General features: G+C 40.3%; 1 protein-coding gene across 5 annotated transcripts; it reads left to right on the forward strand.

Moving 5' to 3' along the window:
* The first annotated feature begins 1,136 nt into the window (after positions 1–1,136).
* dync2h1 (dynein cytoplasmic 2 heavy chain 1) lies at positions 1,137–121,177 on the forward strand. 5 transcript variants are annotated; one of them, XM_086261363.1, is made up of 97 exons: positions 1,137–1,180; positions 2,112–2,315; positions 2,894–3,067; positions 3,199–3,337; positions 3,551–3,669; positions 4,012–4,156; positions 4,530–4,675; positions 5,093–5,179; positions 5,815–5,949; positions 7,402–7,515; positions 7,618–7,729; positions 8,180–8,304; positions 9,598–9,773; positions 10,043–10,238; positions 11,320–11,415; positions 11,646–11,807; positions 11,950–12,048; positions 12,318–12,457; positions 12,748–12,976; positions 13,673–13,800; positions 14,300–14,415; positions 14,725–14,852; positions 15,137–15,286; positions 15,399–15,604; positions 15,797–15,952; positions 16,074–16,188; positions 16,910–17,080; positions 17,620–17,778; positions 20,234–20,302; positions 20,511–20,665; positions 21,067–21,199; positions 21,293–21,410; positions 21,585–21,697; positions 21,895–22,008; positions 22,126–22,267; positions 25,963–26,168; positions 27,117–27,299; positions 27,515–27,697; positions 28,001–28,224; positions 28,496–28,611; positions 31,905–32,104; positions 32,216–32,347; positions 32,549–32,681; positions 32,942–33,149; positions 33,251–33,380; positions 33,762–33,917; positions 34,081–34,340; positions 35,267–35,513; positions 35,655–35,806; positions 35,957–36,101; positions 37,334–37,436; positions 39,189–39,353; positions 45,612–45,736; positions 46,170–46,418; positions 46,798–46,906; positions 47,634–47,747; positions 48,305–48,447; positions 48,788–48,869; positions 49,817–49,980; positions 50,452–50,589; positions 51,742–51,855; positions 52,006–52,166; positions 52,590–52,713; positions 52,884–53,005; positions 53,309–53,395; positions 53,688–53,814; positions 54,846–54,987; positions 55,453–55,562; positions 55,869–55,889; positions 56,873–56,971; positions 57,653–57,776; positions 60,514–60,677; positions 60,870–60,989; positions 68,628–68,762; positions 69,651–69,794; positions 73,124–73,213; positions 76,295–76,360; positions 76,474–76,524; positions 76,605–76,658; positions 76,936–77,067; positions 78,472–78,544; positions 82,473–82,633; positions 83,075–83,200; positions 87,403–87,513; positions 88,861–88,930; positions 89,215–89,300; positions 93,502–93,577; positions 93,802–94,022; positions 94,804–94,908; positions 100,474–100,590; positions 102,824–102,931; positions 103,484–103,585; positions 111,716–111,805; positions 117,354–117,463; positions 117,586–117,667; positions 118,763–118,879; positions 120,499–121,177. In XM_086261363.1, the coding sequence occupies exons 2-97, from the start codon at positions 2,133–2,135 to the stop codon at positions 120,658–120,660; spliced, it is 12,921 nt and encodes a 4,306-aa protein (XP_086117489.1). In that variant the 5' UTR covers positions 1,137–1,180; positions 2,112–2,132; the 3' UTR covers positions 120,661–121,177. The 5 variants fall into 5 exon arrangements, with proteins under 5 accessions (XP_086117489.1, XP_086117491.1, XP_086117488.1 ...); XM_086261365.1 differs by lacking the exon at positions 1,137–1,180 and adding an exon at positions 1,188–1,566; XM_086261362.1 differs by lacking the exon at positions 1,137–1,180 and adding an exon at positions 1,188–1,484.
* Positions 121,178–144,179: the final 23,002 nt, after the last annotated feature.

Below are 144,179 nucleotides of genomic sequence, written 5' to 3' on the forward strand. Positions count from 1 at the left end.
AGTGAGAATCTATAATGTAAATAGCCATGAAAATAAAGAAAAAACATTAAATTAGAAGGTGTGTCCAAACTTTTGACTGGTAGTGTATGTCAACCTGTCCATCATTACTACAAACAAGAAAGGGCTCAGAGCTGCCCTTGATGTAGTCCCATCCCCACTTTAAACCAATGTGTCACTTATATTGTGGCACTCACCACTATCTCTCTGTCCTCATATATGTCCTGTACCACACTCACATATTTCTTTGTCATTCTTGACATCCTCATATAGTATCACAGTTCCTCTCTTGCCACCCTGATTCATCAGTCCCACTTTAGGGTCTTTGCACGTGCTGTATTAGTAACTGAGTGATTGAAGACTGAACACAAAATTGACTTGAACTCGTATAATGGAAAAGATTGCTTTAGACAGTGATTTGAGAAATGTGTGACCACAGATTTGATTGTCAGTGTTACTAGCTTCTCAGCATTAAAGATAAGTTTGCAATTTTGTAACATACTTACTTTCATATATAACAATATCTTCATTCATGATGTAAATGCGCAACGCGATATGAGCACAGTGTGTGCCAAATGAATCAACGCAGAGTCAGTGAAAGAAACGAAACTACTTACAGAAGGGAATCCCTATTTGTGAAGTGGTTTTTGCCATGTTTACAAGTATGAGTTCCTTATCCAAGACCGAAAATGGTCAGTCTAGGATGAGTAATTTATGTCTGGCAGGGAATCTTTGTCTTAAAGAAGAAGCTAACCACATTAGATAAAACAATACTGATTCAGTTAACACAGCTTACTTACATTGTTCTTAAATTAAATTGTGTGAAAATGAAAGCACACAGCAAACGTGGAGGGGGGGGGGGCAGCATACACCTAACGTCTACAATGTCCCACTTTCTTTACTAAATAAGATAAACAAACGGGTCATTATTGTTTTGAATCCTTTGCAACATTATTCTTACACAGAAGCATGCTTATTTAATGTTTCTTACCTCAGCAACTCACACTGGCTCACAGTAGGCTACCTGACCATTTCCTAATGCTAATATAAAACCTACACTTTTTCTGCCCTCGCGGTTTCGCTCAGTTCGCTTCACGGATTGATAAGATCTTTTAGTTTGAAAATCTAAATCTGCTTGCGTAGCTTCCGGAATGTCGCCGTTGAAACAGTAGCCGAATCGCAAGTATATACTACTCTACTATTAAAGTAACAAGGCAATAAATACTATTGCATTCTAACATTTCTATGTGGTAAAACAAAGCAAAACAAACATTTAATTTAATGTGGCCGCATACGTAAATGCCGCATAAAAACTACGTAGGAATAGCTGTGTCACGTGAAACAAAATCTCGTCGTTGTTACCTGGCAACGACACTAGCATTGACGAACTCCCTTACAAACTGAGAGGGGCAATTTTGCTAAAACTTCAAACCATGGATTAAGCATTCAGAAGCTTTCGGAGTTTGGTTTCTTTTCGAGACATAACGGTATGAAACCAGATATTCTGTAGCTTGACTGTGCGCCGAAAGTGAGCCAGCGAACTGATGCACTGCACTTTAATCTACACAGGCAAGGCTAGTGTTAGCTATTAGCTGATGGTTTACTCTGCCCGTGGCCATTCCTTTGCCACAACCTGGTACTGCTGCTTTCCAGGCATAAGTCTGATTTTAAACAAAACGAAAAAAGCTAGTGGTTTGATGTGCTAACGATGTTTCAGCGCAAAAACAGCTACTAATTTAGCAGGGATGTCAGCACTGGGTCAGTTCAGCGACTCTAAATACTACCCAATAACCTCTAGCTGGACACTGAACCAGTGAATGTAAAAGGTTTCGTGGGTTTACCAACGGTAGGCTGTTCAAATAGAAATTTAGTTTGATAGTATTTGATATTAAGGCATATTTCTTGCTGGATAAAACAGCAAAAAGGCGAGATTATCCTGAATAACCATGTATATCAAAGCCGCTCGTTATGGTTACTTTTAATTATTGTTATTTTTTTATTTAGTCTCAAGATCTATGCTTGATAAGCAATACAATTGTGTTTACTCTTTAAAGACGCATTCCTTTACAATTATTTATCCCTACATTTGGATGTCTTTGCTTTCTTGCTGCCAGTATTTTAGTTCCAGCAGAAAGATGCCACATGGTTCAGATGATGTCCGCAAGAAGTTTATTCTGACCACAACTGGAAACTTCTATGGATTAAAGCCATCATCATCACTGACTGACAGCCCAGAGCTCAATAACTTCTTAGATGATGGAAATGAATTTGTCTTATCTGTCAGCAGACATGACAATGACCTTCGCTTATCAAATAAGGTAAGTTTTCTTTAAAAAAAAAAAAAAAGTTATTAAAAGGGTCACATTACACATCAATAGTTGTTGAACTGATGCAGTGTTTAAATCTATAACATCTTTCAATCTAATCCATATTTAAAAATGAATTATCAATAAATATATTAATGCAATTAATATTTATATCTCTAAATATCAACTTAACAAAGAAATTGATTTGGGTTTGTTTTTTTTTATACATGATTCACTTTCTCCAACTTATCTGGGTGTTCATCAAAGAGGCAGCAGAAGTAGAGATGTTAGACATCCCTCTCTAGATGGTTTGATTAGTCTGCCTGTCAGTGTCCTGCTCCACTCTCCCCTCACTTGTGAACAACATCCGATATACTTGAACTTCTCCACTTGAGGCAGAAACTAATTTCCAACCTAGGGTGGGCACCTTTTTCTGGCTCTGAACTGTGGTCTCTCACACAGAGGTGCTAATTGGAGGGGCAAATAACAAAATGTTATTTGACGTTCTGTACAGTTACCTTCCATGTGTTGACTTGACGGTTTAGTGCCTTTTTAATAAAAAACAACAACAACTCCATCCTTTGACACAGATTGAAGCTGTGGGGGAGACTAGAGAGAATGTGCTGGTGTTCTTCAAGCTGCGTCCCACAGTGATCACAGAAGATAACCTTCATCACAGCCTTCTGGTTTCATCCATGCTGGAGTCTCCCATTAACACCCTCTATCAGGCTGTCAGACAGGTTTTCGCACCTGTACTGCTAAAGGTGAGTCTGTCCCTGTGCATTGAGAGGTTCCAGATATGTTACATGAAAAATCATTATCTGTAGTTAGACTAAGAAAGAAAGTTTTTTTTTTTCTTTTTCTTTTTTTTTAACTTTCCTTTTGTTCTCTCAAGGATGAGCGTTGGCGTTCTGCATTTGACCCTAAACTGGCTGGCCTCCTGAGTGAGCTGGAGCTGGGTCTGGGTTCAGTAGTTCGCCAGTCTGGGACACAACCTTCTGCCAAGAAGGGTTGCACAGAGGAAGATGTCTTGGGTATGCGCACATATTGTTTGCAGAGTATATTTTAGCAGAAAGGGTGTTAATGAATGGTTATGGTAGTTTTTTAAATTGTTGGATTTTGGAGCGATGTAATCATATGCATAATGAGTGGTAAAACGTCTTGCGAGTATGTGTATATCATTTTGTATATCACTGATTACGTTATGACTTTTAGACATTGTACATCATATTTCTTACACTCTGCAGGCATCCTGACTCCCAGCAATGAGTTCCAGTACTGGGCAGATCTCTCAGAGTCTGCAGAGAAGAGTAGTTTGAGAGAAAGATCTCAACATTTCACTGAGCACTTCAAACCAATACAAAAGGTATGAATGCATGTATCAAGACTTACTCATTTAAAAAATGAATACAAATAAAAATGAATACATTTATATGATGCTAAATATAGTTTTTGTACAAAGGGGGGAAGGTAATTAAACTATGAGATGAGAACTGTATTCTGTTACTGTACTAAGCAATAATTCTATAAATAAGCTGGTAAAGCAATGTTATTTACAATATGACAAATTTAGACATTTAAAATCTTTAAAGCTTAGCACTATATACGGTAAGTGCTGTTTTCAACAGTAATTTGTTACTATTACATAGCTGTTAACACACCGGGAGGAAACTAAAAATGATCACTGATCTCTTTGTGTTGCCACCAGGAATATGATGGTCTCGATAGCCTGTCTATGTCTGATGTTATGGATCTGGTGGAACAGAGCAGGGACGCTCTGGATGACATTTGGAGGCAGACTGATTACGACCCTTACCCAGAGACACGCATGGTCCGCCTCATGGATGTCATCGGTAGGACTCTCAGACACACACAAACCAAAAAGGGGAAATGAGAGAAAATATTTGCCAATGACAGTACTTACTTACTCCTTATATTACAAAGTAATAATTGGCCATATTTTGGGAACTGAAACAAATGTCCTTTTTTGTACTTGCTACGCACTGCAGTTACGTACTTTATGCTAAAAATAAAATGCTTACATGCTTTAGATTGCAGTGACGTACTATCGAGGTCTCTGGGTTTTGGATAATATGTTGCCAAATATACCTGTTATGTGCCTGTGAAATCTTTTTTAAATTGTTGGGTTTTTTTTAATATGCATATGCATGTAGCAACTGTATTCTTAATCTTCTTTTTGCATTTCTTTATATCTACCTGTACAAGGCGGGGCCCTGGGGAGATTTGTCCAGAGGAAGCTGAGTGGTCTTAAAATCTTTGAGGAACCATTTGTATTAGTGAGAGAGAACCTGAGAACGGGTTTTGCCATCTGTGAACAGTGGGTTGTAGCCTGTGAGCATTTAACTGGACAGGTATGGGAAGCTTCAGAAAATGAGAAAAAATAACAGTGCATTTGGAAAATATTCACAGGGCTTCACTTGTTCTACATTTTGTCACGTTACACATTTTTAATAAATCAGCTAAAATTTCACAGAAACCTTTTTCACTTTGTCATTATGGGGTGTTGTCTGTGAAATCTTCTGGTGAAAACTGAACTTAATCAAGTTTAAAATAATGATGTAACGTGACAAAAAATGGAACAAGTGAAACGCTGTGAATACTCTCCAAATGTACTGTATGGTGTAAGAAATATATTTTCTTCAAGCTGGAAATAGTGTGTAAAATTTGACAGATACTGTTTCTTCATTTTGTGAATTAAAAGCCAGATGAAGATGATTTGTGTTCAGTCCCGGAAACCTGTTAAATTATTTTTGTTATTTTTTCCTCAGGTGTGGAAGAGACATGCCCCCCACCCCTGGAAGGGAAACAAACACTCCCCGGAAACCCTGCAGTGCCTCGCAAACAGATTGAATGAAGTAAACTGTGGCTCTGTTCCAGAACACTTCTTGTTTACTTTAACGAAAACAGGCAGAATTTTTGTTTTGTTTTGCTTGTTCTTGCACAACCTCTTTGTTGTTTGCTTTGAATACAGCGATTAAATGAAACTTACAGACACACTTTTAATAATCAGTTTCCTTCTTGCTACTTTTTTAGACGTCACATTTAGGTGGAATTTTCCCTCGCATGTTTTCTACTGAAGAACAGAACACAAAAAAGTGTAATATAAGACCAGTAAAAGAGATTGGCCCTTAAAATAAATAGATAAATAGAAAAAAATTGTTTTGGAGCTCTTGTTAAAATACATTCAGGCCTAAGTTTTGTCATTTCATAAGTTGTCAGTCTCTTATAAAGAAGACCTGTTATTAAATAGAGTATTTGATTATTTTTGTTTTTAATTTCAGAAAGGTTTTATTAATTGAAACACATGTAGCCACTATTTCCTCTTCTTTTTTTCTGACAACTATATTTTATCTGCCCTGTTTTCCATGGATGGAACATGGATGTTTGTTACTCTACACTAAGAAGTCACAAGTCATATTGTTGACTCTTGTGAGAATGGATATTGGACACTGATGTGCACACTGTACACTTTTCTGTTTATGTTTTCCAGGTTGTGACTCTACGTGTGGTTCATGAGAAGCTGCTGTGTTTGCTACCAGGAGCGAAGCAACAGGCTCTGACTGTAGAGCGTGTTTTCGAACCATTCTCTGGGCTCAACCCTCTGCATTACAACCCTTATACAGAGGTTCGATATAAAGAACTTCACGTGTCTGTGTATCTTGTTTCTGTCATCTATATGCAACTGTTGTGGATTGTGGTAGACCGAGTGGTAGCAGTTCAAGTGAATCATTGGTATTTATCACTTCTGAAGAATCACAGTTTAAAACACATTTACCACTGAATAGGCTCTGTGTGGCAGAGACGTGCTACCAGATGGCTGGGAAAGTACAGCTGAACTGGTGATAGAAACCAAATTCCAGGAAGATATTTAGTGTGTTCAGAACCAAAGAAGGAAGATAAAGACACTAGGTGGTGGAATGAGGAAGCACAGGAAAGTATTCAAAGAAAGAGGTTGTCCAACAAAAGTCAAGTCAAGTGGCTTTATTGTCATTCCAGCCATGTGCAGTGGTACAATACACAGTGAAACGAGACAACGTTCCTCCAAGACCCTGGTGCTACATATGACATATAACAGACAATCAACAGAGGATTACATAAAGTGCAATGTGCATAAATTGAAAAAACAAAACAAAAAAACAAACAAAGACAGTCCAACACCCAACAGAACAGGATGATACAGACACAAAACAGTGCAGACACAACAGTGCAATAGAAATGTGCAAAAGATTAAGTATTGTGCAAAAAGTCACTTGGTTCATGAAGGTGTGCGTGTGTGTATGAGATTCTGCAGATAAGTGATTGGTAGTGATGTGTATGAAGGTATGTGTGTGTGTGTGTGTGTGTCAGTCCAGTCACTGAGTGTTCAGGAGTCTGACGACCTGGGGGAAGAAACGGTTTCGCAGTCTGGCAGTGAGGGCCTGAATGCTACGGTACCTGTTGCCAAAAGGCAGCAGGGTGAAAAGTGTATGTGACGGGTGTGTGGGGTCCTCCACAATGCCGGTGGCGTTGCAGATGCAGCGGTTACGATAAGTGTCTGTGATGGAGGGAAGAGAGGCTCCAATGATCTTTTCAGCTGTTCTCACTATCCGTTGTAGGGTAGTGCGATCCAATTTTGTGCAGTTATCATACTAGACAGTGATGCAGCTGCTCAGGACGCTCTCAATAGTCCCTCTGTAGAAGGTGGTGAGAATGGATGGTGGGAGATGGGCTTTTCTCAGCTTCCACAGGAAGTAGAGATCCTAGAAAAATTGGGATTGTCAAGAAGAAGAAGAATAGTAGACAGGTAAATGAAAAAGCTTATAGTGAATTGTATGTAAGGCTGGGTGCTAAGGAAGATTAGATTGGCTTGAAAGGATGTGCAGCAGGTTAGGATGGTTAAAGATGGAGCTGTGAATGTATTTAAAAGTGACAGGAGTGTGTTAAGAAGATGAAAAGAGTACTTTGAGAAGCTGATCAATGAAGGAAATTACAGTGACAGGAATAGATAGAGAAGGAATGATCATCATCAGTGATCATGAAGTGCAGAGGATTAATAATAGCAATCAGTGCTTACTCTGATTTTTTTGTGCTTTTATAGCCTCTTTGGAGAGCAGCAGTGGCTCAGTTTGAGCGTCTAATGGCTCCATCAGAGCAGGAGGTTGCTGGCAGACTGAAGAGCTATATAGCTGATGTACAGGACAACCCACAACAGGTAGTGAAACATCACACTTCAGCTCAGATTGTGAAATATTGTGTGGGTGTGTGCTGATGAGTTAACTTACTGGATTTGCCTGAGTGTGTATTTATTTCCCAGCTATTACAGGTATTTCTGAAACATAAGGAGCTTATAAGACGTCCCACCATCCGCAAAGAACTGCAGTCAGAGAGAGAGACCCTACTGGCGAGATTACTAGACGACAACAAGGGTACATAGTACACACACACACATACATACATACATACATACATATTTTTCTCAGTTTTTGACTTTACAGTGATTTGTCTAAACACTGGAGGATAATACAAACACCTTGAATAAATCCTGTTTATGCATGCTGTATATTTATGTGACAGTGAATGCTGAATTAATGTTGTTTTAACAATGTTATTGTCCATAACAGCTGATTTTATTGTGTAAGGCTGGGAGAAAGAAATTTAGAAATGATTTTGTTTGAATAGAGCAATAAAATTCTATAGATGTTAGAGTGAATGTCCTGAGAGCAGTATGGTGAGTGTCTAGGAATGCTGGTATTAGTTCAGTGTTATATGTTAAATAATATGTCTAATATGTCTTCTCTCTTTTGGGAAACTAGGTGGTAATAAATTGTCACTTCTGATTTCTGACCCCCCCTCTTCTTCTCTTTTGGTTTTCTCAGGTCTGAAAACTGACTTTGAGACACGCTGCCATGGAAGTCCTGGTGACAAGTCTGGCCCTCTTATTGGCCGAAACCTCCCTGAGGTGGTCAACAAAATAGTTTGGGTGCGGCAGCTCCTACACAAGGTGACTGGTTCATTTACAGCTGCCAGAATGGCGATGTAGAGTATGGCACCAACATGTGAGCACACCTCTCCTAACCCTACCTTACTGGCCAAATAGCACCAAACCCAGGCTTCTCCACAGCAACCCAGACTGTCAGTGGCAGCTCATAGATTTACCTGACATTAAAAAAAACTCTCAGTCAACTTTATTGTTATGACACGACATTAATGTCAAAAATTATTGCTACTGGAACTTTTATGGCCCTACACTGTAAATGCCAACAAAATGTAAGATTTACATGAGGTACTGTGTTTAAGCTGGTGATGTACCACTTACTTTTGCTTTAATGATGAACAATTTCTTGTTCATTTACTTTTCTGCATTCATAGTTCAATCAAAATTTTCAACCTCGCTGGATGAAATGCTGCCTCCACTGTTTTTTTACAGATTACTGTAGACACTTACTGCTATATCTACCTCCTGGCCTCCTCCTTACATACTGATGACAATGAAAAGCAATGTGAAGCAGCATTTTCAAATTTGGATTAATTGCTCCATAAGACCTGCCACTGATTTTCAGTCTAATTTTGTGTAATGAGGCATATTTCGGCTGTTTCTTCCTGTTCCCCTTTTGACAGCCACCCTTTCACTGAAACCGTTTCTGATGAGCCTTCAGAAGTCATTTGGGTCATTTGATAGTCCAGATGCATATCTCAGTTCCTGTGTCAGCTCTTTGCTGGATTTTTTCGTATTTGTTAAAGACAAGGCTTTCAGATACTGTTGATGTGCTGTAGATAATTTTAGGCCTCAACTTCTTGAATTTCCTAAAATATTCAAGTCCTCAAATTGCCCAGTTTCCTCAAAATGCCCAAAGATAGCAAATAAAGTTTTCTCCCATATGTAGACACAATGCTGGCTTATATATTTAGTTAGGTGCCTTTTTTATGCTGGAATAAGTCATAGGTCAGTGTTAGGAGCTTAAAAACATAAAAAAAAACTTTGAAAATGGTCAGGTACAAGGAGTGGACTGAAAATGAGTGAAAAAGCAGCTAATCTTTAAAGAAAAACTTTGGAAAAACTTCAGAAAGTCTGAAGAACAATTGCTCAAGACCACTTTAAAACATTTTGAGACAGTCTCATTCTTGAAAGCAAGATATAAATAAATGTAGAGTGCTCAAGACTTTTGTACAGTGCTATAAAACAACTGTTACATTTGCAGTTTTTTTTTGTTTCTAATATGTCAAATACAAAATAATTTCTGTGACAGTCAAAAGAAAATGTATTTTATTTTCATGTCTTTCATTCTTACAATAGGTGGAAGACTCTGTCCGCCTAGCTGAGGCTCTGCTTTCAGATCTCTCTGGGTTCAAAGGGTTCCTGCATTTCTGTGATGACCTGCTGGAGATTCTGAGGGCCTATGAACAAGAGCAGTTTGAGGACTGGTCAAGAGATATACTTTCTGAGCTGACTGACCCAAAGTCAGGGATCAGGTCTGTAATATTTTGACCTTAGGTTACAAAATCCTAGAAATGAAAGTGTAAAGAAGAACTTCAGTTGAAGCATCACAGAAGAGTATGTTGGTCATTAATATACAAGTTTGAAAGAGGCATGCAATTCTACAATGTTATTAAATCCTTTTGCAATTGTATGCTGTTTTTTTGTATTTTTTATTTAATCATTTAAAATACCCAGAGTGGAACGAATATTGGCTTGAATGGATGTTACATTTTGCACTTCTCTATTCTCACACCCTGTATAGTCTTCAGGCCAGTAACCGTGTGATGGAGCTGGACCATGATGATGGCAGACTCAAGATTCAGTACTCAGACAGACTAGTCAGTCTGCTCAGGGAGGTCAGGCAGCTCTCTGCCCTGGGCTTTTCCATCCCAGCCAAGATACAACTGGCTGCTAATACTGCAGATAAATTCTACAGACAAGCCATTGTCCTAAAACAGGTGAGAGCGGAAGCTAAGACATGCAATATTTTTTCTTTCCTAATTTATTTATATACATTCAGTTGCCACTTCAGTTGTTACGTGCAGGAAGTCCTGAGTTACATCCTGGGTTTGCCCATTGCCCAAAAAAGGTGCTCTGTTGGATTGAGATCTGGTAATCGTGGAGGCCATTTGAGTACAGTTTATAAAGTGCCTAATCACAACAGCAGTTGCCTCAAGGCACTTTATGTTGTAAGGTAAAAAACCCCCACAACAATCAGGTCAGGTGACCCCAAATGAGCAAGCACTTTGGTGACAGTGGGAAGGAAGAATTCCCTTTTAATAGGAAAAAACCTCCGGCAGAACCGGCTATGGCATTTAAATGATGATCAGTATTTAATATGGAGCCTAAGTGTGGCAAGAACATATCCTTCAGACCATCACACCACTACACCAGCACCACCGGCCTGAACCACTGATATAAAGCAGGATAGAGCCATGTTTTCATGTTGTTTACACCAAATACTGACTCTGTCATCTGGATGTTGCAGCAGAAATTGAGATTCATCAGACCAGGGAATGCTTTTTCTAATCTTCTATTGTCCAGACTTGTTGAACCCATGAGAATTTTAGTTTCAATTTCCTGCTACTACCTGACAGGAATGGCATGCAGAATGCTCTTCTGTTAGTAAAGCCCAATATAGCAATAAGGTTTGGTGTGATTTGTGTTCAGAGATACTCTTCTGCATACCTTGGTGGTAACAAATAGTTATTTGAGTTCCTGTTGCCTTCCTGAATTAGTCTGACAAGGTCTTTTTAGTTTGCTTGCTGGTGTTTTCTCTCTTTTAGACCAGTCTCTGTAAACCCTAGAGATGGTTGTGAAGGAAAATCCCAGCAGATCAGCAGTTTCTGAAACGCTCAGATTCAGACTTAGACTAAATTCATTGAGTTGGTGCCATGTGATTGGCTGATTAGATATTTTTGTTAAAGAGCAGTTGAGCATGTATTCCTAACATAGTAGCCAGGGTATATCTGTGTATATCTTTATGAATATCTATTGCTTTTTTTATGCTCGTACTGTTACATATTACCGTTTTCATAGGTTGCTCATTTCTACAACACCATTGACCAGCAGATGATTCCCTCTCAGAGACCTATGATGTTAAATCTTGCCCTGGCCTTTGAGCATGTCATTAAGGTACAGCACACATTTGAAAGTATTGTTTTATAATACTAATTGTATTTATTCTCTTTTCTATGTGTAATGTTATAAGAGTCAAAGTTGATGAGTTGCCAGTACCTTACATACATATATATATATATATATATATATATATATATATGGTGAACTTTGTTCACCTTGAAAATTTGCCTGCCATCAATTTTGTGTCTTGACGTGGAGATAATCGGTCTGCTTGTCTTTGTAAGAATCCTCGTTCTCAGTCAAAGAAAACAGGAAGTAAGCTGCAGATCACCTGGGACAACCCCAAAGAGTTAGAAGTCTACATTGGCAAGCTGCAGGCTGCTGCTGAAAAACTCTCCACCGAAAACAGGAAGTTACGAAAATGGCACACTGACTTCATTGAGAAGGTGCTAGCAGAGACACAGTATTTAAATTTTTGGCCTTTAGTACAGTTCTTTGCAACAACACTTCCCCACTCAAATTGGAATAAGCAGCAAAAGTCTTACTATTCTCTTTGTTCTTCTCCGTATCTGTGGGTACATTTTTTAGGTCGTGACACTGATGAATGTTGACCTACTGAGACATCAGCAGCGATGGAAGGATGGTCTTCAGGAGCTTCGTGCTGGTTTTGCCACTCTGGAGGCTCAGGTATTGACTGGAGATGTCTTGGATGGAATGTGTCGCAGATGTTTTGCCTAATAGGATTTTTATTTTGTGCATAAAATATTTTTTTACAAATAGTTGCGTTGATTTGGCTATAATAGTAAATAAAAAAAATTAAAATACGGAAGTAAATATGTCTCCATGTTTTCAGCATGAAAACATTCTTATTTCAGGATAAATCATTCTGGATAAATAGTTAAAATATTTTTTGTATAGGAAATAAAAAGTGTGTGTGTGTGCGTTTGTGTCTGTAGGGCTTCAGGTCTGATGACATGCGGGCATGGCGTCAGCACTGGAACCATCAGCTGTACAAAGCTCTTGAACACCAGTATCAGACTGGGCTGGAAGCACTGAACAAGAACTTGCCAGAAATACACATTGATCTCACTTTCAAGTCAGTGCCCAAAATTTCACTTGTCCAGGTTTTGCTTTCTCTCTCTGCCCTCTAACTCTTGTCATCTCTTTTCCCTTCTCTGCATTTTCTCTGCATCTGCATTTTCAACTTCTCTTGTCAATAACAGCAACTACTGACTTTTCCCCACACCTCTCACTTCTCACCCTTGGTCATATCAACAGTTTTCTCTAACTCTCTATCACTTCCTCTTTCTTCTAAAAGGGTATCATCGATTAATGTGGATTTAAGAGTAAACCGTGGAATCGTTTTAATCCTGTTCTTGTTAACAGGCAGGGCCGCTTACAGTTCTCGCCACCATTTGAGGAGGTGCGTGCACGCTATTTTAGAGAAATGAAGCGTTTCATCTCGATCCCAAACCAGTTCCGAGGGGTCAGCACCCAGGGGGAGGAGCTCATCTTCAACATCATGATTGACAGGAATGCGTCTGGGTTCCTCACAATTTTCAGCAAGGCTGAGGACCTCTTTAGTCGCCTGGAAGCTATACAACACAAGTTCAAGGTGTTTTGACTTTTATAATTACTCTGAGAGTGATTTGTTATTAACTTTCCTTTAAGAGAGCCTCTGTATAGTGTTTTATGTACAAAAAAGAAAATTTGCATGTTGTGTAACTCTTTGACACCTGGACCGGATTTGAGGCTGGTCAAATTCGGACTCGAGATTTAATAACTTCCGATCAGTTATTTGGCTCAGCACTTAAATCTTTAGTATTATCATCATCATGGTTCTGACTTGATTTTAGTTTCTTTCAGCAGCGTACCATTTTATATATGTACGTATATTTAAAATAATGAAACACTTGTCACAAGTTTCTCACTGAAGCACTGCACTGAGGAATAACTGTATTGCTGTCTTTGAAAGAATGAAACCTGGATCAGTCATGGTTCTCTTTTTTTTTTTTTTTTTGTACTGAAGCGCTGTTGTTTCACTGCTGTGTTCCCCTGCATACTACCATGACAGAACAGTTTATTGTCTTTTCCCTTTAGTCTGCGATCATGCATGTATAAATTGCAGGGGGAAGCCCTCCGCCCGCACCAGACTTCTCTTTTATCTCATCTTCTCTTTACTTCTCTTTTTATTTAGTCATCTATGTCTTGATGGATGATATCGTTACTGTCACCTTTAAAAATAGGAAATATGCACTGCACCCCGCCTCACTGTGATCCTGTGTGCGTGTGTGTGTGTGCGTGAGTGCAGGAGTGGGTGGTGTTGGGACAGACTGATTTAGAGAAGTTGATCGAGAAGCATTTGAGTTCTGTGCAGGACTGGGAAAGAAATTTCAAAGCCCTGAAAGCCAAGGGAAAAGAGTCAGAACGTTTACCCAGGTACACATCACGTATTAACTAATGTAATTAAACCTGGTGAAATGAAAATGATATTTATGCTTACACATAAGGACAGTAAACATTGCAAAAAGTGTATAGACTGTATTGTTATATACTGTTTATATAACTAGGTCATTCACAGATTGTTTTGATATCTTAAGTGATTTTGTTTGTTACAAGTTAATTGTTAACCGAGTCCTCTGAAGTGTTTTTCTCTGTAACAGCTTGGGAAGGTTTGTTTAATCATACCAGCAAAGATCACACATCAAATTCATAACTTTTAGAAAATGATGCACTCCAGAAAAGCCCAAGGCATTATGTTCTGTTCTCTACTAAGAATTTGTCTCACTGTCTGAGTCAGTGACCTGCTTTATCCATTTATAGTTTTACTTATTATATTTCTTTATTGGGTACAGTTTGTGCAGTTAAAAGTGAACTTACACCACAAATGTAACACTTAACAACTGCATTTCTGTCACTGGCCTCCGTTCTTTGTCAGTCAGGAGAAAGTGGACTGTATCACCGTCAACTGTGAGCCTGTAAAAGCCGCCATAGATGACCTGATTCAGAGGCTGTTTGACATGCTGCTCCTCTCACTTAGGAAATCTATACAAGGTAAACACAGACACCTTGATTTTCCTTGTTTTTTCCAGTATGTAATGTTTGTGGCAGAACGAAAACACTCTAGCCAAGCCCCCACTTTGTTTCTCTCTTTGCATCAATAAATGCTTTTATATAAAAGACATTAAGTGTATCTCACCAATGAAAAAACATTGTTTTATTTCTCTTTCTCAATTTTGTGTCTGTGTTTTGAAAATTTGTTTTCCATTTCTTCAGCTCTAAGATATCCCCTTTGCTCTCACTTTCCCTTTCCTTTTCTGTTTTCCTTTTTTGAAAGTATATTCTCTTCCTTCTTGCTTGCAGGCCACACACAAGCAATAGAAACTTTTGTGACAGAATCAATGGACGCCTTGTCCACTCGACCAGAGAGTATGGAGGAAATTGGTGCGGCTAGTGCCAAATATAACCAGATACTTGCCCGCAAACCTGAAGTAAGACACAAGCACTCCTAAACCCAGCTCGTTAGGGTTTTTTGTAAATTTCTTCCTTCCTTGTTTGTGGGTAATTTTAGAATTCAAGGTTAACTTTCATACACCTAGTAAAACATTTTGCTCCCTGTCAAAGAAATAAAAGCTTTGTCTTCCTTAATGCATTTTACAGTATGTCTCGTCATATTTCTGATTGATTTATAGCATTGGTCCTATAAGTCCACAATGAACCGTCTAAAATTTAACCATGTCATTTGAAACAAACTGTGCTTCATGTCTATACACAGATTCTACCTCAGTTCCAATTTGCTGAGGAGAAGAACCGCTTGCTACGTGCGGTGGCTGGAGCTGGGCTGGACTCTCTCTCTTCACTCAGGGCCAAGTGGGACAAGCTGGAGCTTGTCATGGAGAGCCACCAGCTAATGGTCAAAGACCAGGTGACATATACTCATACAGACACACTTAGATCAGCTTATTGCTCCAACTGGTTTTTCAGATCCTATTTTCCTCAGAATGACTCCTTCTTTTTCATGCATGGTACTCTCTTAGGTGGAGGTGATGCGAAGTTATGCGGCCAGTCGTATCGATGTTTACAGGGCAGATCTGGAGCGGTTTAAGGCACGCTGGGACCAGCTAAAACCTAAAGATGAGATGCTTGAGACTGGTGATCATGCTGCCCTGCTTGTATGTCTTCAGACAATCAGGGACAAACAGCAAGAGTTTGAGGAGCTAGAGCTTGTGCGCACTAAGCTGCTGTACGTTTATTTTCATTCAGGTTTATTCACTAAGAGATTTAGAATGTTTAAAGTATTTGGGATTTTTATTTCCTTTATCGTGTGCCACATGAAAAACTTGTACAAGATCATTTTCAGTTATGACTCTGGTGTGAAGAGATCGCATTTAGTTCAATTACGGCCAAAAGTCTGACTCTCCTGTGCTCTCCTCAGTGAAGACTGTGCCTATTTCAATCTGGAGACTCCGTCTTTCTCTGTGGCCGAAGAGACAAAAAGAGACATGGAGGAATGCAGCCAAATGTGGGGTCTGTATGAGGAGTGGCACCAAGGGTTCTCAGAGAAGGCCCAGGAAGACTGGATATCATTCAGGTAGAGGGGGGTCATGTTTAGGGCTCATATCTAAACTTTTACGTAGAGTACTGATTATGTTTTTAATCAGTACTATGTGTTTAGTCATGTAATTGTGTGTGTTTTTTCTTTTAATTTACAGGAGTAAAACATATGTATTTGAGGAGTTTTTGTTTACTTGGCAAGAAAGACTAAGAAAACTAGAGCAACCCACTGTGATGTCTGTTAAACTACAAGGGGAAGTCGACAAATACAAGGTATATACTAGTACAGTTCAAGTAATAATATGTCGCTGCCTTCTTTTCGTATTCAATTCAAGTCTTCTTATCTGAAATATGTGTGTATGCTTTGGCTGAGTCAGATATCCAGAAAACTTATTCTGGTTCTTGTTGGAGTTTACTCAGAAAATGTCACAGCAATTAGCTGCTACATTTTCATATACAGTTTGTTTAAGTGGAAACATGACTTAAAAATGTACACAGTTCCATCCTTTCTCCTCGTTTCTCCTTTTTGAGGCAGGGTACACCCTGGACAGGTCGCCAGTCTGTTGCAGGGCTAACACATAGACACAGACAACCATTCCCACTCACATTCACACCTATGGGCAGTTTAGAGTTTCCATTTAACCTATCCCCACTAACTGCATGTCTTTGGACTGTGGGAGAAAGCCAGAATACCCGGAGAGAACCCACGCAAATGAGGGGTGAACATGCAAACTCCACACAGAAAGCCCCGGCCTGATGGTGGAATTGAAATCAGGGAACAGTAAGTGCTGCCCTGTCGTACCACCATGCCACCCCCGAGCGGGAATCCCAGCAAAGGTGGGATGTTCCCTCGGGGGCTGTGACGTCTCATTTGAATCTACACGGCTGTGAGGGAAATCTTTAATCTGACTTTATAAGTGATCTAATTACAAATCTTGTTTTGTTTTCTTGTTTTTTGTTTTTGTTTCCTTTTCTTTTTCGTCTCAATATCTAGAACATGATTCCAGTGCTGAAGTATGTACGTGGGGACCACCTGTCTCAGGACCACTGGTTGGACATGTTCCGTTTACTAGGCCTCCCAAGAGGGATGACTTTAGAGAGACTTACCTTTAGTGATCTTCTTGCTGTGGCAAATACCATCATAGAGAAAGCAATGGAGCTCAAGGTCTGTACAAACACACTTTTGAAATTGTATATAAATGTCTTTTTTAGCGCCCTAATCTTTAGGGAATCAGAACTCAGTAATTTTCAGTAATGGCATGATAAAGATCGTAACTGATATCTATAAAGCTGCTTTGGCCTGCATTTGTATATTTGGATTGGCCCGAGTTTCGCCTTAATCATGTGTCGTGCAACATGTAGTATACATGGGGTAACGAGAAGCGATTAACACCTCACGACCAGCTCCCGATCAAGAAAATCGCAAGAAAATCAAACCTGTTTGAAATCCTGAGGGTATTAAAGCAACCTCTCACACGGTGCACGCACAAACACAGAAATGGAAGTGAAAAAGTCAGTACATCACGACTCGAAGCTGAGAAATGTTAGTCTTCCAGGTTTTTTAGAAAAAGTTGGCATGTTGGCAGATTTCAGTGATGTGTTGGAAATGTAATGAGGCAAACGGGCGGTCCAGACGCAAAACCCAATATGACTGATGCAGAGGCGTGTGTTTTTTGTGTGTGCATGTGGTGCACATTGATATAGGATCTGAACAGTCGTGCTCAGGCGGAGGTGACGATCAGAGAAGCTCTGAGGGAGCTGGATTTGTGGGGAGCTGCAGCTACCTTCACCCTCACTGAGTACACAGACAGCAGTGGGCGCACTCTCACCCTCATCAAGGACTGGAAGGATATTGTCAACCAGGTAGATGTGGAGCACACATAAAAAAAAGACATCAAGTCAGCTGTTGTGTACAAATATAAAATGCAGATTTGGTTCACAATGCCACACTGAATCTCTGAAGTTTGACTAGGAAAGTAAATTGAGTTTTTTTTTAATTGGTTAGAGTTGACCATAAATCATTTTATGAAAAATAGTCACATCTCCTGGATGGACCTTGCACCCCTCCCTGGTTGTCTGGTTCTCTTTTATGGCCCTCAAAAATCATGTTGTATATGGTGACCCAGAATTGAAAGCAGGTTGTCTGCTATTCACAAGGTCCATGTTTCGATCCTCAGTTCCTGCAACGCTAAATTTAAGTGCCTTTAGGCAAGATCCTGAATCATCAGTACCATTTGATGCCTCCATCTAGGTTTGCAGGTGTTACATTAAAAATGCGAGTGTAAAAAGGTACTGTATAAATTGCAGTTCATTTATTGTGAACTAAACTAGGAGAAGGTTGAACACAGAGATCTAATGTAGTTAGATCAGGTGCAGTTAGCCTATAAGAAATTGCTGGGCAGCACAGTGCTTGAGATAGTTCAGAGAAATAAGCTAGAAATTAGCTACTTACTTATAGTAAAAAGAATACAAATCGAGATTAAAACCCCTGAAATGTATCCACTTGTTGAAATTCACTAAAGAAGCACTTGTTTGCTAAGATGGAAATGATGGCCAAATAGGAAACTTTAGACATTTTGAACATTCAAGTGGCTAATGAGATTTTTCTGTTTAATGACTCCAGAGGGACAAACAGGCAAATCTTGGCACTTGCATCCCTTTTTGAGAAACAGCTTCAGTTATCTGCTGCGCTCATTCATCCTCATCTTGCTTTACATTTGTCCTGCTGTAGTTAATCTTTTGCCTGTCTAGATTGGATTGTTTTAGATGTTCTATATTGTTGACTATTGAATCTGCGATGGCCTCTAGATATAATTGAGCTTCATTATATCCTTGGATAGGGTGGCACAAGATTGCTGCTTCTTTCCTCTAGTTTAATTTATCAGAGGAAATTGAATAAGAAAAAGAGCCACAAAGGGATTTGCTGCAATTATACACTTTTTTTGTACTAAAGTATTGCTTTTAGTGATTTAGGCTAACGTGGTTTAAGATACTTCTTGAACACAAATGTATCTGAACATGAGCCCTGAATATACCACATATGGACAAAAGTACAAGACTGCCTACACATACAGTACAGGAGCTTCTCAGCTATGGAAACCTCATCTCAGCAAACTCAGTTTTTGTGCTGATCTTAATGCCAGAGGCGGTCTGGTCGACTTACTGAGTCAACAGAGTGAGGGCGACTTTTACGAACTATGCACCTCAGCACTTGGCACTTTGACACTTTGTGGCTGAGTTTCAGTGGTTTCTGGAAACTTCCACTTTGTAGTAATGCCACTTATTGTGAAATATTTACAAGGGTAGAAATTTCACAAGCTGACTTGTTGCATCAGTGCCACACTTGAATCCAATGAACTCTTTAGAACAGGGGTCTCAAACCAAAATGGGCTGTGGGCCACTGCTGGCACTGTCATCTCATTGGAGGTCCACTTTAGTGTTCAAGTAATACAAAAACAAACAAACAAACACAAAAACACCCACAAATATTTCCAGAAATATAGTGTTTTGCTAGTTTTCTTTAAATGTCAAATATTGTATAACAAGACAAATCTGCAAATGTGAACGTAATTTTTTTTCCTCACTCTTAACTGAGGCCTTTCAACTGCTACTACTTTGAACTATCAAATAAACAAATTGTTACTGTCTTTCTGATCAAACGCGTGGCAGCACTTCTACTCTAATTTTGTTTGTATTTAACAAAATAAAAATGCAGACGTAAGTGTACACATTAGTTTTTGACTTCTAGTGAAAATTGTTTTCTTTACAAATAACTCTCTCACTGAACCAACACAGCCAATCCCTCAACATGTTTGTGCTCTCTGCTCATATTGTTTTCATATTAAATCATTTTTTGCTTTTTAAAGAACTTATTTCAACATTGCATTCAGCAACAAACAAATCATGCCTACAAAAAAAGTTCAATATGTAATTGCATTACATTTCTTCACGTCAAGTAGGAGTGACGTGGGCCACAAGTGGCCCCCGGGCCGAAAGTTTGAGACCCCTGCTTTAGAATGACCCATACATAAGGTTTGTAGAGGCTTACCAAGATAGAACCCATTGTGTCTGATTGTGAAACAGTGTTATTGTTTTTAAAAAAATTTTTTTTATATAATTAGTACTTGCTTCTTTAAATGTTGCTGTCCATATTTACATGCAAATGTTGTTTCAGTACATCAGTGAAATGTTATGTCAGGCAGTTCAAATAAAAGAGCATACTTGACTCAATTGTTAGGGAGACATAGTTGACACTAAATGCCTAAATGACATCTTATGTATTAGGTATTACGTTTTCACCATTTCTCTGTCTATCTAGGTGGGAGATAATCGCTGTCTGCTGCAGTCGCTAAAAGATTCCCCTTATTACCGCAGCTTCCAGGACAAGGTCAGGTCAAGGTCTTTAAATCTATGAATAAACTTTAAGTGCTTAATTTTTTTTATGTATGGAAAAAGTACTTTTCACATACCTTTCTCAGCTTGTATTGGTACATGCAGTTTTTAAAAAACAAATTTGGTTCATTTATATATTAACATTTAATCCCTGATGAAGAAACTGTGACAAAGGTTTGAGTATTTACTCCACGTATATCCAGGTCAGTCTGTGGGAAGTTCGTCTGTCCGACTTGGATGAGTATCTGCTCAGTCTGAATGCCATCCAGAGGCGCTGGGTTTATTTGGAGCCCATTTTTGGACGAGGAGCATTGCCCCGAGAGGAAGCTCGCTTCAAACGAGTTGATGAGGACTTCAGGTACAGTGTGTGCAGCTCTGTGTAATAACACAAATGAAGCGTTTGCCCATTTAGGCACAATGGTGGCTAACACTGATACTTCACAGCAAGAACGTTCCTGATTTGGACCTTTCCTTCTGGTGTTTGAATGTGCGCACTCACTACGAGTGCATGAGTTTTCTTTGGGTAGTCTAGCTTCCTCTGACAGTTGAAAGACCTCCATGTTTGCAATGTATAGAATAAAACACTATTTGACTGTGTGGTTAAATGTGGCTTGTAGTCTGACGCACTTTGAGTGTTCAGTAAGATTAGAAAACCACTATATACTACATGTGATAATATACCATAAACTACATGTGGCTTCTCTTTTGCTGACAAATAGAAACTGGCATAACTGAACATCTTCTCGCTCCGTGTCTTAGGTCTATAATGTCAGACATCCAGAGAGACAACAGAGTTGTTTCTCTGAGTTCGAGGGCTGGCATCAGAAACTCCCTCGTCACCATACTGGACCAACTACAGCGCTGCCAAAAGTCACTCAATGAGTTCCTGGAGGTGAATACGCACGTGTGAGAAGACATTTGCTTTCTTTCACATGGGTTTCAAATATCACCACTACCTAAATGTGGTTTTGTGTCTGCATCACAGGAGAAACGGTCTGCCTTCCCACGGTTCTATTTCATTGGGGATGATGATCTGTTAGAAATTCTTGGGCAGGCAACCAACCCTAGTGTCATCCAGTCACACCTAAAAAAACTCTTTGCAGGTCAGAGACATGTGTGTTCTTACATTCTGTTGTTGCTGATGATCGTTTGCATTTATCTGCTGTCGCTCTGTCTTCTGCCTGTTTTCCCCCTTTTGTTATATTTGTTCATATTGTTTGAATCATAACGGTTGTATTGGATAGTGAAGGTAGTCTGCATATATATTCCCTTTGCAGGCATCCACAGTGTTGTGTTTGATGAGCAATGCCAGCACATTGTCGCCATGTGTTCTTTGGAGGGAGAAATTGTGCCACTCAGAAATATTGTACACATTTACAGCCTTGTGGAGGTAAAGCTATGAATGTATATAAATGGATAAATAGTATTATCATTGTTGGAGGTCTAAGGAGGTACTTGTAGTATGTTTATCCTTTTTAAAAATGTATTCAAAGCAACACAAATGTGTATTCATTTTAAACGTTTTATATGCTTTTTCTTTGAACCTTCCTTTGTGGTTCTGCATAAACAGTTTTCCTTCGTTTCTAGGTGTGGTTAAGTGAGCTGTCTGTGGAAATGAAGGAGACCCTAAAGCACTTGCTGTATGAATGTGTGTCAGCAGCAAAGAAAGGGGAAGTGGACCCCTCTCGTTATCCATCACAGGTGCACACACTCATTTATACAACTGCTTTTTAAAAATATTCTTTAAAGCTTGTGATGTAAAAGAAAATACGTTTTTTTTCTCCCCAGCATTAAACAATGTTGCATTTTTTCGTGTAGATCCTGTGTCTGGCTGAGCAAATCCAATTTACTGAAGATGTGGAAAGAGCTATAAAAGAACAAAATTTGCATCAGTTGGAGTTGGAGCTTAACAGCAAATTAGAAGTCTATACCACAGTGGACACCAGCTCTGATAACACAGGTAGGGAACACATTTGTGTTTAAGCATCGGGGAAGATAAAGTATGTGTGCCCATTCAGACAGGTGTAACGTTTCCCTGGACGGCATGAAATTCTGCACACGTGATATGGATTTTATTTAACATATACGTTTAGCTTAGTGTGTGCATACAAGGATTAAAAAAACTTACAGTTAAAAGCAATTTATAACCAACATTAATGAATAAACATCAAATCTGTGATTATTACAACCAGCCAGTTTCTTTCTTCTTCTTCTTATTTCCACTCCTCCCTTTAGGGATGGCCATAACAAGTCATCTTACTCTCACTCTATCCGTAGTATCTTCTTCTGTCACACAAACCCTCTGCAGGCCCTCCTTTACTTCATGCCTGAACCTTTTATGTGGACTTCCTCTTTTCTTTTTGCCTGGTAGCTGTCTTCAACGTCCTTTGCCCAACATATCCACTACCTCTCTTTTGCTCATGTCCAAAACAGTCTCAGCCTTGCATCTCTGACTTCATCTCCTATCCCAGCTGACACAGGGCGAGAGGTTGGGTACATGCTGGACAGGTTGCCAGTCTGTCACAGGGCTAACACATAGAGACCGACAACCATTCACACTGTCATTCACATCTGAAGCATATTAAAGCCAATCACCAACTAACCTAACCCTACTAACATGCCTGTCTTTGGAGTGCTTGAGGAAGCCGTAGTATCTGGACAGAACCCACACAGACACGAGGAGAACAAGCAAACTCCACACAGAAAGGCCCTGGCCAGATCCAGGACCATCTTACTGTTCGGCTTTGAGGCAACAGTAATCACCATGTCACTGTGTTCACTAGTGTTTCTACAGTTTTTCTTCCTCTAATCCAAGTATTCAGCTAAACGTAGATGCTAGCTTTAACATTATATATAAAGTGATACAATATAACTGATATATAATAGCAGGGCTACTTGAGTGGAGTCCTATGACCCCTAGTGGCCATATTGGCAATTAGAATTGCCAATATTGACTGGTTACGATCTCTGACATAAGGGTAATGCACAGAAAGACAGAAGAAGTTGTGATAAACAGGAACTACACAATGTTTTTTCCCCAAGAGGTCTTAAAATATTCACGTCTTTGCCCCACACTTGATGTGTGATTTTTCTCTCTCTCTCTGTGGTTATTTCTACAGCAAATTTCACAACCCTTATTTTAGTTTTTGACCTTTCTGTGAGAGTCCAGATAAACAATTGCTACTTAATATGTGTACTTAATCTACATCAGATACTGATCCAAATCTCAGGCTTGGTTGAATCTGTTGGGATTATGAGATGAGTGGGAAATTAATTCCAAATGAGTGTATCACTCATAGTCTCCTAGGAAGCTGCAAAGGGGCAGTAGTACGCTTTAGGCAACATATCTGACAGGCGAATTTAATGACCCGGGGATGAATATATGGCTGCATAAAGCATAACAGCCGACTTTTGCCTCAGAACTCAAATCTGCTTTACTTTTAGATTTAAACAAGTTACTCATTCATGAGATGAAAGCGCCAACAGTACCGACATTTCACAGGACATTGGCGTTCTGGGAAATGGTCAAATTCCAAATCTCTTCTGTCATTTTCTTCATGCTTAACTTCAGCGTGTGGGCTAAATTTGTAGTTGTAGAATACCTTTTATTTTAGTACAGCACTGGATTATATTATATGGAAATATTATATTCTTACATGCACACCTTTTCCATTTATGCCTGTAGCAGTTATTTCCATGATAATACATTATTAAATTACTGGCTTCTGTGTAAAAAACCAAAATATATGGCAATGTTTCTTAGAGATTTCATTAGATAGGACTGACACGCCTAGGTGGTGATGTACTGTAATATTGCAAGTGCTGTTTCTTTTAGCTGTTAAAGAAAAAAAAGGCGGCTTTGGAGTACGTAATTCACTTCTTGTGTCAGGATGGTGCCGGGGGAAGTTTTCATTTTGTTTTCTACTGAAAATGACAAGCTGTATCAAATTGGGGGCTTTTGATAGCTGAAAAGGTTATTATGACTAAACCAGTGTAAAGGCTGCAAAGGCTCATTTTGGACTATTTTGAGTGGTCGTGTCGCTTATTAGTTTTAACTTAACTAATAATGTCTTACTTTTGCTCGTTTATGATTCATTTTGAGAGGAAATGATGGATGCAGGACACCGTTGTGAAAAGGGGTTAAAAAGGGTAAAATCCCTATGTGATGTGCTTTCTTTTAACACCAGTTTGTCTCAAGTGGTTATAAAGTGCTGGGACTGATTAAAGCAGCAAAAGTAATGGCAAGAAAGACAATCTAATTACCCAGTCTGCCTAAAATGTCCATAAATGGTAAATGGCCTGTATTTGTATAGCGCTTTTCTAGTCCCTAAGGACCCCAAAGTGCTTTACACAACCAGTCATCCACCCATTCACACACACATTCACACACTGGTGATGGCAAGCTACATTGTAGCCACAGCCACCCTGGGGCGCGCTGACAGAGGCGAGGCTGCCGGACACTGGCGCCACCGGGCCCTCTGACCACCACCAGTAGGCAACGGGTGAAGTGTCTTGCCCAAGGACACAGCAACTGAGACTGTCCAAGCCGGGGCTCGAACCGGAAACCTTCCGATTACAAGGTGAACTCCCAACTCTTCAGCCACGATCGCCTCATAAACTCCACAGGAAGTGAGGAGCCATTTGTTGGTGAGGCAAGACAGGATACATTTGGCAGGATACATTTGGCATACATTTGCTGAAGTAATTTGTATGCATCTCTAGCTAGGCTGACACTATTGATGCATACATGTCAACAAGACTATAAAAGATGCCTAAAAGGTGGCTTGAAGTGGTAAAAAGGAGTGTAGCCATAATTGATTTTGGGGGGTTGCTAGGCAAAGAAAATACACATATAAACAGACCCAGAAGCACCAGTGCTCTCTCTGGGCCTTTGTTCGGACTGAGGGAAAGCAGAAAATATTCCTGTGGTCTGACAGGTCAAATTTTAAAACTCTTAGAAATCCTCCAGGCTAAACAGAAAGGCCATCACTCACTTGTTGTAAGCACACAGTACAAAAGCCAGCATCCTCGATGGTATCAATGCGCATTAGTGCACAGGGCACGGGCAACTTGCCCATACTGAGAGGCCCTTTTAATACTGAATGACATGTATGTGGTTTCTTTGGCCTTTAAAAGAACATTTACTGCTTTCCAGCAATGTCTTTTTGGGGAGAAGGCCTTGCTTATTTCTGTTATATAAGCTCAAATGCTATTTTTTAATACAAATTACAATCCCCTGAAGTCAAGAACTGACACCTGTTTGGAATGATCACCGCTTTACCAAAAGAAAGAGAGAGAAATCCCATATCAAGCAAGAATGTAAAATTCAGGGTTACAGCTGCTGGTCTAATCAGTTCCATAAAACTTGAACAGTGATGAACTAAAGAGGTAATGCAGCACTGTTTTTAATGTTTAAATGTGTTGCCTGAGTCATACTGAAAAAAATCATATTGTTCATTTCAGAATTTCTCAGTTCTACACTGTGGTTTATTCAAATTCAAAACACTATTGTAACAAATATTAACTATTTCCTGGCCTGGTTAAATCCAGCACCCTGCATTTACAGATACAATGCTCTTTTATGTCAGAAATGTGTTATTTGTGTACTTTTACAGGTTCTGACACCCTAAAATTTATGCATGTCTCCTTGTACAGAGTCTAGTGTCCTGCAATTGAAGCTGAAGGCCTTGATCCTGGATATTATCCACAACATCAGTGTGGTGAAGCAACTTAACCAGGCAGGAGTTACCACTACTGACGCCTGGGCCTGGAAGAAGCAGCTTCGGTTCTATATGGGGCCGGACCAATGCTGCCACATACATATGGTGGATGCACAATTCAGCTATACCTATGAATACCAGGTGTGATATAGTGCAAACGTGTTGTATATGCGTTCCTCTTTTCAATTACACAAATGGAACAAGCCAAAACATTCAGTGATGTTTCCTGCACTCCAATTAATCTTTACTTGACATTTTGTTTTTCTAATTAAGAATATTAAACCACAGGAAATTAAATCTGCTTTCGTAGCATTCATTTTACAGCACATTGACTCGCAAGGGAGGAAAGCAGCAGACATTTTCAACAGCAAGTTGTGCCATCTGTATTAGTCTATTTTTACAGATGATAAATGACTGACATCATGTCTAATTTTATAACCATAACAAAAATTATTATATTCATGTGTAACAACCAAAAAAAGGAAACCAAATATCTAAATCTAGCCGAGGGTTTAATATTCAGGTGAAGCCCTATAACATTTTGTTCATTCTGTAGCTACTTTCAGTACGACCCAGGTAAGGTAGTATTAGGAGAACATGCATTTTCTTAATCCCAGTTTATATCAGTAATAATTACACTATAGGCAGGAGTTTGGGGGCTGGATCAGCTTTATCACAAGCTATTGTTAAACAGTTTTTGCAGTGTGGCAGGCTGCAGTATCCCGCTTATGGGAGCTGTTGTGTAGGTGTTAATCAATGTATTTGAACCTATTTTTTTTTACCTTTGGGGGGCACTGTTTATGCAGGGATAAGGAGCACGTGTAATACAGTGCCTTCTTGCATTTCCACTCTACAGTTTTTTACAACCACATCCAGACTCCCGTTTACTTTTCTTTTCTTTGCCCGTCCATCATTCATTTGTCACGTCTATCCTTTTCCATTCATTTCCTTTATTTTTTTGACAAGTTTGTTTCAGTCTCCATCGTGTCCCTTCACCCATATCTCTGATGCTGTCTGGCCACCATCACTTTCCTTTGCTGTCTTTATTCCTAATTTTAATCTTTAATCTTATCTCTTACTGCCTCCCAGGGGAATGTGGCTAAGCTGGTGCACACTCCACTGACTGATAAATGCTACCTGACTCTGACCCAGGCAATGAAGATGGGGCTCGGGGGGAATCCTTATGGGCCAGCCGGCACAGGCAAGACTGAGTCCGTCAAAGCCTTAGGAGGGCTGTTTGGACGTCAAGTGCTGGTGTTCAACTGTGACGAGGTGTATAGATGCTTCTGTGAAAAGCAAAAAATATATACAAAGCGAAAGCTACAACTAAAGATGTGGATACAATATATCCATGAATCACATATGTGTAGTAGTAGACACACACATACACTAACCTTTTGATTAGTCCACACACATGCACAAACAAAGTAGGATTGCAAATTGAGTACAAATGACAACGACTGCTTTTTTTTTGGTCTGTTTTCCAGGGTATCGATGTGAAGTCAATGGGACGGATCTTTGTGGGGTTGGTGAAGTGTGGAGCATGGGGCTGCTTTGACGAGTTTAACCGTTTAGAGGAAGCAGTACTGTCTGCAGTTTCCATGCAGATTCAGGCCATTCAAGACTCTCTCAAACACCATAAGAACACATCCGATCTGCTAGGGAAGGAGGTCAGAAAATAAACAAATGCAGACAAAAACAATAATGCTGAACACCAGGTCATTCTGATTTCTCAAGCCCACCTCAGTAATTGATGACACTTTCTCATGATATACAATTATTTTTTCTATTTTTTTTAACTGTCTTTCAGTCAAATCAGTCCCACAGTAAATTATTTATGTTTTCATATATGGCGTAAAAACTGGATTTGTCATAATTCAAGAAGGAACTGCTTAAACTTTACTAATGCCAGTTTTAAAAAATCATACCGGTAATATTGAGAAGAACATGTTCTTCCTTTCTTCATCCTCTAGGTGGAATTGGACCCTAATTCTGGAGTCTTTATCACATTAAATCCGGCAGGAAAAGGCTATGGAGGCAGACAGAAACTTCCAGACAACCTAAAGCAACTGTTCAGGCCTGTGGCCATGAGCAGGCCAGACAATGAGCTCATTGCTGAAGTCATCCTCTACTCCGAGGGCTTCAAAAATGGAGAAATACTGGGATGCAAACTGGTAGCAATCTTCAACCTGGCAAGGTAGAATTAAGTCATTTTTGGTTTGGATTAGGGTCAAATTGACATGCAATGTGCTTCACCTGTGTAGTTTGATGTCTGTGTTGTGTGTGATTTTTGTGTTTCACGTGTTATTATTAGACGGACTTTCCGTTTTAGCATTAATAGTATGCAGTTGCTTGATTTTTGTGGATAAATTACCCTTTCTGCTTCCCACCACTGACTGTTACAGACAATGCTACCGCCAACTGCGAGTGTGTGATGTGTAAAAATGTGCCTTTATTTCTTTCTCCAGAGAGTTGTTGACTCCTCAGCAACACTATGACTGGGGTTTGCGAGCTCTAAAGACAGTGCTGAAGGCCTGCGGCGGTCTCCTGCAGCAACACAGAAGGAATCGCAACAAAGAAAAGAGTAAGACCCCCTCTGGGTGTTTTTCCTTTTTTTTAATATAGATTATTTCTGTGAGGCATTTTTATTTTTTCTTCTCCAATATTGTGTCAAGAAAGTTTTGAGGGGGTGCCAGTATAGCTCACTGGGTTGAGCAGGCAACTCATATGCCACAAGGTTATTCCAGAGACCACGGTTTGATTTTGTACCGGGCCAATTGCTACATCCCTTCCCCCAGCTCTCCCCAACCTTTCTTGTCCACCTTCAGCCTGTCACATCATTACAATGGCTAAAAAGGCCAAAAATGTATTTTAAAAGAAAGTTAGGAGGAAATGGGTTCATTTTTGACTCAAAATCAAACTCTTTGCCAAGTACAAAGGGTCAAAACTTTAACAATGCAAAGTACTAGGATTTTTATAAAATACACTGTGTTTTATTCGGGTTTATAATTACACAACATTAATGGCAGACTTTCATTATATTCAAGCAGCACCTGATGACTTGATTAATGATTTATTTCTGTCTGAAGCAGAGGTTGTGCTAATTTGTGAAATCATTTGGTGGGGTGAGAATGAAATCTATACTTAAGAGGGAGCTGCACATAATCTGATAAATTGTCTTAAGCCACTTTAGTCAACACTGATTGAGACTACAAGTCTGAAAGTTATGGGCTGCATATTTGTTTAGCCAATTTACACATTCTTTATTCTAGTCCTACAGAGGAGTTACAGTGATGTATTGTACTTAACAAAAATAGGCATAATTAGAAAGAACATCCCTCTGGGTAGAGTTTTGAAAGTCTACTGTTGTATTCAAGACATTTCTCATCTGGAGGCTGAATTTAAACAAACAGACACACTTTTTTAGGTGTTCTTGGCTGTTGCTGTTTCTCCAGCTAACGAACCTTTTGCTATGGGCTCCTCTCACTTCCCCTGTGGGCAGCTGCTGCACAGATGCTTCAAAGCTGCCCTGGCTAATGATGACCTTGAGAGCTAAACAAAAGGCCTTAAGTTACCTCGATGCCTCATACTGGGACCACTGGTCTGTTGTTGGCAGAGGGAAACATTATGATGTGTGGTTTTCACACTCCTGACAAGATTTCCAATGAGAAATTAAAGTCAACATTTCATCCCCTGGTGTGTCACTCAGCTGGATCCAAGGGATTAGCAGTGACTTGGGGGTAATTGTGATTGGGTAAAGTTGGGCCATTTAATTAACATAAAAAGCAGCTATGTGTAAAACTTCTGCTCCTTGATGGTGAACACATATAGTATGGGATATCATCGCCTCTGTCAGTGCGCCCCAGGGTGGCTGTGGCTACAATGTAGCTTGCATATCACCAGTGTGTGAATGTGTGTGTGAATGGGTGGATGACTGGATATGTAAAGCGCTTTGGGGTCCTTAGGGACTAGTAAAGCACTATATAAATACAGGCCATTTACCAGGCCAGGCCATCATATCCCCTCATGGTATATGTCAAGAACAGAGTGCAGGTCCTCAGATTATTATTATTATTATTATTATTTTTTAATATCAGTTGTTCACCCTAACTCTGGGGTACACCCAGAACCTATAGGAGAAATTATATTTTCCGTATGGGAATACTTTGGGGTACAAGATCCCTCAGGAGTAACTGAGGGATCTCAAAGTGTCGAGTCTCACTGAGTGAGAGGATGTCTGGTTAGCCTGCTGCCACTGTAACATGACTTCATATAAGCAAAAGAGGATGGATAGATGTTAAAAAATATATAGTTCAATCCATTGTGTTTATTGGAGACCGGACTCTTGTCCTGGTGAAGGATCATTCAACACATCATAAATAAATATATCTCAAAGGCAAAGTAAGCGTAACTGTGCTGTCATGTAACATCCAAACCACGCTTTTAATATCATCTGATTGTTTTAATCGACTAAAGTTAAAGGAGCCCAAAAGACTATTGACACTTTTAATAATAATAACACCCTTTGTCAGACTGACATATTTGGCTCATTGGGGTTATTGAAAAAGAATCCACAAGTAAACTTGTCAAAGTTTTAGCCTCTTTAGACTTCTTAACTTCTTCATCCACCACAGAAGTAGATGAACCTGTAACAGAAATCTCGACGCAGTCTCTGATAATAAAAAAAAAAAAGTAGCAACTTTTCTAAGTCTAGTTGAAAATCTACTTTTTGGAAGTGCTGAAACTGCTATACTGATAGCAACCTTTGGACCTGAGGGATAGAAAGTTTTCGAGTTGACGTAAAGCATCGGAAGATAAGGTTACAGTTAAAAATTTGACTGGTCTGGAGATGCTTATCCTTTGCTCAACAGAGATACAATAAAAGTGCTTGGCTTATCTGTGCCTCTTTGTGTGGATATCTATTGAATGCAGCCGGATAAACACCACGAGTATACTTAAACAGAAAGCTTTAGTGTCCAGCTCTTTTTCTGTGCACATGCTGCGCTTGCCCTCTAAATATTCTAGTACAGACATGCCATGAATTGACATTTAGCTCAAGCACTTTCCCTAAAAACTTTTCTTCCCTCGGGTTTTTCACTTGTCTGTACTTTTGTCCTTCTGCATTCTCTCGTCCTCAAAACACTTTGCCAGAGCGTTGTTGTTTACCTCTTCAGCATTTCTTCCTCAGTTCCTGCTCCCTCCTCTAACCTCTTGTTAGCGCTCTCTTTCTCTGATACCTGGCTGTCGATGTTGCTCTCGTCCCGCTCGTTCGCAATCGGTGCCCTCTTTTTCTCACCCCAAAGGTCCCCTTCATGCCTCTTGTTTTCAATAACCTCCCACACTTCTACCTTGGTTTTACTCACCCTTTCCCAGATTCTATCATTCTTTCCTTTAAATCTTTCTCTTCCTCCAGCACCCACCTTTTATCTGTCCAACACACAAACACACACACACAGATTCACAGACACATTGTGTGAACCTCTTGTCTGTCGATGAGTCCCTGAGGTTTTTCCTTGTGTTTGTCTCTGTATGTAGTCTGGCCAAGTGCGCTTCTCTGCAGAAAGACAAGAGATCAAAAGTATTGACAGTGTCTTAAATCGTGACAAGTTTTGGTAATTAGCACATTTTTCACTGGGGACATTTGCAAGAGCAAACCAATACTAAACTTTCCTCCCCTTGTTTTTATATCATTTTCTATTTTTTTTTCTTTTCATTCAGCATATTGCCTTTTTCATAGTTTATAGCTGTTTTATAGTGTTAACCATACTCTTATTCAAGTATTTTTTATGCTTATCCCTGTTTTGGATTGAAATTAAATTTATATTAATTTCTTTTCTTTCTCTAACTCATTTTCTCTCTCTGTCCATCTACTTGCAGTTGAAGAGAGTAGTATGGTAGTGCAGGCCTTAAGACTGAACACAATGTCCAAGCTGACCTTTGCCGATTGCTCTCGGTTTGATGCTCTGGTGAGAGATGTCTTCTCTGGGGTTGATTTCACTGACGTGGAGGACCAGATACTAACACATGCACTGGAACAAGTTTATAAGGAGGCACAGCTTGAACTTATACCCAGCCAGGTGTGTATATGAAGAATTCTAATAAACACTATGTGAACTGACGTTGTTTGTTAGAAAGATGGTATAAGAAAATCAGAGATAGTTAAATGGAGTAATTGTTGTCATTTATAGCTAAAGAAGGCATTGGAGCTAAATGAACAGCTAAGACAACGTATGGGCGTAGTTGTTGTCGGGCCAAGCGGAGCAGGCAAGTCCACACTGTGGAGGATGCTCAGGGAGGCTCTCGGCAAGACAGGAAAAGTGGTGAGTAGAGGGAGAACCTCCCCTCTTGAATTTAATGCTGTAACTGGAAAAAGTGATGTAATACAAGTCCTCTAAAATTACATTATGCACTGTCTGAGTTCCAGTGTTATTTAGCATATAAAAGAATCTAAAAAGCGACATTTTCAAAATTAAAGAAATTCTGCCTTGAGTTCTTGCCAATTCACTTTTTTTGTTTGGTAGGTGAAGCAGTACACAATGAATCCTAAGGCCATGCCCAGACAACAGTTGTTGGGACATATAGACATGGACACCAGAGAGTGGTCTGATGGCGTCCTCACCCACAGTGCCAGGAACGTGGTCAAAGAATCTCAGGGTAATAAGAGAGGGACACTGCTGGTTTGTGATTAACCAGACGTTTGACATTATTGCCCACTGAAACTGGAAAAGTGTTTGGCCATCACCAGAATCATCCAATTTCAAAGTGCTTTAATTCTGCAATGTTAAGCACTTGTGAACAAGTTTTGTATGTAAAACTTTTGAAATCAGATGATTCTTTCAGACACACCCCGTATCGTGATTAATATCCTGAATGCATGCGTTGTAAACATATGCATGTATATTTGTGTTTTCTAGAGGTGAACTCTTGGATCGTATGTGATGGCGACATTGATCCTGAGTGGATTGAGAGTCTGAATTCTGTCCTTGATGATAATCGACTGTTAACCATGCCCAGTGGCGAACGCATCCAGTTTGGACCTAATGTTAACTTCCTGTTTGAGACTCATGACCTCAGCTGTGCCTCACCAGCTACCATATCCCGCATGGGCATGATCTTTCTCAGGTCAGTCAGCCTATGCAGAAAGAGTTTTAAGCATTTATTTCTACCAAATTCCACCTTTTCAGTACTTGTCTCACTGGCATTTTACTTCCTCATATCTAAAGTGATGAGGACATTGATGTGGGTGCCTTGGTGAAGTCGTGGTTAAAGGGTCAGCCAGAAGAGTGTCACAATAATCTTGAAAACTGGCTGGGCGATTACTTCCAAAGATCTCTGGACTGGGTCCTCAAGCAGGTCAGCGTCCCACTGCTACACAGTGCATAAAAAGCAGTCACATCTTTTCATTGTTCTAAATATTAAACACATCTTTTGTTTGGAACCTGACACAGTGGTGTCATACGCACTGAGCAACTTAGAACCTTGATCAGTTAACTTCATTTATAATTACCAGTATTTATTATGATATATTTAATTGATAACATTATGAAAGTGCAATCAAGTAACTGAAATGACTTGTGACCTTTCAGCTCAATGAACAGATCCATTTATTATTTCCTTCTAATTTACATAATCCTTACAGACTGGATTTTTCTTTTGCTCAACCGGTTTATTTGAAAATCGTAAAAGATCTTTGATCCTTACATCTGTATGCTGTTCTTTCTCTCTCCTCATCAGAATGACTTTGTGGTGGAAACTAGTTTAGTGGGCACAGTGTTCAATTGCCTGTCTCACCTCAATGCTGTGAAGGAGAGGGGCCAGTTCATCGTTGGTCTACTGAGAGGTATGGGAGGAAACCTCAACCTCAAAACACGACAGGAGTTTGCCAAAGAGGTGAGGACCTCATTTTGTTCTCGTTTGGTATCAATAGAGGTTGAATTCAAGAACAGTTTTATGTTTGGATTTAAATTGTATTCATGTCTTAATTATAACTGCTGAAAATTATAAGGATGGATAACTTGCTAATGTTTGTCTTTATGTCTTTTCACTCCTGTAGTTGCTGAGCTGGGCCAGGGAAAGCCCACCAGACCCCAGAAAACCATTGGATACTTACTATAACACTGACAGTGGTCATCTAGCAAGTTACATGTTCCAGCGTCCTGAGGGTCTCACGCTGGAGCAGTTCTCTCATACACACATGCTACCTGTGATTGAGACTCCAGGCATGCAGAGAGGTCTGCAGGGTTTCTCTCCTTGGCTCACCACACAGCACAGGCAGCCCTTCATGGTCGTAGGGCCAGAGGGTTGTGGAAAGGGGTAATTACTTCTGGATCCATATACAAAAACACATTAAAAACCATTTAGCCCTTCACAAAGCCATGATTGCTGAACAACTGTTACATTACCTTCCATTATCCTGACTTAAGATCAAATGGCATTCTGCGGAAGCAATTCACAAAGGGTATTTTTTTATTCTATCCTCATGTTAGCCTTTAGTACAAAAATCACTGGTGAGGTCAGAGTGTGCAGTGTGGTTTGTGAGACAGAGGCACTCAAATAGGAATACTCAGAATGACACAATCACATAATCAACAGTGAAATCAAAGCTGCTTTTATTCAAGACTTGACCTTTCTTGTAAAGGCACTGAAAGCTCAGAATAAAGATCAAATCTTTGGGTGTGTGTGTGCGTGCTGTTTGTGCTTGGGATTGTGTACGTGTACACATCAAGTTCTGAACTGCCCCACAAGTAATTGTGTCCCTCCCCTGGGTATAAAAGAGCAAGGGTCCCTCAGTTTGCCTTTTACACTCCACTTTTGTATCTCTCAGTCTTTTCTTTTCTCATCCTCATGCCCTGCCTCACTTTGTCTGAAACGTTACGGTGCCAGTAAGGCACGGGATTTGTCAACTTAGTCTTCTGATAAAAGTACAGATTTTCTGATAATGACTGTGCATGCCCATGAACACGTCATATTTACTTTCTTTAATTTGCCTTTGAGTCAAAGGTAAACAATTTTCTTGACGTCCCAAAAATTTATTTTTTTGATTAATGTGGCAGTAACACAGATTTCATCCTCTTATCCTTTCTTGCTGTCCTTAGATCAGCTTAAAAATGGGTGAAGCTGAACTGTTTAAAACATTTAAGCATATGGATGAACTGTTGCCATCCTCTGCGCTCATGTCTCACCTCACGTACTTTGAGTTCTTGTGTGTTTCCTGACCTTATTCTGTTCGTCCTGTTCAGCATGCTCCTGCGCTACGCCTTCTCTCGGCTGCGTTCCACCCAAGTTGCTGTGGTTCACTGCAGCGCCCAGACATCATCACGCCACGTCCTACAGAAACTGAGCCAGACGTGCCTGTTGCTCAGCTCTAACACTGGTCGAGTTTTCAGACCCAAGGACTGCGAGAACTTGGTCCTTTATTTAAAAGACATCAACCTACCCAAACCGGACAAGTGGGGGACCAGCAACCTCACTGCCTTCCTCCAGCAGGTAAAAAGACAGATAAATTAAAAAGTCAGTCAATGGCTGGATGTGTTGGAAACAGTTTTGATACAAGTGCCCACTCTCAGAAACTTAGACTGTTTCATGTCCACCACCAAGCATCACAATATATATTAACCTTTCTTTCAGGTGTTGACCTATAAGGGGTTCTATGATGAAAATCTGGAGTGGGTCAGTCTTGAGAACATACAAGTGGTGGCTTCCATGTCCACAGGAGGTGCTGTTGGGACACATTCACTCACAACCCGCTTCTCTTCTATAGTACGCATCTGCACAATAGAGTAAGTACAAAACAAGCAACATATAAGTAAATACCAGTAAAACAGCACTTTGTCATTGTTCCCATCTCTCTCCGTTTCTCTGCTTGGGCTCCTTCAAACTTGACAGTGATTCATTCTTGTTATCCTACTGTTTACTTTACCTGACTTTAGTTATCCAGACAGGGAGCAGCTGCAGACTATCTACTCAGCTTACCTGCAGCCAGTTCTCCAGCACAGCCTGGGCAGCCAGGCAGCCTGGGCCAGCACAGGGAAAACACACCAGCTGGCTGGGTCTCTTGTGCAGCTCTATGAACAGGTATTGCATTTCACAGGGTGTTCATTCAAGTTTATAACCAGGTTTGTAAAAACACAGTTTTCCTGAGATGCAAAGAGCATAAAAAAGGCACAAAGAAATCTGAGTAATTCCAGATTAAAACAGTCTCTATGTGATGCAAAATCACACTGTCCAAGTCCTTGTATTTTCACAGATATCCATTTTTAACTAATGGGTGTTAGCCAAGTTCTCTCCAGTCTTTTCAAAAGCACATTAGGTTTTCACATAATTCGTGCCGGTTTTATTACAGGTACAGGCATTACATTGTAGAGACTTGTGCATAAGATAACTTGACACTCAGAAATGTGTCCAGATGAATGCTGAGATTTTGCTTTCATGATGTTAGAAAATATCAGTTAAAGAAATCTGTTGTGTTGTTATTCGCCTTCACAGTAGCTTCTTACTGTTTTATTGCAGCCACAAATGTCAGATATTCTCAGCAATTGTGACATTTTCAAGTTATTATGCATTTGTGTACGCACTTAGGGGGGAATGTTTGTTCTGTTGCTATTTTGATATTGCTCTTCACGCCATTGGATTATTAGGATTATAAATGCAGCGTAGTGATAAATGTGGAGATTCAGGTGCTTATTTTTAATCGTGTCATCTTTTTGCATATCTAGTTTGCGGTAGATAGAAATGTGTAATGAAAAGAGGTTTTATCTGTATCTATAGATATTTACTCACAGCCACTTTATTAAGTCAAAGTCAAAGTTTGTTTATATAGCACAATTAAAAGACTAGTGTACATCAAAGTGCTTCACAATAAAACGGCAATGCGGGCAGAACAAAGAACCTTATTAGGAACACAGTTTTATCAAGTGATTGTGATGTTCAAGAAACCAGTTTGAGATGATTTGAGCTTTGTGGCATGGTGCTTTATCCTGCTGGAAGCAGCCATCAGAAGACACATACATTGTGGTAATAAAGCATGTGTACAAGGTCAACAAAGAAAATATCCCCCACATCGTTACACCACTACCATTAATAGAAAAAAACGATGGATCTGTTCTATGTTCAAAATCAATTAAGTCATTTTTCTCCCTGTTCTGATGCTCGGTTTGAAGTTCAGTATATGCCTAAATGCATCAATTTGCTGCCATGTGGTTTTTTGTGTTAACAATCAGTTAATTAAGTTGATTAATAAACTGTCTGCTGAGTGTATAATAATATAATATAATAACCCCTTTCTGTATTTTCTTCTTTCCTGTTAGGTAAAAGCCAAGTTCACAGTGGATGACCACAGCCATTATGTGTTTACACCTTGTATTCTCACAGAATGGGTTCTCAGCCTGCTGCGGTATGACCTCACTGCAGGTAACTAAAATCAAACCAAAAATAGATCGATATAAATATGTATGTGTTTTAGAAAACAGAGTAAGATTTATGAGGTTAAAATTTTTCAAATAACACGGCCCAGCCTTCTCTAAGTTAAAAACTTAGGGGACTATTTTGAGGCATTAGTCACTACACATACAAAAGCAGAAGGTTGAATTTAATGACCCACTACTAATTTCTTAGTTTATTCATATTGCTGAGTAACATTAATAATTCCATTTTAATGCCAGAATAATACAAAAAAATACAGCCCCACAGAGTTAGTTACTCGTCTGTGTTCTTTCAGCTCAGAGCCACCGTTTCTGTCTCTCACCTTTTTCCTTCTTTCTGTCGGCCTCTCTCTGATTCCTCTCTTCTCTTTCCCCAGTCCCTTTCTGCCACTCGTCTGTCTCTCACTCTTTCATCATCCTCTCCCTTTGCTGTCCTTTCATCTCTCCTTCTGTCACTCTTTCTCTCCTTCTGCAATGTGTTCCTGCTGTGATAGTGAGTCCAATCATTTATTTTAATTAAACACGTCAGCAGAGAAACTTCCCTTTTCCTGTCCTCATCAGTTTTTACTTTCTTTTTTTCTTTCTGAATTCTCTGCCCGGTTTGCTGCTTACCTTCTTTTTGGTATGTAAAAAAAAAATCCTTATTCTTTATATTTCTTCTGTGGCTGCGGTGAATTTGAGCTTGAATAAAGTCCTTTAGGCAGTGTTATCTGTGCTTCCTAGTTTTATTTGATGTGTTTTAGAGGTGATGGGTTGATACTGAGACTGGATACTGTCACAGATGCTGACATATCACTTTTACAATTTCACTAAAACATCAGTGTAAAAATGCCAAAAAAATAACATATCTTTGAGGCCATTTAAGAACATCTGTTGCCGTTATGTAGAGTATCCACAAGAGAGCACTGACAAGTTTTAGATGGATGCAGCTCGTGGAGCCCATTCTGTATATACTCAGAAATTTACAAATTATAAATTAGAATTGCTTTTTGTTTGTTTTTGTGGTCATTGCTTTTTTTATTAAACAACCAATATTGTTAATTATTCATATTAACAAATATCAATATCAGTGTTTGCCTTAAAACTCCAAAATAAGCGAGGATTTATTTGCCTTACTGCTGGTGGCGGAATCATTATAAAGTGGATTTTGGAAATCAAAAGTCATGGGAATAAAAAAAAATGCAGGAAAAATTTACATTTATTTTTTTTTCCTGTAATGGTTTTTAGAATTTAAATTGCTAGGAAAACCCCAGAGACAGAACTGTGTCTGTGTTTGTCATGTTTCAGTATTTTCAGGCACCGTTGAAACCAGTGTTCCATAGTATCACAAATCTGGCTTGTCCCTCCAGTTTTCAGCAAGTAGCACTCTGCTGTTTCGTGGGGAAATTTATTACATATGTGTGATCCAGGGAGGTGATTTTGTCATACTGAGCATTGTCAAAAACAGCCCTTTGACTCATATTAAATCCTGAGTAATAGTGTGATTATTATGAAACTAAATGCCAGGTTTAGGCAGACTAAAATTTGGATTGTATATTTAACGTATACATTTAGCTAACACCTGGTATGAGATCACCTAAATATTTAAATTATCGGGGAAGGGGGGGGGTCTAACAAAATGAATAAATCTTAATTTTGTGTAAATGTGTAAAGGTCTTTTTTTAACTATATTCTGTTAAGTCTTAATTCATATATATGTGTGTGTGTGTGTGTGTGTGTGTATCTCACTTGTTCCCTTTAGCTCAATCTAATGTGACAGACAGCGTGTTGGAGGTGGTAGCATACGAGGCCAGGAGGCTCTTCAGAGACCGACTAGTTTCCTCCAAAGACCTTCACACCTTTGATAACATCCTCTCCTCCATCATACGAGGGGACTGGAGCTCTGATGCTCTAGATAACATGACTGGTATGGGATGGCTGTGCTCTTACTTCTAAGTCATAAGCCAAATATTAGGTCTGACCATGAAAGACTATTACTGAACGAGGCTTTTAAGCAGTTAATGTCAATATTACTGGCTGGGCATGTCTGAATGAAAGCAGTATATGATTAGAGCCCTTTTTGACAGCTCTGCATATATATTTACACGTGGCAATATCTCTGTTAATGGTCTGTTTTGAATACTAAACTAGTAATGATTTTAATTATTGATTTTTTTTCCATTTGCTTTGCTTGCTTTCAGTGTGTCAACAGAGCCAACTCTGTGCCTAGTAGTATGTCTTATTCACTGATTGATAAAGTTCTGAGATTTCTTCTGGATAATACCAGAAGGTTGATATATTTGTGTGGGCTGAGATTTTACTTTCAAAGAAAACACAGTAATGATCAGACAGGCCCACATCAGACACAGTAACCTTTGAAATGCTCAGGCCTTTGGAGATCAGTAGGTCAAGAGTGTGTCCTCTATTATGTGTGGCCTCTGTTACATGCTGAGTCAGCCCAAAGTTGCCCAGAGTGTTACTCAGGTCTTTAGTCCCTTTGTCCTGAGGGTTGTCCACATGAATGTTAAAATCCCCAGCAATAATTACACAGTCAAAATCAACACAGATCACAGACAGCAGTTCACTGAGGTCATTAAAAAAGTCTGTGCAGTATTTGGGAGGCCTGTAAACATTAAGAAACACAACTTTGGATGGGGCCTTCAGCTGTAAAGCCACATATTCAAAAGACTGAAAACTTCCAGGAGATTGCTGCTTACATTGAAATGATTCATTAAATAAGACAGCAACCCCTCCTCCTCTCCTGCTCGCCCTGACCTCACTGATAAAACTGTAGTTAGGAGGGGTCGTCTCGATGAGAACAGCTCCACTGTTACTTTGGTCCAACCAAGTTTCAGTTAAAAACATAAAATCAAGGCTGTGCTCAGTGATTAAATCATTAATTAAAAATGTTTTCCCAGCTAGAGATCTAATGTTTAATAAAGCCAACTTAAGTGTTTTAGAGGTATTACTTGTCCCCTCGTGTTTGGGAGCAGTCTGTGGCACACAAGGTATGTTTACTATGTTTAAAGATCTTTTAGAGTGCAGCTCTCTGTGTTTTGACCAGGCCACATGTCTCCTGTCACCTAAAAGTACAGAAATTTTAAAACCTTCTAGTAAACAGGGTCCCAGCTTCTCCTGGGAAAAGTCATCACTGCCATAATCCTCACAGCCCGGACCCTTCACACATCACGCATCAGACTGCGGAGACAGGGCATGAAGAGGAACTAAGGGGGGCGAGGCTGGGCAATGTGACTTCGATTGCTCTGTTGAGGGTGGGGCTCGATGGCGAACCTTTGGCCGCTCTGGTGGGGGGTTTATGGGGGACAAAAAGGGATTGGGACGGGGGGTAGATCTGAGCCCAGCATTGACCCGCTCCATCATCTCCTCAGTGAATTTCAGGTGTGGGGAGGAGGGAGAAAGGGAGGGGGAGGAGGGTGATGGCCTGTCAGGGGTTTGGGGGACTGGGGAAGGTCGTGGTCCCTTGTCCTGGTCGTTGGTGTTGTTGAGAGAGTTGGAGGCAAATAGGGACCCCTCTTCTTGCCTTAGATGTCTCTCCTTTCTGAGGCTCTTCCTCAGATGCCATTGATGTCTCTCCTTTCTGAGGCTCTTCCCGGGTGGGGGCAAATGGAGCTCCTCCTCAAGGTTTCTGCTGGGCTTTGTCTGTTCTTGGAGTACTGTTTGTTCCTCTTTATGAGATAACTCCTCGTTTATCTCAGCCTTGGCACCAAGCACGGATGGATGACGTATGGAATAAAACAAGTTGGAGGTGAACAGTTTCACCCCTGACTTGTTAAAATTAAATCCATTTGCTTTGAACAGATGCCTGCGTTCCCAAAAAATATTAAAGTTGTCGATAAAATGCACTGAGTGGTCAGCACATGCTGATATAAGCCATTTATTCAGTGTAAACAACCTGCTGAATCTCTCGTCTCCTCCTCTGACCGGCGGTACAGGTCCACTGATGAATACAGCTGCATTCAGAGAGTTTACAGTATTTAATAATCCAGTAAAGTCCCGTTTCAGAACCTCCGACTGTTGTTTGGACACATCGTTTGACCCTGTATGCAGAACAATGTTTGTCACAGTTGGATATTCATCTGCAATTTGAAGAATTCTCTCCTTCAGGTTGTTGACCATATCGTTAGGAAAGCAGAGGACTTTAGTGTTCTTACCGCACATCCTTTGTACATCCTTTACGGCAGAGTCACCCACAATCAGAGTTTCAGGCCTAGCCTTTAGCTTTCCCTGTGGCCTTTCACTTTTCAACAGATTTTCAGACCTTATTTCGCTGCTTTTAGATGGATGGTTGTCCGATATAGATCCAAGGTCCTTTGATAGTGGAGCAAATCTGTTCTGCAGTTTCACATTCAGTTGTTTTGGAGGTTTGTTGTTAACCTTCCTATTCACGGTTGTCCAGTCCTGTTTCCTCCCGTATACAGGGGTAGAAGAGCTTCTCTGTCTCGTAGGAAGTGAAGGCCAGTCGGTTTCAGAGATTTCAGCTCGCTGTGCCCTGCCTGTGATACGTCCTCCCCCTTCCAGGAGACATGATTTATGTCTTGGTTTTGCACCAAGACAGTCTAAGGGGGGATTATCACTTGAGGATTTATAATAATGCACAGAGTCTACTTTCTTGGTCATGTTATCTGTGCTCCTTAGCTGTGTACTAGCTTGCTCATCGCCATTGTTTTGAATCAAAGGCAAGGTTGTTTCATTTCCACACAGTCCATTTACCTCCACGTTTACTTCTAAGCGATGAATTTTTGTCTCCAGTACTGCAATCTTCTGCAGGAGGCTGTGGTAGTCATCTGTGGAGAGGGAAGGCATCTTGTTGCTAGTTAGCCTAGCGGTTAGCACCTTTCCAGGCTATTGAGGCTGCTCGGTGCCCAGACGCTGTAATCAGGCTTCAGCTGTGTCTAGGCCACAGACACACGGAGCGCTGAGGACAAGGTAACCATAAAATGTTGCTGTTTCTGTTAAGAACACTCTAGTCCTAATGATCTACAAGTGTCCAGAAGTTATCGCAGGTAAGCTCACACGGAAAAAAGGGAAAAAATCAGCATAAAAATCAATAAAAATCAATATAAGAAGCAAAGCATTCAAGAGCAAAGAGATGAAGCGTCCACACTCACAAAGGGGAGGAGCCTTTGTGAGTCAAGTTTAACCTCTCAGCAGGTAAGCATGAAGGCGCCACAGATCTGGGCGTGGATGAAACACTTCTCCTCCCGCCTGAGAGAGGAGATCCCTGCGGAGAGGAAGCTGCCAAGGACTCGCTGCTAGCAGGCTGATTATCTCTGCATACCACGACCTTGTGGGCCACCAAGGGGCCACTAGAAGCAGAGAGAGAGGGACTGCCGACGCACTCTCTCTAGAACTGGAGATATCATTTCCACTGGGGGAAATGCATACAGGAGCACATCTGGCCATTGGTGCGCTAGTGCGTCCATGCCCAAGGGTGCATCGTGGTCGATTATGGAGAAGAACAGGGGGCAGTGAGTATTTACCCTGGAGGTAAAAAGATCTATTTGCGCCTTGCCAAATAGATCCCAAATCTGAGCCACTATTAAAGGGTGTAACCTCCATTCTATCACCAGAGAGAATGGAGGACCCCCCCCATGGAGAGAAGGTCTGGCCCCAGGTTCAGGTGGCCCTTAGAGACACAGCTCTAAGTGGTTGATGTGCAGCTCGTGCTGGGCTGCGGACCAGATCCCTCTCACTGATGCACCCTCACACAGCTCTCCACACCCTCTTAGGGAAGCATCTGAGGACACCATTTTGCAAAACAACACCCTCCCAATCCAAGAGCCCTGATGCAGCAGCCCGGGCTCCCTCCAAGGACGGAGAGCTAGCATGCAAGATGCGGTTACCGTCAGCCTGCTCCGGAGGTGACGCAATGCAAACAGGCGGTGAGAGAGAGTCCAGTGTTGAAACGCTCTCATCTTTAACTGTCCAAGTGGCACTATGGCGATCATAGATGACATCATGCCCAACAAATGTAATATCGTCTGGAAACGCAGTCTGCGTCCCAGCTGAAACTGAGCGAGGCAGCGATTAAACCAGCCACTCTGTTCTCAGACAAACGTGCTGGAAAGTGAGCATATTTCCAAACCGAGGAAAGAAATCAGCTGACTCGGGGTTAGCGAGCTCTTTTGAAAGTTCACAGAGAACCCCTGAATCTGAATGTGTGACAGAACCAGCGACAGCTGTGTCTCCGCCTGCTCTCTGGAGCAAGCTATGAGAGCCCAGTCGCCTAGGTAGGCTAAGATGCGGATGCCTCTCTCTCTGAGGGGCGGTAGCGTTGCCTCGGCACATTTCGTAAAGGTGCGAAGAGCGAGCGACAGCCCGAACGGCAGCACTAGGTATTCGTAGGCTATGCCCTCGAATGCAAACCTCAGAAACTGCCTGTGTTTCGGGTGTATAACCACATGAAAATAAGCATCTGTTAGATCGATTGTTGCAAACCAATCTCCCGGGCCGACTGCATTCAAGAATTGTCTGAGTGTTAGCATCTTGAACCTGTACGTCCGTAGATATGTGTTCAAGACTCGCAGGTCAAGGATGGGACGAAGCCCTCCACCTTTTTTTGGAACAACAAAATAACGGCTGTACCAGATTTTGTCTGTCTCCGAAGTGGGGACCACTCGTATTGCTCTTTTCTGCAATAGCGCCTTTATTTCGTCTCTGAGTATCATGGCCGCCTCTGTGTCGACAGTCGTGTTTACGAGTCTCCGGAAACGAGACAGTTTGACCCGGAACCGGTAACCCATGGCAAAGGTTCGCAGCACCCACAGAGAGGGGGCGCAAGCGCGCCACTGAGGGAAGTGAGCAGCCAGCCGGCTGACCTGCAGCACTGACGGCGGGGCGTTGTTGCCCCTCAGTGTGTCTGCAGGGGACTGCACCACCTGCCTGACCTGGCTCATTCTGCCTGCAGGCTGAGCATTTGTGATTGTTTGAGAATAAACAACACTCTTTATTGACTGTAACATGGAAACATGTACATTCACACATTTTGTTGGATGCACCTTTTCTGGGGCACAACAATGAAAAACAGCAGGAACACTTGATGTGGTCACCTGAACATTTAACACACCTGAACAGGGAGTTACAACCTGAGGCATTTTGTGTGCAGGGGGTTTGTGCTTGGGAGAGTCAGAGTGTTAGGACATCGACTGGATAATCCTCGTCTTCAGACTCAGAAAGGAGAGGGTCATGCCGTGCGACAGCCAAGCGTCCCAGCACTTTTTCCACAAACATCACCCATCTTTCCAGGGTCAAGCGCCCGAGCTGGCGACAAAACGCACAGGCTTTGGGCTCCGTCAACGCTCTCCTAGTGTGGACGACCCCCAGGCAGACAGGGTAGGCATCGTGCTGTTTGCTGTCGTGCAAAGAGAAACCGCATCCCTCAGGAGGGACCATGCACATGTCATCACACGTCATCTGCCCTGAAGGTGTGAATAAAGGTTTCTTCAGCCAGGACACGCGAGGGCGTGATATCCATATCCATATCCATACTTATGTGTTGTACCGAGTGAATCAACTGAAAGGGAACCAGCTCACTGTGTTAGCAATAATACTATGTATTGTGTTTAATAATGTGCTTTACAGCAGTCTGGAAATCTGTGAAAAGATGTAGCTTTTGCTAGCTTTTGTCATAAAAATAGCACTGAAAACCCTTATAGAGAAAACTGGCTCGGTTACAAAGAGGCAGACAAATCTAATCTAAATCTTTAATCTAATCAGCTTGTAGATTGCCTTGTATCCCCAGTGAGGAATGCCTCTCCCAGACTGTGGCCACCTGGAAAACAGGGATTGCAAAAACAAAAATTTCTTGTGCACAAGTTGCTTATAAAGGCACAAACTACATTCGAGAATACAATTTGATGTCTGTTTGTTTGTCAACAACATTGTGCAACAATTACCCACCCTCATTTTAGGAAATCTGGTGAAGATGTGAATCATGGGCAAAGTAAAAACCCATCAAAGCTGATTGCAGATCTGGATCACTTTCTTTGAACTGACAAAATGGGCCATTTAGCCCTGATGGTGGATGCACTCTCTGCACTTCTGTGTTTCATACACAGTTGATTGCTAGTACAACACTGTCTATGCTGCACTTTTATTTTTTCTTAGACAACCTCCATGTAATTTAACATGTCCACTAATAGTCTGTTATTTTGTCTGTTTGCAGATGGTTTCTATGTGACATGGGGAGCGTCTGAGGGGGCTGTGATCACTCCTGGCCAGTCTCTGCCTCCTCATGGCAAACAACTGGGACGCCTGGACTCTACTGATTTAAAACAAGTTATACAGAAGGTACGCAGTAAGAGACTGTTGTTAGACTTGTTGGATTAACTGTGGACAGAAAGATGTGTCTACACAGTGTTACAGCAACTATAGGGATTTTCTCTTTATTCTTCTTAGCTAAAACACTGATATGGTCCTTATGTGCAAATGCGCTAATACAATAAATCATCAGTATATCAATAGCATTTTAGACAGGATAATCTGCACTAGTGTCATATTTTGCTAAAAAAGCTTAAACTTTTTACCTAATTTAAAGTAAAAGAAATGGTACTGCCACTTTGCTTTAGTAAATTTATAAACTTCTGTTTTTGTGCTTCTTTTTTCATCGTCATGTCTAACTCTGTGTTTGCATTTCTTTGTCTTTGTTTTCTTATTTTCACTTCACTGTGTTTGCTGCTGTGTACCTCCTTCACCTGTGTGTCTGTTCCTCGTTTTCCTCTAGGGAGTCGTGCTGTACAGTCGAGATAACAGGGAGCTGGATCTTCTCCTGTTCTGGGAAGTGTGCGACTTTGTGTCCAGGGTAGATCGGGTCCTAAGCAGACCTGGTGGGTCTCTGCTTTTGGCAGGGCGCAGCGGAGTGGGTCGGCACACAGCCACGTGCCTAGTGTCACACATGCACGGATACACGTTGTTTACTCCAAAAATCTCCCGTGGTTACACCCTGAAGCATTTCAACAGTGATCTCAAGACGGTAAGTGGATTTCCTTTATTAGATTTTATCTCTTTATCTGGTTCACATTATACTTTAATAAATTGCATTTGCAAAATGCTCTTAGAGATAATCACACGTTACACACTAATCCTGCAGGCTATACGGTTCCTATTCTGAAGAACTCCCTGTTGAGCATTTGTGTGTTTTTTTCAGATTGAGTGACACTTATAATTACCATTAAAAGTGAATAGTTACTGATAAAAGAATTTTCTGTCGTTTTAGTTGATTTTTATGCATTAAATCAGTACCCATTATCATATGTTGACAGATGTCTCACTTTGCGGAGGTTTAAGCATAGACTATGTAATCTCAGCTGATGGCACTATATAATATATTTGTGTGGATACTGTGTGATTAGGTGATGCAGCTGGCAGGTCTGGAGGGCCAACAGGTGGTTTTACTATTAGAGGACTATCAGTTTGTCCACCCAGCTTTCTTAGAGATGGTGAACAGCCTGCTGTCATCAGGTATGTGTTGTGTTTATTTATGCTTTTGCCTTATTTTTTTATTTATAGAAACGTGAGTTATTGGGACTCAAGAAATTGTAGCTTCATTTAAGAGTTAATGTTTAAACTGCGATTGTCACACTGCAAATCTTAAACAGTATTTGCAATATATAGCTGGACTATGGTTTTAGATGGGTTTATGTTCTGATAGAAGAAATTATTTTGACCTTTGGGTTTAGTCAGACCAGAATTTTCTTCCTGCTCACAGACTTCATGCTAGGCTAACCATCCAACCATCCCCCACTCCAGCTTCACTCTGAGCAGACAGATCTGAGTGGTTATTGGGTGATATTGTTCATCTTGCGTACAAAGTCTTGTCAAATGACTTTCAGCTCTAATTCAAGGGGTTTACCAAAAGTATTTCATTTACTGTTCAGGAATCATTTTCAGAGTCTCAAAAGTAACTGGGCAAACTACCAAAACTTTAAATATGAGCATTGTTTTTAATGTTCAGTTTCATCTGAAAAAGTGTGCCTTGTTGGGTTGAGATCAGGTAATCATTGAACATGTTCAATGATTACCTGACACACATTTCTTTCTTCTTCTTGCAAGAAGAAGAAAGAAATGTGTGTCTCCTAAAATTATAAACTATATATGAGATGTGCATTTGAATATGGATCATACACTCAAGAATTTTCTCTGTTGTAGTTAAGTTGTAGTTCTAATGTATCCTGGGGACATTTTTCAGGTGAAGTTCCAGGTCTATATACCCCTGAGGAACTGGAGCCACTCCTCTCGTCACTGAAAGATGGTGCTTCCCAGGATGGATTCACCGGACCTCTCTACAACTATTTCTCTCACAGTCAGTATTGTGGTTTTATTGACAGCATGGTCCCTCTGTCTTTCTGTTGTTCATTGTTCCTTCATTAGGGCCTCTTCTCACTGTAAACCTCTATTATATGTGACATTTAGTTACAGAGATTGTTTTTTCTGTTTTTCTCCTTGATTATATCCGACTGTGTTCTTCTGCTTCATTGCTGCGCACTGTTGTTGGTACTGTATAAATGCTGCAATGTCACAGAGGTTGCTGCTTGTGAATCAAATCAATAACCATTATTGGCAAAGTAAAACCACTAAAGAGCTTACTCCTCACCTTTTCTCTCCAACTCTGCCAGATACAAGTTAATAAAGATGCTATTATGAATATGAATATTCTTTATTGTCATTGTCACAAGTACAATGAAATTGAAAGATGTCTCCGGTCAGTGCAACATCACGAAAGATAAATACTTAAAAACTATAATATATATTGGTATTATTAGTGATAATACCAATGCCTGTCATTGTCCCACACCGTGTCCACCTTTCATCAAAGTTTCCCGATGAATTCCCTTCACCACTGTCTCACATCCCACTCAGGAATCCAGCAGAACCTCCACATTGTTCTGATCATGGACTCCTCCAACCCTAACTTCACCATCAACTGTGAGAGCAACCCAGCTTTTTACCGCAAGTGCTCTGTCCAGTGGATGGAAGGATGGTCTGAAAGCAGCATGAAAAAGGTTAATATCAGAACAGCAAGATCAAAATGGGCATTAAATCATCAGCTGTTAATAAAGCTCACGCTAAGTGTTGCTTATGAGATTAGCAATGCACATTCCTTCCAACCTTTAAAGACAGACCTGTGTAATTCTGCTCTACTAATGTCTGTTGACCTAATACAGCAGCCCTAATAATGAATTGGTTTTCTCTCATTGTTGGAATTTTAAAATTGAAAACTTTTTTTTTTTACTTTACAGGTTATTTTTAAAAATCAAGGTGTTGCGGTCATATTTGTGCACACACCAGTTCTTTTATAGTCACATTTGCAAATCTGGTAAACCTAAACGTGTTGCTTGTCAGATACCTGAGCTGTTGTTGGCAAAAACTGAGCAGGGAGGGGAGGAGACCGAAAGAGAAAAGGGCAGCAAGAGGAAAAGCTCAGGTAAGCACATGAACATTAAGTCACAGTTCATGAATGATTGATGATCTCTGGACTTAAAATGTTGTCAGATAGCTGATAAATGCCAATGCAGAATTGTATACACGCGAAGCTATCACCTTCACAATGTGAGTGACTTTGAAATAGGAGTGATGACAAAGTGCATTTGAGCCATTTTATAGTTGTTCATGCTGTTGGCATGATTAATCACATTGAAAAACGAAAAAATTAGAACTGGTCAATGTTGTTTAAACAAATAAATAGATAATCAGTCTCGTATTTATTTTCTATTTATCTACAGTGTAATAGTACTCACAGACTGCACAACACTTTGTTGAAGCACCTTTGGCAGCAATCAAGTCTTTTTGAGTATGATGCTATAAGCTGGCGCATCTATTTTTGGGCAGTTTTTCCCGTTCTTTGTTGTAAAACCTCTCAAGCTCCATCAGGTGGATAGGGAGGGTGTGTCGATGCATAGCCAGTTTCAGATCTCTCCAGAGATGTTCAGTCGGGTTTCGGTGTCTGATTCCCTTCAGACATGAGACTCTGCATTCAGGCCAAAGAGTTCAATCTTTGTTTTGTCAGACCAGAGAGTTTTGTTTCTATGGTCTGAGAGTCTTTCAGGCAAACTCCAGGTGGGCTATCCTCTTACTGAGGAGGGGCTTCCATCTGAACTGTCTACCATAAAGGCTTTTATTGTTATTATTGTTATTATTATTATTGTTATTATTATTATTTATTTGTTTGTTTATTTTATTTTACTCATATTTCCATTTAGTCACTACCATGTGATAAATTAAGATGAATTATCTTATTTTATTAATAGTAGTAGTATCATAAGCTTATAATACTTAGACATATTTAATGGCTCTATATTTTTAGTGTAATCAGAATGACTTTATATCAACTTTTTCTCTTTGTGCATCTTTTTTTTCACCTGTGACTCTCAGGAGGGTCTGGGCAGGGGGATCTGTGCCGATTGTTCTTGATGGTCCATGAGTCATGCCGCGAACACGGTGCAACACCGAGCAAGTACATGGCCTTTCTGCATGTTTACACCGCATTATACAGTCGGAAGCAAAAGCAGCTTACTACAAGACAGCAGCATCTGCAGGTAAAATTGCAAATCTACCCTGTGATACAGAATTATAAGTAGTATGAGTTTTACTACTTCCGTAAGAAGCAACTTATTTTTGGAACAACTGATGAGAATTGTTTATCCTAGACTTGAAAATCGATAGATCTACACATAAAATAGCTCTTGATTTGACTTTTAGTGACGATAAGGGTTTTAAAAGAGCCTTGCGGTGAAAACGACACACAGCAAATAAAAGACATGGATTAGAGAAGTTATTTGGTTTTTGGAACTGTATCCAGCCCTGATAGATGAGCTTGTGCCCAGCATTCATCCTGTGTAGTATTTTATTTAAAGTTTTACTGCAGTTTTACACACTGATATGAGAAAGTACAATTACAAAGCAACCGTAAATGTTGTTGGTAAACATTGCACACACAAATTCCATTGAATCTTTAAGAGGAAACAAGTTTGACATTACTTGTAAAGTAATACATGTTATGTCTACAGGCAGGCGTTTCTAAGCTGAATGAAGCTAAAACATTGGTTGATGAACTAAAGAGGCGGGCTGCAGAGCAGAGCGAACTGCTGAGGACTAAACAACAGGAGGCAGATTCTGCCCTGCAGGAAATCACAACCTCCATGCAGGTGTGTATGTCTGTGCTGCTGGTGCATTGTCCGCTAGTGACTGTGTATTGGGATGGGTGGATGTGGGTATACGTGTGTGGCTCAGGACAGTAGTCCTGCAGGGTTTCATGTCTTTTCTAACTTATATCTATTCTATGTCTATCTATCCAACTTCTCTCCTCTCTTCTCTTCTCTGGCTTTCTTTTTCATCTGCATTGCATTATACAAAAAACTTTCTGCCTTTCCCATGGCAATATCCTCCCTGCTGTGAAGACACTATTTATTTAGTTTGTGTACGTATGTGTATTTGTTTGTTTTGTGACTTTCCTTTCATTCTCATCTCCTGATACCCCCATTTCCATTTCCTCCTGCTGGGTCTGTCTCGAGGATGGATGGTTGGATAGATGTGTGGAGGGGGAAAAGGAGATGAACCTTGTTCATTAGTTATGATATCCTTCTATCTTTCACTCTGTGGGGATTGGGTTTGTTGAGTTAGAGGGCGGGAGGAAGAAAGGAGATGAGAAACAAAAATAAGAAAGAAAAAGAAATAACTGTCAGAGGAGTCAGTTTTGCAGAGTGATAATTAAGAACTAGACTCATCCCTTTGGTCTGTAGTAGCTATGTCGCCTGTGGGGATGGAGACAGCAGGGAGAGAAGCGAGGAACACTGGAACAACGATGGGAAGAGTGTAAACAAAATAGATGGAAGACTGACTGAGGCTTGGCAAAGATGGAAATATTAAGAGAGCCGTTAAGGAAGAATGAAAATAAGGTTTGGAGCAGAAAAGGGGAATATATGTGGCATATAGCAAGACCTGGAGCCTTGACTATGGAAGAATTATAGGGATGGGAAAAAAAGCCAATGTTGGGATTAGCTTTAGATGAAAATGTGATGTGATAAAACTTTCAGGTTTGAAGAGGTCAGAGAGAGGACCTGTTGGAAAATGATGCGGCCAAACATTTGTCCTCACTGCTTTTTCATCATCAGTGTCACAATATTCCTAAAAAAATCCTATAAATGTAAAATACAATACAGATGATTATATAGAAATCATATATTCAGCTGCTTACTTTCAATCCTGATTAAGCCTTTTTCCCCTAACTTCAGTACATGCTAAAAGCCTGTTTTTAATCTAGTGTACTGAACATTTTCCTTATTTTTTGGATTTTCCAGAATGCCAGTGACCAGAAGGCAGAGATGGAAAAATTGAAAGGGAAAATGGCTCAAGAAGTGTCCAAAATTGAAGAGAGAAAAGCCAAAATCGACGACGAGCTGAAAGAAGTACAGGTAAGTGGTTTGTTGCCTGTTTTTGTGAGCATGCCCATTTCTGTAAGTTACGAGAAAACATCCCCCCTTTTCAAGGCTTGCAATCCCCATTGTGCTTATCCTTCACGTACTTGTGCATCTCTCGCTGCCTTTTCCCCTGCTGCCCTCTAGCCTTTGGTAGATGAAGCAAAGCGTGCAGTTGGAAACATCAAGCCTGAAGCGCTGTCTGAGATCCGCTCCCTCCGCATGCCTCCCGATGTCATCAGAGACATCCTGGAGGGGGTACTGAGGCTGATGGGCATCTTTGACACCTCCTGGGTCAGCATGAAGAGGTGAGAGAAAAGAGATAGGAAGAACGTGTAAAGGGATGGATAGGAAGATGAAGAGTTACCCTGTTGGGAGTAATTAAATTGATGAGGATCTTCGACACCTCTCGGGTTAGCAAAAAGAGGCATTAGGAGGTGATGAGGTGTTAGAGAATGGGTGGGAAACGAGGAAGAAAAGGGAAGGATAAACAAAGCCTTTCTGCACTGCTAATGAGCGAGTGTAGGTTGTGTGCGTATATTTGGGCGGGGTGGTGCTGGGGGTGGGGGGGCAACTGTTCATGCTTAATTAAGGAAAAAAAGGCTCATATTTTAGGCTTGAATTAACATTAAACTATCTGCTTTATGGGTTAATTTGATCTCTTTCTGATGATTTCATCTGTGTTTGGCTTTAATGTTGAACTCACACATGAAAACTCCTCTCTTCTCTAGCTTTCTAGCTAAACGTGGTGTGAGGGAGGACATAGCTACATTTGAAGCCAGGAACATCACTCCTGAGATTCGCCAGAGTGTGGAAGAGCTACTCAACAGGAACAGGGCTTCTTTCGACCCTAAGGTCTGCCTACCATAATAGCAGAATCAGAATTAGATGTACTGTTGGAGGTTGTTATTACAGCTTGATTGTTTTTTTGTTGTTGTTGTTGTTGGTTTGTTAGTGTGTTTGTCTTCTAAAGAAGTTATTATGGCTGTTTCACTGATTTGTAATGCTACTGTTGTTTCATTCAGAATGCAAAGCGTGCAAGTGCAGCAGCTGCTCCTCTGGCTGCCTGGGTCAAAGCCAATGTCCAATACTCCCGCGTCCTAGAGAGGATAGAGCCACTGGAAAGAGAACAGGCTGGACTTTTGGAGTAGGAAAACACACAAACACAACTCTATAAAAGACCGAAAATGCTTTCAACCTGTAAAACGCTGTATGTTTAAACAAAACAAAAAACAAGAAAGTTGAAGTTCTTGATTAAAAAAATTAAAAAGTTGCTAAGTTTTGTGAAGTAATTTTGATCTAGATTGTATTATTTTAAACAAACTTGTGATCACTGACTTCATCTAATTCTACTCAACTCTAACTCACGCTCAGTTTCTCGATGCTACACATGCAATAAATGATACATAAAGTAAGTCAATAAATCAATACGTGTGTTGTATGTGTCCAGAAACCTGAGGAAGACTGAGAGTAGGAAGAATAAACTAGAAGACCAGCTCAGCACTGTTGGAGCCAAAGTCAATGAGTTGAAAGAGAAGTATGCATCCTTCCTTCACCAATTAATCCTTCTATACTGTGTAGTTTGGGTTTTGCTTCTGGTTTTTGCGTGCTGTTGTCTCCTCATCCATGTTCAATCATACAATACAATCATCTTATAACTGAAAGATGTCCTACTTTCACTACACTCATTTTCTATATGACTCTACCTGCTGTAAATGTCATAGAGGAAGCCTCACCTGTTATATTTACAATGCATCTTATCGTCTTGGGTAAATATTACAATACATCTGCTTTCGGTTGGCTTTTCTTTCTCCTTACTTTCTCTGCAGGTTTCAGTGTCACACTGCAGAGGCAGCTAAGTTGGAGGCCGATGTGTCAAAAGCTCAGGGCACGATCACTGCTGCCCAGCAGCTTATATCACAACTGGACGGAGAACACACACGCTGGAATGCACAGGTAGTTTGATGTATGGCTGTGATGATATATGTATTGGTGGGGGAGGTTATACACATTTACTCAAAAAGAGGCTCATTTGCCATGTAAGAGCAACAGGAGCCGTGAGTGTCTAAGAGCTCGTGGGTGTGTGTGTGTGTATGACAGGGGGGATGGATCCCGCTGTCTTGGGTCCCTTCTGGCTGTTTTTACTCCTCTCCACAGCATCTGTCTGCACCTTAATTAAAACACTCAATCTCTTCCTGACACGCTCGCTCGTACACACACCCTCAGTCCCACCGTCTCCCTCAAGGACTACACCAGAGAGCCAGTTTGCTCTCCACTCACGTATTACCATATACTTTCACGTGTACACACATACACTCACTTCAACGCTGTACAGTAGCTGTAGGTCACTATACATCAATACTTCTAAGCTGTTTTAGTGTTTCTCAGGAAGGGAAAACCAATGAGTCAGGTGTACACAGCTACAGTGTAAGTGAAACAGATGCAAGTTTTTAAGTAGGATGTATTAATGCAGTAGACTAGAGATCTCAAGGTCATGAAAACTTGCAACCTCAGATGTGGATATAAGTGGGGAAAAGGGTTAGCAATTAAGCCTGATGTTTAAGTATTTTACAGAGATGTGCGGGTGCGCCCGTGTTCCCCTGACATGCTATTAAAATACCTCAAAGGAATCCTGATGAACCTGGAAGTCTTTACAGCTGTGTCAGTAAAATCGGTGCAGAACAGCAAGTGTGTTCCAGGTCCTGCACTTGTGGGTTAGCATTTTTTCGTCTAGTTAAACACTTTATGTGGTCATTTGGTATTTATAACTGTGTTTAGTATTAAAGAGTCATTAGGAAGAAAACCAAACAAAAACCAAACATGTTTTGCACTGGGCCATATTAGCAACATATGAGCAATGTACCAACTTCAGTTCTCTCCTTGCTCCATCTTCTTTTCTCACATCCACGCCTTTTCTCCCGATACTGCCCGTCACTCTAATGTGATTAGTTTTTATACTTTGTTCACCTACCTGTATTTTGTCCTAGATGTCCGAGATAAAGAATGAGTTGGATACGCTCCCTGTTAGAGCCTTGCTTGCGGCAGCCTTCATCACCTACCTGTCTGCAGCTTCGGAAGACCATAGACGACAGTGTCTGGACTCGTGGATGGCTCACTCTGGACTACAGAGTAAATATATCACTAGTTCTTTTACCACACTAGCAACAGCATATGGCAAGTCCTGTCCCAAGCAGCCTACTCAGACACCGCTGCCCACACACAACATAACGGACTCTACTGTTACAACATGGAACATACAGACGTTACAGCTCCAGGGTCTTCTCGAAGAGCTTGTTTGCCATTTAACTAAATAAATGGTAATTTTAATTTTAATTTATAATGATGTTATGTTTTAATCCCAGGCTCAGAAAGCATCACAGTACTTGATAATCCTGTTTTGTGACTTTGTGTTTTTTAATGATATGATACTACATCAATAATCAATACCCCAGTAACTGATCTCCTCTTACGTTAATATAAATGCATTGAAATTGTACATGAAAAGCACTAATTATTATCTCAGTGATATTTAAACTGAGGTATGGTGACAATAAATACAAATAAAGACACAAGCCTTTTTGTTGCTTGTTTCAGAGTTTGACTTGCGATCATTCCTGTGCTCGGAGAGTGAACAGTTGATCTGGAAGAGTCAAGGGCTGCCATCAGATGATCTCTCAATGGAGAATGCACTGGTTATACTGCAGGTTAGACTAATATTTCAAATCTGCATCTACAACGTGACACAGGGATTTACTAAATATAAACACTAATTTCAGTCTCTTTTTGCCTACTTTATATAAGGATGTTATTAATACTATTTATGCATTGGCTTGCTTATTTCACATCACTGTATAAAATATTTAAAAAGACATTAAAGTACAATACAAACCCAGCATTAACATGATAAAACAAGTCTAGCTGTACCGAAAGTTGTGTCCTTGTTGCCATACGTCTGTGCTCCATTTGGTTGTATCGTGTTTGTGTGTTGTTTTTATCATCGCCACCACCAGATCAATGCACTCAAGTTGAAGGTAAGAAGTCCATCATTCATCCTCGTAGCTGTTTCCTACATAGCTAGTTTATTTATTTAGTGTTTCTTTGTCTCTCTGTTTCTCTTTTGCTTTTGTGTTTGCCTTGAAACTAGTGAGAAAGAGATGTGCTGTCACTTTATTAGGTACACCTAGAGAGTACCAGGTTGGACACCTTTTGCCTTCAGAACTGTCTTAATTCTTCGTGGCATAGATCTCGCACATCCCAGACGTGCACTATTGGACTGGGATGGTGACTGTGGAGTCCATTTCAGTCATGTGAACTCATTGTTATGTTCAAGAAACATAACAATGAGACAGTTTGAGATTATTTGACTTTTCTGACATGGCACATTGAGTTCATGCCATGTGGTTAGAAATTTGCATTAAGGAGCAGATGGACAGGTGTACCCAATAAAGTGTCTAGGGAGTATATGTACGCATACACTCTCGCAAAAATGACATAGATCATATAAAATTTTGGGGGTTCTTGGAGACATCAAATGGTCCGCTCTCTCGCTGAATGTGCCGTAACTACTTGTGGGCAAATTGTCAGTGGTTCCATGTACAAGACTTGTAGATGATTTGCCTCAGAACTGATTTGTCAGGCTCATGAGCATTCACAACCATTTTTTTCCTAAAGGCATTAGAGATCTTTTTATATTGCTGCACACTTCAGCTGGTACAAGAACAGTGGACCCTATCCGGATAGAGATTTCAAAAACACTGGTTTCAGCTTTCACTGTATAAACAAACTGTAATCATTGGTGTGTATGTGAGAGGGAGTAAGAAAGACGGCGAGAGAAAGACTCCTGTGCCTGATATAGGAAGGTGGTAAGTATGATAGCACTGTGACGGGGCTAAACCATATGCACACACACATGCAGTGCACATCATTTTCTAGGTGAGTTGTGTGCTTTATAAGTAAAACTATCCTAAAACAACGTCAGCTGAAATGTCCTGCTTTCTCCTCATTTCTGACTCAGAGTGTTGCGTGTCCATTCCTGATCGACCCATCATCCCGAGCTACAGAGTGGCTATGTACACATCTCAAACAGCACAGATTAGAGGTTATCAACCAGCAGGTAACAACACACAATCAGTAACGTGTCGTGGAATGGAGGGTCATTAATCTGTTAGATTTTGCAAAATCCTGTGCACACACTGGTGATGTGCTTTGTTTAATTCAGTTAACCCTCATTCTAACCCGTTCTTTCTTCTTTTTCTAAGTTTTCCGTTAGACATTCTTGACTGATCAGTTTCTTCTTGTCTAATGAATCCAAGTTTCTCTTCTTTACTAGAATATCTTAATCATTTAGAAGCAAGCCTTAACCATACTTTGATCGGTCCAGGTAATGATTTTAGCAAAAAGTTATGATGATTACATTAAGTAACACTGGTGTCCATTACTTATCACTTAACTGTTACATATTAATTACTGCATTAGTGTCATCAGGTACACTGAAAACACTCATTTAATTATTTATTTTTTGTATATGTATTTAAATTGGTTGGTTTTTGCTTAATAACTTGTTAAAACTCTCTAGACGCTCTAGATGTAAATGCTTTGTTTAGAAAGAAAATATAAGATTTATTCATCTTCCATCTGTAATTTTTTTTCTTTTTTTTCTTTTTTAATCGTAATCGTACTACAACTATAATTACTCTTCCATCCACCAGATACACGAGAGAACTGTGTTACCATCCACCTCTAGAATTTAATGTAATCTCTTAGTACTGGGTGTCTGTGTGGCTTCTCTCTATAGGATAATAACTTCATGACATCCCTAGAGCTGGCAGTCAGATTTGGAAAAACCCTTATCATCCAAGAGATGGATGGAGTTGAACCTGTGCTCTATCCGCTGCTGAGGAGAGACCTAATAGCACAGGGTACTCACACATTCTCACAAGCACAAACACCAATTTCATACAAAGTTGGGCTGAAGAACTCTTTTGGGCATAATTCAGAGGCTTAAGCAACCTCAGGTTGCTGACTACTCACCTCTATCCAGGGGCTACTTTTCTGCAGCGTAGTGAAATCCCATTCTGAGGGATATTGCCTCAAAGTTTAATTAACCAATCCTGACTAGTGCATTGGACCATCACAGTACTTCTTCTCACTCTCAAAAGCCTTACTCTGTAAAATATTAAGTAAATCAAATGGTTAAACATTGACTATTCATGTTTTATTTTATATTCAGACAAGACCTTTCCACAATACAGTCACAGTAAAGGGAAAGTTAAAAGAACTCAGCCAAAATGCAGAAGCACCCCTCATTTCTCTATAATTTACTTCAAAGTTGCCAGACTTCTAATATGTTTTAATTGGTCTTCAGTGTTTTAGTTTTGGACATGTTTTTTTTCCACTCATTTTCAGGCCTTCTATCTTACCATTGTTTTTTGTTTGTTCGGTTGCTTAACACTGTCCTGTGAATTGTTTACAGATGACTTGATACGGAACCAATTAGAAGCCTGATGCAAAAACACATCATTTGTTTACATTTCTTTATAAAATGTCTATGTCTGCCTTTATGAAATTAATCTATGACAAATGGAAAAGATAAAATAGTTTTACAGGCATAAAAAATAATATTTTTCTGCTAAAAAAGGTGATTATTGAAGAGCTATTTGCTGAAAACATGGCATATATCAATATGGTGTAGACTTTGTCCTTAAACAATTTGAGGAAACTACAAAGCTGGTCACAAAAGATGAAGTGGCAGGCTTTAAAAAAACAGCCTACAGCAGATGAGCAGTATCATAAAGTCATGTCATCAAGAAATAGAAAAAAGTATCTGGCAAAGACCTGACACAGGACCTCAGAGATGCATCTGGCCCTTCAGTCAATTCATCTACTGTTCACTGAAGCATCAGCAGAAATGGTCCCATTGGAACGGTGGCAATTAAGAAGCCATTCTCAAGGAAGGCAAAAGGGGAGAAAAGGCTGAGCTATGCTGAATTACTCAAGAGCTGGACAGAAATCAGTGGTAACAGCTCTATAAAACACGGTGGAGGCTCTGTCATGGTTTGGGGCTGAATTTCAGCCAGTGGTGTTGTGGATCTTATCAAAGCGGATGGATTTACAAACATAGAAAAGTACCGTCAGATCTTGATCCCCCTCAATTCCTATGGAAGCAGTTGTAGTTTGTTTAAATTTGTATGTTGCCAGCTGTAAAACCTGCTAAGGATCAGATTGTTTTTACTATGTCCCGATACATAAAACCTTAGAATTTAAATAGTGTGTACTTAATTTTTTACCAAACTGTAGATAATGATTGAAAGCCAATAGATTCAAATTAGTGTCTCAAGCCTTACATTTTGATAGTGAGTCTTGATGTCAGTGATATTAATAACTTATTAATAACTTGCTCCTGACTTACTTTTTTTTTCAACAAACGCCTGTGAAACTTTGTACCATGTCCATTATTTTGAGTGTTAGTTATATTTGAAAGAATTAATGAGCATACTGTGGGCGAGCATTACAAATGAAAAAGAAAAGTGTGAACGAAGGAGACGGTGGATAAATAACAATAAGTGAAAAAAGAAAACAGGTTTGCTGCATTATCACACTGTGGTATATAAGAAGTAATTGCTTTCCGTGTGTCACTTCTCATTATTTGTACAATCACAGAAATGGACCTTTCAGGTAAAGTGTGGTAGTTTCTCAGTAGGAGCTCACTTATTGATTTTCCTTGAATTACCTAGTCTTTGTTCGGCAAGAGAAACAGCAAAGAGAAAGAGCACATTAGACTTTTCAGTTTTGAGGGTTTTTTCTGTATGCATGAGAATAAGATGCTGTAGAACCCTGGTGTTGTCTCATTTAGTGTCCATAGGTTTATGCAAATCTCACACATGAGAAACATGCATTCACTAGACATAAATATCTCTTATTTTACACAAGGACTAGCCTGTATGTACATAATATGATATTAAAATCCATCCATCCACCCATTTTCTTCAGTTTAAGCCTAATGAATTCTATGTAGTAAAAATATCACCAATTAATAGTCTCAAAATCTCAAAATGGTAGTTATTTTATCCACTTAATTTTCTCAAATACTTTGCAGCTGTTGGATATTAAAATTGTCCATAGAAAAAAAACATGCAGTGCAGTCCTTTGGTCATTCCATTTTATGGATGAATACTCTTTGAAATTGTCTTACAAAATTGGACAAAAAAAAGCCCCCAAATACAGCGTGTATTCATAGACGACTGGTTTTTGAAGCGTCTTCTATAGCCAGTAATACTTTAGTTTCTCCTTTTAGTTAGTTGCATTCCAATCACATATATAAAAAACAGAGGTTGAAAACATACCTGTAAAAATGATGTGTGATTCATAAGGCTCTGAATCATCCAGGGAGAGGCGGTTCGCTATTTGAAGCAGAATTGGAAAGAGCGGGGGCAGAGACAGTATGTGAAAGGGCAAGTTATCCACTTAAAAGTAGTGTTGAACAAGAAAGATTAAAGTGCTGAGACAAAAAATTTGACAGTTCTGCACTGCGGACATCTAGACGACAGAAGGGGAAGAAAGTAGAGGGAGAAAAGTAAAAGGACGGAAGGTAGGATAAAGTTAAAAGTTGATGTGAAACAAGGTACCTTGTTAAGAGACACATTTGCACATGTGCAGGTCCTAGATATGTGGTCCAGATAGGAGACAAGGTTATTGATTACAATGAGGACTTCCGTCTCTTCCTGGCAACACGGAATCCCAGTCCCTTCATCCCTCCTGATGCCGTCTCAGTGGTTACTGAGGTCAACTTCACAACAACTAGGGCAGGCTTGCGGGGACAGGTAACCCATTCAACCAGCACACAAATACAAATGCATATAAAATGTACAATGCCAGTAATTTAAAATGTACCTATTGAGCATAATCATGTCCAATAATAACTTTAAAGTTAATAACACAAATACATGGGATATATACTTGATGTGGCCATACAGTGTGCCCACTGGCTCTTTATTTGTGTGTCTGTATGTTAGTTGCTAGCCTTGACCATCCAGCAAGAAAAGCCAGAGCTGGAGACTGAGAAAACAAGGCTACTACAACAAGAGGAAGACAAGAAGATACAGCTGGCTCAGCTGGAAGAATCATTATTGGAGGTACTCATGCTAACATATACTGTGAGGGAAATATAGACAAGGATTCTACAGGGTGGGCCATTTATATGGATACACCGTAATAACATGGGAATGGTTGGTGATATTAAAGTCCTGTTTGCGGCATATTAGTATATGTGAGGGGGCAAACTCCTCAAGATGGGTGGTGACCATGGTGGCCATTTAGAAGTCGGCCATCTTGGATACAACTTTTGTTTTTTCAATAGGAAGAGGGCCATGTGACACATCAAACTTATTGGTAATGTTGTGGTGGACCACTAGAGGGCTCCACTCACACCCAGTGTTGAGGAAGTGTGTTGCTGTGTTTTGTGGCACGATGTGTTCAGTTGATGTTGGAGAGGAATAAAGAAGGAGTGAGAACTGAGAGCTCTGTGTTGTCCATACTTACCTCCACATTGGTGACCCCTGACTCGAGCATGCTACGGGCCGAAGATAACACAGACTCCGCTTTGGATGCATCAGCGGCCGCCGGTCCTCCGCCTCCGGTTGCAGCTGTGGCGCTGAAACTGCCACTAGCTCTGTACCTATTTTAGGTGCTGATTTTCTGTGTGCTCATGGACTGCTTGTCGATGTTGCTAACAGACGTTTAATTGATGCTCTCTCGTTTTCTTCGCTACCCTGTTTTACTCGGGCCGCCGAGCCCCTGATTTGGGCTAATGTAGTGACCTCCGGGGATGCTTTTCAGCGTTTGCTTTTAGAGTTTCCATAGCTGTCTGTCCCTAATTTCTCTAGCACAGTAACGAAACACGGGGTGGAGCATTATATTCCCACGGTCCCACGGTGTTCGCATGTGCGCGCCGCCTCGACCCTGCGACACTGTCCATCACTCGGGAAGAGTTTGTAGCTATGGAGCGCCTTGGCATTGTACAGCGTTCAAACAGTGTATTGGCCTCTCCGCTTCACATGGTGAACCCAAATCGGATGGTCGGTGGCGGCCATGCGGAGATTTCCGCCGTTTAAATAATGCCACGGAGAATGACCGTTACCCCATTCCCCACATTCAGGATTTTTCGGCCAATCTCGCCGGAACCTCGATTTTTTTTCTAAAATTGACTTGGTGCGGGGGTATCACCAGGTTCCCGTGCGCGCCGAAGACGTTCCTAAAACCGCTGTCATTACCCCCTTCGGCTTGTTCGAGTTTTTGCGCATGCCGTTTGGCCTGAAAGGTGCCGCCCACTTTCAGCGGCTGATGGACTCCGTTTTGCGCGGGCTGCCGTTCGTTTTTATTTACCTGGATGATATTGGTGGCCAGCTGCTCAGCGAGCCAGCACGAGTCCCATCTGCGCCAGGTTTTCCAGCGTTTGGCAGCGCACGGCCTGATCATCAACCCTTCCAAGTGCCAGTTTGGGTTGCCTGTTCTGGATTTCCTCGGGCACCGCATTTCCGTTGAAGGTGTGGTTCCATTGCCCGACAGAGTCCGGGCCATTTCGGCTTTTCCGCGTCCCACATCGGTTAAAGCGTTGCAGGAGTTCTTGGAGATGATAAATTTTTACAACCGCTTTCTTCCCAGAGCTGCCCACCTGCTCTATGCTGCCTTAAAAGGTAAAACAGACAAAGATCCCGTTGACTGGCTGCCGAACGCGTCCAGGTGTTTTCCGCAGCCAAGTCTGCGCTGGCTGACGCCGCCCTTCTGGCCCACGCCGCCCTGCTGGCCCACCCATTTCCGTCGGCGGAGATCGCGTTGACCACCGACGCGTCTGACGTGGCAGTGGGTGCCGTGTTGGAACAGCGGGTTTCAGGTCTCTGGCAACCGCTCGCCTTTTTCAGTCGTACGCTCCGGGATGCCGAACACAAGTACAGTGTTTTCGACAGGAAGTTGCTGGCCCTGCACCTCGCGACACGACATTTTCGTTTTTTCCTCAAGGGTCGCAACTTTACTGCATACGTCTACCACAAACCTTTGACGTTTGCCATGTCCAAGGTCTTTGACCCATGGAGCGCACGCCAGCAGCGGCAGTTGGCGGCCATTTCAGAGTTTACCACAGACATTCAGCATGTGGCTGGTAAGTCCAATCACGTCGCTGACTGTCTCTCACGCGTGTTGGTTTCTCCGGTGTATGTCGGCGTGGACTACGCTGCCATGAGCAACATGCTGACCCGGACGTCCTTGCCCTTCAGTCAACAAAAACTGGCCACGTGCTGGAGGACACCCCTGTGTGGGACGGCGGTCCGCACCTGCTTTGCGACGTTTCCTTTTTTTTTTTTTTTTTGTTTTTTTGTCTGTCCCATTTGGTTCTTTAGCCATCAGAATTGTTGTCTGAAGACCAACAAGGATACCCAATGGATTTATTTTGCCAAATGGATCATCGTGGCATTGCCGTATTGGTCCATTTGATGGACCTTTGTTTTTATTATTTATTTTATTTTATTTTCAGTTGTTACAGATGGGACAGACATGAGTGAGGGATAGGAAAGGGAGAAAGAAAGAGGAAGGAAAAGAAAAACAGAAGGGGAGAGGGACAGTGAGAAAGGGGGGAGAAAAAAAATCTCCTGGATCACCTGTTGAGAGAAAAAGAATAGAAAACAAGCAAAAAAAACCCAAAGCAACATACTAAACACAACACCATCGCATTAATCTAGCTAAGTGTAAACAGCAGTAAATACTAAATATTCAATGTTGCTGTGCAGCACGCAGGACAGACAGTGCTGGTGGAAACGTAGCTTTGAAGTAGCAGCCAAGAAAGGTGTAATTTAAGTCTACAAACAGTGAACACCCGTGTGCACACCTGTGTGGATCAGCGTGCTTGTATTCAAATGGTTTCCACATGTAATGGTCTGCAAAAGGATGTAGAGAGCCATAGCCCCGTCCCCCAGGGCATGAAGCAGGCATGGAGGAGATCCAGGCCCCAGACATCCAGAGGCCCAAAAACCCCCCCAAAAAAAAAAAAACATCCAGAGGCCCCAGAGTGCGAGAGCCCAAGGAGGACCACTGGAGGGGCATCCGTGCCACCCTCATGGGAAGGGCTGAGGATCCCCAGACGAGGCGTCACCCAGTAGCCACCGAGCAGAAGCTAGAGGGGGCTGCATCGGTGTGTCCACCGGCTCTGCCAGCAGCCAGCTGTGCCAGAGTGAACCGAGCCGCAGGCCCAGAGGCTGGAGGCCCGAGGGCCCCCCACACCCCGGAGGAGGCCTGACCGAGCAACAGCCGCCAGGCCCCGCCAGGTAGCCACCGGGAGTGAGCTGGTACATACCTGAGCGCCCAGCCCCGGACACCAAGAACCACCAATGCACCGACCCCTGAGGGCATCAGTCACCGGCAGGGAGTGTGGTGAGGGGAGATAGGCCTTGAAGGGCCTGGGAGTTCCCAGAGAGGTGGAGTCTAAGACCCAACCTCACATATAGACACAGACAAACAGGCACACACAGACACAAACATGCATTCCCACCCTCATGCACACATATACAAACACTCAGCACTCACCCAACGTAAGGATTGACATAAATGGACATGTACACACAATCACACTCCCCAAACATACTCTATACCCTGGGTCCAGGTACCCTCGCCCCCAGAGGGGGAAACAGAACCCAGACCCAAGAGATGTTACCCTTCCCCCCGGGGTGGAGGCAAGCAGACCGTCCCAGGCTCCGCAGCAGCAGGGAGGCCAATCGGACAGCCAACATCTCCTCCCAGCCCCCCCGCCCCGATGGCTAGCAGAGAACGGGGGTGTGTGAAGCTTTGCGACGTTTCCACCGGCCACCCCCGACCAGTGGTTCCCCTTTCATGGCGTCGTCGTGTTTTTGACTCGGTGCATGCCCTCTCTCATCCTGGTGTCCGGGCCTCGGTCAAGCTGGTCAGCGCCAGGTTTGTTTGGCCGGACCTTCGCAAAACGGTGAAAGAATGGGCGGCGGCTTGTATCCCATGCCAACGCTCGAAAATCCACCGGCACACGCAGGCACCCCTCGAACCTTTCCGTGTCCCCGATAGGCATTTCGATCACGTTCATGTGGACCTGGTTGGTCCCTTGCCGCAGTCCCAGGGTTTCACGCACCTTTTGACTGTGGTGGACCGCACGACCAGGTGGCCGGAGGCGGTACCCCTGGCGTCCACGACAGCGGTGACGGTGGCCAGAGCATTTTTGCCCCCGTGTTTCGATACCTCTGTGTTGCCTTCAGATGACCCCAAAGATAAAAGTCTAAGGGGGTCAGATCAGGAGACCTTGGGGGTCATTCAACTGGCCCACGACGACCAATCGACTTTCCAGGAAACTGTTCATCTAGGAATGCTCGGACCTGGCACCCATAATGTGGTGGTGCACCATCTTGCTGGAAAAACTCAGGGAACGTACCAGCTTCAGTGCACAAAGAGGGAAACACATCATCATGTAGAAATTTCAAATATCCAGTGGCCTTGAGGTTTCCATTGATGAAGAATAGACCCACTGTCGTTGTACCCCATGTACCACACCAAACCATCACTTTTGTTGTTCCAACAGTCTTGGAGGGATCCATCCAATGTGGGTTAGTGTCAGACCAATAGCGGTGGTTTTGTTTGTTAACTTCACCATTCACATTCAAGTTTGCCTCATCACTGAACAAAATCTTCTGCGTGAACTGAGGTTCCTGTTCCAATTTTTGTTTTGCCCATTTTGCAAATTCTGTGCGTCGATCTGGGTCATCCTCGTTGAGATGCTGCAGTAGCTGGAGTTTGTAAGGGTGCCATTTGTGAGTAGCTAATATCTGCCGAAGGTTCGACTAATTTCACTCTCCAGTGACATGCGACGAGTGCCACGCTGTGGGCTCTTGCTTTGATCCCCTCCTCATGTGTTAACCCCTTCGACATGTCAATCGCTGTGAACAAAGAAAAACTTGTCAATAACTCATGAAAGAATAAAGTTACGTTGAAACCAAGCACACCATTGTTTTTCTTGTGACATTACCAATAAGTTTGATGTGTCACATGGCCCTCTTCCTATTGAAAAAACAAAAGTTGTATCCAAGATGGCCGACTTATAAATGGCCACCATGGTCACCACCCATCTTGAGGATTTTTCCCCCTCACATGAACTAATGTGCCACAAACAGGACTTTAATATCACCAACCATTCCCATGTTATTACGGTGTATCCATATAAATGGTCCACCCTGTACATAATGGAGTACAAAGCTATAGGTTGTTGAGTTCATAGTATTTGGATGTTGGCAAAAACATCCTCCTAGCTGTTCTGATATTTATAATTTATTTTAGTTTGGCCATTGAATATTTCCTAAAAAAAGAAGTAATATTTGAAAAAAAAATCACCCGAATAGAAGATAAAAGTCTACATTCAAATCATGTGTTGATTGCTTCGCACCAAATCTGCTTTGGTGGTGTGCAGAAGCAAATTCAGAATTATGTCAGAGCCCAAATACCTGCGGACCTGAATGTGGAGATGATGATTTCATGTTGGTGAAACCTCATTTTCTTCCAGTGTGAATGCTCAGTTTTCTCTGCACTGCAGATCTTGTTTTTGCTCCCACCCACTGATGAGGACTAAGCCTGAGGAGGGTATGGTAGACAAAATAGAACGGTGTGTACAGACTGAGCAGGAGGAGTTGCTGCTGTCGCGATCAGTTTCCCTCCCCTGAACGCTGACGCATATGTCTGATGGAGCACTTCATCATAACCAGAAGCTGTTATTGCTGAGTACTGAAGTTTAGTTCAATGAATCTGTGAAAATTGACTGACCAAATGGAAAACTTTGGATACAATGTATCCACTGGAGGGGCTGCTTTCTGATGATTTAGCCTCTGTAACTAGTGATATCTTAATCATCAGTAACTGGGCCAGTTATTCTGTATTCTCGTCATTGCAGACAAATATGAACACAACAATTACTGACAACACAGCGTGTTCATTTTGTTCTCAACACAGATAATTTAAATAGCTACAGCCAAAGCCCATTCAAACCTTCTTCTGTCCAACTACTTGAACTGCATAAAGACTAAAAACAGAAAACAAACCTTCTATCATCATCATCATCATCCCATCATAGTTTAAAAAACTGAAAATATCCATTGAGGAGAATGGGCAGTCTGCTTTGAGTTGACATAAAAGCAACAGTAACTCAAATAACTACTAGGCTGAATGCTCATCGCTCTTCTTCAACATTGCTAATTTGGCAGCATTATACCTGCTGCTTGTGTTAGATTTGTGCCTCACTGCTACACCATTTATTGAAATTGGCACAGGTACTCTATCCTGCAGGCATGTTTGGTCCCTCTAAGCCAGGAGGATGGCCATGACAGATGTCCACTGTGTCTTGGCATTGAATATCTCAGGCAGGCTCTGACAGATGATGTTTGCATCAACTCCAGCTGTATGCCATTAACTGAGAGGACCACGAGGCTGGCCTGGTTTGACAATACTTTACTGAGGCTGACTTGCCTTTTTCAGGGGTGTCTGCATGTAGCTCCCCTTTACCTACTCAACACCACAAGCTTGCTCAAGGCCATGCTGCTACTGATAATATCTCGAGATGAAGCCCTCAGTCCCAATAAGCATTACTTGCGGCCACAGGTTAGAATCCCTGATAATCTCCTTACCACAAGTTATACTATAGCGACTTACATGGGGCATATTGGGAACTCTTCTTCCCATGTGGTTTCAGCTCTGTCCCAGACTCTCCACGCTGCTGTGGCTGATGTCTTGACAGTGGTACCACAAAGCTCAAATCACCTAATCCTGGTTTCTAGAACATGACAGTGTACTGAAATGGCCTCCACAGTCACCAGATCACATTACAAGAGAGCACGTTGATGTGGTGGAACAGGAGATTCAATGAGCAACCATCAAATCTACAGCAACTGTTTGATGCTGTCACGTCACATGGATCAAAATCTCAGATGAATGGTTTCAGCAGCTTGTTGAATCTGTCCCATGTGGTGTACCTAATAAAGTGGCTAGAGTGTGTTCATAAAGACTGCTGGTTTAAGAAGATGTAGCCATAAGAGGGGGTGAGCATTGTGTGGACATGTCATTTTACACATATTGTAATGACAGTATAGAGCAAAACATCAAATTCTTCCTGGCCAAGTGCTTCATTCCAATGAAGATTCCTTCATTTCTTTACTTTCACACAACAGCTCAACAAAAGCTTCATGCATACAGTATACAGTCAGAGAAACGTGCACACATCAGCGATGGACATTGTGGAATTCACCCTAATGATCTTTTTTTTTTTTGTCTAAGGGAAATCTGTTCACACACACACACACACACACACACACACACACACACGCACACACACACACACACACACACACACACACACACACCAAGATGTCAGTGCTTCAGTGGTACTAGACATATAATTATTCTTGAATTGTAGGAGCATATTTGACTTGACATTTCCATGCTCTGCTGCTTTCTCATCTATTGTATTTGAATTTATTTGAATACATTTTATCACTTGGTTTCAGAGAATAGATTCCACAGGATTTAGTGGAAGACTCTTGACACCCAATGAATGCTTAAATACAACAAAATAAATAAAAACCCCACATGATGCAAACAACTTGTCTTTTCCTTGCAACTTTTATCAGATCAAAGATTTTATCCAATTGAACTCTCTCTATGTAATTTAAATTTCTCCTTATTTCCTGCTGATCTTTTGCAACTTGTCCTTTTTTGGTTGTCAGACCTTGGCTACAGCTCAGGGGAATATTCTGGAGAACAGGGAGCTAATAGACAGCCTAAACCAGACCAAAGCAAGCAGCGCCCTAATCCAGGAGTCACTACTGGAATCACATAGGCTGCAGGCTTCCTTGGACCAGGTATTTCAACCACACACACACACACAACCCATGAAAATCCTATATACTAAATACATTTTTGGGGTTCAGTTTTAAAAGGAGTAACACTTTGGGAATCAACAGTATGAGTTATGTTGGCCTTCTACACGGATGTCATACCTTGATGTTTGTGAGGCAAACTCTGACTCTTCATAGTTCAAATGGCTGTAAGTGAAAATCGAAAAGACTGTAACTTCTAATCTTTGACAGATGACTCCTGAAAGCTTCGCTAGCTGAGATATGTTCTACTTTCCAATAAATGATTTGAGACCCTGTAAAACAGTTGCTAATTAATTATTAAAACAAGATATTTAGGTAGATGTAACATGCTGTCAATTTCACAGAATGTGTACCTAAACAAGTAAGCCAAATGTATATTAAATGTAATAAAATGAGCAATATAATGCTGCAGGCATCGGACTGCACATATGTAAAAGTGTAGGCACATTGTAAATGCATTATATACTCATCCTCTAGGGTGCAGTGTTATACCAGAACTGATTTTGCCCTTTACTCTTTTTTCTTTTTTTTTTTTATGTGTGTGTGTATTTTATTATTTCTCCCCGGGTCCCATGCACCTCTTTTTTCTCTCACAGCTCCTTTCTCATTACAAGTCATTGAGTCCATCCTAATTTATCCCTCTATTCTTCCATTTTGATTGAAATAAACACCTGTAATTGCTTTTTCGCGCATGTTATGTTTTCTGCATGTCAGTGCAATTTTCTGTCTTCATCCATCCATCTGTTGTAACTCCACAACATATGTGGTCCTTCTTTCACTGTTTCCTTGTTTTGTCCCTTATTTCTTTTTGACATTGTTTTCTCTCTCTCTCTCTCTCTCTCTTTCTGTTTTTCTTTGCTTTTACTTTAGGAACGGGATGCCTACCTGCCTCTTGCAGAGAGTGCTAGCAAGATGTATTTTGTTATCACAGACCTGTCAAAGATCAACAACATGTACCGCTTCAGCCTCGCCTCTTTTCTGCGCCTCTTCCAAAGAGCTCTTCAGGCCAAGAAGGTAACTAAATACTTTTAGCTCTAACTTTAGCTAACTTTAGCTCTAACCCTTTATTGTTACTGCACAGTCATACTTTGTACAATAGTACAATGGAATTGGAGTACTGTCCCACACTGGCGGTAAAAGAAATACAAGCAGATCACCATACATAAATAATACATACATACAATACAACAAATAAAAAATATGTATACAGAAATGTATACAATGCAGCAAGAAATTCCTCACAGCTCTTACAGTACTCACTCATGTTTTAAGACACTTTTAATAATTGTGTTTAATAAACTCTTGAGGTGAAATCAGCATCAACAAAACATCTCCTTGTGACTAAACAAAAATTAGTTCAACGGATTAAAAAAAGGTTAATACCCACACTTCCAAATAGTCTCACAATCAGGGCGTAAAATTAAACTGTTTAAAATAACAGTTGACTGTTTTCAGTGTGTGTTCATGTGTTTTCAGTCGTGGCATTGTGTATTATTGGATATATGGACAATCCGTGGCTTTTTATTAATATACCAGCTAATTGATGCTTAGGCAGTTTAGTGTAGTTGATGTTTCAGTGGAGATGGACCATGTGTGTATGGATGAAATAGTATAAGTTCAGCTTCAAAGAATAGCTTTGGACATTTTGGATAATGCATTTATTTAATTTCTGGCAAAGAGTTGAGTGAGAAAGTTGACACCTCCTCTTTTCTGTCAACTAAATATGAAACTATCACCAACAGCTCATCAGCTTAGCTTAACATAGAGACTGGAAACTGTCCTAGCCCGACTCTGTCCAGCAGTAAAAAAAAAAAAAAAACAAAAAAAACAACCCTCTAAACTGCTCGCTAATTAACAAGTTTTTTTTAACAGAGGGTCTCTGTGGTTGCCTGGCAACTGCTCATACACAATAGATATATATGCACACAGCTATTGGGCAGAGCTATGCACAATGCTAGCTCTGTTCAAGCGATAGCCTAAACCTCTAAATTAGCAAAGTGGCCTGGGAAGAAACTTAGAAGGAAATTTCATAAAAGCCTGTTCACTTTTTTCCAATATATAATAACAGTTCTGCTCAGTGCATTGTGTGCTCTGACCAGATAGTTCTGCTTCTTTCTTCAGTTGGCCTTTTACCTTTCGACTAGTCAGCCTCATACGTTGCCCAGGCGGTTGTTGGGCAAGTCTAATGACGTAACAACCACTAAGAGCAGAGCAACTCTTCGATTGTTCTGATCAGGCACGCACCCTCAAAGATGGAAAAAAAAAAAAAAAGCGTCGCATCATTACAGATCTTCTGGGAAAGGCTGGTTCTGTGACATAGAAATTCATTTACAAACTGTTATCGGGAAAGAGACTATACGGGAAGGTCTAATTTTCTTAATTTCCATCACAGCTCAATTTACATTGATGGTAAAAAAAAAGTGGTACTTATGTAATGCATTTCTACTCAGTTGAGCACTCAAAGCACTTTCTTACTGCAAGTCTCATTGACCCAATCACACACACATTCATACAGCGCTTTTATCTACGCTTTGTAGTATTTACACACATCAGAGGGCAACTTGGGGTTCAGTAATTTGCCCAAAGGCACCAATCAGACTGGAGGACTCTGGGATCCATCCACTGTTCATCTGATAGGTAGACCCCCCAGTGTTTCATACATTAAAAAAAAACTGCTTTGCAAACTTATTCACAATAATATAAACTGCTGTTTTTGGCATGTCCAGAGTAAAGCAGTTTTGCTACTGCTTATTTTTTTTAATACATTTATTGCTCATCAGTACAAGCATGAGTGCAAGACAATATGTTTACACTGAAGCAGACTGCAAAAGATATATGGTGTCTGTAGTTATTTAAGAATATTTTGTCTAGCTCAGTTTAGTTTTGATAAATTCAGCTTAATTTACTTTGTTACATTTTTTGAAGGATCATTTTTGTGTTCTTCTGCAACCGAGTATTTCAGCCTGACCTGTACAGCTGGAGCACATCGTGCATGTATCACACTGCTGTTTCCCATCTGAGCCCTAAGCACTGTCTGATAACCAGAGTGCACACATGCATGTGCACACACATGCACACCAACACACATAGAGTGGGTTGAGAGACTGAACACTAACTCTCCCAAATCCTGTGTGGGTTGTTAGAGCCAGTGCTGCCATCCAAGAATGTCACCAGGCAGCAGCTGGTCACTACTCTTACATGTTTCTACGTATGAGTGTGTATGTTGTCTTACAGTCAGCAGTATAGTCAGAATAGTGCACTGATTCATGGACTCTCTATCTTTGCATCCATTGGTTTGTGTGTTGAATAAGCAAGTTTAATTTGTCACAAAGTGCAGATGGCTTCTGAAATCTAACAAGAGAATTTTGCCCTCTCATGGCTGACAGACACACTTCTCTGTTTGCCTACATACATAGATTCACACAGTCACACTTTAACAAGCATACCCATGTGGAAAAGAAACAGGAAAGACTTGTGTTATATTTTAAAAAAAGAGTTTTTTTTCAAATATAACTATATAACAGAAAAAAAAATGTCACACACACCTTGAGTGGAAGCAGGTTACGAAGCCTAGATTCACTTTTGCAAAGGTTTAAAACAGCAGAGATTTAGATAGGAGAGGCAGAAGGACACATACATGGAAAGAAAAACAGATGGGGCAGAGTCCATAAGATAAGATAAGATAAGATAACCTTTATTAGTCCCACACGTGGGAAATTTGTTTTGTCACAGCAGGAAGTGGACAGTGCAAAAGTTATGAGGCAAAAATTAGAATACAATAAGAATAAATACAGTACACAACTGTACAGAATAGAATAAAATAAAATACTATATACAGTAGAATAAAATAAAATAAATATACAATAAGATAAAAATAGAATACAAATACAAATACTATATACAACTGAGTAAAAATACAACGATGACAGAAAGGATTATTATTATAATAAGTCCATCTGGATTTTTTTTTAAATTATTTATTTATTTGTACTATTTCCATTTGTTTCTTTTGTGTCTTTCTCTATATGTGTTATTATCATGGTGTAATTGCTGCACATGCACTCCAGAATAGCCTTGAGACAATTGGGTTCCTCTGATATGACAGAAAAAAAGAACACACTAAAATAAAAATGCTGTTTTCAATTATTCTACTTTTGGTAGTACATCTAGGACACAGTTATTTATTATAAAATACAGTTACAGACACTTTTCCTGCTTGGTATTAATAAAAACTTACTTTGTGACACGACATCATTTTGTAACATGAGTTTGTCCTCTTTAATGTCCAGTGTCTTCTTCTTCAGCTCATTTATGTCTGTGTGTTTGTTTGTTTTACATTTTAGGAAGAAGAGAATACTGATGCCAGGATTGCGGCATTAGGAGCCAACTTGAAGAATATGGTTTATGAGTATGTCTGTCGGTCTCTTTTCAAGGTAAAGCACATATTTATACAGAACTACAAAGCAAACGTTGTTCGGATAATTTATTTGGGTAATTTTGGTGATTTGTATGTTATCAGTGGGTAATATATAAAACAAATGGACATGGTCATGTGGGCTGTGGCATTTAAATGATGCTCTGTTGGTACTAAGGTGTTAAAATACTAAAATTAATTAATTAATATATTATGATGCCATTTGACCTCCTTTAGCTATTTAATGTTTTCATGGTTTTTACAAAATATGCTCAAAGAAGATGGATGGATAGATAGACAGCTAACAGGTGGTCATAAAATATTAAATATATATTGTGTGATGACTTGCTTAGTTTTTTTACTTACTGAAATCTAGTTAAATTCCACTGTAGAATGAATTGACTTTATGAACAGATTATGAATGTGGGTTTGTATTCTAGTTCTATTATTCTGAATGTGAGAATTTAGATACATCTCTTGACTTGGACAAGGCACTAGTTTCACTTGTAGTAGCATATATGACATATAGTCAAGGTTTTACAGTCTACCCGGGGTCTTTACCTGCTATTATTCTAGTATATACTATACTAGTAAGAGACTTTTATGGTTTTAGACTCTTTCAGCTTCATTTCTTTCTGACTCAGAGCACACACTACAAAAACATGTATACACACAGATTGACACATGCACACAGAAATGTGGCACATTTTTGTGCTTTGTGTAATCAGTCATTTTACTCTTCAACTTTGTGTGTGCACAGCTGTACAGTATCCACTGCTGCAGCACTTCAGTAGACGGGCTTGAACTTTGCAGCTTGGGGTAAATCACTTAAACATGGATGAAGAGATGAAGCATAGAGAGGGTTGGACAGAGGTCATGGCTGTTTAGATGTCTGGTCTAAACCTGAAAAATTAACTTTGCTACACGTCAAGCTGGGTCATCATCTGGTTGGTAAAAGTACAGAATATAGTAGGTGACAAGCAGAGATGTGTTAGGAAGGTTTTTGAAGATGTGGACTATGTAAAAATGCTTCATTTTCTTTTTTGATTTATTTAGGTTATTTACAGGTGGGGCGTGTGGATGTGTTGTGTCTAACAAAACACTTGCATCTGATACAAAACAAAGTGAAACTCAGTCACAATAGTCCTGTAATTACCAGGAAGCTCTCAGGAAAGTAAACCTGTGATATCCTGCCATATCTTGGTGGGGACATGTAATTGATATAATGCTTTCCCTAGCCGCTTCCCCTAATCCTTGGCCCTTAACCATAACCTAATTGCTTTTTGTCCCTATAAGGGCTGTTGGTCCCGATAAAAATAGTAACATTCCAATTTTTGGTCCCCACAAAGATATGTAAACATGGTACACAGATGCACGCACACACACACACACATACCAGGCTCTGGTTACCTAGGTAACATTCTAATTTATTTACAACCTGTCAAATATCAACTAAGATTATCCTTCATGCTGCTCTCTTACTGGTAGTCGCTTCAATCTCTCACCTCAAAGTTAAGAAAAGTTTACTTTGTGTTGCTCAGTGCTGTCCATAGGTCACAATGCATTTCTATTGTCTCTGGTTGCCACTGCCAGCCACTTCCTGTGTGGATGCCCCTTTGGGAGCGACAAATGAATAAATAACAACTACTTGGTCCTGACAAAACAAAGCGCTGTATAATATAATTTCTTCACTATAACTCTGGTTTTGTTGCCAGTGGTGCTTAGTTTATGGGGCGATCGTGGCTCAAGAATTGGGAGTTCGTCTTGTAATCGAAAGGTTGCCGGTCGTTGTGTCCTTGGGCACTTCACCTGTTGCCTACTGGTGGTGCTCTTCCTTTGTCCAACCCTCAGTGTCCGGCAGCCTTGCCTCTGTCAGTGCGCCCCAGGGTGGCTGTGGCTGCAATGTACCTTGCCATCACCAGTGTGTGTGAATGGGTGGATGACTGGATGTGTAAAGCGCTTTGGGGTCCTTGGACTAATAAAGTGCTATACAAATACAGGCCATTTACCATTTAGTTTAAAATGCACCCAAATTAATTTATAAATAGATTCTGGAGCCCTGTGTGCACCTCCTCTTTTGCTACCATGCGTTAGATAATCATCCAATAAATACACCCAAATGATGAATAGCTGTTCTCTGACAGACTACAATCTTTGCATCTGATAGCAGTGACATCAGCTTCTATGAATAACCCGGCTGAATTGATTAACACATTTAACCTCTTTTTGCCCACTTTATAGAGCATTGAGACTTATTACGGACAAGCATGCTAATTCTAATGTGGTTGCCCTTGCCAGCTGTTAAGTGCATGAAATTAGATTAACATAAATATGTGTGGCGGTCACAGAAGCAATGTGGGTGTATTCCACTGTGAATGTTATTAGGTGCATTGTGTGTTTGTTTATTGAGTACTGTGGTACTGTTACATGCAAATGATGAGAATTCAGTAGAATCAATAGATTTATATAATGCCAGTTATGGGCCATTTATACCACCACAGACGTAAGATGTGAGCTATATTAGAAAGTCGTGACTCATTGAAGTCTTACATTAAGCATGTTCGAAATGAAAGAACTTCTTGAGAGTTACTGGTGCAACTAAGTTACTATAATTACTTTGTTTCAAACTGGTTTATTTTTTTTAATTTTACATGTATTTTTACTATTTGCCTTTATGTACGTACAGAATATATTTCAGTGTTATTTTTTCACTTTTATCATAGAGGGCTTTAAACTTGTTAAAAATTGTCCTATTTTACTTTAAAAGAAGGTGATTGTGCATCCTTCATCTAGTGTGTACTACAGTGGCATGAAAAAGCATTCGCCCCCTTCCTGATTTCATATTTAAAATTTAAATATTAGACAAAAATAACACAAGGGGGAACTTGAAACTTGAAACCTGAAAAATAACAATTTGTACTTTGAAGGCTCATTTCGTCGGTTTTGAAGCATTTGGCTGAATCTGAGCAGAAAGTATAGCCCTGTACATGTCAGAACTCAACTTTTATCACTAGTGATAAATAACCCCTTTTTTTCCCACCCTTTCTCTCTCTCTCTTTCTCTCCTTTTCTATCACTTCCTTTCATTACATCTGTGGCAGGCTGACCAGTTGATGTTTGCTATACACTTTGTGAAAGGCATGTACCCCGAACTCTTCCTCGAGAACGTGAGTCATTTTGTTTGTTCATTTTTAGGATTTTATTACCTATTCCAATGACAATCGATTGCTATGCTTTTTAGCTTTCAATGTGTTAATCTGAACTCTTCTGCTTGTTGTAGGAATGGGATGTCTTTACTGGGTCCATCGTAGGAGAAATGTTTAAGAAAGAGGTAAGAATTCAACTTTTTCTTGTAACAACAAGAAGACCACATATTTTTCTGTCTCTCTAACGTCTCCCCTGTCTTGGTAGGAGTTCCCTTCTTGGATTGATCAGGAGAGGCACGGAGCAGTGGCCATTTTAAAAGTAAATGCACTGATATTGAAAATAGCAAACAAAGCATACATGCTCAGCTCGGATAGAAATGGATTTTCTTTTAAAAGTTCCATGTTAACATCATCTACCGTCTGCCGCAATATGCAGCACAGACATAACAGTAGAATATTGCCTCCTGACCATGAAAAATGCATTTTTAAAGGTGTTTAAATAGATTGCCAGTGAACCAGTCCTTACCAAGCTAAAGATTGGATCTATTCATCTTACATCTCTCACCCTTTTAACTTTTGCCCCCTCTCTTTTGCAGGCTACGTTCCCGGCTCTCTACCAGACCCTCTGTTTAAGTGACTCAGACCTTTGGCTGTCCTTCTTGCAGAGCTCGCACTGTGAACAAGAAATCCCATCTTCCATTGCCAAGAAGATTACTCCCTTCCAACAGGTCAGCTTTCAATCAACTTCTTTAGCTGTGAGCCACAGAATCATTGAACACCCGCATTTGTTGGTTCAAGATGAACCTTTCAGCATAGGTCACTCCTGTTTCTGCTTAGAAACTGATTGCTGTTACAACAACAGACAGCCTGCTATTTTAAACATTTTTATTTACCCTCCAGATATAATTTTTATCTACTTCTTCTTATTTTGATAGTTATTATCATAATTACTTAAAAGGATAATATGTACAAATACATAATATTATGGTACAGAAGTTATGTATATGTATATTAACTTGGCTATAGATGTAATTGTTTGTGTAATCGATTTTTGCTTTTGCATACATACAGTACATTTAAGATCTAGGTTACATAAACCTAGGACCCCAGAAAAATGTGTATTAGGTTGGCAGGTTTTTATTGAAGGTTGCTGACTGTCAACAAATGTCACAAAGTGATTGCTACACCAAAAGCTGCCTTGTGAATGCTTTGGTCACTAGCAGATTGCCGAGCTCTCCCATAGTTTGCATGAAAAATGCTGACTTGTCTGTAAACACTTGCCAAATGCCAGTTGATCACCAGAAAACTAAAAAAGGCCAGTGGGAACTTCAAAGTAAAAGGTGTGATTCACTGCTAAAACCAACATGTTTTAACAGATACAGCTATTACTGTGAAAGCAAATAGTTTCCATTTCAAGCTTGCGACACACTTTTCACAATTTAACTGTTACTTGAATATAGTTGCTGAGCACTTGCAGACAAGTTGCGATCTTGCATGCAAACTACAGGCAACTTCCAGCACCAATCACAGGGAAATGTTCAGTGCAGCACCTTTATACCTTTTTATGACCAATTTCCCTTTGCAACTACCCAAAACCTCAGACAACCGCTCACCAACCAGTTGGGGAATACAAATTACTCCTTGCAACCAGTGGCTGCCAGCAGGTTGCCAACCCTCTCTGGGCCTGTGTGACTGTAGCCAAAGTGATTGGGCAGCTTCAGATGAGGACCTCGCCCTCTAATTTCTTTTAGTATAATAAAAAAATTCTTCAATCTTTCTTTGTTTAATCCATGGTCAAATAGAAAGAAAAAAAACACCATTCCCCACCTGGTTCCAGATTGAATAAAAAAAATTACCCATTCTCAAGACAAAGAAAGACACTGGAAGCCACTTATCTGTAAAGTCAAATACATGCATTACATGCAGGTGACATACTCGTTTCCATATATATTTCATTCTAAAATATATTAAAAAGAAGATCTCAAACCCTCACCCTGTGAGTCAGACTGTGGATCTATGAATAATTTAGGGAATTACTTTTTAATACCTGACTCTTTGGAATATGTCGCATACTGCTTTGACATAAGGTTTTTGTTTTATCGGTTTGTGGGGATTTTTTTGTTTTTTTCCAGCTGTTATTGGTTCAGGCTGTCAGACCAGACCGGCTGCAGAGTGCCATGACTTGTTTTGCATCTCAAACCCTAGGTAAGTGTTTCAGATTACTACTGTGTGTTCTTTTCATATTTGCTGTGCACCTGAATATACATAAAAAATAGGTTCCCAGTTAAAAACAACAAATTCACAGTGTCTTTCATCTTTAGTGATGCTTACAAGATTTCTTTTTTGCCCTAATTAGTCAGACCAAGATCATTAAAATAAATACACCAACACTCTTTATTCTCTTCTTATGCAAAATATAATGCAGATGTTGAAAGTAAACAAACCAAAATGTGACTGAAATGATAAACTGAAGCACATTGAAATTTATTGTGATTGCTGTGAATAATGAGATATAAACATATGAAGATGTCCTCTTTTATTCCTTTCAGTAAAGTATTTTTCTGCTTTCACTCCACTATATAGAAAGGTGCTTTGTTTTTCAAGTGCACCTTCTGCTTTCACACTCTACTCAAACAAAATATTCTCAGACAAGGCTTTTATTCAGGACTTCTAAGCCGTATTTTCCCACTTGCCATCAATGGTGTGATTTTTATAGTTTTTCACAATAGTCCTTCGCATCCTCTCTTTATTTGTCTTTCATCATTGCAAGAATGTCACTGTCCTTAAGTAAATGCCACACACACACGCACACATGCACACAAATCTCTGTCTGTGCTCTTTTTTCATCTCTCTCTCTCCTACTGACACAGACGCATCCAAAATATCTTTGTAACTCTTGTTTTGCGTCATGTTTTCTAACACGAGGATAGCCAATACCTTAGTTTCAGACCAAAGCGTCAGCCAAAACAACCAAAACTATACTTGAATTCTCTGTTTGACCTGTGAAACCACACAGTGGAAATATTGCACTTAAGCAGTGTGATCTCTGGGTACAGCTTTGCTCGCTCTTTGAGGAATTCACTAGATTGTTGAATTTAAGGTCAGAGTTATGCACTGTCCTTGTGCTTATCTGTCAAAGTTTCCATCGATGACCCCCATGTCAAGTCTGAAGCACTCGTCCCTGTAGTTTGCTTTCTTAACCAAATATCTATCATAACAGAATGTCTGCTTGGTTGTGCAAACATTTCCAAGTCACCTTTGCACCGGTGCATTAAACTATCAAGGAATGGATGTGGACCCCTGTGGGTTTTCCATTTTCTGGCATTGTTGTTAATTGCAGATAAAAATTTTACACTGACAATAAAATCATTTGAATTCATTTCATTTTGTTGTCAGTTCCATATGATCAGAATGCAGTGAATGTCAAACATTTCCAAAATAATTTCCTAACTGAAATGTATACTCATTTGCCACTTTGTTAGGTACACCTATTAAGCTCTAATCAGTCAATCATATGGCAGCAATTTGCATTTAGGCAAATTGCTGTATGATCACGACGACCTGCTGAAGTTTAAACTGGTCATCAAAATTGTGAGATCCAGGCCTTGAAGGTAGAGGTCAGACTTGAATGGCAAGACTGCTACAAGCTAAAGGAAACCAACAGTAATTCAGATGACCACTTGCTGCAACCAGGTTATGCAGTAGAACATCACTGAATGCATAACACATCAGTCCTTGATGCAGATGGACTAGAATAACAGAAGACCACACTGCGTACCACTCCTGTCAGCTAAGACCTGCAAACTGAGGCTGCAATTTTCACAGGATCCCTTAAATTGGACAGAAGAAGATTGGAAAACCCTGCTGGTCTGAGTAGATTTGATTTCTGCTGCGTTATTCGGATGTAGGACCAGTAATCAATATGAAAGCATGGATGCATCCTGCCTTAAATCGGCAAGCTGGTGGTGTAATGGTGTGGGAAATATTTTCTTGGAAAACTTTGGGCCTCTTACTAATTGACTAATTGAGTATTGTTGCTGACCACAGCCATCCCTTTATGACCACATTGTTCCCATCTTCTGATGGTTTCTTTCAACAGCTCAAATAATCTCAAACTGCTTTCTTTGAAATGTAGTGGAACGGCAGATTCTCATCATGGATGAGCAGCTGGCAAATCTGCAGCAACTATGTGACCAAATTCTCAAAAGAATGTTGTTAAATCTTTGCCATTAATAATTAAGGCAGTTCTGAAGGCAATACTTGCAAAGTGTACCTAATAAAGGGTCCGGTGTGTGTATGTATTTTCCATCTCTCTGTCTTAGTGGTGTTATTTTCTGTTGTGGACTGAGCTTATTTCTCAAACACAAGTATCACATCTGTGTATCTATTTTTATACATAGGTAGACTTTTAAAAAAATCACTATACAGAGTTCATCTGCACAATCCTTACACGCGCAGTAACCCACTGATAACAGTGTACTGCGTGTACAATGGATGAGGTGGATAATAGTGCATGTATATTTGAAAGAGCTTGAGCGACAGACAGATGAAAAAGAAACAGAAGAGAAGAAGATTTTGTGTCTATGTGTATGTGTTTTTGGCAGTAAATCAGTATGCTAATGAGGCATGGTCTGTAATCCTCTTACAGCTAATCTCACTCAATCCCTCCAGTCCAGGCCTGGGCACTGCTCTCACACACCCAGGCATGCCTGAGTGAATACAACAGACACACACACATAGAGACTCGGTGCTTGCTCATACAACTTCTCAAAACACACAAAACCTCTTTCACAAAAATAGTGACTTTGACAGAAAGATAATGAAATTTTTATAGAAAGACTTGAATGCTCATAATGCCAAGGATTGTATGTGAGCACCGTTCTTTCACAGTCGCTCAGTGTTTCCTCAACAGCACTGTTTGAACCACAGAGAGACCAGTACTGTCCTTTTCCAGGCTCATCTTAGCCCTGTTTTTTGATAGCATGTTGTAAAGGCCAAGGTGAACTTTGCTATTCAGACGGAGGATGCTGGTCTGCAGCATGAATACTGATTACCTGCGCACGTCAAAGGTAGTTGTGTATGTAATTGTGCAGGCCCACGTTCTGCCAATTCTCCCTTACTTTGCAGAGACACATCACAAGCCATGTGGTCGGAGAACTGTTTTTCTTAGTGTTGCCATAGCGATGCGGCAAAAGGTCACTCGGCGATGTTCTCCACTAAGACCTTGTGTATGTGCATGCATGTGTACTTCAGTGCAGCAGATTGCATTTGGCAGCAGACACCAAAAGAATGTTCAGGATGGGGCAGCTGCGCCAACCAGAGAAGACAGCACTGTGCGTGTGTGTGTCTGTTTGTGTGCGCACGCTCGTATCTGAAAGCAATATCTGCTGATACTTGCACAAAAAACATCACAGAGGAATTTCTAACACAGCCACTCGTGCTCGGCGTGCCTGGATCATTGCATGTGTGTCACTATTAACCCATATCTGATATGTGATTCAATATATTACAGCGGGATTAGAGTTTAAGTATTCTCAATAAGGGGTTGCACACCACACGCACACACACACACACTGATATAGTAAGAGCTTGGCTTCTCAACACCAGGGGGCTGAAAAGGTGTTCTTCTCTGTGTGGTGAATTCTGCTGCATACCTAGTACTCAATATGCATAGCACATCACCCTCCTAAACTTTCTCTCTCTGTCTTTCATAGTGTCTTCCTCTTATTCCCCATCTCCCTTTCTCCATTACCTCCTTCTTTCCACTTTCCCTCATCCTTCCCTTTTTTCTTTTTTACCCCAGACCTCTCTTCACATCACCACCCCTTTAGGTGCTGTCTTCCCCTCCTTCTCTCTGTCTCCCTGTCTATCTCATCTATGTCTCCTTCTAACCCATCTGCCCTCACCAAATACCGCTTTGCTGCTATGTACTAGCATTTCCCTCTATTTCTTCTTTCCTGCTGTGTTCAGCCCTTGCTCTATACATTGCTAGTATCCTCCCTGCACAATATATCCACTTACTCTGACTCTGAGTACCGTATCAAATTTGAACGTAATGTTGACACACATTTTACAGATCCTTTTTCTGACTCTTTTTGTCATCTTCCTACTCCCTTTTTCCTCCTCTGTGCAGCTATGAAAGAGCTCTCACCCCCTCCTCTGAATCTGCGGCGTCTCTACACCGAGACAATGGAATGGGAGCCAGTGTTGATCATCATCTCTCCAGGGGCAGACCCTTCCCAGGAGCTCGCAGAACTAGCAGCCGAAACTGTTGGCAGGGACAATTATCATGAGGTAGCGAATAACAGTATAAAATGGTAGAAGTCGCAGCAGATTATCAAGTGCAGGTGGATTTTTTCTTATCATAACAGCAAGATCACAACTATAGAATCTAGCCCATTCAATTTAGTCTAGCCTGGAATCTAGTAATATACTACACACCTTAAAGGGGAAAACAGAAGGTGCTACAAAATGTCCTGTTGCTAAATAGTTGTTGACATATGTTTATTTGGCATATAAGTCTGAGAAAAGATGCTCTTACACAGCTGAAGTAATACAATGTGGTTATTATCACAATTTAAAAGCTGAAACTCAGTGATAATCTCACTTGAATCAGATATGTGCCTAACTTGTGAGTTATTACAGTGTAGTAATCAAGTTTCATACCAATTTCTCTGTTTCTCTCTCACCCCTCCATCTCTCCCCCCACTTCTCCTGCTCTCCCTCTCTGTGTAGATCTCCATGGGTCAGGGGCAGGCTGATGTAGCCTTAGCTACACTCAGAGAATGCTCCCGAAATGGAGACTGGCTTTGCCTGAAAAACCTTCACCTTGTCACCGCATGGCTTCCCCTCCTGGAAAAAGTGAGTACTCTGTCTCAGTGAGTTTTTGTCTGTGTTAGTGCCAGAGGATCAGCCGTTAGCTTTTATCTGTGTTCATGCGTCTGAGTGAGGTTTTTTTTTTGTATTTTGAACTATTTTTTGGGTTAATAATGGTTGAACAATAGAACCTGAAAAGGGGTCAGTTAGTTAGTCTGAATAGATTATTTATTCATGGATAAGAACTTGTGTCAGTCAACAGCTGGACTTTATTAACTAGCTCTGCATTAATGTAAAATGATATTACATTACATCAACGTGTGTGTGTGTGTGTGTGTGTGTGTGTGTGTGTGTGTGAGGGGGGTGGCGGGGGGGTTCACTCCAGCTTGTAAGTGTTTATCTGTAATGTTACAAAACTGCTACATACAAAAACAAAGCCAAGAACACATTCTGCTGGTTGCCCAAATTTCCATATCTAAAATTACCTTCTGTCCTTTGTCTACACATACACATTTTGTATTCTGCTATTCTGCCTGCCCACAATAGACTCTTTGGTGTTGTTTATGCCGCTGTGTTTCTACATTTGTCTCTCTGGACATTTACGTGTGTGTGTCTATGTGTATATGTGTTTGGATCTTGCTTTAAGTATGTGTGGATTATCATGTTGTGATGTCTTGTATATTTTAATTTCAGGGAAGATGGGCTTTTATCTTACAATAAATAGGATTCTTTTGTGTCTTGCAAATTTTTGGTTGTTTCTTTATTTTATTTTTTCCCGGGGTTCAGTTTCATTTTTTTGTTGCTGTAGCAGGCCACATCTGTCAGATGCCAAAAAAAAAAGCGATAATGGGAAGCAAAGCCCAAAGCAGACAGTTTCAAAGTTTAGCTGGTTTATTGACTCAAGGAGAGAAGATGTCATCGTGCAGAGATCCAAAAGACTGAGCAGGTTAGTCACTGGGAGAGGAGTAATTTGTAAGTCTGGGAATGATTGGTTTTAGTTATAGGAGGTTGGGCAGGCAGGCAGGTGAGTTGAGACATAGACTTCTTCAGTGAAGTTGAACAGACCTGCTCGATGGAAACAGGCGAGTTGCACTGAGTGGGGAGCCACTCTTTGGCCACTGGGGAAGTACTGAAAAGCAGGAAAACAAGAATATTACACTAAAAAATCTGCGAGAATGCTGGGGAGCCATAAAAAAGCCCGATTACCACTCTGAAGAGGCACACAACCTGGTGGACTCTGAGTGCTGGAGCCTGTCCTTAAGTAGTGGTTGTTGATAACAGTGTCGACCAACAGGTGACCAAACCGAAGAGTGGGAATCCGAGTCTCCTCCTGCCTAACCCAACGGGGACAGTGCAGGATGATAACGGTACCATATCGAGAGGAACCACTTCATGCTGTGATTACCCCCCGTATCTGTGTTTGTTTGAGCATAGCCCTCACCTGTATATGTGTGCCTGTGTGCGTGCCTTGGAGATAGCCAAGAGATCCCACGTGTCAGCTCTGCGCCCCCCTCCCTGAGTGTGACTTAAACCATGGCTTATTACAGCTCTCCTCTACTTCTTCTCCTAATATTTCACTTTGGATTTATCTGCTTGTTTTTCTATTTGTTTCCAACTCTATACCCCCGCCATCTTCTCACCAGGTTTTCACACCCCTCCCTAAATTTTACAAGTATAACTCTTTCTTTCCGTCTCTCCCTTTCTCTCGCTGTTTCATTGTTTCCCTCTTTGCGCAGCTACCGATGTAGTTGGGGCCTCAGCACTCGAGCTTGAAATGAAAAGCTGACGCAATGTGAGGAACGAGGGAGGCAAGGAGCGTAGGAAAGAATGGAGAAACTGAGGATGAAAATAGAAAAAAAACAGGGAAAATGAACTGAACCGCAACATTCTAACAAGAGAGGGGGTGTGTTTTAGTATACGCTTCAGTTTCTGTAGCTTCGTCCTTTTGCTTACCGTTTCTCCCGCTCTATGTTTTCCAGCTTCTTTTTCTTGCCCATCTGTCTCTCTGGTGTTTCCTTTCTTCACTAAAGCAGTTGGCCATTTAAAGAGATGGAAATAGAGGTGGAGAGACTGCAGAGAAGAGTGGTCAGTGTTCATAATCTGAGTTGGCAGGGCAGATGTCCTCTCATTGCTGTCTACTCATATTCTTCCACTTGTGCTATTTTCTGTCTCATTTTTTACATCAGTCACTCCATCTGTCTACTTATGGATCCTTCCCTCACTCTTGCAATCAATTTGCTTCTGTCTGTATTATTCCAGTATGAGGAAACAATGGCAAAATTTGATCCACACTTTTTATGATAAATCAGATACCGCCAGTGATGTGTTTCAGAATATCTGCTGTGATGTAATTAGTAACTGATCGAAATATGATATCTGTGTCTTTACAAGGATAATTCTTATCACTGGTGTGCTGATTCAGAGCCTATTTAGTTTATCTATTTGTGCATGAGTGGTTTGGCTTTCACACTCTGGACAGTGTGGATATATTCCAACAAAGAGAGATTTTGATTTGTGAATACTAAAATAGATTTATGCTCTCTCTAGCGTCTTCCTGCTCCTGCTTTCTATCCACACATCTACACATTTTCTTTTCCTCGTTGTTTTCTTCTTGGTCGTACACCATCCTGCAACGCTATAATCTGTTGCAGTGGAATTCTGATTGACGACGCTTCAGACAGACATATGCGTAGACACACTTACGCAATACACACCCACATACAATGGGGGACATCAAGTATTTCTTCAAGGGACATCAGTTCTTGTGGTCTTTGATTTTTTTGGGGATCATGTGAGCTGTCATGAGGATGACTTGAGCTCTAAATGATGCAGAAACACATTGATTACAGTTTGACTGTATGTGTGTGTGTGTCTGTGCTTGTATGAGATCAGATGACACAAGACCCTAAGGTGCCAGCAGGCTATTTTTAACCATGAGTCTTTGAGAAAAATAGAAAGAGATGGGGAAGGAATGTAAAGGGGAGACGTGAAAGAAAGAAAGCTAGAAATTGAGAGAGTAATGGAGTCAGGAGAAAAAAAGATGCTGAAAGAAGAAAAAGAAAAGTGAATGTGAAGTGAATGGGTTTGTCATTGTGGAGAATTTATCACAGTGCAATGATTCTAAAAGAGAAACAATTACATAAAAAGACAGACGGAAAACATGAAAGGATGAAATGTATTTACTTGAAGTATACTGCTCAAAAGTCTAGTTTAATTAGTATAATTTCCCTACATGCAGCACCTTGCAAAAGTCTTGAGGCACCTCTCATTTCTTTATATTTTGCTAGGAAAATAAGTGCAGTGATTTCTTGAAATTTGCAAACATACAATATAAAAGGTCAGTATTTGGTATGACCACCTTTATTCTGTAACACAACCTGAACTATTTTAGGCAGGCTTTCTTGTAATTTCTTTAAGTAGTCTTCAGGAATAGTTCTCCAGGCTTCTTGAAGGACATTCAAAGCTCTTCTTTGGATGTTGGCTGCCTGTTGTTCCGCTCTGTCAAGATCATTCCATACTGCTTCAATAATCTTAAATTCTGAACTCTTGGGAGGCCAATCCGTGTGTGATAATGTACCAGTGTGTGTTTTTCTATCCAGCTACGATGCATCTCCAAGCTCCTGGGTCAGATCTTTGCTTATTTTTTTTCAGATTTCTTAAGGACATAACTTTCAGATCCTATCTGTGTGCTGTAGATGTAGATCTTTTAGGCCAACCATCACTTCTCTGGTCCTCTACTCCTCTCTTTTTATTTATTTATTAATCTTGGCACACCATACCAAACTGTTTAATGACACACAGCACACCAGGCTGGTATATGCCAAGTTTTCAGCTAATAGCTCTTTTGGAATCATAGTGTTTATACAAAAATACAATTTTTATGCCTGTCAAACTGTGTTTTAGGCACTTTTCAAATATTCAGCCAAAGAAATTGAAAGTAATGAGTTTTTTCAACAACATTTTGTGCCTAAAGATACAATTTAACATTGGTTCTGTGCTAAGTTATTTTTTGCATAGACACAACACTGGCGCATTTCTTGAGTTTGGTGCCGTTTTTAGACTCTTGCACTCGTTTCATCATGTCAACCACTGAGTAAGGTTTATAGTTTGAAATATTTAAGATTTGCACAGATATGTGGGTTGGGAAGCAGTGGTGCTGGATGCATGTCATAAAACTCAGATTTCAGCATTGATTTATTGGTATATATATTAATCTATTTAATGTGCACACTCTTTTTCCTCTATAGGAGCTAAATGTGCTACGGCCCAAAGCAGGCTTCCGTCTTTGGCTGACAGCAGAAGTTCACTCCAGATTTCCCCCCATTCTGCTGCAGTCCAGCCTTAAGATCACTTATGAGGTATACACACACGCACACAAATACACATCCAATACCATAAGTTTGGTGTTTTAACCCACTGCACAAATTAGAGCTGTTCCAACACATTTTTGCAGGCATTCTGTACACATGCTTACATATCCTTATACTTATTACCACTTTTTATACAGTATCTCAAATCATCCTTGGAAACAGAATTTATCTATCTGTATCTCCCCTACTCCATATAATACGCCAGGAGATACAGAAGCCTGCAGTTTGTGTGTTAGTGACGCTGCTTTAGTGCTCTGTGTGTTTCTGATTCGAGTTGTGCTCATGGGGTTAGCTGCTTCAGCAGCCAAGCATGCTGCATGAACTTCCTGTCTGTTTCCCTATTTTCATCTTTTCTTTTTCTTCACAAACACTTGGAAAAATCTGTTAGTTTACATGTGTTTATACACATTATAACACAGTCTGGCTTACTGCAATACAAAATGTCTCGGCTCCAGGATAAGTGTTAACATTAATATCTGAAGCTATAAACTGATATATGTATGTAATATTTATTTAAATGGGTTAACTGGTTGATTTGTGCTACACCTAAACAAATATATCTAATCTACTGATTTGGTAACTTATCCAGTACATTGATCAACTTTGGCAAATTCTGTGTACGCCTTACTGGCAGTGTGCATTGTGAAACCCCCCAGATGGTGTACAAGATCTTCAGCTAAGCTGTTTATGTTTGAACAAAGTCGATGTATACTGATTGGTTTTAACTCAAATGGGCCATATTGTTGGCAGAGGAATGAAATGTTCAGAGAACTGTTTAGAGGAACAATATGTGTTGGATCATGTGGCAGATGCTTCAGCTAAATTATACCAAAACATTTATATAATTTATATTCAGTAGTTATGTGCACATGTAGTAGTTCTGTGTATAGTCTAATCTGTTCTTGCAAGAGTACCAAAGTACTCTGTGTCAAGAAGCTTCTGTTCCAGTCCTTCCTGTGGTTAATTATATGTTCAACACTGTCGAACTAAAGAATTATTTTTATATTTAATTTAGCTCTTCCTTTTTTTAATAAGTCAGTTGGTGGGCTACAAATAACTTACCTTACAGTTAATAAGTGCAGAAAGGATTTTCAGCCTTCCTGCTATGATTTTTTTTCAGTGTCTCGCAGTTGTCATACTTTGCCAGATTTTTGCTACGGTCATAAGTATTTTGTGTATAAATGCATTTGTTCAAAATATTTATGTGTTTGGAGCTTAGGATGTTTTTTTATGTTTGCAATTTTAGCTTTGAATTTACATGTGAATAATGTGCAGGATTAACACCTTTCACACTTTCACTTTTCCTCCTCCAACATCTTTCTTTCACAATTCCAGGATCCTCCTGGATTAAAGAAGAATTTGCTGAGGACATATGAGTCCTGGACTCCAGAGCAGATCAGTAAAGGTTGTCTCTCGTCTCTGAAATTGATACGTCAGAGTAGAATATACATCTCTGAACTCATCATGTGTCAGCCTTTTGAGATAGCTGACAAGTAGACCTGATGCTTATATTATAAATAATCTGTCTTGTAAAATGACAGTTCACTTTCTTTGATTATAATATAAGTACGTGTTCTTGCACTAGTATAATCACTGTTTGTGATATCACTGCCTATTAGCTTTAGCAGCTTGTCATGTGAACCAGAATCACAGATTCTGTGTTGTGACGTCGTGACTGATTGTGTGCAGGAGGTATTCTGGCCAGAGCCCAGTCTCTTTTCTGTCTGGGTTGGTTCCATGCCGTCTGTCAAGAGAGACGAAACTACATCCCACAGGTAAAATACTTAACATAATCATAGTTCTTAGTGCTTAATCGTCATGTGAGTGAGTACTCCAACCTTGTCATTGTTACTACGCACACAGCACATTTTCAAATTCCAAATCATTTGAAAATGATTTGTCCCTCTGATGAGAGAGGGTGTCTAACCCATTTAATCAAGGCGTACAAAATGATTAAACAACTTTAAAGAGGCTCTTCTGTTCAGAACTGAATGAGAACTGAAACATCTAAACAAACTTGAAGAAGTTGAGTTACCTTCTTTTTTTCAAGCTTTTAAGGACTACCATTACCTGGATGACTGAGAACCTACTCAGACACTGGACAATTAAAAATATTTGTTGTGAATAGTCAACATGGTTCTAAACTATATAAAATATAATTAACCTGATAGATGGGCCTGTAGCCGGATTAACGATTGATAAAGGATGTCACATTAGAGGGGTGGTGAAAGGTTGCTGCTATGAGTTTCTAAAATTTAGGATGACCAAAATTCATTCCCAGACCTATCAGTATCTGGAAAATACCTTTTTCAAATAGTGGTTTAAGATTAAGCCCAGTATTCAAGGAAGGCATGAAATGATGGTTAATTTAAGACAGACTTCAAACAACAAGAAATACGAAATATGTTAATATAATTAATACCTATTAAAGCAATAATAAAAAACATGAACAGATCAATTACAAATTATAAAAGAGAAAAAAGAAATGCAACATAGCAATAAAAATAATCTTTGAACACATTTTTATGTAGAAATGTTTTTCAAGAAGGGATTTAAAGCAAGTCACTGACTCTGCAAGCTTTATCTCTGCAGGCAGGTGGTTCCAAAGATGAAGGGTCACCTTTAGATTAAATCCTTGACTTTGGGACAGCCAGAAGGTACCCACCTGAGGGTCCAAGGCTCCAAACCAGCTTATATTGAATCAGCATCATTGCTGTGTAGTTCTTGGGCACAATAAATCAGTAAAATCTTGAAATCAATTGTAAAACATACAGAGATGCCATCTGTGGGACAAGGATTTTACATTAGATTCCAAAATGCATGTTCAGTGGGTTTGTAGTATTGAAGAGTATACAGTGGGAGAAATAACTACCTGATTCCCTGCTGAATATGTAGGTTTGAACATGAATGAACATTTAAAAATTGTAAACCTGAAATTAATGTGAAATAAAAACCTACAAAAACAAAAGAAATAAACAGAAAAAAGCATGACAGCTCTGTTAGGCAAACACACAAACTGAGTCTCTCTGTGTGTGTGGGTGTGTGCATGGCTGTGTGCATGTACCCATGCATGTGTAAATGTTTACATCCAGCCAATATAAGCCTTTGTAGTAACCCAGTCTGCTGGCCAACACACTGAGTTTGGTCAATAAACCCCACACTGGTGAGGCACCTGATGCTTGTCATGCATACTGCTTATAGAGCAATGTGTGTGCTATTTCTAATATAAAAGACAGTGAAGTATGGAATACTTTTGATGTTGGTGGCCAGTCGAAAGGAAATTAAATTGTCTCAACTCTGTCTTGACTCATGGCACATAGTGGAAGTAGAGCTTTTTTAGTCCATGCGAGTTCAGAATGTGTAACGTATATAAAAGCATTTAAGCAGTATTGAAGTAGGAACACGTGCTGGATTTGAGTCCTTTGAGGTGCTCTTGGAAATGGTCATCCAGGCTCCCAAAAGAAATCCAGATAAAGGCTGGAAAGCACAAATGCCCAAACTTGAGATTTTTAGGTTAAAAATGACCATGGCATGAGAATAAAGGCATCTGATATGTTATTTAAAAGCAAGTGCTTAGAGGTATTTATCAGTATTTTATTGTTTAATTTCTGTAATCACCATTTCTATAGATAAAATCTGGCTGTTTATTTTCTCAGTTTCGGGCATTGATGTATTGAGGTCATTCCATATCACTTCATCAAATCCCTCCAAATGACGATCTCTGATTTGACTGAAAACATCTTAAGGAATGATACACTTATTAATGATAATTATACAAAATTTCAGAGCCTCAGGCCAAAAATAGGAAAATGAGAGAGAATGCCATGTAATATTAATAGAAATATTAATAGAAACTTGCATTTTGTAAAAACATTCTGGGAATGTCACACTGAAGATGGATGGAAGAATGTTTTATCTCACAACCAAGCTTTAATATCTGTTAAATAATTTACCTGATGTTGACTGTGTTTTTTTAATGTTATGCACCTTGTCTATGAGAAGCTGTAAGTAAAAAAAATAATAAAAAATCTGCCCACCCAGCCTACCCACAACAATCAGGTTTCCACAGGCCTTCAAATCTGCTGTCAGAGACTGGATATGGAAATATTCTGTAGACTTAAAGCATCCATCTTTATATGTTAACCTGAGACACTCCTGAGAGTCCATATTCATACAATCACGTACCCTAAAATATTTGAAGGACCTAGCTCAAGGAGTTTTTTTAGATATTAGAATTTTAAAATGCCAAAATCCCAAAACAGCTTTAAAACGTGTGTAAAAACACCAATAACAATTTTTTAATCAACAACTCCAAAAATGTATTTAATTCTTGTTTTTATATTTCATGTATTAAATCAGAGTTGAAGGTTTAAAATGTCTGCATGAATGCAGAAATAACCCATAAAAATAGCTTTCGTAAAGTGACAGTCTGACATTCACTGCTACCTCACACAGCTTCAGGTGTGCGGGGGAGAGAAAGTAAGCATGTTCTTGCTCTTTTCTTAATGCAGCATTGTGACTTTTGTACCCTTTTGACGTGTACAGCTGAGTACAACATTATAAAAGAAAAAACCGAAGGTGTGTATTATTATGCTTGTTCCTTTCAAATCCTAACGAAACGAGATTCACTGGAAATCAGTCTTGGCTGATTCTTACCTTTCCTTGTTTCCTCGTGTGTCCTTATGAACCAATCAACTAAAAAAAAAAAAGCTTCTTAACTTTAGAAGTGCTGGTTTGTTTGACATTAAGCAATCTGAGTACATTCTAATGAAATATAAAGATAAAAAGAGACTTCAACAAATTTAAGATGTCATTTATGTGTCAGTATATGGTACTTGATGCATTTCTCAAATTTAGGACCAATCATAGAATACCTCGTCTGCCAGCATTCCCCTTTATTTAAAATCCATTTTCCTTTCTGGCCCCCGATATTTGTTTTAGCCTGTCTGCAGTTTTCTTGTCTCTCTTTTGCTGTTTTTATCTCTCTCATTCTCTTTCTTGCTCAGTCACTGAATCTCTGGTAAGTGTTTTCATTTGAGATGGTAATGTTGTTTCTCATCCAAGAACATGATCACCTAATTACTGAAACAGTCGCAGCGCCTCTTGTCCACTCCACCATCACTCATTTTCTTCTTGCTTCATCTACTGTTCTTCTTCCCCATCTCATTTATTCTCTTGTTTTCATCCTCTTTACATGCCACTGCAAAAAATATTTCTTTTAAAAAGACAAAGGCAGTAGAATTAAAATGAAGCAAAGCGGACAGGCTTCTATTTCCAAGGTTGTGTATATTCCTAATGAAAGGGAATCTGTAAAGTTGCGTCTGTGTGTGTGTGTGTGTGTGTGTGTGTGTGTATGAATGATTAACATTTGGCCAAAGGACAACAAGCTGACTGGTTAGCTATGTCTGGTAAATTACTGATTTTATAGCACACCATCTGAAGTGCTTACAGTCAGTAAGCACAAATATAACCCATACATTAAATTAAACAGTGGCTCAATAAGCAGCATTTTCTTAATACAAAAGCCTACAAACTTGTGAATGTTGACACTTATACTGTAAGCGAATTTATTAGGCCCTGCGAAACGTGTCCCACAAAAGTCTTTGAACGCACATTCAGGCACACAATTGCTGGACAAACAACATACACTTAATCACTGAAAGATGCCCACACAGTTTTCCTCCACCTCTCACCTCATCCACCTACAGTGGGCAGTTTACAACAGGTGATTAAGTGAAGTGATGTAATCAAATTAAAAAAATAAAAATGTTTTTTCGTTTGTTTTTGTTTTTACAGAAATGGTCAGTGCTGTGAAAATGTGTGTTTTATCGACTTATTAAACGTTGTACTTTCAGTTCCATCTGGATTTTAAATTTCGATGGAGTTTTGGATCTAAATAAAGTCCAGAGGTTTTTTGTCACTTTTCATTTGTCATTTCTGTACTGACTTGTACGCTTATCTCTGATTTATCTGCAGGGCTGGACAAAGTTCTATGAGTTTTCCTTGTCAGACCTTCGTGCTGGCTTTGAGATTATCGACAGGCTTTTTGAAGGTAGGACGCTGATGAAATGTGTAAATTCAGCAGAAAGCTCTGCATTTTTGTCTGCACATGATAATCTCTTGTTTCTTTGATTGCCTTTTATGACAGTGTTTCTTTGACGACCAATTATGAAAGAGCATACCCTGGGCAATTCAGCATTCGCATCTCTGTGTTATTTACCTTCTGTGTGGACCCTGCTTTTTATTTGTGTATTTATATGTCTCAATATCTCTAAGGTGGTAAACAATTTCAGTGGGAGTTTGTCCATGGTCTGTTGGAGAATGCTATCTATGGGGGACGTATTGACAACCCGTCTGACCTCCGCATCTTGCGCTCCTACCTTGAGCAGTTCTTTTCCGCACGTCTCCTTTCATCCTCCCACTCTGCTGGACAGAGAAAAAGCAGAGGAGGATTCTTTCCACCTCAGATAAGCCTCCCAAACTCTTGTGCCATATTGGTAGGTTTTTGGGAACACTCATCATGTAACACCTAGTTGTACATATACTTTTTATTAAGATATATACGTGCATTAGAAATATATGCATCTTTAAGCTTAAGGTGAAAGTTTATATAGTTTGTTTACATCTTCATGAGCCCACGTCCAGTGACAAAGAAGCAAAAACGGTTGATTAGATTCACTAGCTGGGGTTTGTGTTTAACTTCTGTCTGGTGTTAGCTTCATTTTCGCTTGGTTTATAAAGTAGCCACTACAAATAAATGTCAGCAATAACTCTCAAGTAAGTGGTTATGTGGTTCTGTTTTTCTGCTGCTCTGCTTTCTGTTTATATTTTCTTTTCCAGAAGTTAGTTCATTCCACAGAATCACTGAGAGGTCATTTGTTTAAAAAAACAATCAATATAGAAATCTATCATTTGAATTGACAGTCTATTGCTAGAATTTAGCATTTAGCAGTGAGTGATGAGGGAGATCAGTTTAGTAATTTAGGCTTTTAAAGCCCTATTCAAGGCAAATATTTGTTGTTAAAAAACCTGCATCAAACTGTTACAAACAACACACCCTAATGAGCTCAGTATTGCATTATTAATCCCATACACCCACACAGAAATCTAACAAGCATGCCACAAGATTTTACTTTTCAATTTGATATCGTTGCTTAGAAATGGAAAAATGTATTTTGTCTTAAAGCCATGATATAAATTGGCAGAATGCTTTCATTTTCTCTCTCTTTATATGGGTGTGTCAATGTGTGACCTGTATGGGTCTGCGTGTCTTCCCAGGACTACCGCAGAGTAATAGAGAATCTCCCAGAGGATGACAGGCCAGCATTCTTTGGTCTGCCTGCCAACATAGCGAGATCCTCCCAGAGAATCGTCAGCTCCCAGGTGCACCCACACACAGCAGTCTGCCTATTCACACAAGCACATGTGCTCATATCGCCTGCAGCTCACATCAGTCTTGCATGTATACAGATGAAAAATGAAAAGAAAATCAACTCAAATTGTCTTAGCGAGGTGTTGGGTCAACATGTGTCACTAGAGCAGCTTCAGTGCGCCTTGGCACTGATCCCATAAGTCAGTGGAACTCCACTGGAGGGATGGAGCAGCAATCCTGGCAGTGCTGGCGTAGACTCCACATGATAAGCCATGTTATCTCAGCGTGATTTGACAGTGTTCCAAAGAGCTCCTTGTGATGTCAGGAATACTTGGCTTTTTCCACTTTTTCAAGTGCCGCCATAGATGTACAGTTGAGGTCAGGTGACTGTCAAAAAGTCACAATCATTGAAGTCAGTCTTCCTCTTTGATCTTCAAGCAGAAGGTGCAAAGCTTTGAGGTTAGGGTCTTTATTCTGCTGCAGCATATATCCTTCTCCACAGAGAAGCTGAGCAGAAGGTGTAACACAGTTTGGAAAAATAGAGTTCAGGGCAGTCTGGTTAAAGATACCCCTTCTCTTACTGCTAACTGTTGGGCGTTTGTTTCATGTCTGTTTTCCAATCATCCAATGACAAATACCGCCTTTGCCCACTGGCTAGGGTTTTTAGTTGATTTAAATATTTTATCACCATGAATCATATGATTGCCCGTTCGCCCTGGTGAATTATAGCAGATGTTTTAATCTATTCTACATGTATTTTAACAGAATTTTACCAGTATTCGGGTGGACAAATATGCTCGCTTTATTCACATGTATGTTTATTATTATTGCAACATTCCAAAACAATGACAACGAATGAGAATATTCTCCAGAAAAGACTCAAAAGTACCGCATGCTCATAAAAAATGCCCAGTACACTTAAGCACATACCGTACTCTCATGTAATGTAACTACCTGCAAGCTGTAAGTACTCATTTAGCTATGGTTGTTGAAAGTTTGTGGGGATAGGTTAATTGGATAATCCAAATTGCCACTAGGTTTGAATGTGCGAGTGAATGTGAGTGCAAATGGTTGTCTGTCCCTATGTGTTGGCCCTGCGACAGACTGGCGACCTGTCCAGGGTGTACCCCGCCTCTCGCCCTATGACAGCTGGGATAGGCTCCAGCACCCCCCGCGACCCTGAAAAGGATAAGCGGAAGCGAATGGATGGATGGATGTTGAAAGTTTGTTGCATGTAGAATTACGTAGATGTCTCATTTAAAACTTATCAAGCATAGTCTGCTTTTGGCCTAGGAGACGAGGGATCTGGGTATTTGAGACTCAATGTACTACAGCGCTAACTTTCACATTGACAGTAAATACAAAAACTTTTGTTCTCGTCAAGGCAACAAGTCATTGACAATTAAAAATGTTTAATATTTGGTTAATAGTTAGTTTGTAAACACTATCAGGATGTCATTAGAAGTTGCAGCTGACATTTATAAAACTGTTTATACATTCATTACACAGTATTTATTAACCATTAAAATAAATGAACCCTGGATATTATAAAGTTGAAACTTGTATTTATGATACTTTATAATTCAGTTTAAAGAATGTATGCGTTTGTTGGTGGTATGGCAGTGATAAAATCAACTGTGAACCATCTGTTTAGTTTTGATACCATATTAATATGACTTATAATTAATAAAATATTTTTCTTACATAAACTAATTGCATAAATAATAACATTGATAATATTTTTTTCCTAATTTTGTAAACCATAATTTCATTCATTTCAATATCATGTCTCATGCAAATCTCAAAATAACATTTTTCACAATATGATGATTTTTGCATGTAGTTATCATTTTAAGGAACATTTGATAACATCAGAAAGTTGACGTTTATCATCCGAACAAGTGTATGGCAATATTTTATATATTTTGCATCAGATAAGATTGATGTGTATCTGTGTTAGCTCTTGCGTTGAGCTATATAAGCAAACTCTGCAAAAGCTGCACTCAATCTGCAACTTGAGGGTTTCTAATAACATTTCAGCCATAAATACATTTACCACTACTTCACAGATATTGAGTCTGACAGTTTGTATAGATGATTGTAGCTGATTAAAATGGATGTTGGTGTTTTTCAGCCTATGGAGCTTTGAGCAAAATCTGCATAGTAAGTTGAATCTGCCAAGTACTTTCTTCCTTTATAGAGGATGGAAAACCCTGGTGTGTATGTGTGAATGTGTTTAATGGTTTATGGTCACTGCAGATTCTGATGTAATACAGTGTAACACAGTCTCACATAAACACACAATATGTTTTATTTCAGTGTGTGTGTTAGTGTGAGTTTGAGGGAGATGAAAATCTTAAAAGACAGAAGCAGGATATAGACTGAAGGTTGCATGGCTGCATTGTTCACTGACTGTGAACATATCATTTGAATTTTGCAATATTCACATCTAATAATACAAACTATATAGTCTATGTAATATATGAATCTGTGTGTAGTGTTTGGATAGAACCTGTCTTTGGTGTTTACTTTACACATTCAGGTAATTATTTTTTTCAGGCTGAGACTTATTGATTTTTATTCTTTTACAGATTTTCTGTGAAGCAGAAAAATATGTTTTGATTTGATTCTGCCACTTGTGATATTGTGCAAATGTCGAAATGGTAGAAAGGTTGACCTATAATACATGTGAAGGAAGCTGCATAAGAGCCAGTTGTCTCTGAGGAACTGGCCTGGACTTTGGCCAGATGCTACAAAATCTATAAGAGGAAGCAAAATCCAAGATCTTTTTAACCCTAAAGGAAAGATGAAATAGTATAAATGTGACACACACACCACAATTAAACCTTGCTTGTTGCATGCACTAGAGAAAGAGTTTTTTTTTTTTTTACAATAGCATGTTTGTTATCATTGTCGTTTGTGCAGAAAAGAACATGTATATGTTTTTCCATTGTTTTCCATTCAAGCCTGGTATCGTTGTTAAGAATTCATTTTTGAAAATAAAGATGCTTTAGTGTAAATTGGATGAGTAACCAAAACATGAGCACATATAAGGGTTCATTTATTTTAAAGAACCAAATCATTGTTTTCGTAAGAAACATGCTGATAGAACCAAAGCAAGAATGAAATGAAAATGGAATACGTGACATTGCGATGACATTACAATGAGCTCGTTTTGCTGCGTTTTTCTGTTTGTACAAGGTATGATCTTTTTAAAATCTTGCTCATCCTACATTCAAGATCATGTTCTGGGACATATCCAGAGAGCTTTCAGCTATTTTTAGATTGCTACTGCCACTTCCTGCTTTATGCCCTCTGTGATTTTACCACTGACATCAAACTTAGAGCTAGCATCATCTTCTTGTTAAAACTGACCCAAATTTCATGTGAAGGATCGTCACTGACTGTGACCAAGCGGTTTTCTGTTGAAGATTTTGCAGTTTCCAAGCTCAAAGGCAGCATTCAGTTGACCCCCAGGATGAGACTGTCAGTGTAAAGATCTACTGTATCGTCCTGAGGAGTCTGAAGGAGAACATTCAGATGATCTTATCTTGTGCCCCTTAGAGTCCACTGAAAATACTGAAGATTTTAGGTCAGTGTCTGAGATGATGACCTTCAATGTGAGATTGGCCACATTTGCATCAGGTAGAGTCTCAGTCACACAGGTCCGGAGATGGTCAACATTGCATTAGGGACAAATGTCTATTCCCTGACCAGTTGGCGACTGGTTGCTGGCTGTCACTAGGAGAGATTTGCTGCACCAAAGTTCTCCTCATAATTGCTTTGACCGATAGCGTAATTCTGTGGTCGCTGGTGGTTTGCATTGAAGATATCTACTGATACAGATACTGATTTCTCAGAAGATTTTTACACTTTGCATATCTTGTGATTTTAAGTGATTCCACACTGTCGGAGTTTACAAGCAAAAGATCCATTCATTCCAGGAGATGACCCAAATCCTTCTGGACTCGGATGAGTAAGGACATCCAGCATTTAAAAGAAAAAAAACAACAACTGTCAAATCAAACATGTGGAACTTCCCACTGTGGCGAAACCTTGTGAATAAGTGAACAGCTGAAAGTAGCTGCTGCTCCTTTTTTTGTGTCTTCTGATTGTAATTATCCTCAGTTCAACCACACGCAACCTTTACAGATTGTAAGGACAATCCCCATGTGGGTTTTAATACAATTAAATTCACTCATAGCGTGGTCTCCTGATCACTGGAACCACCAACCTAGTTTAATTCATACGACTCCCACAAGACCACTTATGTGAGTCTGTTACTGTGTCTCTTTCTCTACCTATCTCCCCCATATGTCATTGTCTCCCATCCTGGTGTCATTTGTCACTGTCACTTTCATCTTCTCTCTTTTTCTCTCCCTTTTCCCCAAAATGTGTCCCTTCTTTACTCTCACTGTATTTGAGTTCTGCTGTTAACCACATACACTAAAGAGGTCCTGGGGAAAAGTCTGCAGATTTTGTGGAAACCATTAAATATAAATGTCTAATCTTACCAATTACCTGACACGGGTTTGAAATGTCTTTACAAAAGGCTTGAGGTATGATTTCCTGCATTCATAGTTTTTATGCACAATGTCAAAGATAAGCACTTTGGATAAAACTAGCATGTGAAAATGTATCATTGTGCCATTACAACTACAATAACAGAAAAAAAAGACATTAAATGCAGAGATTTATTTCTCCAAATCTTGCATATACACATAGAAGCTCTCTCGTATACTGCTTCTGTTCATTTCTGATTATATATTTAGATATAATGACATCTGTGCCTTCTGTGGCATCTGTGATTTTCACTCTGTTATGCTCAATTTATCAATCAGCTTGACTTATTAACAACCCTAAACTAGAATACTGTTATACTGAAATAATGTGAAAAACTGAGTAAATTGACTGCATGAAGTTGTGTAATGTCCAGTAACTTTTTATCCCCAGACAATTATGGCAGAAATTTCAGCTTATTAAAATCTTGGTTATCTTAATATATTTAAATTACTATTTGAATCACCTTATATTTGATATCAACCTCCTTCATATTGCTGTCAATTCAATTTTAGATTAGGATTTTTTTAATCCTACCTTCATCTCCCTCTTTGATGTACTCGAACAGACATGTGTGCAAATGCACATATATACCGTTTTCCTCCTGAGCAGAGAAGATAAAACAAATGTTAGTAAAGAGTTCTCCTGGACCAAATGAAAGTCATTTATCAGACAAGCTGCTTTACTTGTAACGCAGACATAAGTGGAAACTTGCACTATCACAAAACACACACACAGACACACTGAGTCTAGATAAAAGTACTGTCCAAGATTCTAATCCTGAAGCTAAGCTTGGCTGATTAGGTATGTAAGGAGGCGTGTTTATGGTTCTCTTTTCTTCTTCTTTTTTTCAACATTACAGGGCCTGAAACAGTGTTTTGGGTTTTACATATGGGAGTCAAAATTCATGTGCCTACTTCAAATTATATGGGTGGTGTTTTAAAAAAATAGGCCGTTTATTCTTACAGGAGCACATGCAGCATACCACTGACTCTTTGTGTTTTAATTGTTTACAGGTAATTTCTCAACTGCGCATCCTGAGTCGCTCAGTCGCAACAGGTTCAAAGTTTGACAGGGAGCTCTGGTCAAATGGACTGTCACCTATCCTGAACTTATGGAAGAAACTCAACCAGGTTAGCTGTCTTTACCATTTCATATTGACTTTTTATTGACCCATTACTTTTTGTTGCCCTTTTCCTGCAAACCAAATTGGAAAGCTGCATCTGTAGCTTTTAAAGGACTTCATTTGCCTTGATTTAGTTAACTTTAAAAAGTCAAACCGTACTAATACTGCAGCATTTCTACTGTCACTGCACATCAACAACAACTAGTTGTAATATCAGAAATGGGTGGAGGTCCAAAGTGCATGACTCTGAGGCAAATTAAATAAAAAAAGGAAAACTATTGAATGATCAAAAATTGGAGAAACACACAGTCCAGTTGGCAACAAAAAAGAACAATACGTAGATATACAGGAAGTAAATGGAGAAGGGGAGAGGCAAGGCTATATGCACAGACAGGGCAGACTGTTCACATTTGAATACAATCAAAACAGGTCAACATGAGGGTCACAGCAGAGGGAAAGACCCAAAAGCAGGAAGTAAAGCCACGGTGAGACAACTAACCTTCCAAGTAAAACAGCATTACCACAAAGACAATTAAAATAACTGAAGCATGAAGACTAACATTAAACATGAAGACAGGGGACAGGGAATACAGAAGGCAGGGGGGTAATGGAAAAACTAGGAACACAAAGGGACTTAACAAAACTAACAGACAACAAGGGTCGTGACACCTAATTAAAAGTTGTGGGAAGTAATCGGATATTACTAGTGCTGTCAAAGGCTGTCACACACAGTGGCTTGCTTGGCCAAGAAGTACTGCTGTGTGCAGTTGCTTGGAGACTGGCACGTTTTCAAATTAAAAGGACATCTGCCTCCACCTTTAACAATTTAGTCACCGTGTATCAGTCTCCTCTCTCTGCCTCTCATGCTGTCAAGCACACATGCTTACTGTCTCCTCTCTCATTTACACTTATGTCTCCTCTCTTTCTGTCTCTCTTCTTGCTCTTTCAGTCTCTTGTAGATGGAGTTGTTTTGTACTTACTGAAAGGAAAATGGTTAACTGTGTTAATTGTTGCCATTATGTCACCAGCAAGCTTTCCATAGATCACAATCAACCTCTGGCTGCTTTCAATTAACTATCCCTTTGTCATCAACCAACCTTGTTGTTTGACCCTCAGTGGATCTGAACTTCCCAGTGTGCCATTTAAATGCACGTACTTGCACGTGTGCATTGGTTGTGTGTGCAAACCTTTATGGTTTGTGGAAAATATGTGAGAGGTGTGTGTGTGTGGAAATGTACAGACACATTTATTTTTGGCAAATCATTATGTAGTCTGGAAAGACATGGGCAGAGCATGATACAGCAGAGACTGTTTATTTGGCTTTTTAGTTACATTTTTAAATGGAAACAATAGCTTAGCTCTAGTCAATCTGAATCCCGTCCAACCAGCTTTTTTCTTCATTGTCTGTCTTCATCCCTTGGTCCTGCTATCCTTCTCTTCCTCTCTTTTTTTGCCTCTTTCTCTAACTGAGTTGTTGCAAGGAAAGCGAAATAGAATCCAGGTATAGAGTGTGATGGTTCTAATAGAGTACAACAAAATCCAAGCTTTTCTATTTTTTATTTGTATATTTTTTGTAACCTATTTGTATACTGTATGGTATACTTTGTATACAGAACACAAAGTGTTTATCTAATGTAAACAAGTGCTCAACCTCCACCCCTGTGTTTGTACTGTGTGGAGCAAGAAAATAAATTCTGTTTAGTAATATGATGTTACTGTAGGAATTTAGTATATGCATATATACAATGATCCATATGGAAATCCATAGATAATATTTTACCATTGTACTGTATAAGGGGGGAAAGATAGCATGCTAATGTAGCAGGAGTTCCTAAAGTGAACATACATCTTACTCTGAGTATTATGTAGACAATACATGTTGCAAATGAAATGAGAAATCAACATTAAGTTCCATACACTGAACTAGAACACATTAAAAGCCCCTCAGAAAGTCTTATGAACTCTACTGGGTGGAACCATCCCCTCATTCTGTTTCGATGATTGTGGTACAGAGCACTGTCATTTCACGTCAGTGCAATTTATATACAGTTAACTACAGATGAGAGCATTGTAATCTTGAAAGAGAGCACTCGTCAGAAAGAAATATTTTTTTCATAGGATGAAGGTGATCACGTTGAACAACTTCACATTGATGTACAGTGATCATTTCTGTATTGGAACAAGTAGACTCAAATAGCTATAGCTCTCTCATAGTTTCTCTCATGTCTCTCATCTATCAGGGCTCTACACTAATCCACCAGAAGGTGGACCCACCTACAGAGAGTCAGAAATCACCAGTCCTTTCATTCATTTCTCTGGAACAGTTCAATGCCATCCGCTTGGTCCAGGTGGGTAAAAACATTAGAAATGATAGCTACATTCAAAATGGGCTACCACATAATTACAGTATCCGAATACTTTTTTTTTTTTTGGGGGGGGGGGGGGGGGGTTAGGTAGTGGTACCCACCGTGTTTAATTCAACATGGAGTAAAAGACTGAGACTTGTATGTAAATAAAGCTTGCTTTGTTTCTTCTGAAAAAACTGATTAAGATTAAAAGCCATGGAGATGCATAAGCTAATTTCCCTTCATTGATTGTTTAAGTATGTTACTTATCTCATGGAATAGTTTTATTCATTTCTAGACACTCACAGTTATCTGTTTGTTGGGGGGGTTAAATGAACCAAGGCAATCAGTGGAAGCAGGCTTGATCACTACCTGCATCCAATAGCCATTTGCCTCATTATGAAACATACAGTTGTGGTCAGGATCATGTGAATGAATGTCATGGTATTTTGGGGCTTGAGTGTACAGCATATATCTTTAATGAGTTTGATGACTTTAATGATTGTATTTTTTTGCACAGTATGTACTGTATGTAAACTGTAAGTGTCATCACAGAGTATACACCAGTCTCTGGCCGCACTGAGCAAGGTCATCCGAGGGACTCAACTGTTAACTCCAGAAGTCCAGAAACTGGCCACTGCCCTACTAAATCAAGAGGTAAGACAGGCAAAAGACAGAGAAACTCAACCCTAACACTCTATGTGCTATTTTATGCTTTTGAGTACATGTGTTATCTAGAGTTTTTTTAATGTTTCTCATGATGATTTATTAAATGGGGCTTAGTGCAATAAATGTGGAATACAATTGAAAATAAAATGGAAGGCCTTACCCTGATAGTATTACAAATGCACACAGAGTCCCAAATGCTGTATGCAATGCATCTTTTAACTCACATTTATCTTAAATCTTTCTACAATGCTGCTGAAGGTTTCTAACTCTTACCATAAAATACACAGTTAGCTCTGTCTTCAGTGACAGTGACAATGTAAAGTAAAGCTTTCTTTTTACCATATTGTTTTAGAGGGGGACTGCAATTCTTTTTATTCTGTGGTGAAATGAAGGCCACAGGGACAGGCCCATACACAGTATACAGAGCTGACATGTAGACATGTAGCAAACACAATATGTATCCTTGTATGTCCTCAGGCTGAGTTGGGGACAAAGGGGATATTATGAGGTAGAGAAGAAGAGACACATCCAACCTTTCACTCCTTCTGTGTGTAATCTCCAGAGAGAAGCCTTGGGCATAATTCCTGTTTCGCTGCTTGCCTTCTCTCTCTTTTTGTATTAATCAGCAGGTTTTTTTAGTCGTATCGCCGTTGCCCTCTCGACCAGCTCCAGTCTTTATCTGTCACATTTTCCAATCTTTGATTTCCTTACATTTTCTCTATCTTGCTAGCTTTTTCTTTTAATATGCAGTTATGGTAAAAGTAAAGTGCACCCTCTGTCTATTCTAAGGTTTTTATATTATCAGGACATAATAAAAAATCATGTGGTTCTTACCAGGCAAATTAGGAAAATGCAACTTCAGATAAACAACAGCAATACAACAATACAAAGGATTTGACTGTCAACTCAATGACTTCAATATGCACAGGTCCTGTGGCTTCAGAACAAGCCAAAATTATCGCCCTTCTGTCACCATTCTTGACAGTTAGTGTTTGTGCCGATATACTGTGTATGATTTTCTCCAAACAAAATTATGGCCAAACATCTCGACTTTGGTCTCATTTATTCAAAGAACAACAGATAATATTCTGAAACCTATAGAATCTATGATCCAACCCTTTTGCAGTTTCTCTGAGCATTGCACGGTGTGATTTTTGGGGGAAGTTGCTGAGATGTTCACTGATGGGAAGATTGGCAGCAATTTTGAATGTTTTCCACTTGTGAATAATCTTTATCAATAAATAGACTTTAAAATCTTTTGAATTGCCTTATAACTCTTCCTAGATTGATGGGCAACAACAAAAGCTTCTTTTAACATGCTCCAGACCAGCAAACTGCCACAACCTTTGCTTTTATAGAGGTGTTCGTTAGGGATGGGTATCGTTTAGGTTTTATCCGATACCGGTGCCAAACCGGTACTTTTGAAACGGTGCCGGTGCTCAAACAGTGCTCAAACCGGTGCTTAAAGAATGGAGAACACAAAATTGGTCCAAAAACCTCTCATGTTCAGCTGTTTTTTGTAAAAAGATAACAATGTTAGCCTTTTCTGCAGCTATGGGGCATATACAGTATCACTCTTGGCTGGAAGCAGTGCTTAAACAATGGAAAAAACACAAACTTTGTTCAAAACCTCTCATGTTTAACTGTTTTCCACTTTTTCTTTGGTCATTTTAGCCTTTTTGGCCAGGGTGAAGGGAGTATCTGCCATCAAACAAGAAGACAGCCGCATGTAGCTATGATGATGTTTGCTAGTTCACCTTACATGCATTAATTTAATAACATGGTTAGCCTACTCAACGTAAATTACACACGAACAACATTAAGCTACTCACGCAGAGAAGAACGGCTGCTGCTGCCATCATCATCGTCCGTCATCATTTCTGCTACACTGGCAGGGCTAGGGGCCAGGACTCTCCTCTTCGTGTTTTTGGGGGATGTTGAATAACAGGCAACCCACCCGCAGTAGATGTGCTCGGTGTGAGGTCTCGCAGCAAGCTATCATACGGTGCATTTCTGGGCTTTTAAAAAAAACGCTATGCGTCGCCAGGTGTTTCATCGGATTTGAGGTGTTACCTCCTTTGACAGTATCACAGTATCAGCTTAAAGCACTTGTTGCAGGCTGCTGAGTTTGCATATTTTGCTGTGAAGTACAACCAGACTTTTGACCGCTTCGCCTTGGACATTTTTAATCTGTAGCTCTGCTCTAAAAGAACGTACGTACCTGGGCCCGCCTACTATCCCCGGAAACGTAAAATGATTGGCTAGAAGTGTATCACAGCTCAGGAAAAAAAAGCACCGAAATAAAGCACCGAAATGTGCGCTGCTTTTCGGTCTGGTTACTACCGTTTATGTCAGAACCGGTGCCATCATGGCACCGGACACCGGTACCCATCCCTAGTGTTCGTACTTGCTGATGACCACTATGCATTGGTTTATTACCACCTTGCTGGTACTGACCCTCTTAATTGCTATTGAAACAAGAAGGGTCTACTTCGTTTTCCACACGTCTTCTACATTTTGGGTAGTTTGTTTGTTTTAATAAATGTCACTGTGTAATGTGTAATGCTTTGTAGTTCATCTCAGGTTATGTGTACCTTATAAGACCTACTAAAGACTGGACTTTTTATCATGTTCTGATATTTAAAATCTATTCCGAATTTCAAAATAATAAAATATGTTAGTGGTTTAAAAATATATGTAATTACAATTAAGTCAGTTATCAATGGGAACTGTACAAATGTATAAAATAAAACAAAGCCATTTGTTTTATAATTTATAATTATATCTCTAATATACATCTAATTTATATCTCAATTATAATTCGGTATCACAAAAAACCCCAAAACACTGTCCATCAGCTTTTAGCACACTATGGTCTAAATAAAAACTTTTTTTTTAAAGTCTGATTTCCACTTTTAAGTGTTTAACCTTTAACATTATTTACATTGTTTTCCTAAAAGATCATACCTTGTCGTCCATTTTAACTGACCTATGTAACTCCTCAGTGCTGTATATGAAACAGATGCAATCACAGTTTTTACACAAGTTTTATAAGAGTTCTGTTCAGCCTATTCTGAGCCTTTTCCTTTATGGCCTGTCTAAAGATTTAATTTCTGTAATATGCATAATCAAGATACTGTGTTTTACCTTTTTGTTAAAGACAGAAATGCATTTTGTTAGCTGTATAGATCAGGAGAATTTTTTCAGTGTCATAACTTTTTATCATAGCTTTTTTTCTTTTTTTATATTAAAAAAAGATCATTAATTTTGACCCACAATATTGTTTGAAGCTCTCTGATGTGAAGCTTCTCCCAGAGAGGGAGCATTGCTTGACAATTAAATCAGAGTTTTGCCAAAAAAGATATTGCCTAGAGTATAAAAAGGTTGTTGAACCATAGAAAAAGCAGCAGCAGCTGTTATGTTTCCTGCTGCACATTTTGCAGAAACACAAAATTCTCGGCATACATCGAATTTACTGGCAGCTAAATTTTTTAACAAACACCTGATGACTTCTGTGACCCTAGCTGGCAGTATTTTTACATCACTGACAAGAAGCCCCTGAGTGAATTGGCCTAAATGCGATTCTCCCTGCAATGCTACAGTACGTGACTATAATATTTGGTTCTAACATTATTTTAAACCTCAGTATTTTAAAGAAACTTTATCACTGTCCAAGCAGTAAGTAATTACGTATGTACAGCTTCAGTTATTTATGACTATATAAAGCCAAGGTTTCCAGGGGGGCAAACTAAACAGACAATGATATTCTTCCCTCACACCAAAAGTTCAAGGCAGTTGGCTGTCCTCCATGTGCCTGACTGAGGAGTTTTTCTGTCTCACTGTGGCCAGGTTTGGTGCTGAGAAAATCACTGTTTTGGGGGGGGGGTTGTTTGTTTGTTTTTCTTTTCTTTTTGTTAAAGTTCTTATGTTGCGACTGGGCACTACTACTACTACAAATGTCACTGAAAATTGAACCAAACAGAAGCATTTTTACACAAGCAGAAAATTAAAATATGAGATCAGATATAGCACTGGTAAAATAAAAGCGGGTGCTTCTTAAGGTAAGGCCTTGAATTTGTATTACACATTAAATTTTTTAAATATTACTGGAAAAAATCCTAATTACATACAACAGATACACAGTTAAGTGAGCATTTAGTGTCTTTTATAACAAAACAGAATATGAATTAGATTGGAGTCTTTACAGGAAATACTGTTGCATACAATGAGCAGATCACATGGATTAATGCCATTTTGCATTTGGGCTTCTATTATAACCGACTGTTACTAATTAACCCCATTTAAATCAGAGAAGGTTAGAATGAGCTGATGATGCGATTTATGCATTTGAAAAATGCTCCATTTATGGTTGTGATAATGTAAAAGTGTAGCAGACACAGTTCTGAGGGGATCAGCTCTGCTGCCCTTTCTCTCAGCTGTGCAGTAAAAAAATAATTACATGATTGGAAAGAACCCAAACTACCTACTTTCTGATGGGGGGCTTGGGTTGTATGAGAGTCATAAGCAGTGCTGCAAGACAGAAAAAGTGTTACCCCTACCTTCATTTGGTAGAAAGAGCATGATTATCAGGACATGGTGACCGATGAGGAAATGGCTTTTTGATTTAAAGGTGAAGTAATCTCTGGTATCAGTTAGATTTTCAGTACCACTTGTAGTAATTCGCAGGCCAATACTAATAATCATCATAGTAGCTTGGGTTTGTAACCAAAAAGTAGTTATTCAACATATTATCAACACATACAGTGGGGCAAAAAAGTATTTAGTCAGCCACCGATTGTGCAAGTTCCCCCACTTAAAATGATGACAGAGGTCAGTAATTTGCACCAGAGGTACACTTCAACTGTGAGAGACAGAATGTGAAAAAAAAATCCATGAATCCACATGGTAGGATTTGTAAAGAATTTATTCGTAAATCAGGGTGGAAAATAAGTATTTGGTCAATAACAAAAATACAACTCAATACTTTGTAACATAACCTTTGTTGGCAATAACAGAGGTCAAACGTTTACTATAGGTCTTTACCAGGTTTGCACACACAGTAGCTGGTATTTTGGCCCATTCCTCCATGCAGATCTTCTCGAGAGCAGTGATGTTTTGGGGCTGTCGCCGAGCAACACGGACTTTCAACTCCCGCCACAGATTTTCTATGGGGTTGAGGTCTGGAGACTGGCTAGGCCACTCCAGGACTTTCAAATGCTTCTTACGGAGCCACTCCTTTGTTGCCCGGGCGGTGTGTTTTGGATCATTGTCATGTTGGAAGACCCAGCCTCGTTTCATCTTCAAAGTTCTCACTGATGGAAGGAGGTTTTGGCTCAAAATCTCACGATACATGATCCCATTCATTCTGTCCTTAACACGGATCAGTCGTCCTGTCCCCTTGGCAGAAAAACAGCCCCATAGCATGATGTTTCCACCCCCATGCTTCACAGTAGGTATGGTGTTCTTGGGATGCAACTCAGTATTCTTCTTCCTCCAAACATGACGAGTTGAGTTTATACCAAAAAGTTCTACTTTGGTTTCATCTGACCACATGACATTCTCCCAATCCTCTGCTGTATCATCCATGTGCTCTCTGGCAAACTTCAGACGGGCCTGGACATGCACTGGCTTCAGCAGCGGAACACGTCTGGCACTGCGGGATTTGATTCCCTGCCGTTGTAGTGTGTTACTGATGGTGACCTTTGTTACTTTGGTCCCAGCTCTCTGCAGGTCATTCACCAGGTCCCCCCGTGTGGTTCTGGGATCTTTGCTCACCGTTCTCATGATCATTTTGACCCCACGGGATGAGATCTTGCGTGGAGCCCCAGATCGAGGGAGATTATCAGTGGTCTTGTATGTCTTCCATTTTCTGATGATTGCTCCCACAGTTGATTTTTTTCACACCAAGCTGCTTGCCTATTGTAGATTCACTCTTCCCAGTCTGGTGCAGGTCTACAATACTTTTCCTGGTGTCCTTCGAAAGCTCTTTGGTCTTGGCCATGGCGGAGTTTGGAGTCTGACTGTTTGAGGCTGTGGACAGGTGTCTTTTATACAGATGATGAGTTCAAACAGGTGCCATTCATACAGGTAACGAGTGGGGGACAGAAAAGCTTCTTACAGAAGACGTTACAGGTCTGTGAGAGCCAGAGATTTTCCTTGTTTGAGGTGACCAAATACTTATTTTCCACCCTAATTTACGAATAAATTCTTTACAAATCCTACCATGTGGATTCATGGATTTTTTTTTTCCCATTCTGTCTCTCACAGTTGAAGTGTACCTCTGGTGCAAATTACTGACCTCTGTCATCATTTTAAGTGGGGGAACTTGCACAATCGGTGGCTGACTAAATACTTTTTTGCCCCACTGTACATCGATCAGGCATGACATTAAGACCACTTACAGCTGACGTGATTAAGACAGATTTTCTCTTCATTATGGCACCTGTTAGTGGGCGGGATATATCAGTCGGGGTGCTTATGCTGACCCATATCCACTGCTGAAAGCCCCAGCAATGGCACATAAGTATCAGAACTAGACCATGGAGAAACGGAAGAATTTGGCCTGGTCTGATGCATATCATGTGCATGACCCGGGTGTGTGTTCACTGCTCGCTTGGGGAGGAGGCACCAGGATGCAGAAAAAAGGAAAGCCAGCAGAGGCAGTTTGCTGCTTTGGGCAATGTTCTGGTAGGAAATCTTGGCTCCTGCCACCTACCTAAGCATTGTTGCAGACCTTGTACACACTTTCATTAACATATCAGGTAATCCCTGATGGCTGTGGCCTCTTTCAGCAGGATAATGTGGCATGCCACAAAGCAAAAATGGATCAGGAATGGTTTGAAGAGCACAACAACAACAAGTATGAGGTGCAGACTTGGCCTCTGAATTCCCCAGATTTCAATCAATTGAGCATCCAGGATTCAATTGAGTAAAAGGGGTGCCAATACAATATTAGGTAGGTGGTTATGATGTTATGTCTGATCGGTGTATATTGATTGCACTCCTGTATACATTTGGTTTGTGTCTCTGTTTTCTGCCACCCTTATCTTGTTAAAAAATAATAATTAAAACAGCATTTTACACTTATTTGTACCCCACAAATGGCAGTGACTTAACTTAAACCAGCACGTTTTTCCTCCTAAGACACTTCAGTGCAACACACACACATACATACACACACCCATCCCCGCAGCAGGAGAGTGAGTGAGTGAATGGTTGACTTGCAGCTGAGAGACATGCAAAGTCTCTTTTATTTCCATTATGGCTTTCATGCCTAAATACCACCAAATTCTCAATTCTCAGCCTCCTGCTGTGCATGTTTGTGCATGTGTGTGTGAGTCAAATCTTTGATCTCTGTTTAACGGTAACATACACGGCCTAACGTGTTCAGGAGTTAACATTCTTCTCTTGAGAAAGCTTTCCTTTCCCAACCCTGCAAACATTTTACATTTGTCTGTGACTTCCAAATTAAGACATTACAGATATTGCTGCACAGACAAGACTGTCTGTGGATCTGCAACAGTTACTTACATCAGGAGACAGACAGACAGTACTGTTTATGAACACAAGAGTATTTTTCACTTGTAAAGTTTAAGTTAGCATTGTAACAAGTCACAAATATATTCAGTATTTTTACAATATATAAAATAGTGCCTGAGATTTATCTCAGTATCACCCAGCTGTAACTGTTTTTGCATGTCATGACAGAAATTGAGGATGTCACCAGTGACATCACAGAAACTTAAATATAGATTGCATTTTAGCTGGACCACAGTGAGGATGTAGCTGGGCGCAGCGTGCCCTTCAGTGACTTACACATATTGTTAAATTTGTATTTTGAATCGTGTCAAGGCAACTCGACAGGGGCTGATGTTGCTGCAGTCCTCCTGCAGATTAACTGTGGCTTGGCTGCCAGCATGGTTAGGAGAAGGACATAGAGGCAGGTTCACATAGTGGCAGAGTAAACCTGCAGAGTACCCCTGTTTTGTTTTTGTTTGTTTTGTTTTTTAAAAAACATGGTTTACATCACTCTTTTGCTTATACTCATTTTTGTGATTTTTGCTTTTATTATTGCTTGCATTGACCTTTATTCTCTGTGCTTGTTTCCTCTTGTCTCAGTGTCCTTTAACTTGGCAGAATAAATGGGAGGGACCAGAGGAGCCAATGCAGTACCTCAGAGCAGTCGTAACACGGGCCCTCGCCATACAGGTAACACGTGATGGATGGTATAGCAAAAAGACATAATCTGCTGTCTTTCTTTAGGAACCTGCTTTTCACCACAGTCACAAAAAGAATATTTATAAAAAGCAGACAAACATCTATTAACATGCTATGCAATACATGACAAATACAGTGCATTCTTCGTGCGTGGGTTCTCTCCAGATACTCTGGTTTCCTCCCACAGTCCAAAGACATGGAGTTAGTATAATTGAAAACCCTAAATTGCCCCGTGTGAATGTGAGTGCGAATAGTTGTGTGTGTCTATATGTTAACCCTGTGACAGACTGACGACCTGTACTAGATGTACCCTGCCTCTCGCCCTAAGACAGCTGGAATAGCCTCCAGCACCCCCACAACCCTGAAAAGGATAAAAGGAAGAGAATGGATGGATGGAAAAGTGCAAATGTTTTGAGGCTTAATGCTACAATGGGAAATGGGTGCCGAAATATATGGAAAATCAGTACATAAGGCAAAAAAAAAGAGTTGGCACAAAGCTCAGTATTTGTTATGGCCACCTTTATTCTGTAACACAGCCTGAACACCTTTAGGCAGGCTTTCTTGTAATTTCTTTAAGTAGTCTTCTGGAATAGGTCTCCAGGCTTCTTGAAGGATATTCAAAGCTCTTCTTTGGATGTTGGCTTCCTTTTGTTCTCTTCTCTATAAAGATGATTCCACACTGCTTCAATAATGTTCAAGTCGGTATTCTGGGAATGCCAGTCCATCACTGATAGTGTTCTACTGTGTGTTTCTACTCTCCAGGTATGTTTTTACTACACTGGCAGTGTGTTTGGGATCATTATCATGCTTGAAAATTTAAACTGTTGCCAATCAGACGCTTTCCAGATAGTATTGCATGGTGGTTCATTATCTGATAGTACTTTGCAGTGTTGATAATTACATAAAATTTTGGCAAGATCCCAAACCCCACTGGCTGAAATACAGCCACATGTCAGAGCTTCAATCATGTATTATAAATGGCTATATACACTCACTGATCCATTACTCCAAAAGACCTATTGGCACTGATTTTCAGTCCAGTAATTTAGCATACCTAAGCATTTTCTCCCTGTTTCCCTTCCTCAAGAATGGCTCCTTGATAGCTACCCTTCCACAGAGAGCAATTCTGATGAGGCTTCAGTAGATGGATCAACTGAAGGGTCAGATGAAATAGAGGACTGTGACAGTCCTGTACTCTACTTACCCAGTTCGCTCAGGCTTTTTAACGAAACTCTATACACCGTTCCGAGATATGGCACGTTTTTGGCTAATTGTTCTTTTGGAATCACCTTGTTCGTGCAAATATATGTGTTGTCTTTTCCACTTTTGTAAATAATGTGTTGGTTCTTTGCACAGGTTTATCTCTTAATGTTAGGTGTCATTTTCTACACATGAATGAATAATAGGTCAGTATTTAAGTGGCTTGACAACCAAAAAGTAACATTTCCCTGAAAATGGTCAGGCACAAGGACTGGAGTGAAACTGAGCGTAAAAGCAGCCAATGCCCAAAGAAAAACACTGAAAGACCTTCAAAAAAATGTGAAGAACTATTGCTTGAGATCACTTTGAAAAATGAAAAGAAATTGTGGCTCCATAGAAGCAAAAGAAAAAGGCTTTGCACCTTAGTGTGTAACAGTTGTTATCATTTAGTTTTAATTATTTCTTCACGGGCTGAAATTCACAAGAGCCCACTACTATAAGAGCACCTTTGTCCTCAACAACACATGGTATTTTCTGATGGCCTGAGTTAAAAATTGAGATGGCCTTGAGAATCCTCTGTAGTGCTGCTCTCAACGGAAGGAGACTTAAGAAGTATAAGAGTTTTCTAATCAGCCTTTGAGGGATCCATTTAAATTCATCATGCATTTATCCTACCCAGAGCTTTGTCATTCAGCAGTGATGAATATTAACAGATTTCTTTTCTAAAAATTTTAATTCCAAAGGATTTAAAGAGAACCTCGCATTTCAGAGATCATAAAATATGAAGTGGAATTCCACTTTTTATAAACGGATCTCAAAACAACAAGAGGCCTTTAAGCTGAATTTGCGGTACTTTACGTTATGACATACAGGGTGGTCTAGGCAATGTGTTTATTAAAACGCTGCCAGAAAATTTCTTGTTGTTTTCAATAGGGGTACATAAATAAAAGGGGATTATTCTATAAAAGCAGGAGGTTCTGGGAAGTGTCAGCCTTAGGTTGGTGCCAGGAAATAAGGGTTCTGGCGGAAATTCCTCTCTATCTCCGCTCAACTGTGTCTGACTGTACTTCAATATGTTCTGGCAGACTAGAATGCACACATACACCCTCACGTTCAGAAATTATTTCTGTGTGGATGCATTTCATTATCTGCGTGGGCGAGCCTCCCTGCCTCTGTCTGTCTGCTGGCCTGCCTGTCTACCCATCTGTTTGCGTGTATGTCTGCCTGATACTCGATTTTTGTTTTTTCTCTTTTTTTTTGCCCTGTCTTCTAGCCTCCCTGTCTACCTACACTCCATCTGTCTTAGTATGTGTCTGTCTAGAGGCTGCGCTGTCCTTAACTGTCTGTTTCTGCCCATCAGCACTGAGTGATATCTCTGTTTGCAGCATGTCTGTATTCTATTAGCTAATCAGCGCAATAAAGGCGGACTCTTCCAGAGCTGCAGCTGTGTGGAGCTGCTGAAGAATAAAAAGCCAACAGCACAGCAGTGCACCCAGACGAACAGGACGACCTTGACAGCACTCAAATGCTTGCACACATACAGTATATACACACAAATAGCATGAGCAACATCAGCACAACTCGGTTCGCTTTATTATTAATGCACCCAAATCTTTCTTGGTGCATGCCTCGCTTTGATTATGTGTGCCCACATGCGCCCGGTTGCAAGTGTGTACTTGTGTGTATGTGAAGCTAGGATTTATGCACATTTCTTCTTGACATAAAGCTCATCTCAGTTTATCTCTAAAGCCAGTGCAGACTGATTCTGTGGTAAAAGTGAATCTATTAATAAAAGAGATTGGATCTCTATTGGACAGATAAAATGTTTGCTCATTCTGCCTCCATTTGTCAGCATTTTTCTTCAGTTGACATTAAATCTTAGAACTGAAGCCAATCGGGCTTAAATAATCTTTTGTATTTATAAAGTTTAAAAGCACAGTGAAATCAGTTGTGCTCTGCAACATTTACCAGTAATAAAGTATTTTTGCTTGCCACACAATTTAATAATTTTTTTTATCCCTTTTTGTTGTGACACAATAGATGGCCGACATCTAATCAAAGCAGATGTTGCTGAATATAGCAGACTGCATCAACATATTGGACGGGGCTAACAAAGCTCCAAGTCCATCTGTGCAGAGTTACACAAAGAATTATGTTTAACATCACTGTTTGTCTGAGTTAAGCATTTATTTTATTTTACTGTTTTTGCACAAAACCCAAGAATCTGGGAGTGTTTCCAGGATTATTTTTAAAGTTGGGGTGGCAAATCTTAATACTTGATTATAAATACAGTTAAGAAATTGCTGTAGAAAATATTCTGCATGGTTTTTGGTCTCATGCGCAGACCTTGTACAGATATACTTTGGGAAAAGCAGCACTGCACGTTGTTTTGTATTTAATTACTCTCTTACAAAGTGCTGAAACACATACTCATTACTTAAAAGAGAAGGATAGAAATAGAAATGGCATTACATAGAAATACCTTAATCAAGTACATTAAAACTGTACCTCAGAATAGTGCTTCAGTAAATGTACACCACTAACCCTGTCCACGCGCTCATAAAATGGCGTTGGGCTTTGCGAGGTTTGTGGGCGTGCGTCTGTATGTGTATTATGTTCCCATTAGTGCATAATTGGTGTTCCAGTTTTATCAGCTTGTTGATGCGGTGATAAAAAGGTGAGGCATTAAATGGTCTATTAGCCACATTAGGCTGTGCATTTTATTCTCTCCTTTGTAACCCTTTGGCTTCACTTTACAAATACACAATAACTGAGACAAAAATTACTCTGTCCAATTTAGGAACCATTCCACTGAAAGATACATGCTGGGTCCATGTGTTTTTGGACTGTGACATTATTTATTATTTTAGCTGTTCACCAAAATGTGGTCAAGTTACAGTTACATGATGAATATGAGTTTGAATCTCAACCTTTCACCTTTTATTTAAAGGTTTGAATGAAAATATTAGCTGAAATGTTTTTCTGAACAGTTCGGTGTTTTTAGAGGTTCAATATGTAATTGGACAAATCAACATATTAATAAATACTTTGTAAAAATCCTTTTCTTTAAATGATCCCCTGAAGTGTGGCACTCGTGGCCCTCCCCAAATAATGGTTTTCCTGCTGTGTGTGTGTATGTTTTTGGCCATTACTGCTGCTCCATTCAGTTGTTGTTGATCGACTCAGACCAGGTGATTAACTCTGCAGAATATTCCGCTAATTTACTTCTCAAAACCTGATGGATTGCAACTATTTGCCCCCTTCCTGATTTCTTCGTTTTCTTTCGTTTTTTTTATTTTTTTCATATTTGTCACATTCACCTGTTTCAGATCATCACAACAAGCTTTAATTTTAGAGAAAGATGACCCAAACAAATATACAATGCAGTTTTTAAATGAACAAAGTCCTACGCTGTGTTTATGGAAAAGTCTAATATGTTCTTTCTGTTTTGAGGCTGGTGACTGGTTTGCATCTTGTAATTGAATATGCTTCTCTTTATGGTAGACCTGGATAATGATATGTCCCCTCCTGGAGACTGTCCTTCCACTCGGCTGAATGTTCTAAAGGGTTTTTTTCATAGGAAAGGACCCTGTGGTCATCTGGCACTGTTATCTTCAGTGGATGTCTAAACCTTTTTATGTTGCGGTGCTCACCGGTGTGTCCCAAATGCACTCAATTCTTGATCTGACCACTCCTAAAGTCCCTGCTACCTCTCTGTTGGATTTGTTTAGTGTATGTAGCCTGAGGACGGCCTGTTCCTCCTGCAGTGAGTGCTCCTTTGACAGCATATTTTGGATTAACCCAAACAGCTTCCACTCTTCAGCTTATATCCGGACATCTGACCTACCTAATTTATGAAAAAATGTAGCCCACACTTGGCCATAAAACAGCTTTATAATTATGTATCCAATTACATCTGAGCCTCTGTTTATAAAGACACCTACTGTGGTTCATGCACTTTTTGTTTGTGTTTGGTTTTTTTGTTCAACCCCTCCAATTAAACCTGTGCTACACTTTAAGCCCATAGTCATTATTTAACTGAAACTAGAATAAGCTCTGGTACACACACAAAAAAAACCCCAAAAGCACATGGATCTAACTGTATGTTTTATTTTATGAGAAGCACAAGCATGTAACGTAAACACGTTTTTTAGAATTCAAATCTGTGTCGTATTTCCATGTGACATAAAACTGTGTGACGCCTTTGTGTTACAGATTTTATGCCTGCATTATGTGTTAGCTTTGAGTCTTTATTTGTAATTTGCAAAGTATTTGGGTCATTAATCTTTGCGTCTACACATCTCTCTGTTTCTGTTTCTCTGTCTTTCTTTTCATACAGAGTTGGGTGGAACGTGCAAATAGACAGGCACTCCTGTCAGACATCCTAGATCTATCTGAGCTATTTCACCCTGATACCTTTCTTAATGCTTTGAGACAGGAAACTGCCAGGTAACACACACACACACACACACACACACACACACACACACACACTGGACACCTTCATAGGGGATTGAATAAGTGTATATATCAATGTTAAAAATACATATATTCATTTTGCTTTTTTTAAGGACCATGTCCTGTTCTATGGATAGTTTGGTGTTTGTTTCGTCATGGAGGAGTCCAATTGCACAAGCAAAACTACAAGTAAAGGTAAAGCCAGTCATCGACTGCTCATGCATGCAAACATCAGATCCTCACCTCCATCTACAGAAGAATACAATTGCTATAACCAAGGTACACTGGCTGAGTGATAATTATTGGAGGAGAAGACAGCAAGAATAGATACAGATGCAGGTAAGGAGGCAGGAGTTACAAGACTGAAGAAAAAGGAGAGACTGGGGGTAAAAGAAAAGCAAAGAATTAGCCATTGTGCCAGAACTCAACTCTTTAAGAAGGGTACGTTACCCAGAATTATGCCTGATTTTGGGACATGGGGATCACTCAGCTAACCCAAACTGCACTTTTGGAAATGTGCAAAGATCCCCCTGGTGTGAATAAAGCCTTTATTAGGGACAAGGCCGCTGCTGACAGCAGCCAGCTCAGGTCTCTGGTGCGTTTTGGATATATTGTGTAATTCTAGTCCTTTCTGACCAAACAGAACTGTGCAGCACTCCTCTCAGTCATCAGTTATTCATTTTATGCTCTGATTTAAGGGTGATATGACTGTCTTTAATATAATACTTTGAGACAATACTTCTATTACTCTCATGCCAATAAAAATTGGCACAGTTTGACATGCGCTTAGTTAAAATACACAAAGAGAGAAGGAAAGGGTGTTGGTGCTGACAAAGAGGCTGCAGCTGCAGGGAGGGAAGGGGAAAACACTCAGACGTCTGACAGAGAAAGTGAAAGGATATAATTGTTGTGAAGCAATGAGCTCTCTCTCACACACACACACAAACACACACACACACACACAATATGTAAAAACATTTTCTGGATTTGTGTCTTGCTCTCACTCTCTGGGTTTTTCTTTCCCAGATTATGGTGATATAGTACTTGTATGTGTGTGTCTGATTTGACGCCAGAGTTCCCTTTATTGTCTGTCCTACTGTGGAAAATCCCTGAGTCACTAGACTGACTTCACTTGATGTCTCTTTCATGTAGTATGTAGCATGCTAGTTAATCTGGGAAGGGCTCCCACCAGTGTTCAGCGTTTAAGTCACAGAGTAGCTGTTTTCCCGTTGTTCCATTTTCGCGTGTCTGTTTCTCTTGTTCATCTTATCATTTGCATTTTCTTTGTAGATTGGAGGTCTCCAGTTGGAGGGTTGCAGTTTTGATGGTGTCCATCTTTGTGAGAACCAGCATGATTCTCCCAGCGTGTCAGCTGTCCCTACGTGCTACATGGCCTGGGTTCCACAGGTATGCATGTGTTCTTAAAAGAGAGAACCACACTGTGCAGCACCTGACAGTAATCATCTTAAATGTTTTGTTCAAGATTTCCAAAGCCCACAGCAACGTCGTCTTTCAAAACCCAAACATGTACAGTTTAAGCTAATAAATTGTAGAAAACAGAATTCTTTTTGTTTACATTTTAGGGTTTTGGCAGCAATTGTTTGCAATTTTATTTGAAAAGTGACACAAATGACTAGATCATTTTTTAAACAGTTGCCAGGTGCTCTCATGTCAGTTGACTACTCTGTTAATGAAGTACTTGTTCTTTGACCTTGGATGTTGCGTTATGGTGGAAATATGAATTTTTATCAAAATTACACAAAGTCTGGAGGACGCTCTGGGGATTTGTGCAGATGGGAGTTTTTTGCTGTTTAGGCTTCAGTCACACAGGTAGAGCCCAGCCAAATATCTGACTGATATGGCTGATATTTGCTAACATGTAACAGCTGATAAATACTAATTTAAAAAGTAATGAAGAGACGAGAGGATCGTCTTTCAACTGCGTTAGAACATTTTTCAGTGTTGATGTTGCATAGTTTGTCCAACAGAGGGCGCTATACAGCTTCAGTGTTGACATTGAGACATGTTTATTTTTAACTTGGATTGTTAATTATTTTAGTAACAATTCATAAATAACATATGAAATAAATAACATTTGTCTGTTTGCCATATTTGTAAAAGACCGAATATTAGTATTGGTCTTAAAAATCTTCTGTCAGTCCCTAAAAAGAATTAGTGGCCATCGTCGGCCTCTCTGGCTTTTTATTAGCACTATTCATGTGCAACATGTCTTTATGGTCAGTTTTTAAAACCCTTCCACGTAACTACAGCCCACAGACTCTTGGTTTGCCGGACACCAAATATATGAGTGCTCCAGAAAAGAATCGCTCTGACTAAAATTTCAGTGTGGACGTCAAGCTTAGGTTTAAGAATTGTTCATAGCGAGTCATCCAAACCATGCAGCAGCATATTAATGTCTAAACTCATGTTGTAGATGGATCGTCTCAGGTCTTCTCTTGCTGAAGTTGGGTCAGTTTTTGGCGTCTTCTTCTTACCATGTGATTGCATTTGTCTCTGCCTATCGGGGACCCGCACATGAACGTTTATTGAGGGGAAAAAAGTTAATCCTCATCCTCCTTCTTTGCTGGGCTAAGAAATGGCTAATGATGTCAGACTTAAGAGGTTGACTGGGCTCTACAGGCTGGTCTTGAGACCTTTCGACTGGTTGGCGAGTAGTTGCTGTGAGATTGGTTGCAAAGAGGCTACACTGAAATGCGATTGCTTTGATCTCTCTTTGCGACTGATTTAACCTAGAGGCAGCCAGCAAGTTCCAGCAACCACTCGCCAACTGGTCTAGGAATTCACATTTTCCCTAGTGACCAGAGTTTGCCAGGTCTTCACTGACCAATGACTGAAGTTTTATATGTTTTATCTAATCAGTTACATTGCAGTGGCAGAAAGTTGTCATTTATTTGTTATCACGTTTGTGAGATATGTCAATTTTTAATCATTTAGCATGAAACTCTGTGACTATACAGTATTTGTGCATACTTACGCTCATACACTAAATTTCTACTTCATCCTAGAACTCTGTTGCTGCCTGCACTGCAGCAGAGGAGAGTATCTGTCTGCCTCTCTATACCAGCTCTGAGAGGGTGAAGGTGGTCACGCACATCTCTCTGCCCTGTGGAGCGAACCCCAACCAGTGGATACAGTGTGGAGCTGCTCTTTTTCTCAAACAGCAGTAAGAGGACGGGATCTGGTTGTGGCGAGAGTCACAGAGAGAAAAAGGATTTTCTGTGCTCAGTATCTGACCAGGGCAACAAATAAACCAGATGGATTGTTAGCACTCTGATATGTCAGGGTAATTTTTCAGTGACGCGCATTAGCTCATAGACCAAACCTTTTAAAACACATTTGCTTTATATCATATCATTTGTATAACAGAGTACAAGGGAAAGGACCAGAGTGAAGGAAAACAGGACCAAAGAATAACTGATGCTTTCTCGGGTTGTGCTACGACACTAAAACTGAATAAAAAGCTAAAAGACAAACAGCGGTGATACTGTTAATAAACTATACATGCATTATTATTTGGATCCCAAGAAACACTACTACACTAAAACTGTCAGTAAGTCTTGCTACTTCCAGTCTCACAAGAAAATTGTGTTTATTACATATTAAAAAATGTTTTTTGCATAGGCATTGTATTCCCTGCTGTACTTTTGGACGTATTTATTCAAAATAAAGGTAAAATAAAAACCATCTTTCCTGCCTTCAATAGAATAACATTGCTAAAGTACTAAAAGAGATGTGTGTGTTTGTGCGTGGTGTTTCAGAATGGCGCTGACCCTCCGTCACATACTATTAGTAGTCAGAACTGTTTGACAGTGAACTGTACAGATCTCAGTTCACTGTGTTCTGCCTCTCCCACAGCTCTGCTGAAAGGGGCTTTACAGACATGATGCACTTCAGTGTCAGTTCTCTTTCTGTAACGCAAATACACACACATGCACAAGTTAGTCCCTAACCTCTGTGTGATTGGTTCTGAGTTGAGGTTGAACGGAGTCAGTGAAGCTGTGATGGATGGCCGCTGAGCTGCAAGTGTGGGCGTGCGATTTGGAAGGTGTGTATGGGCGCTTGTGTATGAATCCAATCATAAGCATCAAGCTTGATTGATGGCTTAATTAAGATTCCCCCCTCCCCCACTCACTTTTTCAATTTTTCTCATGCCTTTGCGCAAATGTCTGTTAATGTCAGTGTATGAAAGTGTGATCACATCTGTGTGTGTGTGTGAGGAGACGGAGAGGAGAGTTGAAATTAGGGAGGAGCGGGTATTGTGTGTGCACTGCAGTGTGACAAAATGGGAGTGAAATGGAACAGCAGGTTTAAAAAAGAGAGAGGATTGGATTTCAGCGAAACATGGCCCTCTGGGTCAGAGAGGGAGAGCGAGCGAGCGAGAGACCGACAGAAGGATGGAGGCAGAGGAGGAGAGAGGGAGGTGATGATGCAGGGACGGGAAAGAGCGAGAAAAGGGCCGTAAAACTTGGGCGAGAAAATTGAAGAGAAACAGGAAAATGAGTGTGGCTAAGGTGACAGGGTTTGGGAGGACAGGTTAAAGGGAAAGATGGATGGAGGGAGTGAGGACAAGTAGTGAGTGAGTTATGGGGAATCAACAGGGGAGGGAGAAAGTGAAACACAGGGAGCTTATAGAAAGGTTTATACCTGCTACGGTACTGGAAACACTGCCAGTTTGTCCTGTATTTCCTTAACAGCATAAAGATCTTTAATGTTTTCATTAGATTGCACTGTAACAAGTCAAAATGGGAATCTAAAGGCTGATTATTTTCTCTCTGCTCAAAAATGAGACGTTGAAATTGGATTCAAAACAGTGAGCGCTGTTTCACAACTCTTCCTCGCGTTTTGATGACTTCTAATCCTGTAGGCAGCGGTGGAAAATTAACATCAGCATTGCAGCAGAGGGGGGAGAAAAAAAAGGCTTTTGCCAAGGGCTTGTTTCCAAGGTAATGTGTTTACAGAGTTTTGTCTTTATCTCAAATTAGCATTCCAGGTTTGAGAAACTATTGTGATAAAACTCCTGCTGCGACGGTGTTCAGCAGCTGCCTTTGCAGGTTGTTTGTTTGGAGTTCTGATCACAAACCCACACGACATGAGTAATCCGGTGAAACGTCAGAGCGATGATGTAAACGCGGCACGCTGCAGATTCCTGCGATAGACAGATTTCTGATTTACCTCAGCAAAGCATTGTAATCCGTTTGTGAACCGCCACGTTTAGTGCGCGCATAGCATTCAAAAAACTCCCACTTTTCAATAATAATAAAAAAATCTTGGCCTTTTCTTTGCCTTTGTCTTGACCCGCCCTCCATTCTTCCCGAGCTTCCTCCATGACGTCCACAAGTGTTTGGGGATTTTCTGTGTTGTTTAAGCAACAATACAATAATGCTTATGTAAACCGTGCATATGTGAGACATAAACATTTTGTTTTCTGTCTGATAATGTCTCTAACACTTGTGGGGGGCTTTTTCGTCCAAATAAACATGAGGAAATAAACAGGAATGAACAGGACCTTGTCATTTGTTTTTCTATACTGTAAAATATACAATCAGGCCTCCTCAGATTGGAGTCAGGTTTGGTCTACGTTTAGTCTTCCTTTCACGGCGTGTCGAATGGTATTTTAACTTTTGGCATTCAGCATGCTAACCAGGCCAACATGTGTTGGCTCGCCATAAAACAAGGCTGATAAAATATCTGCTTCCCAGATTTTAAAATGTTAGAGACACTCCCTTATTGGGCACTTGCCATATTTTAATAAGCAGTACAGGACTGGAACCTTCATGGGCTTCACAATTTGATTCAGAAGTCTCACTGCGCTGTTTTCCCAGTAAACGACAACAGAAACGCTTCAGTGTGTCCAAACTCAACAGAGAGTTTTCTTCAGGGGTGGGAAGTGAGAGGAAGAAGCCAACACAGTCAAGCCGGATGGAAACATGCAGAAAATACACTGCAGGAGAGCAAAATGGAGGAGGTGTAGAGAGAGATGCGAACACTACTGGCAAGGAGGCAAGAGAGGAAAAGTGGGATCTACCTGGCAGTGAGCAAGTTCGATTGACCCAAAGGCAACAGCAGCTGAAAAATATTGTACCAAGACATGTTTGCTTAATGCACGCTCTGCAGCTGTACATATAGTGTCTGTTTATCTTTAAGCGATATTAAAGTTCCTGGTGATATGAAAAGACCACTTAATACTGTCATATTTAATGCTTTGTACTATTTTATCATAGTGTCAGATCCACTGGTTTCAGACTGGGTCTGCCACACCCCTCATCACAAATACTGCCAGTTGTTACCTGTTAATTGTCCGTTATCTGTTCAATTCCAGTGTTAGTGACTGAGGAGCCAAAGATAGTGGTTTTTGATTGATTATGTAGGATATTGAGTTTTTGTTATTAAATAGTGTGTCAGGTTGTATTTTATTATTTTGGCCCTGGAGAGCTCGACACTTCCTTTTTTATCCCTCAGCATAAACATGCCGACTGGGGTGTTGTCACCATGCCGGCGGGCAGACGGGGTGGACAGTCAAGTTTGTGGAAGTGGTAACTCGAGAACAAGGCGATTAGGATTTTGAAATTGATACCATGGATTCATCTGCTAAACATCTTGGACCAGTTAGAATCTCAGTGACCTCGACCTCAAGGTGAAGGTCAAAGGTCAAGTTTTCTTGAGCATCTGTTGGGTGTTCAGAACTGCCTTTCTGCAGACCTCTAAAAGTTATCAAACCTATCTGACATTAACTGGCCAAGAAACAGCTTGTTGATCCATTGTCCCATTCATTTTGAACTTCTAAAAAAGGGGGACTGTAGATTCAAATGTCTGTAATTCTTCAACAATTCATGCAAAAAAAAAAAACCCAAAAAACCCAGAGCAAACAAACTTCTAAAACCCTTTGAATTAAAGCGGAAAGTCTGCACTTTAGTCTGCCCCATATTGATTGTTTGATTTACAATCCACTATGGTGGTGTCACAGAGGCTAAACTACAAAGGTTATGTCTTTGTCCCACACATTATGAAGAGCACTACTTACCTCATGCTAGCTTCCTCTCGTAATGGGCCTTTCCTTGCCACAGCGCTGCCATCCAAGATGAGAGTACAAGATATAATGAGACAATGTATTAGTGGTCAGCTGCTGCTTTAGCCAAGATGATCATTTCATTCCTCTCCTAATAACAACATAGGATCCCCAGAGCCCATTAAAATAATTGCAAGGGACCCACTGCGAAAAGGTTTAAGGCCTAAGTGATCTTAAATATATCTTATATATCCTATATATATATATATATGTGTAAAAGAAGCTCTGGCCTCGTGCCTTGAGAACAAATACAGTGTAATCATAGGAGGGAAAAAAAGTTCAGTATTGTAGCTAATGTAATTTCCTTTGATAATGTGTAGAGCCATTTGATTTCTGGAGCAACTGCACAGAACATGAAACAAACGTTTTCAAAGAGACATTTTCCTTTTTACATTTGTTTTTTATGTGCATAAAATAGTAATGAAAATTGTTCACTGTTCAGTTTTCTATATACATTTTGAGTGGTGACCGCAGGCTGATGGTTTTCATGATTACATGCTGATGAAGGGCACGAGATGCAGTTTTAACTACTGCCAGATATCCCTGTCCCTGTCTGAAGTCCTTTAAAATCAGTCTGTTGGCCTGTGCACGATATTACATTTAAAATATCTATAGAAAAACATGTTTTCCTCTCATGTGAGTGTCACATATGTAAAACTGTGCCTGTGTACAAACCTCTGGGAACCAGTATGAGACAGCCTAGTACAGAAAAGTTGACGGCAGCAGTTTTTTACAGTGAAAGCCTTCAGGATGTGACATGAAGCGATCTTGTTTGTTCATTGCAAAGAGTGCAGTCTCTCTTCAGTTGCCTCACAACACGTATTTTGTGTTGTGCTCCAAATGATTTCATCCTTTTTGTTTTGTTCCTGTGCAAACGTGTGAGTGAGAATGTGGGAGTATGCATATGTTCTCCTCAGTATACTGTACGATGGTTTGTGAGTTCAAGTGTGTGCATGCGTGTGTGTGTTCTAGTGTGTCCTTTCCCTGGAGAGATATCCTGCCTCCAGCATAGTCAGAGGGGCTGACAGATGACCACAAGGTCACTCATCTCCTCAATCTGTGACCCTCTCAGGAGGCACAAACACCCATAAGAGGGATTTCATTCCCCTTTTTTTCCTCTTTTTGCTTTGAATCGCTTCTATTCCTCGCTCCTCTCCTCTTCTGCTGCCTTCAGTCTCAACTTTACTTTGTTCTCTTGTCATTTGCACTTATCTTTTCCTCCTTCACACCTCTTATTCTCCCCTCTGCGGTATCACCTTTTCCCTTTTTTTTGCCTCACCTTCTGAGTTTTTTTTCTTTACAATTTCTAATTTTGCACTCCCTTCTTACGTTGTTGCCCCTTTCTCACTCGAATTAATGACCTCTGTGCAAACTATTGAGATTATTGTATTAACTAGGTTCCTTTGAAGACCTCATGCAATCTCTGATACAATATTTGAGACCTACTGTGTGGTTGAACTGGCTCAGATCAAAAGATTTCTTTTTTTTTAGGTCATGTTTTGTATGAGACTTTGTTACCTGTGCCAGGGAGATAGGGTTAAAATTTAGTGTTGTAAACTAGCTTGAAAAAATGAGATATTTTAAAGTAAAGTATGTGAGTATGAGTTTGTGTAACTGTAAATCATAAATGAACTACTGTCCTCTGATGTTTTATGTGAGATCTTGCCAAAACTAAAAGCCAGCTCATGCAAAAATACTGACAGCTGTGGACTTGAACTCAGACCAGTCAGGTTTCTAATTTTTATACATATGAAGTGCACATATATGCATGTATGCTAGAAAAAATAACATGAGGAAAAATTGCTTTCTCAGTTGTACAGTTTGTGCATTGCAGACAATCCACATGATCAAAGGTTTTGAGCTACATGCACAAGTCCACAGAGGGGACGGGAACCAAGAAGCGACCTGCAATCACTCTGTGGTTCGTATAAATAATGTGAGCAGCATAGATTATTGATTAACTGATCAGGAAGAAAATCATCATTTTGAGTCTGCTCTGTCATAAAATGTACATAGAAAATACTCAAAAATAAAAAGAATGACATGAAAAACATTTACTCTGCTCTCGGCTTCAGTGTAAACAATGTGATGTCTCACACTGACTGCAGTTTGGACCCATGAACGATTTCTGCCCTCTGTTAATACTGGGGAAATTTCAGACGCCCACCGCTTTGGTTCGTTTTACTCTCTGTGAATAACTCAAGGGATTTAAACTTAAATGATTTGATTTGGGGAAGTATCGCTGTGTGATCAGTAAGCAGCACTGTGGACTGCATCCTGATTTCTAGGCAGCACAGAAAACTTTCAGAAACTCTGGCAGTGGTAGCTCAGCCCTCACCCAACCTCACCCCAAGGTGTCTATGGCACATTTTAACTCTGATGCACTCTGATGCATCCATTCACTCAATTTTTCCCTACTAATTCAATTGAGGGTCACCAATTAAGGGGCTGGAGCCTATCCCAGAGGTCCTGGGGCGTGGGGTGGGGTGTAGTCAGTCTGCAGCAGGGTCAGCACGGAGACAGCAGAGTTTTTTGAGCAGAGGTTGTTTCTTTTTCTAATGGAATTTGTTCTGAATCACAATTGTTTTTATGTTATTTAATGTTTTCTTATTTAGTTTTGCTCCATTTTGTGTACAATGCTTTTTGACCACTTTTTGTAAAAGGTACTTTAAAAATAAACCTTACTTTCTTACTTACCTAGCCACTGTGGTGAGAAGCCAGATTACACACAGGTGCAGGCAGAACATGCAAACTCCACACGGGAGGGTCCCAGGATTCAAACACAAAACCTTTTGGTTAGCAACACTGGTAACAACCACACCACTGTACAGTATATTACTGTGATCCAAACAATTTAAAATAAGGATACTTCGAGGGGCGTTCTGCTCCAGAAATAATTTTTTTTCTATGAGGTATTGGCTCTATTTGACAGTCCTTTAAAAGCTTAGCTTCTATATCAGACTTAGCTTACTTATATAGGTATAAGTCATAGCTTAGTTTGGTCTTATCTAAGGAAGCCTGCTAAGATAAATTACTTTACCTTACCCAGAAAATCCTTTATCAATTTTTTTTTAAAGTATCTTGTGGTTTCCTTCGATCAGTGTTTTAAAATGTTGCCAGAGCCAGTTCCTCTTACAAAATAGAAAAAAGTCACATTTGTTTTCCAAATAGCTTTCAGAGCAAATGTCCAGCTAGCTTCTGTTCTGACGGCTATTTGCACAGGAGCTTAAAAATATGGGTTGGAAGTTTTTGCACTTTGCCCAGCATCTGTCTAAAGTCAGCTACAGTGGGCTATGTAGTGGTCATTATGGCCAAAATTATTGTGGTTGTAAAGACATTTTTATGAAATGCATGTACTCAATAGATGACCCAGGCTGTTGCTAAGAGCACTTAGCACCAGGGTATTATTTTGTACCTATTCAAAACAACAAAAGTTAATGGACGCCAGCACGACTTCCTGCTATAAATTCTCTTTATGGGTTGTATAGAATTGATATGAAATTAATTCATGCTAATCACAAGCTGCATTTTCAGTGTAAATGTGTTTGATGTATATCACATGAAACAAACTCGCTGAGAACTTTCAGCTGAGGTGCTGTTGCCAGCATAATAGAGATGGAGTCCATTAGGGTATATAATGGTGTAATAACCTCTCAGAGGAGTGTGAAGTCACATCATCTAAATGTTTTTTTTTCAGCAAAGTGTTTCTCTGGACTTGGTTGTTCTTTTTCTAAGATCTGACACTGTTTAGAAATCCATTTGAAGGCGACGGAGACTTTCATCACAGATATTGAACTTTCGGGCAAACTATTTGCTGTGTTTTTCCCATCTATGATCGATCCCACCATCACAGGCCACACACACCATCTAAAAGCTGTTTTCTGCATTGATTTTACATACGGTCTTCAGTCAGAATCAATCAGAAATCATCTTGTGACCACAATTGGCATCTGTCCATACTGTACTGCATGTATCACTGGAACATTGAATAGCTTTTCTGTGCTCAAATTAATTGTAAGAAGCACACTGGCTCAGGGGTTAGTACTCTTGGCTTACAGCAAGATTGTCGTGCGTTTGAAACATTTCTGACGGAGCATATCCTTCACTTGCTTGCGTGGATTTTCTTTGGAAGCTCCGGTGCTGGGCACAATATCAAGAATTTGACATTTTGGTTAAATAAATGGTAAAAAAACACAATAAAGACATGTCAAACCTGAGAAGAGGTCACATAGAGTTCTATATTTGAGGCATGTGGATCACACTAGCCTAATCCTCTGCATCTCAGGTTGTGTAGCCAAACTGTATTGCAATACAGTCTGCAATAATTCTGCTAACCAGTTCAAACGAGTTTGTTCTTGCTGCATTATTGAAATGCAGAGCAAGTATGATCTTCCATCTTCAACCTACCCGGAGACCGTGCTGCATAATAAACAACAAAAAAAATGTGAGAGGTTAAAAGATGCAGGACAGAGAAGATGTAGTGTTTTAGTGGATCTGGTTGGGCCCCAGTGATCATGCACTCGCCATCTAATATTGAAGAATGTTCCATATTAGAAAGCTGACAGCAGTTAACTGACCAGCTGCACTAACCCCTCCCCTCCGCCGTTACAGCCAATGGACCAGCATAGATTAATGACCCTCCCCCACCACTCCTCAAACCCTCACCCAGTGACCAAACTGCTCCCATCTCCAATGAAGAATACCCTTGAGGAAGCTCGCAGGCACACATTCCAGTATGGATAGACACAAGCACGCACAGATCCACACACTCACCACTTAATTCAGCCTCCTCTACGGACAGCGGGCCGCTCAGTGGCCGTGTTTATGGCTTCTCCAAACCTGCAAATCACCGTGGTTACAGCTGGGCATATTTATGACCGCGGCCTGTCTACCAGCCCTTAGACAAACCGTGGATCACTGGAACAAGCGCACACGGTCACGAGTCTTACAGTGGAGACGATACACATGCTCAGACAGCATAAAAGGCCTTTGTTGTGTTCGCGTGTGACCAACCGTCACATGCAAAGAGATCCAATCTGCATGTGTCAGAGAAGCATTGCGGTATTACAGTTGATGAAATTCTTTGGATAATAGAATTTACACAAAAAAAGTGAGAAAAAAAGTGACTTAAAAGTTGAGAGCATGCAGTTATTTGAGTCTAATGAATCTGAGGTTTGTCATTGCTGGCTTGTGTAGCAGTAGAGGCTTTAAGGTGCAATATCAGACCCACTTCTTGCAGGATTTAGCAATTTATTTTGTTATTTCCACATCCAGAAACCATGATTTCTTTCTGTATTTTTTGTGGCAAACTGTGGAACTCAATAATTTTTTTCTTTTGTGATAAAAGTATCAGAAATTGCCAGATCAAAGGGGATCTAACTTTGTAACAGAGCATGGCGCAGTGGGGGGAGTTTGCACCACCAAAGCGTTGTCATCACCTTTTTTTCCTCACCTGTGCCCATTTTGTTTCTTTGTTTGTTTGTTTTTCTATGATGCAAAATGACCTTGGCTGCTGTTATGTCAGAGAGGAGTCACAGTTGGGGAAGTTCTGTGTCAGTAACAATCAAGCAGTGAATGCCTGCTGTGGGCTGACATTGGCCAATTTGACTCATGAATTTCTGAAAGAAGAAGAGAAGTAAAAAAGCGCCTTTGTTCGGTGAACAGAATTATTGACATTATCATCTTGAACTGTCAGTACTCACCACAATACAGTCTGCTTTCCTTAGAAATATCTTTTCCCTGATATTCTTGAAGTTCTTCTTTTACATTTTAATAGCATCAAATGTCTTGTTTCTGCTCCAATTCTACTAGAACATGTTCCCTCACATTTATTTAAGGTGAGGTGTGATGATTTTGCACTTCCCACATTAGAGTAAACTCAGTTTCTTGCTCAGTAAAGGATTGTTGTGCTGTTGACACATGTAAATCATGACTATTAGAGCTCAGCCTTCAGCTCAATCACAACTTAGCCCTACCAGTTAAAATAAAGCAACAACTTTGGCTCAAATTAACTTCTCTTAATCATGTATTGAACTTTCCTCTTTTAAAGTTGGCTTAAAACATCAGTTTTGATTGCAACTGTGTGCAACAAACTTGCAGTCTCGTTCCCTTTGAAATGGTTGCTTCAAAGAGGAGGACCGGTCTTTAACCTCTTGCAGTCAACTGATATCTTCAAAGTGCATCAACACAGCGATAAAACGGCAATAAGACAGTCAGCATGCTGTAACTGTGGGGTAAACCCCCCAATGGTGAAATGTTCAAATACATGGAAAAACTGTTGTTGACATAACCGCTATGATACTTTGAGATTTTCACATTTTCATAGTTGGTGTAAATGTAGATACAGTTACATGTAAAGTGTTTCTGTGTGTTTGTTTCAATTGCCCCAGCTTATAAAAGAGAAAAAACACTGGGGAACAAGTAACTGATGAGCAAAAAGGACTATGTTTCCCAGAGCGAGAAGTAGGATCTTCTCTGTTCTTGCAGAGGAATTGCAAACACTCAGTAATAATTGTGAATAGCCGGTTTAGACCCCTTCATATCGTCCACTGAACCAGGCTGAGGCTAAGCCTGATACAGTCTGTGGGGAGGGAAGTAATAACCCAAGGTACTTTGTGCAGCGATGGAAGGATGTGTAACCTTGATTTATCTGCGTGAGGGGGAATTGATGGTATTACACAACTGTCAGAGGACTCGACGTGGGAGCTATCCGAATGACCTGCGAGTCCAGCGATGGGGAGGATGCTAAGAGTATTCCTGTTGCTAAACGAGCTGTAAGCCCCATGATTTGTCTGAGTTACCAGGAACCAGCAGAGAAAAGCCTCCTGTGATTATTCACAGAGGGATGAGAGTATGCATCACCAAGGTTACAGCAGATGTAATCCCTGGTGCGCCTTCATCTTTGTAGTGTTTCACAGTTCGCTGTCCCAACCGCAAATGGCAACGAGAGAGAGAAGAAGACCTGTTAGACCTCAGAGTGAAAAAGAAATGACTGGTTGGGACATCGATACATTTAGAAGAGGGGCAGTATAATCCAGTGTTTACCCATGAACTGAGAACTGAGAGAGACAGAGAAGAGTGGGAAATAGTGAAACATAGTTCGGCTCTTGCTCTTGGACAGACCAACGTTGCTTTTTCATGGATGCAGAGTTTGGCTGTGTTTTTTCTTCACTGCCACTGTGGATTGTTGGACTCTTAGTAACTACAGTATAAAGGAGCATTGATTGCCTAGGGTGAGAAACCCTGTTATAGCACTGCAAGTGAGGAAGGATGGTGTGCTCGCTTACATGCAGTACATCATACTCAGGCCTGCAACGAGTTTATTTGTGTTCACTGGGTGTTTTACTTTTTCACACAAATGTAAATGTATTTGTAAAACTAGTAATAGCTTAACTGTGTTATCAGCGCTGAATATGTTTTTTGCAGGTTTTACCAATATGCAAGTACCATACCCGTGATTTTTAAAGCTTTTTTGGTTACCCTTTTTGCCAAGGGAAGTTTGTTTTTGTTTTGTTTAATTGATGGGAAAGTTGCATAAATTAATGCCTCAAACGAACACCAGAAACTCAATTTTTTGTGTTGCTTATGTTGGTTAAATAAATATGATCATTGTGCACAATTTGCTTTTTTTATTGCTCAGGCTAATAGGTAGATTTTTAGAAGGGGAAGGGGAAATAACATAAAACTTTGCAAATATTTTACTTTAATCTAGTTAATCTAAGCGTCTGTGGGTTTTTGTATGATAACAGTTTGCAGTGTTACAAACAGAAATGCACGTTAACTACGGTACTTGCATTTAGAGACCAGCCAGAACTTCATAGATCTGATACAGAAATTCAGAATTTCCTTCACAAATAGTGATGTAATTGCCACAGGATGGTAGTTTAACAGTGAAATCATGCAGGTGCTCTGTAACCTTTATATAGGAATATAACCAGACTATATCCATCTGATAAGGTACCTGTGGAATTGTCTTGCGACTGCAAAGTGGTTGTCAAGATTTCTGAGGTGGAAGTTTGCTCTCCTATTTTCACTTTACTGTGACTGAGCTATTAGACTTAAAGCAACATAGCACTGCACTTCAGGAAGCTCTACCCACTATATATCAAAATAAGATTGATAAATTTGCCTATTACTTTGTAAACAAACACAGCAGGCTCTCTGTCCCTCTATCCCTTTTATTTTTCCAGGAACAAAAAAAAAAAAAGGATTGCGTTTTATAACTAGATTGTAATATGTCAGGTGAGTTGCCCTTTAATTTATGAAGCGAGCTTGATCGAAAACCAGGTTAAAGTTAAAATAATAATGGTTATTAAATGAAATCCAGCTTTAAACAGGATTGGGGAATCCCAAATGCCCAAAATGCTTTAAAGGTTCACCCTCAAGTCATTCTCAGTCTCAGAAATCATACACATTCTTTTTCAAGACGTGTCCATTTTTTTTGATTGACTTAACAATGAATACAGTGAGGAAGGTGTCTGTCCATTGTCGTCAAACCCTTTTGTGAATTTTGCTTCTTTTCCACTGCCTGTCGTCAACCATTTCCTGACAAAATTCTAATTCCTGTGCATGCTAACATATATTATATATTTGTGTATATGAAACAATAATTATGTAGCTTTGTGTCAGACTGAGTCAGTAATGATGCTCATAACTGTTTTCTTGTGTGCATGTTCCACTGAATCTCAGTGTAAGACACTGCTATCTTTGACTTTCGTCTATATCATCAGGATTGCATCAGCAGAGTGTTACTGAGACTTGTCCCACAGTATCTCTTCCCAATCCTCTGTCTTGAGGAACACAAAATTGTTGCAGTTGTCCCCAAATGCCTCGAAAACTTTGATATTTTATTTGTGATTAAGATATATTTAAATCATTACCATAAATCCTTCTCGCCAGTTTGCTGAATGTTGTTGGGATGCTAATATTTGAACTTCAGATAACTCAGATCAGATCATGCAACAGAGTTTAGACAGCCAGCATTAAACTGTCTTTTCAGTTGTCTTTGCAATTCTGCTCAGTGCTGTAGCCAGGGAAAGATTAGCTCAGCATTTCTGTCACTAATATGCTTCATTAGTAAAGATAAACTCAGCCAAGCAGGCAGACAAGATGCAGTCTGACAAAACAGCTGAACCAGTGAAGAATGAGCCGAGAAATGTGAGTATAGACATGCAGTGAATTTAGGGTTGGATTATATTTTGGCATCTTTTGAATACATTTCAGCGATATCAAATACTGAGATGTGCAAGTATTTGTTAATAGCCTTCTTGTGGTAGGCTTTTAGTCCATCAGGCGTGGAGAAAGTAAAAAAGGTTAAATGTCAATGTCTTAGCACAGCTAAGCATTTCATTGTCACATTTCTTAGCATAAAATTGAAAATGGGAAAATATTACCGGTGCAGATAGAAGATGAAATAAGAGCATAACAAGATAAGATGAAAAGTAAGAATTAATATGATGGAAGACAAGGGCAAAACACTAAGGAGAAAGAATTTCAGGAGAGCAACATGGAGAGAGAGAAATTGATGGAAGCTGTGAGTCAGAAAAAAATAATATGCCTGAATAGGGCTCCTCTAATGGAGGAAAGAAATGGGAGAATGTTCACATCTGCCTAGAGTTAGACAAATATGGAGAAGATGGAAAGAAAAAGAGAGAGGGATAGGCTGAGGAAGATGACAACTTCTTTAAGGGAGGAGTGTGAAGTTGACTCATCGTCATCCAACACAATCTCACTCTTTCTGTTAGAAACAGATACACAGTCACAGCACACATCAAGTCTGAAAGAGTGTCAGACTGTATTGCCTTTAAAAGACTGTGCAGGGAGAGAAAATGGTGTTAATGGCTCTGAAATGCTTTTAACAGTCCTACGCACACAAGTCAGATTTCTGCCTTTCCCGTCTTGCTTTTTGCTATTACAATTCTCAGGACCTTGTCAGAAACTTAGGATGTTCCTGAGTGGTTCCACAAAGTGCTGGAAACGGCCTTTCAGCCTGTTTCTGAGTTTTGAAAAATAACTTGTGTGTCTGTGTATTGGACCTAGTAAATCCTGTAGCCATTGACAGTATCCACCTCTTCATTTCAGACAAGGTGTTTGAACTGAACTTGGTTGAGCTGAACTCAGGGTGAATGAACTTGCTTGAATTAGGCTACGCTGGCTTCTAGATCTGGATCAGCTAGATTTGCTGGAGCCACCAGTTTTGGGATCACTGCCCCCATGGTTCCAGTTACCATGGGGACCGCTGTTGCTTTCAGTCTCCATACCTTCCCTAGCTCCTCTCTCAGCCCTTGCTATTGCTTGACCTTGCATGCTCCTTCTTCACTTGTTGTAGCTAAGTCTTTCACTGCAGCCACCTTCCTCTGCTTGTCCACTGCTACTATGTCTATGACTATGTATGATTAGCCATCACCAGTTTATCTGTCTGTATCTGGAAGTCCCACAAGATCTCCGCTCAGTATTTATGCCCTGCCTGCTAGCATCTTGCACCCTGCTATTATGCATCAAGTGCCTCTGTGCTATACTGCAGTCCATCTTTGTTGAGTCACTGGTAGTATTTTTTTATATCAGCCACTTCTTCTATCTGCAGATTGCACATGTAGAATTGCATCATCACCTGCCCCTCCCTTCCTTCCCTCCCCATCTCCAGCTGCCTCCCTCTTCCCGCTCCTCCACAACCACCCACACATGCAGGGCCTTGGAGTGGGGGTATGTCACCAGGGTGCAGAGGAGGCTACCCCCCCCCGTCCCCTTCTGGCTGCCTCTGCCTCAATTTTATCCCACAACTTAGACATTCACATTATTCACACTCTCATTACACATACATATAGGATCTTGGGGGTGGGCACAATCACGGAGTCCAAATTACCATCAGGGTGTATACCTCACCCCTGACGTCGTTGCCCACCTCTCAATTTTAAATACACTTAGTCATTGAGGGCTAGCAGGAGGGACTATGCGCTTACCTGCTGCTCCTTGGCAGGTAGCTCCATGCCCTCCTGGGTTTTAATTGCACCTTAGAACACATATGCATCAACACTACAATGAGCGGGTGGAGGGAGGTTTGGAGTCTTCTCCCACCCCCATTCTCTGCGGCCTGCTGGAGCGGGAGGGCTAGTAGGAGGAGTTGGCCGTCCGACTGCGGTCTGGGGTGTGGGGCCTCCCTGCTGCTGCGGAGTCGGGGTGGTCTGCCTCTCCCCACCGCAGGGAAAAGGGTAACACCACCTGGGTCTGGGTGCAATTCCCCCCTCCAGGGGCAAGGGTACCTAGACCCGGTTTGTAGAGTACGCTTGGGGAGTGTGATTGTGTGTACAGCGTCTCTTTATGTCTGTCTCCACGTTGGTTGAGTGTGGAGTGAGTGCATATGAGAGCATGAGGGTGGGAATGGATGTTTGTGTCTGTGTGTGCCTGTATGTCTGTGTCTATATGTCAGGTTGGGTATCAGACGCCACCTCTCTGGGGACACCTCAGGCCCTCCAAGGTTTGGAGGCCTATCTCCACCCACCACCACTTCCCCTGCCGGTGGCAGGGGAAGTGGGAGTCCTCAGGTGTCGGTGTGTTGGTGGTTCTTTGTGTCTGGGGGTGGGCGTCCGGGTACACACCGGCTCACTCCTTGGCGGCCGCTTGTCGGGGCCTGGGGCCTGGGGCTCGCTCGGGCCCCTTTGGAGGTGGGGTGCCCCCGGCCTCTCGGCCTGGGGCTCGGTCACTCAGGCACAGCTGGGGGCCGGCGGAGCTCACGGGCGCGTCACTGCAACTCCCCCTGACTTCTGCTCCGCGGCTGCTGGGCGAGCCCTCATCTGGGACTCTCCTCAGCTCTTACTGGAACGGTGGCGCGGCTGCCCCTCTGTTGGTCTTCCATGGTCTCTTGTGTTCTGGGGGCCTCTGGATGTCTGGAGTTTTGATCTCCTCCATACCCGCTTCACACCCTGGAGGACGGGGCTGTGGCCCCCCCACACTCCCTAGCAGATCATTACATGGAGAAACCTTTGGAATGCAAGCATGCTGATCCACACAGGTATGCACACATGGGTATTCACAGACGCGGACTAAAGCTTTCTTGGCTGCTGCCTCAAAGCACACTGTGCGCTGTCTATCTTGCGTGCTGCACAATATCGTTTATTATTTAGTAAATATTGATATCTATGACTAGCTAGTTTATTGTGATGGTGCTTTGTTTTCTCTATTATTATGTTGCTCTTTGTTGTTTGCTGTCTCCTCTGTTTGTTTTTTTTTTTTGTTTTTTTTTTTTTCTCCATACAGGTGACCCAGGAGTTCTTTTTTTTTTTTCTCTCTCTTCCCCCCCCTTCTCACCGTCTCTTCTCCCCTTTGGTTTTCTTTCTTTCTCTCCCCCTCTTTCTCTCATTCATTCCCCCTGTCCTATTTATTAAAAAAAAAAAAAAAAAAAAAATGACAAAGGATGAACTGAAGCTCTGCCATCACGTAATGTCGCATACTGCTGTTTCTGATGTCATTTAAGAAAAAAAAAGAAAAAAAAAGAATTGCATCATCAGTGTTGAAAGGTATAAACAGGCTTTAGAGCAACATATACTCCCATCTAGACAATGTCTTTTTTTCATGGAAAGCCTCGCATACTCTAACAAGACAATGGTATATATACTGCATCTATTACAACAGTATGACTTCATAGTAGACAGGTGGAGAACTAGCTTGTTTGCAGTCCAGCCCTTTCACCAAATAAAAACATTTATTTGATGAAATATTTACCAAATAAATGTTTATTTACTTTTCTGTTTTTCCTGTGACAACACTAGACTTTTACACAGCTGTTTACTTAGCAATCACACAGATAATATGGAAAACATTTATTATTATGAACATTTATTATTAATTATGGAAAAAAACATGATAAAAAGACAGGAGAAACACTTCAAACTATGAGCTGACCTTGGCGAAACAAGGTGACAAGAGTGCAAGAGAGCTCATATAGAGAGCTCATAGCTTGAGAGCTTAAGAAAGGAAAGCATATTACTCAGTGCTTTAAAGACAAAAGGAATCTTCTTGATTTCAAATTTGGTTTGAAAAGAAAGGCAACTGAGTCATGTAAAGATTACAGCTACGAGCTCTGTAAACAATGGTGGCTTTAAAAGAAAGAAAGTTGTTTTATTAGGACTTTATTCTGTATTCATAAAGCATCTCACAACAGTTGCAAACATGTCACTTTCACATGTTTTAACAAACAAACATAGTAACAAAGCAGAAACCATGTGAAATATAAAAACCCACCTACGTACCCTCTCAATCCACACTGTACCAGCATACACAACATGCAGTTAGCATATATACCGAAACCTTCTTGGTGGAAGGAATTCCGAGAGTGTCACAGCAAGTGGTTGACTGGATATAGGAGGCGGCTCAGGAGGTAGAGCGGAAGTTCAACGATTTGATCCCTGGCTATTCCAGCCTGTATGCTGAAGTATCCTCGGGCAGGTTACTGAAACCTGAGTTGCCTGTGATGGATCTATTGGAGTGTGAAATGTTAGGTAAAAAGTGCTTAGGCATAGGACACAACACTTGTGTGAGGGGGTGAATGATGCACATTGTAAGAAAAGTACTACTAGTGCCAAAATTGAGTAAAAAGCACAATATATGTATAAGTAAAAGTAAAAAGAGAGAAGGGTAATGTGCTTTTCTAAGTGACTATAGATCTTTTACCAAAATACAACTGTGTCCTTACCAGTAAATAATGCCACACTCCCCTGGGAGTATTGTGATCTGAGTAGGGGATTACCCCCTTTGAAAATCTACACTATATTGCCAAAAATTTTTACTTATTCATCTAATTCATTGAATGCAGGTGTTCCAACCACTTTCATGGTCACAGGAAAGTAAAATTAAGCTACTAAGCATGCAAACTGCTTCTGCATATACATTTGAAAGAATGGGTCATTCTCATGAGTTCCATAGTGGTACCCTGACAGGATGCCACCTGTGCAATGAGCCCAGTCATAAATCTACCCTAAATATTCCACAGTCAGCTGGTAGTGGTATTGCAACAAAGTGGGAGCGATTGGAAATGACAGCAATTCAGCCACAAAGTGGTAGGTCAGGTAAAATCATAGAGGAGGATCAGTGAATGCTGATGTGTATAATGGGCAGTGGTTGAGAACTTTCTGCAGAGTCCATTGCTGCAGATCAATCTTCATGTGGCCTTCAGATTAACTCAGGAACAGTGCGTAGAGAACTTCATGGAATGGATTTCCATGTCCGAGCAGGTGCATGCAAGCCCCACATCACCAAGCACAATGCAAACTGCAGATGCAGTTGTGTAAGACACGCCACCACAGGACTCTAGAGCAGTGGAGACATGTTCTCTGGAGTGATGAATCACACTTCTCTGTCTGGCAATCCAATGTGTAAAGTTTGGTGGAGGGGGGATTAGGGTGTGGGGTTGGTGTGTTTCAGATGTTGGGCTCAGGCTTTAAGTTCTGGTTAAAGAAACTTCATGCTTTTGGACATTTTTGGTCAACATACTACTGTCCGGTGTGAAAGTGTGGTTGACGGGCCTTATTTTGGTTTAGTATGCTGTACAACATCTAGGAGTAATACATTTCTCTTATTATGGCTTTAAAGGCAGATTTAATTAATGGCTAAGAACTGTATCTGTCCAGAAGCTGAAGTCTGTTCAAAGTTGCCTCATTAAAGTATAAATCTGTCATTTTTACAAGATTTCCCTCACACCGTGAATCTGTTGCTACGTCGTACATGTATGCATTAAACATCTGAATGATACGCTATGATGCGAATGAAGTCTTGCACATCACAGGTACAGCACAAAAACATCCTGTCTGCATGTTTTATCAAGTTCACCATAATCACAGTTTTCAATAAAATATGGAAGGGTGATGAATCTTGACAGCAAATTACCACAGGGGTAGATAAATCATACACCATGCCTTGTCATTTCTTAAAGCGCCGTTAAATTATATTGCCGATGTCAAGGTTTGATCAAACAACTTGGTTGCTAATACTAACCACCGCAACTGAGAATCAGCAGCTGGGCCTCGAGCTCGGTTTATCACACCACATGATTGACTCCCTGCACTGCAGAATGTGGTTGCAATTATCTTAGATAAACACATTTCACATTAGAAGCGCCAAGTCAAAAAAAGCTAAATAAACTTTTCCCGTCAAGCACATTGTATTACATTCGAATAAAAAAATGCGTGTCCCTGAGTCAGGATTCTGTACAGACATGAATAATGCTCTGCAAGTTTCCACCAACATCATCAAAAACAGGTCAGACACTCGCAGACACTCACCGTAAATTATGTAGCTGAAGGGCATTCAGGGCAGCCAGTCTGGACTTTATTTAGTGGAGTTGTGTGTGTCTCTCTGACTGCCTCTGTTTTTTAAATGTGTGTTGAGCTGAGTGCATTCATTTATCGTTATCTGCACACTGTATCTGTTGTGTGTGTGCCTGTGTGTGTGTTGTGGCTGCTGTAAGTTATGAGTTATGGAAGTCACGCTGAGGTGTCAGAGAGCAGACTTCCTTTCATAGGGCAGATAACCTGTCCGCGGGGGGGAGGCTCGTGCATTCACACACAAACACACACGTAGATAAGCAAAATGCCATTACAGTATTCTGTAACATGCAGGCTGATTATCGCACTAAGAATAAATGCTCACATCCAGGTAATAACAGCAAACAGTGCAATAATAAACTGTAATAACAGTTATCATTACTGAAATGTAGGTAAAGCTGTCATCGAAATGACTGTGTTCTAACAATACAGATGATGGGAAACATCTTGTCTTACAATAATAAAAAGGGCATTTTTGGCTCCACCCCCACAGCTTTGTGCAATGCCCACACAGTTGGAGAATAGACTAGAGGAGGTTGTGGTCACCTAGCCCTCCAAATGGCTTTGCACAATTTGTTTGAGCTTTGACGTCTGTCCTCTCCATCTTTTTTTTTTTTTTGGAGTTGCTTTGCACAAAAAGGATTTTGACAGCAATAAAAAGGAGGAAGTGATTGCATTTTGGAGATCTTGTCAAAAAGCCGATACTGGTGGGGAAGCATAAATTTGTTGTGCAGAGGGGAGTGTTGCTCAGAGGTGTTCAGTTTGTGCCGGTTGCTTAGGTGAAGTCGTGTCTGATTTGTTTGGCCTTGAAGACACTTCTGTTCTGGAGGAATGGTCTATTATGGGCAAGCTGTTCTGAAGATGCTTTTCAATTTTATCTTGTTAGGATCTGATGTAAAGAATTTTGTTTTTTAATTATGACAGCAACGCCAGTAAGTGTTTGCATATTTTGTACAATTGGGTATTTGCAGCATTGCACTTCTGATATAATGATAATGTGATGTTTTGTTGTTGTTGTTTTTAAATACTTTTATTAACCAGAAAACTCTTGAGATTAAAAATGTGTTTTCCAGGAATGTCCTGGGCTGACAGGGGCAGCCTTAACCTAGTGTGGTTTTCAACGGCACACTCCACACCGAAGGGCCCTACTCAGGTTTCAAACCGAGAGTTCTTGATGTGAGGCAAAAGTGCTAACAACCGAAACTCCTGGATTACTGCTGTCTTGTATTTTTTAATTTTTAATTTTTGTTGACTTCTGGGCCAACCTCAGCAGCTCATAAGGGTTATAGAGTATAATATGAGCAGCCTGAGCTTGTAGCAGCAGAAGTAATAGAGGGTTCAGAGTCATCTGACCCAGCCCTAACTACAAGCTCTATCAGAATGCTTTGAGTCTAATCTTAAAAGTAGAGAGGGTGTCCGTCTTCTGAATCCAAAGTGGGAGCTGGTTCCACAGGAGAGCTGAAAGCTGAAGGCTCTGCCTCCCAGAACTCAGAGTCAGAAGTGAGACTGCAGTCTGAGAGCGAAGTGCTCTGCTTCGATTATAGGACACTATGAAATCTTTAAGATATGATGGGGCCTAAGTGTCTAACTGTCAAGAATAAGGATTTAAAATCAAATCAATTGAAATGAAATGAATTAAAGAATGAATAAGAATTATTATTTGCTGTATATTGATGCTACATATATTGAACAACAGTCATATTGAATCAAGTCTCCTTAGGAGACATTTCACCTTCATCCTGAAACTCTACATAACCATTATTATAGAAAAACTCCACTGCATTCTTTCACAGCACCTGCTGAAATACCAAAGCCCAAAGTAAACAGGGTCTGTAGTGCGGTTAACTTTCCCATAACATGAGTGGCTGTGTGTTTATGCCCAAAGTCAGGGAAACAACCTTGGAATGTAAAGGGTTTTTAGAAGGTAGCCAAGGATAAAGTGAGATGCTTGTTGTGTTTACTTGTGCAAAGAGCACAGATGTCTCTGCAGCTGCAGTTTAGATGGAGTTTTTATTCACTGTTTATTTAGCTGCTTATAGAGTTTTATCAAATAAGTCTCAGGCTCATTCAAGCATCATGAGGTGTACAATGCTAGAACATAAGAGCCACTGAGTAAAAAGGCTTTTTGGTGCAGATCCTTTGTATTTAAGGTAAACTCAAGACTTCAGGACAGGACATTCTTCAAGACTTCTTCAATATTAAAATGCATTCCTAATATATGAGTTGTTGTCCTCCAAACAGCGATTTTCTTATGACAGATCTTCCATGTGATTTAGTAAAATCAAAGTTGAAATTTGGGGCAAACAGGAAGGTCCCCAACCTTTTTTGCGCCATGGACCAGTTTATGCCCGACAATATTTTCACGGACTGGCCTTTAAGGTGTCGCGGAAAAATACAACAAAATAAGACTAGTACCGGTACTGAAAAAAAAGAAGAGTTATTCATAACACACATGAAAAGACCCAGGAAAACCGAGTTAACGATATAAACGATAACAAAATAACGCTGAAAACCGATAAAAACCCTGAAAACCATACATTTCACACCTGAGCCTTAACTCTCGTGGCCCGGTACCAAACGACTCATGGACCAGTACCAGTCCGTGGCCCGGGGGTTGGGGACCGCTGGTTTAAAGGACATCGATGTGATAATCTGAATGATCAGTGCTTCCCATCTGTCATTTCATGCCTCAGTCATTCACTAACATACACTGCTGCGTGTAGCTGATCAGAAATGCCTCCTTGTTAAATTTAATGACATCTTCTATCTTGATGTGATAAAGTTGTGCATATTTTAACTATAATCTATAATCAGATCATCAGTGAGTATAGACAGCACTCGAGCATTTGAAACTGAGCAATTGGGAATGTAATTGCAAACCTATGAAATTCGTTACACTGCACTGGGATTATTCAGTTTATTTTCCCTGAAAAGGAGAGACCTACCCTTGTAGGTAGGCAGGAAATGGCAGGAAATGTACTATTGGTCCACCATTGGTCCAATTTCTGTCAGTTGCTGGGTACATGTATGCAGGGTGTCCAGACAAATGACTGTGGTGATCTCTAGATTTGTTCTGTTGTTGTTTCTGGGCACATAGTAAAAGGAGTTTGCAAAGAAAAGCGTCTGGACTTCTTTAAGTTGCTTGAAGACGTTTCACCTCTCATCCGAGAAGCTTCTTCAGTTCTAAGGTCAAATGGTGGGGAGTCCCAGATTTAAACCCAGTGGGAGTGCTTCTCGGATGAGAGGTGAAACGTCTTCAAGCAACTTAAAGAAGTCCAGACGCTTTTCTTTCCAAGCTCCTTTGACTACAATGACCTGGATGACTGAGAACCTTCAGACATATTTCTGGGCACATGTTACTACAGCTGTTGATCCCACAACAGGGCTCTAGAGTGCGACCAATTTGGTCGCATATGCGACCAAATTTTTCAGTGGTGCGACTAAAAAAATATATTTGGTTGCACCTGTGCGACCAACTGTTCGGGTAGCAAAAAAAAAAAAAATCTGCAACCTTCCCTGTGGTCAACAACAGACACACATTATGCCCCTATCGTGGACTAAACCAATCAGAGATAGTAAAGGGCGGGACCTCTCTGATTGGCCGCGGTCCAGTTGAAAGTGCAGGTGGAAGTGGGAGGTGAGTAGCTTGAATAAAGCGATATCAATTCATTAAATCCTGAATGGACTTTTAAATATAACTGTGTTTGGCCAGAAACGCCAGATTCTCAGATTAAAGCTCACAAAACCATTTCAACAACAACCAAACAGCAAATGAGAGCAGGTACACGGACTCCACACAAAGACGTGTTGTTGGGTGCCATCTCCAACAACGATGAGGCGGCCTACATGGATGAAGTGAAGAATCTGGCATCGTGGTGCCAGGACAACCACCTCCAGCTGAACGTTGGCAAGACCAAGGAGCTGGTGGTGGACTTCAGAAGGGGTCAGCACAGAGACTACAAGCCCATTATCATCAATGGAGCTCCAGTGGAGAGGGTGCAGTCCTTCAAGTATCTTGGTGTCCACATCTCCTCAGACCTGACATGGGCTGCCCACATTCAGGTCCAGACCAAAAAGGCTAGGCAGCGCCTGTATCACCTACGACAACTGAGGAAGTTCAGGGTCTCTCCAAAGATCCTCAGGATTTTCTATACAGGCGCTGTGGAGAGCATCCTCACACAGAACATGACATCGTGGTTCGGGAACAGCTGTGTGAAGGACCAAAAAGCTCTCCAGAGAGTGATCCGTACAGCAGAACGCTGCTGCAGGATTGCTCTCCCCCCGCTTCAGGACACCTACACCAGGA

Source organism: Aulonocara sp. 'chitande type north' Nkhata Bay, linkage group LG14 (assembly GCF_057382095.1).
Source record: "Aulonocara sp. 'chitande type north' Nkhata Bay isolate Kocher_YH1m ecotype deep benthic linkage group LG14, A_spYH_male_GT1.1, whole genome shotgun sequence".
In the NCBI taxonomy this organism is placed as follows: Eukaryota; Metazoa; Chordata; class Actinopteri; order Cichliformes; family Cichlidae; genus Aulonocara; species Aulonocara sp. 'chitande type north' Nkhata Bay.

Coding starts and splice junctions, on each gene's coding strand:
- dync2h1 (XM_086261363.1), top strand. CDS start 2,133: ATGCCACATGGTTCAGATGATGTCCGCAAGAAGTTTATTCTGACCACA. Junction 2,316..2,893: donor ACCTTCGCTTATCAAATAAG/GTAAGTTTTCTT, acceptor CCTTTGACACAG/ATTGAAGCTGTGGGGGAGAC. Junction 93,578..93,801: donor TATCGACAGGCTTTTTGAAG/GTAGGACGCTGA, acceptor AATATCTCTAAG/GTGGTAAACAATTTCAGTGG.